General features: G+C 42.4%; 1 protein-coding gene across 2 annotated transcripts; it reads left to right on the top strand.

Moving 5' to 3' along the window:
* RELL1 (RELT like 1) lies at window positions 30,049-106,334 on the top strand. 2 transcript variants are annotated; one of them, XM_018049363.1, is made up of 7 exons: window positions 30,049-30,282; window positions 70,147-70,371; window positions 74,246-74,317; window positions 83,284-83,341; window positions 86,395-86,631; window positions 91,315-91,453; window positions 104,290-106,334. In XM_018049363.1, exons 1-6 carry the CDS (start codon window positions 30,195-30,197, stop codon window positions 91,448-91,450), a joined length of 816 nt encoding a protein of 271 aa, XP_017904852.1. In that variant the 5' UTR covers window positions 30,049-30,194; the 3' UTR covers window positions 91,451-91,453; window positions 104,290-106,334. The 2 variants fall into 2 exon arrangements, with proteins under 2 accessions (XP_017904852.1, XP_017904853.1); XM_018049364.1 differs by lacking the exon at window positions 104,290-106,334 and adding an exon at window positions 99,143-99,637.

Raw genomic sequence — 115,311 nt, 5'->3', positions numbered from 1 at the left:
GGGGATGCAGAATTTAACCAATTTAGTTGGATGTCAGAATCTGCCCTTGGAATCTTATGTTATTTCATCTGTCTAAAAATACAAGATTGAATGTTAAAACATAGTCCTAGAGACAGCTCACTCATAGCTGTAGGTGTTATAAGTTTGCTCTTGTGTCCACTCTAAGAGTAACCACAATAAAATGACAGTGGGCAAAACAGTATCTGTGCAGACATTCCAGAGAGAGTGGTTATTCAGAGGAAAACAATCCTTCTTAGACTTCATCAGTGAAGATACTAAGAAACTGCAGGTGGAGAGGCACTCTTTTTTTTTTTTTTTTCATGTGAAAGGCTAGAATATACATTTTTTTTTCCTTTATTTTTTTTTTTAATTTTTTTTTTTTAAATTTTAAAATCTTTAATTCTTACATGCGTTCCCAAACATGAACCCCCTCCCACCTCCCTCCCACAACATCTCTCTGGGTCATCCCCATGCACCAGCCCAAGCAAGCTGCACCCTACGTCAGACATGGACTGGCGATTCAATTCTTACATGACAGTATACATGTTAGAATTCCCATTCTCCCAAATCATCCCACCCTCTCCCTCTCCCTCTCCCTCTGAGTCCAAAAGTCTGGTATACACATCTGTGTCTTTTTTCCTGTCTTGCATACAGGGTCGTCATTGCCATCTTCCTAAATTCCATATATATGTGTTAGTATACTGTATTGGTGTTTTTCTTTCTGGCTTACTTCACTCTGTATAATTGGCTCCAGTTTCACCCATCTCATCAGAACTGATTCAAATGAATTCTTTTTAACGGCTGAGTAATACTCCATTGTGTATATGTACCACAGCTTTCTTATCCATTCATCTGCTGATGGACATCTAGGTTGTTTCCATGTCCTGGCTATTGTAAACAGTGCTGCGATGAACATTGGGGTACATGTGTCTCTTTCAATTCTGGTTTCCTCGGTGTGTATGCCCAGAAGTGGGATTGCTGGGTCATAAGGTAGTTCTATTTGCAATTTTTTAAGGAATCTCCACACTGTTCTCCATAGTGGCTGTACTAGTTTGCATTCCCACCAACAGTGTAGGAGGGTTCCCTTTTCTCCACACCCTCTCCAGCATTTATTGCTTGCAGATTTTTGGATCGCAGCCATTCTGACTGGTGTGAAGTGGTACCTCATTGTGGTTTTGATTTGCATTTCTCTAATAATGAGTGATGTTGAGCATAATTTTATTTATTTTGGGCTGTTCTAGATTGTCATTGCTGTGCAGGTTTTTCTGAAGTTACGGCAAGCAGGGGCGACTCTAATTGTGGTGTGCGGGCTTCTCATTGAGGTGGGTTCTCTTGTTGCAGAGCGGGGTCTCCAGGGCATGTGGGCTTCAGTAGTTGTGGCACGTGGGCGTGAGTAGTTGTGGCACGTGGGCTCTAGAGCAGAGGCTCAGTAGTTGTGGTGCCTGGGCTTAGTTGCTCTGCAGCATGTGGAATCTTGCTGGACCATGGGTGGAACCTGTGTCTCCTTTGGCAGGAGGATTCTTTCCCACTGAACCATCAGTGAACCCCAAGAGAAATTCTTGATGTTACAAGGTGATACAATGGGTTACCTCTCCAAGGCAAACAACCTGGTACCTGAGTTGCAGTGAAAGCCAAAAAAGGGTCAGCAAGTGATGTAGCACAAAGGCGGTTAAAGGGGAATGAAGACAAGCCTTCAGCCATATCTGATGAAAGTTTCCTCCCATTCTTTTCATATGGAAAACACTTGGGATGAACTTTAGAACTAGACAGTATGTTAGTTATGGTGGATATGTATGTAGCTCCATTCATATCCCCTTGGAACACTTATTTCTTACCAGATTTCAACTTAGGGAACTTGCAGCTCTTTGTCTCAGCCCTAAGGGCTTTCTTGAATATCAAGAAGTGCTGGGGATTTAACCACCATCACCACTAACAACCCACCACCTCTCCCATACACGTTGCCCAGCAGGTTCCCACCAATGGGCAATGGGAGATGGTGGATGTGTAACCCAGTTCCCCTGTCTCTCAGCAGAAGACTCAGGTATGCCCTTCACTATCTCCCAGGGTCCCCAGGAGGACTGAGTCCCAGCAACACTTACTTGAAAACATGCAATTTATTGGCTTCCTATCTCTCTTCCCTGTTGACCTGTCAGGATTTCCTGAGATGAATTCCCAACTGAATCAATTGTTTCAGAGCCTGTGTCTAGGGAAACCCAAACCAAGCTAGTATGTTGACACATATTTAATTAGGGCTTAGAAAACTGTGTAATTCTTCTAGTCCCAGTCAAGCAGCTCAGGCATTGTTCTTGCTGGTCAATATTTGAACTGGATGGTCCTGGCAAATGTCCTACAGCTTCTCAGACTCAGATTTGGGCAGGTCAGTCAGTGAAATAATATCTTCTGAATATTAGAATATTCTGTCTGGATTGTCTAAGCTTATGTAACTGATTGACTATTTTCTAGCTCTTAGTTAATTTTTCCCAATTTTCAAGAAATGTTGGTGGAATTATTTTACTGGTTCAACCATCAGCTCCAAGATAGCAAGAGCCTTACCCATCTTGCCCATAGCTGTGATAGCCCATAGTTCCCTGAAAAATGTCCAGTGCATAGAAGATATTTAACAGACATCAGCGAGTGAATTTCTTGGAAAGATAAATACTTTAAAAATGTTGAACAAGCACCTCATTTGATATAAATTATTAAATTCAGCTTCTTATTAAAAATGTATGTCTATAGGGACTTCCTGGCTGTTCAGTGGTTGACTCGGTGCTTCCAACCCAGAGGACGTAGATTTGATCCCTGGTTGGGGAACTAAGATCCCACATGCTGGGCAACAAGGCAAATTAAAAAACAAAAACAAAACTGTATGTTTATCAAATGTACAACATGTATCGTTAGACTGGAGGCTTCCCTGGTGGCTCAGATGGTAAAGAATCGACCTGCAATGCAGAAGACTTGGGTTCAATTCCTGAGTTTGGAAAACTCCTTGGAGGAGGGCATGGCAACCCATTCCAGTATTCTTGCCTGGAAAATCCTCATGGATAGAGGAGCGGAAGCCTAGCAGGCTACAGGCCATGGGGTTGCAAAGAGTTGGACATGACTGAGTGACTAAGTGCACACATCATTAGACTAGATAATAGGTATGAAGGTTATTGGAAAGGTAGTTGACAATTGCTATTGTTGGGACTAACAGTTAATGAACATGTTCTAATCACCATTAACTTTGGGTTCTCTTGGTTTAAGACAGATTTGGGTTCCTGGCATTTGCTACCTGTCTACTTTGGGTAAATTCCTGACATTTTTGAGGCCAAGGATTCTTATCTGTAAATTGTTAAACACTGTGTCCTACTGAATCAAAGATGTCATGAGTTATAAGATGCATCATTATTTTAAGCACTATTAAGAAATTTAAAAGCAGCCAATTAAACTGTAGTAATATGCTTTCTTATCATGTTGGTTTTAAAATGCATCCAAAATTCAGAGATGTTAAATATGAACAAAGATACATTTTAGAGTTAATACAATATGAAACAATAAGTACCTTAAGAAGTTATTGGTTAAAATGGATATTTTATAATATAATATAATAATATATAGTAAATATATATGTGTGTAAAGCATATATAGAAGATAATGAACAAATATTGTTTCTTCCTTGCTTTAACATGTAGACAATTTACATGTTTGAAAAATGCTAATTTCATACTATTATATTCAACCACATAGAGGAAAGGAAGTGTACAAATACTGAAAAAGTTTATTGCTTGAAAAAACAAGAGCTATGCAAACAGTTGAACCTTGATATATTAGATAATTGATGAGACAAAATAAGGGAGAAAAGAGCATTAAATTCTGAAGTGAAAATCATGTCAAATCAATTTAGAAAATAATTAGTGAGGACTAGAGAAGTAACCATGCTCCCAACTCTAAGGGAATTGAAATTTCTGCACTTGGGACCCTCCCAGGGATCTTCTCTATGTATCTTTTCACCTGTTCATCTGTATTCTTTAGCATATCCTATAATAAACTGGTAAATGTAAACAAACAAACAAACAAAAAACACAATTGTGCTTTGCAATTGTGAAAATACTAAAAAAATCAATAAACCAATTCTATTCAGTATATTTAAATAGAAAGAAATATTTTACATTTGAGGCTGCTTCATATTTTTCAGCATTCTAAACCAAACGATTGGAGCAGTGATGTCATAAGAAAAGAAGAAAGATATAGGAATAAAATGTTAGGAGCACTCCCTTTAAAATCAAGAAATCAAAATAAAGATGCCACTATCAACACTTTGAGTCTATGCAACATTGGACTAGAGGTTGAACCAGAATAATAAGACAAAGTTAAAAAGTTATAAGGATTAGAAAAGAAAAAACAAAGCTATAATCAAAACTGTAATCATAATATAATTATCTGCACACAAACAAACAAAAAGCACCAAAAACTCACAAGGAACTATAAAAATAGTTATATTTTTTACAGTAGTGACAGTTTAAAAAATCATACTTGAAAATAAAAGAATTAGCAATAGCCACAGAAAGAAAATAAAGGTAACTATGAAAAAAAAATCTAACAAATTTGGTTAAGGCGGCTCACAGGTAACGAGTCAGCCTGCCAATTTAGGAGACATGGGTTTGATCCCTGGATCGGGAAGGTCCCTTGGAGAAGGAAACCACACTCCACTCCAGTATTCTTGCCTGGGAAACCCCAAGGACAGAGGAGCCTGGTGGACTATAGTCCATGGAGTTGCAAAGGAGTCAGACACAAGTTAGAGACTAAAACAACAACAGCAAGTGGAAAAAATCTAACTAATTTGGGCAAACCCTAAAAAAAAAAATTCATTAAAAAATGGTATTTGAAAAACACCAAAGATTAGTAGGCCATAAAATAAATGTTAGAATTATAAATATCAATGTAAAATGGGCCAAATAGAAAGAACATAAGAATAACATGGGCAAGTATGTCATATTTCCTCAAATTTGATCTATGGGAAACCTCCAGTTTCAATCCAAATTCCAATAGGTTTTCAAGACCCTTGAAAACCTGATACTAAAACTTAAATGAAGAAGCAAATTGCTAAAAATAAGGAGAGTGGAAATTTGCTATAATAAATATAAAAACAGTACAAAGCTACAATAATTAGAGGGTATAGTGCTGCTTGCTCAGCTGTAGAGTCTGCCTAAAATGCAGGATCCCTAGGTTGGGAAGATTACCCCAGAGAAGGCAATGGCAACCCACTCCAATATTCTTGTTTGTGAAATCCCCTGGACAGAGGAGTCTAGTGGGCCACAGTCCATGGGGTTGCAAAGAGTCAGATATGATTTAGTGACTAAACTACCACCACCATAATGCTGGTATGGATGTTGACAAAGAGATCAGTGGAACAGAACAGAAAACTCAGGTATACATAAAATGCTGATGTAAGCTTGATACATGATAGCTGTAGCAAGTCAGATCAGTGGGCAAAGGAGAGTGTACTCCATAAATGGTGCCAGGATCTGGAGTTTTTTCCTATGGAAAAAAGTGAAAGTTGGATCTCATTCATAACAGATACAAAAATTAATTCATTGTATGTTAAGCACCAAGATGTGAAAAGCAAAACTTTAAAAATACTAGAAGAGAATATTTAGAATATAGAAAGATTTCACAAATAAGATATAAAAAAAATACGTGAACAGCAAAAACACAAGAAAAAAACTACGAATTTATTGTAGTAGAGAAAATAGTAAAAAGAAGGATAGAAATTGGAAGATTTAAAATACGTAGATAACCTGATAAAGGGTTAACATTTATGGTAATAATAATAATCTTTTCTGAATAAATAAAAAGACAAACTCTTATTATAAAAATGGACAAATGCATAGAGAGGCATTTCAGAAGAAGAAACAGAAATGAATAATAAACATATGAAAAGACATTTAACCTCTACATTCATCAAGGAAATCCATATTAAAACCATATGTATATTAAAACCATATGTATGTTAAGACCACTTAGGAGGATTGAGTGCACCAGTGGTCCCAATGCCCCCTGTGTCCACACTGTTTGGTACTTTCCCCACTTACTGAGTCTGGACTTGACCATGTTCCACCTGACAATAGCAAGCCTATTGCAAGCAGAGCTTGTATAAGCATTTGTGTGTTTCTGCTCTTTCTCTTGCTCTTTTATCTTACCATGAGGACAGGTCTAAACTGCTACTAGAGCATGAGAGATCCATGGAACAAAGCTAAATCATGAGGCCATCCTAGTCTAGCCAATGCACTGATGACCAGTGGGCTGATGAAAGCCCAGGTGAAATAAACAGAGCCTGGTCCCATCAGTAGACCGACCCAGCCAATGCTTGACTAGTGAGAAATAATAAGTGGGTATTGCTTTAAGATACTAAATTGTGGGGGTAGTTAGTATGTGGCAATGACTAGCTGATAGTGGTACTATTCTACAGCTATCAGACTAGCGAAATTCTGAAGTCTGACAGTGTCAAGAGTTAGTGGGAATATAGAGCAATGGGAACTCCTAACACACTGGAGGCACAAACTAGTATAACCATCTTGGAAAATAATGTGCCATTAACTTATAAAGATGAAAATACCTCATGTTACATTTCTGTTGTATGTGTTTCCAAGTGCACTTAGAAAAATGCACATTCCATAAATTTCTATAAGAATGTTCATAACATTGTTTGTAATAGCAAAATAGGCAAAGAATCCAAATGTCTGACATCATAAAGGACAAATAATTTGTAGTAATTACATAAAACAGAGTAATGAAGACAAGTAAAGTGAAATGTATCAATATGGATTAATCTTACAAATATAAAATAAAGTGGAAAAAGCAAGTGGCAGGAGAATACAAGCAATAGGATACTGTTTACATAAATTCAAGGCAATATAAAAATAAATATACTATTTAGAGATACACAAAAATGTAGTAAAATTATAACAAAATTATTGCAAAATTCGGTATGGTTGATTCACTGGAGAAGGTGGAAAGATTTCAGCTGTTTGCTTAATATTTTGTTTCTTAAGCTGGACTAATAGGCACACCTATATCCATGTTATTAACCTTTATGTCTTGTATACTATACATCCATTCAAAAGAATTTACTGCACATTCAGAAGAATTTATCTACTTACCTAGCTGCTTCTCTAACTAAGGAAGCACTCTTCCAAAACATAAAAAGCAACGAGAGAGTTGGAAGCATGCATCTATTACTATGTCCACATCGCTGTTGTCAGGTGTACAGAACAGAGCCCAGGGGATCTCGCTAATGCTGTACTTCTTTGATGTCCTCATCAGGGGAAAATTGATGGGTATATGCTTTGTTTCAAATCAACTGTTTCCAAAATATTTCATTTTGTTATTTCAAGTGCATGCCCTTTCATCGTGACCCCAGATGACATTTTCTGAGCACATGAGCAGGGGGCTGCTTCCTGCACTAACACTGATGGAAAAGCAGATGACTGTTAACTATCTGGAATGATGAATGCAGACAATGGGGATCAAACACAGGGGAGCTACAGTCACGTGTGCAAAGTTTTCCTGGATAGAGGACAACGTTTTCGGAGGTTAGGGCTGCTTTTAGCTTGCAATCAATCAATTGATATCTACCATAAGTCTTGAACTGTGCTGAATGATTAGGGTACAAAAACATACAAAAACACACCCAAGAGAGTGAAAACAAATATCCACACAAAACAGATACAGTACAAGAATGTTTATAGCAGCATTATTCATTTTACCTAAAAAATGGAATCAACACAAATGTCCATGAAGAATGAATAAACAAAATGTGGTGTACCCGTGCAATAGAATATTATTGTCATAGAAAGAAATGAAGTACTGATGCATACCACATCATGGATGAATCATGAAAGCATTATACCAATGAAAGAAGGCAGACATGTAATCTATGATTCCACTGATATGAGATGAATGTCCAGAAGAGGTAAGCAAATAGAGACAGAAAGTAGATTCATGGTCATCACGGGTGGGGATAATCAGGGTTCATGATGGGAGTGACTGCTAATGGATGTGGGGTTTCTTTTATTGATTCATTTTGGCCTGCTGGGTTTTTGGTGCTGTGTGCAGGCATTCTCTAGTAGTGGTGAGTGGGGGCTATTCTCTAGTTGCAGTGCTTGGGCTTCTCATTGCAGAGGCTTCTTTTGTTGCAGAGCATTGTCTCTGGAGCATGGGCTCGGTAATTGTGCATGGGTTTAGTTGCTCCAAAACACGTGGAATCTTCTCCGACCAGGGATCAAACCCATGTCCCTTGCATTGGCAAGCGAATTCTTAACCACTGGACCACCAGGGAAGTCCCTGGGGTTTCTTTTAAAGGTGATGAAAGTGCTCTGGGATTAGGTAGTGGCGAAGGTAACCATTTTTTGATATATATTGTTGTGGGTTGAACTGTGTTCCTAAAAAAGGTATATTCAGTTCCCACTGCCTCAGAATGTGACCTTATTTGGTAATAGAGTCATTGCAAATGTACTTAGTTAATATGAGGTTATGCTGGAGTACAGAGTGATCTTAATCCAATCTGACTGGTGTCCTAGAAGCAGACGAGAGAAAGACACACAAGGAGCACAGCCATACAGAGAGCAGAGAAATAGTATCACAAACAAAGGAATGTCTGGGACTACCAGAAGCTGGAAGCAGGAAGGATCCTTGTCAGAGGCTTGGAGGAAGCATGGCCCTGCCAACACCTTGATTTCAGACTTCAGAACTATGAGAGAATATATTTCTCTTATTGTAAGCCAAGTTTGTATTTAATGGCAACCCACTCCAGTACTCTTGCCTGGAAAATCCCATGGACGAAGGAGCCTAATAGGCTGCAGTCCATGGGGTTGCTAAGAGTTGGGCACGACTGAGCAACTTTACTTTCGCTTTTCACTTTCATGCACTGGAGAAGGAAATGGCAACCCACTCCAGTGTTCTTGCCTGGAGAATCCCAGGGACGGGGGAGCCGTCTATGGGGTCGCACAGAGTCGGACACGACTGAAGCGACTTAGCAGCAGCAGCAGCAGCAGCAGACTTAGCAAACTAAAACATATGTTATGAATAAAGTCTTTAGAATTAAAGGGAGAAAAAGCATATAAGGCTCATTCATTCAACAAATAGAAGTTGCCATGGACGGAGCATGGAGGAAGTTACCATAGAAAAAAATTACCCCAGACAGAGCATGGAGGCAGTGCTTGCTTGGGCTGGTGAGATCAGGGAAAGCTTCCCTGAGGGGGACACAACTTGAACTGAATTTTGAAGCACTGGTAGGAGTTTGCCAGGTGTGAAAGAGAGAACTGTCAGTAGACTGCCATAGCTCCTTGACACATGAACCTAATATTTTAGTAAGTGTAATAGGTAGAAAAGAAACAAAGAAGTAATGAACTACAAATTGCGGTAATTATAACAGAAAACTAGTGTACTGAGAGCATTCTCATGTCCCTGGATGGATACGGGACGTGTCACAGGTGAGCACCCATCAGCAGCCTGGTGTCTGAAGATCACTGATAGAACGGAAGGGCCCCCAGACAAAGAAGCTATTACTTTGTTCTCACGCTAGTGCTGTGTGTCTTGGGCACGTCTTCTCATTTCTCTGAATCCCATTTCTACATTTGAAAACAGAAATGGCAAAAGAGGGGTGTATCTAAAGTCTATTTTCATTCTAATTTGGTGAAATAAGTGTTTTTATAGTCTTCTCTGAGTCCTTGGGTTCTGCATCCACGAATTCAACCAACCGTGGATTGAAAATACTAGAAAAAAATTGTCCAGAAAGATTTAAAAAGCAAAATCTGAATTTGCCACATGCCCAGAAACTATATATACATAACATTTACATTGTATTTATAACTATTTACACAGATTTACATTGTATTAGGTATTCTAAGTAAACTAGAGATGATTTAAAGTATATGAGGGATTCCTCCAGTTCCATTCTTCTTTCTCAAGATTGCTTTGGCTATTCGAGGTTTTTTGTATTTCCATACAAATCTTGAAATTATTTGTTCTAGTTCTGTGAAAAATGTGGCTGGTAGCTTGATAGGGATTGCATTGAATTTGTAAATTGCTTTGGGTAGTATACTCATTTTCACTATATTGATTCTTCCGATCCATGAACATGGTATATTTCTCCATCTATTAGTGTCCTCTTTGATTTCTTTCATCAGTGTTTTATAGTTTTCTATATATAGGTCTTTAGTCTTATCTTTGACAAAGGAGGCAAGAATATACAATGGAGTAAAGACAATCTCTTTAACAAGTGGTGCTGGGAAAACTGGTCAACCACTTGTAAAAGAATGAAACTAGATCACTTTCTATCACCGTACACAAAAATAAACTCAAAATGGATTAAAGATCTAAATGTAAGATCAGAAACTATAAAACTCCTAGAGGAGAACATAGGCAAAACACTCTCAGACATAAATCACAGCAGGATCCTCTATGATCCACCTCCCAGAATTCTGGAAATAAAAGCAAAAATAAACAAATGGGATCTAATTAAAATTAAAAGCTTCTGTACAACAAAGGAAAATATAAGCAAGGTGAAAAGACAGCCTTCTGAATGGGAGAAAATAATAGCAACTGAAACAACTGACAAACAACTAATCTCAAAAATATACAAGCAACTTATGCAGCTCAATTCCAGAAAAATAAACGACCCAATCATAAAATGGGCCAAAGAACTAAATAGACATTTCTCCAAAGAAGACATACGGATGGCTAACAAACACATGAAAAGATGTTCAACATCACTCATTATTAGAGAAATGCAAATCAAAACCACAATGAGGTACCACTTCACACCAGTCAGAATGGCTGCGATCCAAAAATCTGCAAGCAATAAATGCTGGAGAGGGTGTGGAGAAAAGGGAACCCTCCTACACTGTTGGTGGGAATGCAAACTAGTACAGCCACTATGGAGAACAGTGTGGAGATTCCTTAAAAAATTGCAAATAGAACTACCTTATGACCCAGCAATCCCACTTCTGGGCATACACACCGAGGAAACCAGAATTGAAAGAGACACATGTACCCCAATGTTCATCGCAGCACTGTTTACAATAGCCAGGACATGGAAACAACCTAGATGTCCATCAGCAGATGAATGGATAAGAAAGCTGTGGTACATATACACAATGGAGTATTACTCAGCCATTAAAAAGAATTCATTTGAATCAGTTCTGATGAGATGGGTGAAACTGGAGCCAATTATACAGAGTGAAGTAAGCCAGAAAGAAAAACACCAATACAGTATACTAACACATATATATGGAATTTAGGAAGATGGCAATGACGACCCTGTATGCAAGACAGGAAAAAAGACACAGATGTGTATACCAGACTTTTGGACTCAGAGGGAGAGGGAGAGGGTGGGATGATTTGGGAGAATGGGAATTCTAACATGTATACTGTCATGTAAGAATTGAATCGCCAGTCCATGTCTGACATAGGGTGCAGCTTGCTTGGGGCTGGTGCATGGGGATGACCCAGAGAGATGTTGTGGGGAGGGAGGTGGGAGGGGGGTTCATGTTTGGGAATGCATGTAAGAATTAAAGATTTTAAAATTAAAAAAAAAAAATAAAAAATTAAAAAAAAAAAGTTAAATAGGAAAAAAAAAAAAGTATATGAGGGAATGTGTGTTGGTTATATGCAAATACTGTGCCATTCTGTATAAGAGACTTGAGCATCCTTGAATTTGGTATCTGTTGAGGGGTCCAGGAACCAATCCTCCAAGGAAAACAAGGGGTGACTGTACTACGTAATTTGGTTATTTTAAGCAGAATCCATGGGATTGTAGTAGGACAATGCTATAGTACTTAACGTGGATCTTTTTAAGCTGGTTAAATGGAACTGTGATGCTTATTACAAACCAGGGGAGCTACAGTCTGTGGCCTTATTTTTTCAAACTGGAGAGAGCATGGTAACTCATTGTACAATGAGAAGAGTATTTAGCCCTAGACACAGCTCCATTCTTGCATTTATTTATTCCATGGCAGCAGCTATTTTCATTGTAACCCTGTCCTTACTGGAATTACTTCCATTGTTCATGTATCTGTTCAGCTAGGGAAATAGAGATGAATGAGAAAAGCCAGCCTAGAGAAGAATGACAGGGCAACTCTCATATAATGAAAAGAATTCCAGACTTGGGACTCAAAATTCCACTTCTCTCACCTCTCAGCCATGAGACCCAGAGCAAGTGTACTCTCTGAGCTTCACTTTCTTCATCCACAGTGGGACTGAAAATCTGTTCCTTACATGGCAGTTGTGAGGAGTTAAATTCCCTTATGCGCTTAGTAAATATTTAAGAAGCACTGACTATATCTACCCATATATCTATATTTCTAAAACAATCTGTATCTATCTCTATGTCTATCTATCTGTCTACCATCATTTATCTGGTGCTTTTGATATGGCAACAAGAAGACAACACGATCATGGTCCTCAACCTCAAGGAGTTTCTAGTGTAGAGGAGAAGACAGACAGGTATTGAATAGGAAGTAAGCAGTGTAATGAATGATACTAACTTCTAACTTCGTAGGAATTTGGAAAATGAGTTGAAGTCATCTTGTTGAAGACAAAAGTGGTAGTAGGCAGGAAGAGTATTCAAAATGGGAACATAAAAGACAATTTTAAACTTGATTCATGTTGGCTGAATCAACAGTGAAGGAGTGGGTGATGGACTGAAACAAGTGTGAAATAGGTAAGATCATAGCTCAGAGGCAGTTTTTCCCGAAAAGTGTAACTTGGTAAGTTTTCTCCCAAAGATGAGACAAAATTTCATTTAACTTTTTTCAGATACAAACTAAGAACCATAAAGTAGGCTGATTTGCATGCTTCCTTTTTCAGAACACAGAACACTTATCAACACTCTGTGGTAACTTGTCTTTTAAACCTCTCTGGTGTTCTGAATCATGTCATATTTTTATTATATCTTAAACTACTTCTGAAAATCTGAATAACATAACTGATATTCCTCAAACAGAATTTCTTAAGTGTCTGTAGCTCCTTTGTAGCAATTAAAATAACACAACTTTTGTAAAGTACAAGTTGTTTAGCTTGGTGGATATCATGTATTTCCTTGTATATCATGTATATACTCATCAAAGCTCATTTAGTTAAATTAACTAAGGGGCAAAGGAGAGGTGCTGTAGCTAAAACATTAAGGTTTCAAATGCCAGTGATTAGAGAAAATGTGGATTTTGCACTTCAAGAAATATTTTTAAAAATAGTATTTGTTAAACTCCAGTGTTTTCCTGCTTTTTCATCATGCCATCTCTTATGGTTGCTACTAACTACATGTAGTTAGTAAAATTGACTTAAGGGGGAATGGGGTGGGAGGGGTTGGGAGTTTGGAATTAGCAGATATAAACTATTATATATAGAATGAATAAACAACAAGATCCTACTGTACTACACAGGGAACTATAGGCAATATTCTGTGATAAACAATAATGGGAAAGAATATGAAAAAGAATATATATATATATGTATAACTGACTCACTTTGCTATACAGCAGAAATGAACACAACATTGTGAATCAACTATATGTCAATAAAAATTTTTTAATAAAATTGATTTAAATTAATTAAAATAAAATTTAACATTCAGGTCTTTGTTCTCGCTGGCCACATATGTTCAGTAGCCACATGTGGCCAGTGGTGAGCATATTAGACAGCACAGATATGGAATATTTTTGTCACCATCAAAAGGTTTTTTGGACAGTGCTACCTTAGAAGGTCTATTCAGTGAAAAGAACTATGAAGCATCCTCATATAAGTCTGGATGAAATGGGTTTTCCTTTATTCCTAAAGAAATACTAAGAATCCTTATAATCACTTCTGGAAATGCATCCTTTAAAAGGTAGATATGCATCTAATGGTTAATGAACAAAACTGTTTCTCATGCTATTATTACAGAAATTAACATAGATGTTCTTGGCAAGAGAATAGTTAATGGTCTACAGTCACCAAAATCATGTTTTCAGAGACTTTTTAATGATATGAGAAAATGCTAATGATATTAGTTAAAAAAAAAAAACAACCCACAATACAATGAGATACCCAAATGTACTCAACATGGTATTTCTTAACAATTAGCTTATGTTGATTTTTTTAGTTTTTTCATATTCCTCCCAGTGAGTATAAACTACTTAGGTGCTAGAGAAAAAAAAGTTTTTTTAAAAAAATACAAATTATTTGGTGTTTAGGGCAGAGAGATAAATAAAATCCAAAGCAAAAAGCAAGTCATTGGTGAATTGTTTTTCTGTTTCAAGGGTAAACTGAAAGGTTGGTAGAGTTAAAAGCATTTTGATGGCAATCTAAAAGTCTAAGATCTGTCTTCAGCCTGTGTTTATTCTTGTTACCAATCAAAGATCTAATAAATGTTATTTAGAAGATAAGTGTGTGGGCTGGTGAAGTTGATGAAAGTGACAATAAGCAAATTACAACACCCCTAGGCCATATGCAGGCTTCCTGGGTGGTTTAGATGGTAAAGAATCTGCCTGCAATATAGGAGACCCTGGTTTAATCCCTGGGTCAGGAAGATCCCTTAGAGAAGGGCATGGTTACCCACTCCAGTATTCTTGCTTGGAGAATTCCATGGACAGAGGATATATCTGGCAGGATATAGTCTATGGGGGTCACAAAGAGTGGACACAACTGAGCAACTAACACACACACGCACAGACCATGTGCAGATGGCAAGGAGGAAATCATTTGAAACATGGAGAAACTGAAATGTCATGGCATAAAAAAGTCAGTCAGTTCAAAACCTCACCTTTCTTCGGTGAAAATGATCAAGTCATTTAAAAAATCATTTTCTTAACTTTGATGATTTTAAAATTAAACTCTTAACTTTTCACAAGTAATTTTGAAATCACAAGTAATTTCAAGCCCTTTCTCAATGCTCAGACAGTTCTTCCCTATCATTTTGCAGATGAAATCAACCTGGTTGAAATTTTAGCAATTTTATAAATGCATCTTAATTTCACGTAATGTTTATTTTATATGTATTTATACTATGCATACACATATATAATGATATATATAAAGACAAATGAAATATGTACATATGTAAGCATTTTACAGAAACTATTTAGTTGCTAGGGCTTTCCTGATGGCTCAGAGAGTAGAGAGTCTGCCTGCAATGTGGGAGACCTGGGTTTGATCTCTGGGTCAGAAAGATCCCCTAGAAAAGGAAATGGCAATTTCCACTCCAATATTCTTGCCTGGAAAAATCCCATGAACAGAGGAGACTGGCAAGCTACAATCTATGGGGTCGCAAAGATTTGAACACAACTGAGTGACTAACACTTTCACTTTTCTTTCACATTTAGTTGCTAGAGAAAAGACAGTTGTTTTTTTTTTTTTTAGAAGTACAAGTATTTAAGGTTTAGGGCAGATAGAGAAATAAAATCCAAAGCAAAAAGCAAGTCATTGGTGAATTGCTTTTCTGTTTCAACATTAAATTGAAAGGTTGGTGGCATTAAAAGCATTTTGATGGCAAATATATTACATGTTATATTCAGTTCAGTTCAGTAGCTCAGTTGTGTCTGACTCTTTGCGACCCCATGCACTCTATGTAGCACACCAGGCCTCCCTGTCCATCACCAACTCCCAGAGCTTACTCAAACTCATGTCCATTGAGTCGGTGTTGCCATCCAACCATCTTATCCTCTGTCATCCCTTTCTTCTCCTGCCTTCAATCTTTCCCAGCATCAGGGTCTTTTCAAATGAGTCAGTTCTTTGCATCAGGTGGCCAAAGTATTGGAGTTTCAGCTTCAGCATCAGTCCTTCCAATGAATATTCAGAACTGATTTCCTTTAGGATGGACTGGTTTGATCTCTTTGCAGTCCAAGGGACTCTCAAGAGTCTTCTCCAACACCGCAGTTCAAAAGCATCAGTTCTTTGGTGCTCAGCTTTCTTTATTGTCCAGCTCTCACATCCATACACGACTACTGGAAAAGTCATAGCATTGACTATACGGCCATGTTATATTAGCTATTATAATATGTCAAACTTTATATAATTTTGCTCAACCTTTTCTTTTCAATGACTGTATCACATACATGGGCATTTTGTAATTATCTGGTAGATATGAAAAAGTAGTCAATTGAGAACATTAGCAAGAAGCTGAAATAAAAACTATATTCCCAGGGAAAACTAAAACTACTTTTTGAGAGGACTGATTGTCAGTGACTTATATGTTGTCTGGCAGAGGCCAGTATATTGGCTTTCAAGCTGAAGAATGTGTAAGGCGTAATTGTAGGCTTGGGGACACCTATTGAGTAGGGGAAGAATTGGAAGGGAGTGAATTATACAGTGTGCGAAGGTACTAAAAGAAAAGTCCATCCATTTTGCAATGTTGTCCAAATCCATGGTGGATGCCATGATCCATCCATGTTAGGCTACTTAGAGTGTTTGGTAGACTAGGTAAAGGACCCTTCCATCAACTGAGACCTTGCCTAGCCACTTTTGGTTATTTGATGATCAAATAAAGTAAAATGTTTACATTAATCCCCCTGTGGAGATGTTTGTTGCATTTCAGAGTACAGTCAGCCCTCTATATCTGCAGATTCTGTATCCATGAATTCAACCAACCTGCAGTCAAAAATATTAGTAAACATACCAGAAATTTCCAAAAAGTAAAACTTAAATTTGTCACACTCACAACTATTTGCATAGCATTTACGTTGTATTAGGTATTTTAAGTAATCAAGAGGTGATTTAAAATATTGATATAAGGGAGGATGTATGTAGGTTATATGTAAATACCACACCATTTTATAAGGAACTTGAGCATCCTTGGATTATGTTAACCACAGGTGGAGGTGAGGGGCTGGAACCAACCCTTTGCAAAGATATTAGGGATTTTATTTCGATTTTGCATCTAAGACAACATTTCAATATTCCCCCCTCCTCCCCACATTTGACTGCCAACTGCTTAAGAAGGATGTAGGAAAAGCTTTTTCAAGGTGAAATTTCAATCTACTATTTTGCTCCTTCATGCCTATGACCAGACTGATTCTCACTACTGGCGGTCCTCAACTCCAAGAGAGGGAATAAAAAAACCAAATTGCACTGTTTCCAAATGTTAATTTTAAATGTGAAGCTTTAGTCAGGAAAATGCAAGTGTTACAAATATTGGAACTGATCTTTTAATTAGGATTCCAGCTCAAAAATTATGATGAGGTTCATTAGAGGAAAAAGCATCATTCATCATTCATTCTTGATTTCCCTGGAACTTGGCATAATGATCTTGGCTTATATGGTCATTTAAATTGCCATGGCTTATCACAGAACTGCTGAATTAATTCATATCACAAAGACCGTCTAAGACACTATGTCAACACATTTACTGAGTGTTAAATGTAACCATTTACATGGCACTCTATTCAATGCCAGACTGCAATGACAAATATAACCAACTTTAGCATTTGCAGCCTTATGTCATATTTCTAATGATTGAATGACACAGTATGGAGATTGCCCTACTTTGATTTCCCCAGTTGAGAGAGAAAATGGGTAAAGGATGGTTTGGTCAATGCACCTGTATCATTATTTTGGTCCTTGCACCAGTATTGAGAGTGAGTGGATGCTCTGAATGTTGTAAATGCTTTCCCAGGACTCAATGATACCTTGCTAAACCTTCAGCATCATATTGGTGTTGTTCAAAGGTTGTAGCTCTTAATTCATGCTAATACACCCAGTCATTATTTCCAAAGTAAAACCCATGAGGCTGGATTCAAGAGATTTACAGTCTCACTTCTCTCCACTAACCCTCCAAGAGCCATTGTATGGAAGCTGAGTGACCTAGCTATACTAGTTTCCCGTTGCTAAGGTAACAAGTCACAACAAATATGGCAACTTACCCAACACAAATTTATTACCTTACAGTTTTGTAGGGTAGACAATGGAAATAGGTTTCTGGGCTTTGTTTCCTTCCGGAGGCTCCAGGAGAGCATCTGATTCTGTGCTATTTCTAGCTTGTAGAGGCTTCCCACATTCTGTGGCTCATGGCTTCCTTCTCTCTTCAATGCCAGCAACATTGCATCTCTCTGTGTTTTTCTTCCATAGTCACATACCCTTATTTTATTGTTTAGACTTCCTTTTCCACGTTAAAATCTTTTCTAAGGATTACCTACCCAGGCAATCCAGGATAATCTCCCTATTTTGAAGTCAGTTGATTAGCTGCCTTAATTTCATTTGCAACTTTAACTCCTCTTCACCATGAACCTAACATATTCATAGGTCCCAAGGATTATAACATGGACATCCTTGGCAGGCCATTATTCTGCCTCTCATACTAGCCTAGACTCTCTTCCCTCAGGGTCAGTCCTTGGTTGGGGAACTAAGATCCCCCATGCCACATGGTGTGGCCAAAAAGCCTTTAAAAAACTTTAAAAATTAATTAACTAAAAATAAAAATAAAAAAATTGAGATACCAATATGTATGCCACTTTCCACATTAAACCAGCTTTTTTGCTTTTAACAAGTAATTTATGATTTCAAAGTAATTTCCAAATAATAATGGGTATAAGCAGTATTTGAGATATCTGCTCAAACATAAGATAATATGAAATATCTGTGGTTCAATTGCTGTCAGTGTCTCAGGTTCTGTGGTTTGTTGCTACACTTATCACTGAACTAAATGCAAAATTTTATTTCAAGAGTGTTGAAAACAATGAAGATGTAACTTTCTCCCCATGCAAATCCACAACCCCTCCTGAAGTCTATTTACAGTCTCCTTAGGAGCCCATGGATTCCAGGTTAGAAACCTTGCAATGTGAAATAGGATCACCTGGTCCTCTGCATGATAACAAAGTAATGAGAATTGTTAGTGCTTTCTGGGGGAGAAGAGCTGGCAAGTGGAGTGTGTTGAAAGCCCTGGAAGTCTAGGAGAGGAGAGAGAGGAATTTTGCTCTAACTCTAAAAGCAAAGAGGTGAGTGGGGACCCAGGTAGTGTGGATGGACTTCCAGGGAGGAATTTTCCATGGCCATGATGGCTGAGAGATCCAGAGAACCACCTCATTTCCTATTCCATCTGTGCTGAGTTCACAGACAATACTGGCCAAACCTTTAGGAAAAGCCTGTAACACAAAACCCTTCTGTGTTGAGGGTGGGGGCAGGGGCAAGAATGGGCAGCATACATGTTTGGAGGGGGTCAACCGAGAGCGTGGAAGCCTTTCCTAGTGGCCAGAGCAGCCATCCCAGACTTGCAGAGAGAGCTGTTAGGAGTCAGGTGACCAAGAATAAGCAGCTGGCAATGTGGACTGAGTTAGGATGGCCGCGAGTCCACCCTTCTTCAAGCCAAATATGTTAGAGGTAAGGGGCCTTTGACTGAGAGGGAAAGCTGGATCTGGCCTGCCTGGATACAAGGGGAGACACTGAGGTTTCAGTAGGTTAAAGAGTTAACGTAACCCTATGTGAACGTGATCCTGTATAAATGTGACCCTGTAGGTAACGAAGGGCTGGACCCTAGAAGGGAGTTGAGCAGAGGAAAGTCTGCTATCAGTGGGGTTTTAGAAGGAGCACCGGGGCAGTGACTGGGGATCCAGTGGACCAGAACATGCTGGAGACAGGCTGTTCAGAGGCCATTGCAGGACTTGGAACCGCCAGGAACACAAAAGGAGGATGAAACCCTTAGAATCATGCCTTCTGGGAGAAGCAGTTCTGGACTTAGCTGTGCCTTTCCAAAGTCAAACAGAACTGTTCTGCTTCTTCAGCAAGAAAAAAACAAACCAAGAAAATAACTTGTGTGATTGCTTTGCAGTAGATGGAACTGGCCACCAAGTTCCTCCATCTCAGTGTGTCCTCACAGAAGAGAAGAATCTTAGCACTGAATCTCAGCATTGAGATTCAATAAAGTTACATCTTTATTAATCCTGAAATTATTCAAGAGTTAGAATCTCAGCAATGAAATTTCCTTGTTAAGTCTGATGGTGGGGAGTGGAGTGGAGGGTGGGGTAATGGGACGGGAAGAGATGTCAACTGGCTTCAGACTCCCTTTCATCCAGGTTGGTTTCTGGTAAAAGAGTCATAGGTGAGGCTGGGCGCCAGTCAGAACTGTGAAGCTCTATTTAGTCCATACCATACCTGAAACATTGTTGGTTTGCACTGTTGCTTCTTCACTATATCTGCAGACAGAGTGGACACAGGAGCACTATGGGAAGCAGAGAATGGAAGCCAGAAGGAAGGAGGAGTCTTAAATTTTTTTTTTTTACTGAAGTGTATAGTTGATGTACAATATTACGTAAGTTATAGGTGTACAACAAGAATGGAGGATATTTTTTGGGAGCCTTCAAGTTTTTATTTTATTATTCCATATTTCTTTTGAGTCATTTGAAAGCTTGAAAGAAAGTAAAAATGTTACAGAAACATTTTCCACTTTCTTTTGGTTACAAAATAGGCCCCCCTTTCTACCAAAAGTTAGTGCATATCACCCCATAGTATACTAATGCGGTTAAAAAAATAAGTGAAAAAGCCGTTAAGCTTATTCTATTTTTAAAATGTCCCCCATTGTTTATTCCCTAAAGTCATGCAAAAATACTGCTCAGATCATGTGAACAGAGGATATAAAATGGCCCTCTTCTGATTATGGTGATTTAACAGCATGTTAGCAAGGAAGGTATTTATGGCTGAGAGAGGAATGGCGAAACATATTTGAAAACAATAGATTATTCATGCAGGGGCCATAATAGCTCCGTCTGCCTTCAGCACAAAGATATACAAGACCATGCATGGGATTGTGATCAAAATAAACAGTTGAACCAGCATGCATGACCAAGCAGGCTGTTCTCTTTGGCATTCTGGACTCTCTTGCTAAGAAGGCATGTCTCGGCCCTTCACCAGTGGAAATGGAATTGCTGCAGCCTTTAACCCTGATGCAAAATGAGCTGTCAAAGGTTCACACACTGAAGTGCATCTGCTCTTAAGAATGGAGGAATCTTGATAAGCATGACCCTGAGGACTAAAACACGGGAGAAGTCCAGCAGCCGTTCAGTCACAGCCTCAAAAAGGACTTCCTGGAGAAGGAAATGGCAACCCACTCCAGTATTCTTGCCTAGAGAATCACATGGACAGAGGAGCCCGGTGGGCTACAGTTCACGGGGTTGCAAAGAGTCAGACATGACTTAGCGACTAAACAACTCAGAAAGGACTTAAGGGTTTCTAGCCCAGATTTACATGGTACTAATGGTCTCATGTGGCTGTGAAGCACTTGAACTGAGATGTGCTTTATTTTTTAAATTAGTTAATTAATTTTAAAAGTATTTTTGGTTGCACTGGGCCTTTGTTGTTGCGCGAGGTCTTTCTCTAGTTGTGGCCAGCAGGGGCTACTCTCTAGTTGTGGTGCTTGGGCCTCTCATTGCGGTGGCTTCTCCTGTTGTGAAGCACAGGCTCTAGGTGCCCAGGCTTCAGTGGCTGCAGCACGTGGGCTCAGGAACTGTAGCGTGGGCTTTGTTGCTCTGCAGCATGTAGGGTCTTCTGTGATCAGGAATCAAACCTGTGTCCCCTGCACTGGCAGGTGGATTCTTATCCGTTGTACCATCAGAGAAGCCCCTGAGATGTGTTTTAAATGGAAAAATATTTGCCAGATTCTGAAATCATAGTTTAGTGAAAAGAATGTTGAACATCTCATTCGTCATTTAAAATTTTTGAGTACATGCTAAAATGATAATATTTTGGATCTATTAGGTTAAATGATATATATTACTGAAATTAATCTCACCAAATGTTAAACTACATATGAAGCTTGCATTTTCATTCTATTAGTAGAAATGTTATTTTGTCTAGTTAGAAATAATCATGAAGTTAATTCACATACATCATATAGTTACAATCTGGTTTAAACTATGCAAGCCCTCTTTTATAAGATTCTGTAATCTTTGTGAGGCTTCCCTGATAGCCCAGTTGGTAAAAAATATGCCTGCAATGCAGGAGACCCCAATTCAATTCCTGGGTCGGGAAGATACCCTGGAGAAGGGAAAGGCTATCCACTCCAGTATTCATGGGCTTCCCTGGTGGCTCAGATGGTAACGAATCCACATGATCTCCTCATGTTCCTCATTTTTTTAAAAAAAGCTTTTCTTCTGGTTCTGTGCAGTCATTTCACAAAAGCTCTTGATGTAGAAAAGCTCACAGGCTGTCTTCCTGAGCATCACAGAGGCTGTCTGGGCTGTGGTGGTCCACCCTGAACCCAGGATGGAGTGAGAAGGTCATCCCCACAGAGGGGCAGAATTGGTGGCAGCAACTGCTAAGAACTGACCATGCAAACTAATTTTTTGGCCAAAAGGAAGAGGGGAGAATCTTTGTTATTGATCTGGGTCTTGGCCAGAGAATGGTTCAAATGGGATTCTGAGTCTTGGTCTATGTTGAGAAAGGGTCCTCCCCTCCTGCAGCTGTCCCATCCCCTCCATCCCACTGCCCAGGTGGAACACCTTAGGCACCACCAGACCCTTTAAGTTCTCTCCATGCATCAGTCCTTTTGTGTTCTACCCAGCCTACACTGACTCTTGTCACCTCAAACTCTTATCCCTCAAAACTGCCAAATTCCTTGAAAAACTTCTAAGATGTCAGGCTTTTCCTAAACTGGAATCCATCTCCTAAACTGCTTTCTTCATTCCTATCCCTGGATCATTAGGCACAGTTGCTGAGCATCACTCAATCGAGCAGAATGGTCCATGAAAAATTCATGGGTTGCAGCCCCAGTTGTACCCTCAGCAATGCACAGCAGTGCATATGGTAGGCAGCTGTCTTGTTCTCTTTGGGGAACTTTACTACTCTCAGAATCTCTGAGAATTGGCAAAAAGAGCTCCTCCATCTAATTAGTTTATTCTGATATTATTGTGCAGTCTGGACAACTCTGCCCTGGGGACGAGGAAATGAGTCCCAGAGGAAGCATTCCTGACTACACATATGTATGTAGGTGCTTAGTTTTTGCCACCCTGTGGGCCCTAGCCTACCAAGCTCCTCTGTCCATGGGATTCTCCAGGCAAGAACACTGGGGTGGGTTGCCATGCCCTCCTCCAGATGATCTTCCTGACCCAGGGATTGAACCTGCCTCGGGTCTCCTGCATTGCAGGCAGATTCTTCACCCATTAGCCACTGGGGAAGCCTGACTGCACTCATGTAGGTGCCCAAATTCTGACAGTCTGTGCCCCCCACCCCTAGAACTTGGGTCCCTGTACTGTCAGCAGCTTGCACATTCTGCACATCGCCAGGGAAAAAGAAGTAAGGTTGGCACAAATCAGGCTTCTCCAATGAGAGAAGAAAACTTCAAGAGATCTCAGCAAGTGATTGACATAGGACACAGTCATGCATGTGTGTATGTATGTGTGTGTGAGCATCAGTGAGAGTGTACAAGGGTACTTTTCCATGTGCATGCACAGCATGAAATGCAGTGATGAACCACATGGCCTTGCTCACCACGACTTCAAGCAAATCAGAACTGGGAACAGTAGATAAGAAATGTAGGGTGTGTGGGTTCCCTCTAAATCTCTCTCTCAGTGGGCTGCCCCATTGTTCTCATTTCCACCTCTAGCTATATACTTCCTCTCTGTCTCTGTCTCTGCTTGAAGGCTTGAGACCTGGTCCTTTTTATAACTATAAATATTTTACCTTTATAATAAATGTACTGTTTATTCAGCTAGTTTTGATGTTTCTGTGTATTACAATCAAAAGGAAGCTTGCCTAAGACAGACACCTTATACTTTGTAGAGTTTGTTCTCTAAAACATGCATTTGTGGGTTTCACTGAGCTGGAACCCTGTGATTCATCACTACTTTTCTACCTTGTTCTTTATAGAGAAGACCACATCATTGTATATCTCCCTGGTTTTGAGGCTCTAAAAGCAGATGGTCTGAGTCATTTATGTGACATTTGCAAGGAGACTGTGTCCATGAAACAAAATCTGACTTGGTGGTCAGAAATGAGGCAGATTATGGCCATCATTGCTAACCGAGCAATCAGATGCCTCTGACGTCTACTGAAAAAAATTGGCAAAACTGGGACTTCTCTATATTTGCAGGTCCTGACTTATGATAAAAAATATAACGAATTGAACAACTGAAATTCACCTCAGCCTCTATAGCTTTCAGTTCTCCTTTATTGACCACTGTGCTCAGCTCTGACCCACAGCCATTGCTGATCCATTCTCCCCTCCCTTTTCCCCTCCTGCATACTTGCCATTGTGGAGCCTACACCATGCTTAGCCTGTTACTGTCCATGTCCTCACACTTCCCCCACTAATCCCTGGACTTCCCTCAATTTAGCCCAAATTGCACCTTCTTCATGAAGCCTTGCTCAGAGCCTCTGCTGCAATCCTTTTGGTTTTGGAATTTCTATAGCCCAGAGGTTCTCAACCAGGGGCAATTTTGCCCCTCGGTGACACTTGGTAATGCATGTCAAAGAATGTTCAAACTACGGTACAGCTGCACCATTTCACATGCTAGCAAGGTAATGCTAAGCTAAGCTTCACCAGTACATGAACTGAGAACTTCCAGATGTACAAGCTGGATTTAGAAAAAGCAGAGGAACCAAGATCAAATAGCCAATATCAGCTGGATCATAGAAAAAGCAAGGGAATTTAAAAAAAAACAAAACACCATCTACTTCTGCTTCATTGACTATGCTAAAGCCTTTGACTGTGTGGATCACAACAAACTGTGGAAAATTCTTAAAGAGATGGGAATGCCAGACAACCTTACCGGCCTCCTGAGAAATCTGTATTCAGGTCAAGAAGCAACAATTAGAACTGGGCATGGAACAATAGGCTGGTTCAAAATTGGGAAAGGAGTATGTTAAGGCTGTATATTGTCACTTTGCTTTTTTAAACTTATGCAGAGTACATCATTCTGGGCTGGATGAATCAGAAGTTGGAATCAAGATTGCCAGGAGAATTATCAGCAGCCTCAGATATGTAGATGATACCACTCTAATAGTAGAAAGTGAAGAGGAACTAAAGAGCCTCTTGCTGAGGGTGAAAGATGAGAGTGAAAAAGCTGGCTTAAAACTCAATATTCAAAAAACAAAGATCATGGCATCTGGTCCCATCACTTCATGGCAAATAGATGGGGAAAAAAATGGAAACAGTGAAGGTTTTATTTTCTTGGGTTCCAAAATCACTGGGGATGGAGATTGCAGACATGAAATTAAAAAACACTTGCTCCCTGGGAGAAAACCTATGACAAACCTAGCTTTGCTGACAAAGGTCCATATAGTCAAAGCTATGGTTTTTCCAGTAGTTATGTACGGATGTGAAAGCTGAACCATAAAGAAGGCTGAGTGGTGAAGAATGGATGCTTTTGAACTGTGGTGCTGGAGAAGACTCTTGAGAGTCCCTTGGACAGCAAGGAGATTAAACCAGTCAATCCTAAAGGAAATCAACCCTGAATATTCATTGGAAGGATTGATGCTGAAGCTGAAGCTCCAATATACTCTGGCCACCTGATGTGGAGTGCCGACTCATTGGAAAAGACCCTGAAGCTGGGAAAGATTGAGGGCAGGAGCAGAAGGGGAGGACAGAAGACAAGATGGTTGGATGGCATCACTGACTCAGTGGACATGAGTTTGAGCAAACTCCAGGAGATAATGAAGGCCAGGGAAGCCTGGTGTGCTGCAGTTCATGCAGTCGCAGAGTCAGACACAACTTGGTGACTGAACAACAACAGCCCGGACGTTCTCAGTCAGGGACAGTTTTGCTGCCAGATGACACCTGGTAACATCTGGAGATGTTTTAGGCTTTTCTCAACCAGCGAAGGGAATTAATTAGTAGAGGCCAAAGAGGCTGCCGGGCTTCCCAGATAGCACTAGTGCTGAAGAACCTGACTGCCAATGCAAGAGACACTGGTTCAATCCCTGGATCCAGATGGTCCCCTGGAGGAGGGCATGGCAACCCACTCCAGTACTCTTGCCTGGAGAATTCCTTGGACAGAGGAGCCTGATGGACTATAGACCATAGGGTCACAAAGAGCTTGGCACAACTGAAGTGACCTGGCACGAACACGTGCAACGAGGCTGCTGAATGTTACACAATGCGCAGAACAGCCTCCGAAGAATTATCCAGTCCACAAATATTGATAATGTTGAGAAACCCTATAGTCTAGCCCAACTTCGGCACCATATGCCCTATCATTTGATTACTCATTATGGTATAGAATCTTAGAGTTGGATGGGAACTTTCAGAAATCATCCTATCTCCTGCCTGAACTGTCTGGGTAAGAAGACTGACCAAAGAGGTGCTGAAAGTCACAGAGCAAGTCTCTGGCATGGCTTTATCCTAATCCCTGTGTCTTTGACCACTTCCATCTCACAATGCAATTGTTTCCTTTCTCCCAGGTACATTTTAAAAGCTTCTATAAGCCAGGTTGCTGCTGCTGCTGCTGCTAAGTTGCTTCAGCCATGTCCGACTCTGTGTGACATCATAGACAGCAGCCCACCAGGCTCCCCTGTCCCTGGGATTCTCCAGGCAAGAACACTGGAGTGGGTTGCCATTTCCTTCTCCAATGCATGAAAGTGAAAAGTGAAAGTGAAGTCGCTCAGTCGTGTCCGACTCTTCGAGACCCCATGGACTGCAGCCCACCAGGCTCCTCCGTCCATGGGATTCCAGGCAAGAGTATTGGAGTGGGGTGCCATTGGCTTCTCTGATAAGCCAGGCTAGGATCCATTAATTTACCTGAAATACTCTCCCCTCCAACCTCCTCCCCTCAGCCCAATACAAGGAACACAGTACACATTTTGTTGTCAAATCACAATAACCTTAGATTTTATAAAACAACATTTGATACCCCCTGCAAACATATTCTTCAAAGAATGGTAGGCTTCTCTCCTGGATATAATCTCTCAAAACAAAAGATGACTACATCTAAATCACAGAAAGAAGAAATTCTACAGAGACCTTCTGTGGAAGTAATTTCAACATTAATTAAAGTAAATACCAGCCAACTGAGTCTTATGCATTTAAATGATGGTGATGAAAATTGCCACCTTCTAGCACAGGGGAAAACAGGAAAGGTTTCTATTCAGTAGAATTATTAACTGAACTCATATAGAGAAACTGGGAAAAAAGCTCACAAAATTCAACAAAAACCAGAAAGGATGGAAAATTGCATGTTTGTAAATTTGCTTCCTAGAAGCTCTTAGTTATAACACATTCCCATAAATAACTTAATTTTTTAAGTTATTTATCATCTAAGTTATTTACGTTATTATCATCTAAGAGATGAGTAAAGGACAGCTAGTATTACAACTATCTCTACCTATGATTCTTTAATTTTATTCCTGAAAAAAAAAGGGAAAATTATTTAGTCTTGGGATGTTAAATTTTTATTTCCTCAGAAGAAATATGAAAAACCCTTCCTAATATGAATGAGAACTTTGATCACATTGATGTCTTCACATTTAAAATAAAACAGCAGGAGATCAGTCCTGGGTGTTCATTGGAAGGACTGATGTTGGAGCTGAAACTCTGGTACTTTGGCCACCTGATGCAAAGAGCCGACTCATTTGAAAAGACCCTGATGTTGGGAAAGATTGAGGGCAGGAGGAGAAGGGGATGACAGAGGATGAGATGGTTGGTTAGCATCACCGACTCGATGGACATGGGTTTGGGTGGACTCCGGGAGTTGGTGATGGACAGGGAGGCCTGGCGTGCTGGGGTTCATGGGGTCGCAAAGAGTCGGACACGACTGAGCGACTGAACTGAACTGAAGTGAACTGAATGACTTTTAGATAATGCGTATGTGGGGCTTTTTAAATTGGGTCAACAAATCTATAGAGTTAAATACCTGGAAAATGAGTGAAGCTTCATTTCTTTCCTTCCTCCCATCTTCCCTCCCTCGCTCTCTCCATGAACAAGATGTGCAAATGCATGTACATGAAGTTCCTTGACAGTAAAATATCTAGAGTAAAGCACTCAGTCAAGCAGCCAAGCGTATGGAAAAGTCTGAGAAGGAAAATTTTAGAGCCTTAGGTTCCAATTCTGGCTCACACTAGCAATGAGATGGCAGGCAAGACACTATCTCTTATCTGTAAAATAAGTGGCTTGGCAGATGATTACTGAGGTCTCCTCTAACTTTAACTACTGGATTGTACTTTTATTTCTGGAGAGCTACAAGCAGACATCCAATTCAAATATGTTGTTAAAAATGGTCCTGTCTTTTTAATAGTAAATTCAATCTGTAAGAAAAGAATGAAACACTATTCTTTTTAAAAAAAATGTTTGTCATTTTGAAGAGATATCTTGGTCCAGTCATTTGGCTACATTTTAAGTTCCCAAACTATAACTGGCTTTATGGGAATGTGACCTACACAGGGCCTCAAGCTTAGAGAGGCTCCTTACCAGACTATGGCTATCCTGAAATTCTTAATTTTGAAAAAAAGTTTCCATTTTACATGAGACTCTGGCTACAACTTATAATTTATAGTTTAATTTCTAGGCCCAGGACTCCTCCTTCTTTTTTTTAAATTAGAAACCCACACGGGCCTCTTTCTCCTGCAGCTACTCTGTATTTGAGTTGGAATAAACTGCTTCACCTGCCAGATTGCAGGATGTGTGGACCATAGTGCAAAGGACACACATACCCTCCTTTGTCTTCAAAGGGGCATCCTCAGCTTCAGCCATCTGTAGTCGCTTAAACTGCTTTCTCTGGGAATTCGCACATCAGTGTAAATGTTTGCGAGAGTCTAGTAGACTGTGTAGAAGACTCAGTGAAGGAGACTAAAGAGTCCTCCTTTGAAAATCCAAGACTGACAGGTCAAGCAAGAGCCTGTTCTGTGAAAACTTCCAGTGCCCACCTCATCCTCTTGCTTGTGTTCTTGAACATTTGTTCAAGACCTGACCACTTTGTTTCAGGAGGAGTCTCCAAAGGGCAATAAACAGGTAACTGGCTTCCCAGGGGGTCCAGTGGTAAAGAATCTGCCTGCCTATGTAGGAGCACAGGAGACAACAGGTTGATTCCTGGGTTGGGAGAATCCCCTGGAGGAGGAAATGGCAACCCACTCCAGTATTCTTGCCTAGATAATTCCATGGACAGAGGAACCTGGCAGGTTGCAGTCCATGAGGACGCATGCAAAGAGGGAACTCCTCAGAGAAAGACTCTGAGGTCAACTGCTCCTTGTGATGATAATTCAACTTCAAAACCCACTTCTGGAAAAAAAAAAAAAAAAACCCACTTCTGACCTCTTATGTAGTGCGTAGTGTGCGTGCAGTCCTTGAGCCAGGCGGGGAGGGCACAGCAATGAGCAAACACAATGAAGACAAGTTAATCTCAATTTATCACGGTGGCCTGGTCATCGTCGGTTTACTGGGTACTACTTACTTCACAGAGCTGGCGTGACGATACAAGGACATAAGTGACTAAGCACTCGAAGAGTTACTTCGTAGAAGTATTTGCAAGGTGCAATGTGGGCACGCGATTTAAAAACAAAGGCAATTTGTTTCTAGAGATACGTAGAGGTTTTTCTCCCCAGTAGGAGCAGCTTAAATGGAAGTGGAGATCGGAAGAAATTTAAATGATTTGACTTTCCTCATTTTCAAACACTGGAACTTGACATCCCGTGCAGCTCCCCTCTCCAGACTAGTCACCGAGGGGAATGCCACCTGAATAGAGATGCCAGCAGAGAAAAGAGATCCTGCCCATTCCCGCGCTGTCCATGTCTGCACATACAGAGCTTCCAGACCTGTTATGTCTTTTTCTCTTCCCATGCCCGTCTAGTCCAGGCGTCCGGGAGGACAAGCCCCGGCGACCCTACCTCGGCCCCAGGCTCCAACGCTAACTGGGCAGCAGCTCAGCGGTTCTGGGAAAGGGAGAGCGCGAACACGGACAGGAGGGTGGGGCTGGCTCTGTGGGCGGGGCCATGGACTAATCCGGGCAGCCGGAGCTGCGGACCTACTCGAAGAGGAAGCGGAGGCGAAGGGGAGAGGATGGACCAGGCCGAGGTAGGCGGGTTCGGGGGCGGGGTCACTGGATGTGCCTCCTGCTGGTGCTGGCGGAGCCTGGGGCTAGGCTGGGAGAGGCGGGGCGGGGCTGGGCTGAGGTGGGTGGGGCCTGAGGGAGGATCCTTGGCGGGCGGGCTGCGCAGCGCGGGGGCTGAACCCTGCTAAGACTAACCCAGTCCGCCCGCGGGCCCCAGAGCTGCACTCACTGCCGGAGCCCGGGACGTGGCGCCCCGGGGCAGGAGGGCGAAGGGACTGAGCGATGGCTCCGCGGGGACTCCCGGGGTCCGCCGTGCTCGCCGCTGCTGTCTTCGTGGGAGGCGCCGTGAGTTCGCCGCTAGTCCCCTCGGGTGAGTGCCCTGTCGCGGCTGGGGCGCGCAGGAGAGCGCGAGGGATCCGGACTGCCGCCCCGCTGAGCCCCCAGCTCCCCTGGTCTTGGCGCAGCCGCGGGATCCTGGCGCTGAGCATCTGGCTGTCCGAGGGGTGGCCCGGGTCGGGCGCGGCGCGTGGCGATGGCTCCCGGCCCTTCCCGCCGGCTCGGCTCCCGCCTTCTCTCTGCTGCTGAGAGAACCTGTTACCAGTCCCCCCGCCCCCACCTCTGAGCGGTCTGGCGTGTAGGGACCCGGGCGGCCCTTGCCTTCCTGGGGAGCGCTTCCGCCTGGCTAGAGCGACCCGGAGCCCTGCGGACCCCTTTCCTCCCCTTGTCCTCAGAGGGCCCGCGAGCGGAAGATTGTGACACCGGCGACCGGGTGCGCTGTCGTCGCCGGCTTCCTCCCCGCCCCCCCCTTTAAAAATTTTTTTAAATATTAAAGGCTTGAGGAGTCCCACTTTCTTTCCAAGTTTTATTTTAGCATCAGTTTTGGAAAAAGGGAAGGCGAGTTTGTAAACTTACCTTTCCTTCTTTGAGTTGATTCCTGTCACCACAAGAGGAACCTTCTGTGGTCAGAGCAGGAAGCCATCAGCAGAGATGATTAAATACTACCTCTAGTGATGAACATGGAACAGGAGTTTTTAATTGAAATCTAAGACGAGGTGTAACTTTCACGGAAGTCCTTTTTCACACTCTTGTTTTTATAACTATAGACGCTGGGGATTCCTTGCCGCTTGTCCCCTCTTAATTGCCACCTCACAGCAGTAGTTAAAATAATAAATGTATACCTTCTTGGCCAGTTGGGGTTACTACAGCCTGGAATCTTACGTCAGCAAACCCTTCCAAGCTTGAGCAGCTCCTCTTCAGGTCCAAATAATAAGCAAGTACCTGGAAGCTTTCCAACCATGACTATCTCCTCCCTAAAAACACATATACTGCTCTTCTCTCCTGAGAAGACTCTGCTTGCTTGCAGCTTTTAAACTGGCTTATCTACCTGGTCTTCACTCTTTCATAGAAACCAGAATATGTTAGGAAGGGAACAGAATAGTATATCTCTTGAGTCTTTATTAGCAGATCCATATTTCCTTCAGCCAACCACCCTAAGGAAATGGCCACTGGTGACATGTATTATTGGATAAGAGATTTTGGATTTCACCTTGCATACCATTACTGAGACAGGTAGGGGCATGAAAGTGAAAATGTTAGTCTCTCAGTTGTATCTGACTCTTTGGAACCTCATGGACTGTAGCCCGCCAGGCTCCTCTGTCCATGGAATTTTCCAGGCAAGAATACTGAAGTGGATAGCCATTCCCTTCTCCAGGGGATCTTCTCAGATCCAGGGATCGAACCCAGGCCTCATGCACTGCAGGTGGATTCTTTACCGTCTGAGCCACCAGGGAAGCCCAGATAGGGGCATCATCAGCTTTAAATTGGACCTCAGGTTGTAAATGGTACTTACAGGGCTTAGAATCAGTTGCTCCAGAATTTGAAGAGCTTAACCTGGGAGGGGAGTTGTTAAAAATTCAGCATATGATGCATGTAATCGGTCATAGCGAGAGAAATCCTTCCATAGTGTGAGTATGTATTTTGATGGATCTTTGAGCAGCACCAGCTTTCCAGACTGCAATGTGATGATGAAAGCTCTTAATTACACAGTATAACACTTTAGAAGAGGTATCTAAAAGGAAACAGTACAGAGTACAGGTGTGCCAGTGTGACTTGAGACCTGTTTCATGGAGAAAAGACGCCCTGAGCAGCTAACATCTGGTGCCCATGGAATCTAAGATGGTGTTAACTTTTGTAGGCTTAGTTTAGGGAAGTAGGGAGAAAGTTAGGAGAAATGTTGAGTAATTGTTATGTGTCAAGCTTTGAGCTGGGCACTTTATATTCATTTTTATAGTTATTTCTCATAATTCTATGAAGTTCTTATTTCCAGTGCAGCATCTGAGGCCCAGAGAGGTTAAACAACTAGTCCAAGATCCCATATCTAGTGTATCATTCAGCATTCAGTCAGAGAGGCAGAACCACTAGGAGGGGTGTGTGTGTGTGTGTGTCTACATGTATCTTTATCTTTGATAACCCAGCCTGCTTGATTCCAAAGTTCATTCTCTTTCCCCTATACCTCACTGCTCCTCAGAGAAATCAACTTTGGTGTCTTGCTGGGCTTCAGGATAGGGAGTTTAGGACATCATAGTATTGTTAAGTGTGGGGTTGTCAGACTTTGGGAAGCAGAGAAAATAAGGACAGTTAAGTGCACAATGGGTAGTGGCAATGTCTCTTTGACTTCCTGCCTAGTAGAACCTCTTTAAGCTTCTGTCTTAGTAGCAGCATTTGAAACTGTTTACCACTGCACCAGAATGGATGGTTTTCCACACTTGGCTTATTTATGTCTTTAAGTTCTCTGGTTACTTAGGAGTTAGTTTCTCTGCAGACAGTGGACATAGCCTTTGAGTAAAGAGTGGACTGAAAAGGACCAGGGACTGGTGAATGAGAGGTGCTCTCTCCTGGGGCTCTGTGGGCTTCCATCCAGTCTCCTGACTCCTCATTTAGATGCTCATGATAAGCTTTATTAAATTCTAGGTTGTCCTTTGGCCAGGTAGCTGCTTGGCTGTGCATCTGTGTTATTCGTAGTCAGTGGGCAGGATGTTTTGAGAAAGCAACCCTTTGGGGCTTGGGCTTCCGAGCCCACATTGTATTGAAAGAGGAAATGAAAAATTAGAGATGTGCTTGCCATTTCCCATCTTCCCCACTTATCCCCCCAAAGTAAATTAAACAACCATTGCTATTTGGGAGTTTGAGTAGTTGAGTTTGAACAAGAGAGATCAAAGACTCAGGTGATGGAGGAAAAAGTTTTGTTGTTACTTTTTAAAGAATTGTTTGTCTCTGATGTTGAAATTCAATTACATATTGGGACAGAAGAGAAGTTATTTAAAAATTGATAAAAAATGATTGAAATTGTCATTGGTTAAAACTATTATGCTGAGTGGTTTCTGAGAATTGTAGGGTAGTTACTTCAATAATTCTAAAGATTTGGTGGGCTGCTGAAAGCAGAGAGATTAGTGAATCTGGTGTGGCTAACAGGACTAAAATTGGAATTTGCAGTTAGTACCCTGTAGGCACTGTACTCTTTTTTGGAGGAAGGAATGCAGTATTTATTTTACCTGTTTTTGTGGCAGGTTCTGGTCTAAGTACTAAGACCATTTAATTCTTACAGCATCCTGTTAGCTGTATAATTTTATTCCTCCATGTATAGATGAAGAAATTGAATCCTGAGAAGTTAACTTGAACAAGTCATTTGAGTATGTATGTTGGATTTTGACCTTGACTCACTCAATTGACCTTGTTCAATTCTGAGGCCTTTTATTGCCAGATCATTTTGTTTTGCCCTATAGTGAGGAATTTCTTTTCATTCTAAGATATTTAGAGGAATAGGTTTTTCTTTTACATATTGTTGTTGTTTTTTAGTCCCTGGGTTGTGTTCAACTCTTCTGTGACTCCATGACCTGTAGCCTGTCAGGCCCCATTGTCCATTGAATTTTCCAGGCAAGAATAGTGGAGTGGGTTGCCATTTCCTTCTCTGGAGGATCTTCCCAACCCAGGGATCGAACCTGATTCTCCTATGTGTCCTGCACTGGCAGGCAAATTCTTTACCACTGCACCACCTGCGAAGCCCCAGAGATATTTATAAAGAGTCATTAATAGTGTGAAGACATGCTAGAGTGGAAAGAGTGCCAACCTCTAAGTCCTAACCCTGTGCTTAAAGTGTGCCTGCCCTTTCTAGGATGTGATTCTCTCTGCCTCTATTTTCTTGCTTGTAAAATGGGTATGTGCCAACCCCTATCTTGTCTGCCTTACTGGCTGCTGCTGCTGCTGCTGCTAAGTCACTTCAGTCGTGTCCGCTAGTGAGGAGCAAATGAGCTATTGTCTCTGAAAGGTATTGGCAAATGGCAAAGTGGTATATAGCTTTTATCCTGTGTATCTTTTTTCCCCTGTATTTCTTACCCACAGTGCCCCTTTGACGAGGCTTACAATGTCAGTCAAATTGTCTAGTAAATGTAGACCACACGTGTTTTCATTCTGGAGGTGGTGATGGCTTGGAATCATAGGCTCCTTGTAAACGTATGAAAGTCTGGAGTGACACCTCAGATTCACGAGTTTGCTGCCGCTGCCTGACCTTTTTTTTCCTCTTTTCCCTCAGCTAAAACACAGTGCTCGTGATATTTTTGGAGAATTCCCCCAAAGATTTAAAGTTTGGAGAAGAAGGGAGAGAATCACCTTTGATCTCATTACCCCAAGGCACTTACCCGGGTCAGCCTGGTCTTCTATATGTATTTTCCATCTGGAGGAGATCTTAATGCAAATATACTTGCTTACCCTGTGTTTTTTACCTAATGTTATACTTAAAGGTTTCTCCATTTCTCTATACACTCAAAAAGTGGCTGCATAATATTCCAATATATGGATTCTCTATATTTTACCTCGCTGTGCTTCCATTTTAGATTTTAGTTTTTGCTAATTATTTTTAAGTGAATTTTAAAGCTCATTGTTTAGGTGAATACCTATGCATAAACCTTTGTCTAGATATCAGTGACTTCCAGAGAAAATGGGTTCCTGAAAAGGCACTGTTGGGGGTCAAAGGTATTTATGTTTGAGGCCACTGGGGACGCCAACCTTAGTGACTAAAGGGTGTCCCATTTTACATTCTCACAGCATTGGTCAAAGGACTCACTTTTGACATTGTTGGTATTTTCTCTGCAAAACATATTTGCTAACTTATAAGGCAGAAATTTCTGTAGGACTTCCCTGTAGCTCAAACGGTAAAGAATCTGCCTGCAATGTGGGAAACCAGGGTTCTATCCCTGGGTGAGGAAGATCCTCTGGAGAAGGGAATGGCAATCCACTCCACTATTCTTGCCTGGAGGGGCCGGGCGGCTACAGTCTGTGGGGTCACAAAGAGTTGAACATGGCTGATCAACTAACACACAGGAGGCAAAAATTGGAACCTTGGTTGTTTAAATTGGTATGTCTTTGATTACAGGTAGGTTGACTATTTTTTTCTAGTGTTTGAACTGATTGCATGTCTGTAATTCTGTATGGACAATTCCAAAATCTGAAAACAGAAAGATTTTTGAGGTTTTTTGCATACCTTCTTGGTGGGTAATACCTAACCTGAACCAGTGTGGGATTCTACAGTGTCTATTTATCTCACTTAGTTGGAATATTGCTGAGTTTTGGCTGCAGTGATGTTAGTGAATTTGATTTCTAAGTGTTACAAGATGCGTGCTAAATGCACGTGTTACCTTTCGAGGATTACAGCCTGAATCCCCAGGCACACCTGACCTCCAGGTTTTCAGGTAAGGGATTATGGTCCTGCATTTCCTCTTCCGCAATTCATCTGTTTCTTGTTTGTGGGCAGTCAAATGTAAAACTGCTCAAAATAGTAAAATACCTTACGGAGAAAAAGAACTCCTCCGATGCGTGGCACTTTGTGAAAAGAAGCACTGCTTGGGTATTTTAGCATGGAATCTAATAAAGTAAAGATAACTTGGGTAAAGCTGGGCATTAGAGTATTTTAGGTGGGTTTAGGAATGGGACATAATAGGATGCACATTATAATGGAAACTCTGTGTTCCTCTGCCAGTTACTGGCACAGCTTTCTTTGTAAGGGAGGAAAAAACCTGAATCCTCCCAAGGGCCTCTTTGAGGAGGGAGGGATGATAGAGGGTGCTGGATACCCCAGGCAAACTGAGTTCCTGTGCCCAGTCATCTCACCCTGAAGATCCTTGTGCCAAACTTCTTGAACTCAGGGTTTTTCTACCCCACTCTGCAGTGCCCCAAGCTTCCTGCCTTCTTGCCTTTTTCATCTCAAACAGCTGCCAGCTCTTCCCATCTCCCTCCTCCATCGCATTTTGTGTGCACATCCCTGTGTATAACTGCATTCCAACCACAGAGAAAATGCCTGTTGTACAGAGAGTAAAAAACCTTTGAACCACTTCCCTCATCTGTGTTGTGGAGAAGATATGGCAGAGTTGCTTCACTGGGATTGTTATGATGACTACATGAGATAAAACCAAGAGTGCATGGCTCAGTATTTGACATGCAGCAGGTGCTAAAAAAGTATATTTCTATGTCCTTAACCAAAGACTACCTGTCACAGAGATGGGATGAAAGTTGCTACCTGCTCCAGAATTTTCCTTTCCAGTCCTCTGTTATCCCTCTGCTCATCTTGCTCAGAGCCCAGCTGCTGAGTCTGGGGTGTCCTGGGCGGGAGCTGAGGAGGCAAGGTGGGCAGAGCCAGTGCCCCAGGGGAGGAGGAGTAGGGACCAGTGAACTTGGCAGAGAGCTCTCTCGGGGTGCAGGGGATGTGCAAGGCTGAGCCATTAGCTACCAAAATTAGGCACGGTAGAAGGGAAAGAAAAAAGGAGGAAGCTGTTCATCTTGATAAGGGTGAAACATGGCAGTTGCTTTTGGAAGAATTTTGAAAGATTCACCAGCTGATGTTTGTCTAGCCGTGGGTCTTGTTTCTGACAGTCTTCCCCTAGGATTGCTGTAATTGTCTGAGTGACATCCTTTTTGATGATCCTGAGTATAACTGCTCATTGTTCATCTTCTCATTGTCCAGTGGTGAATGTTATGTTGAAGTAGAATATAATTAGAAGTATATATAACATAAACAATAATATATGATATATAATATATGTATGAAAAGAAAGGAAAGTGTTAGTCTCTCAGTTGTGTCAGACTCTTTGTGATTCCATGGACTGTAGCTTGCCAGTTTCCCCTGTCCATGGGCTTCTCCAGGCAAGAATACTGGAGTTCCCATTCCCAGTATTCCGGGAACTGGGTTCCCATTTCCTTCTCCAGGGGATCTTCTCAACCCAAGATCGAACCCAGGTCTCGTGCATTGCAGGCAGATTCTTTATCATCTGAGTCACAAGGGAAATGTAATATATGTATAATAAATATATTTAGTCTCTGTCCTCAGTTCTTGGCACAGAGTTCCTCAAACCTTTGACATTTCGTAAATGATTAGGATGTCTTTTTCCATGAGGAGCCCCCTTTGAGTGAATACTAATCTGGTGATGACTTAGGGTGGTGCCCCTGGATAGCCTCAGGATGGGCTAGTCACCTGAAAGAGGGTGAGGATAGAGCTGAAACTTTCAGCCTTGTCCAGCCACCTCTGAGAAGGGAAAGAGCCAGGGGGAAGATCGCAGATTAAGCGCTTTAAAAATTTGAATAACAAGATGGTGAGCTTCTGGGTTGGTGAGAGCCTGAAATGTGTAGTGAGTGGAAACCCCACTCTTTTCCCGTCCTGTGCATCTCTCCCTTCTGTCTGTTCCTGGGTTATATCCTTTTATAATAAACTGGTGATCTGCTAAGTCAAATGTTTCACTGAGCCACTCTAGTAACTTAAACCACACTCTGAGGGGTTGTATAGCCAGTTGGTCTGAAGCACAGATGACAACATGGACTTGGAATTGGATTCTGCTGGGGGTGGGTTGGGGGTGCAGCCTTGTCGGTGTGAACCAGTGGGGCAGGACACTTTCTTCAGGAAGTGTAGGGACTGAGTCAGTGGCTTGGTGGTTGTTCAGTCGCTTAGTTGTGTCTGACTGTTTGTGACCCCACGGACTGCAGCTTGCCGGGCTTCCCTGTCCTTCACCATCTCCCAGAGCTTGCTCAGACTTATGTCCATTGATTCGATGATGCCATCCTACTGTCTCATACTGAGCATATCTCAAATGAGCTACAGCCCTGCAGCCTTAGAGCTGATCATCTCCTCAAACCTTGTTTAGCAGATGAGGATACCGAGTTGGCTTGGCCAGGTCTCAGGCAGATCCTGCAGTCTGTCTTGGACTCTTCTCGTTGCGTTAAAGCTGCCTCTCCACTGCATGGACCCCACTTTGCTGCTTCTGGGAAGTTCTCCTCTTGCCCTGGGCCCTCATGCTCCAGGGTCTGGTTTTTCAGCTGTCTGGCTTTGGGATGGGTGAGCAGGCCCTGAAAAGCATGACTTTGACTAACTGACTTATGAGAGTAATTGTGCTGTTTTAATCACGTCATGTTAGTGTCAGAGGGGATGCCATGGTTATCTTAATTAAACCCTCCCTTTGGAGACGGGGGACCTTCAGGTTCGGGAGTCTATGTGCGTCAGAATGGCCATAGCCCGTGGTGGAGGAGCAGAACATTAGTTCTGGTGAGGGAGTGTGTGTGTGTGTGTGTGTGTGTATGTATTAGTTCTGGTGAGGGAGTGTGTGTGTGTGTGTATTAGTTCTGGTGAGGGAGTGTGGTGTGCGTGTGGTGTGTATGTAGTTAGTTCTGGTGGAGGGGAGTGTGTGGTGTGTGTGTGTGTGTGTGTGCTGGTCACCGTCCAAGGCTCAGATCCAAGTGTAGGACCTGGAACAGAGCAGAGGCTTAAAAACCTTTGAATGAATGGAGGAAGGAAGGAAGTCCGAGCTGAAATCCAGGTGTTCTGAGTCAGCCGGAGGCTTTTTCTTTATAATAAAGTGAAGACTTAACGCTTTTCAAAGTCACCCACAAACCTTAGCTGTAAGTTTCCGCTTTCTCCCCCCAAATTGGAAAGACAGTTTTGTTTGCCAGTTTTTATGGGCTCCGTGCGTGCGTGCTAAATCACTTCAGTCGTGTCCTATTATTTGCAACCTTTATAAAGTGTAGCCCACCGGGCTCCTCTGTCCTTGGGGATCCTCCAGGCAAGAGTACTTACTAGAGGTGGGTTACCATGCCCTCCTCCTGGCATCTTCCTGACTGAGGGATAAAACCAGCGTCTCATGTCTCCTGCATTGGCAGGCAAATTGTTTACCACCAGAGCCACCTGTATTGGGTAAAAGCCTGGATTTCGGAGCAGAGCTACACGAGTTCGGATCCCACGTCTGCTGTCTACTGGGGCTTCCCAGGTGGCACTGGTGCCTACGCAGGAGACTTAAGGGCCACAGGTTCCACCCCCGCACGCATGCTGCCTGCTACCCCGGCCCATCCAGCATCGTTTGATCTCAGTACTGTTTTATGGGCTATGTTGCTCCAAAAGTCTAAGATGAAGACTCTGGTCATGAAGGAAAAAGAATGATGATACAAAAGTGAGCAAGTACTGCCTTATCAGGCAAATATGGTGGGAGATTGATATATTTGAAAGTGTTAGTGAAATTTTTCAATGCAAAGATTTTCAAAACCCAAATCCATGCATGAAGTTTACTTTACCGAACTGGTCCTTTAAATGCATCTGTTAATTTCATATCATATTGTCAATTTTATAATACTTTATACCTTTTCCTGTATACTTCTCACAGGTTCATTAAATATTTATGTATTTATTTGGCTGCACTGGGTCTTAGTGTGGCATGCGGGATCTTTAGTTGCTTCACGGGAACTCTCAGTCTAGGTGTGTGTGATCTAGTTCCCCAACCAGAGGTTGAACTCCAAATCCCCCTGCATTGGGAGCATGGAGTCTCAGCCACTGGACCACCAGGGAAGTGCTGCAGGTTAATTCTTTAAATTACTTATTCATTCTGCAGATGCTTGCCTTACTGGTGTGCGAGGCACTAGGTTGAAGGGATGAGAGTGAAACAGACACAGTCTGTGCCTTTATGGAGCCAGCACAGGTTATCAGGGAGGACAGTTAAACAAGCCATCATGATAAAGTGTCATTACTACCTCAATAAGGGAAGTGTGGCACAGGGCCAGAGTGCCTGACCTGGGGCTGGGGGCGGGACGAGAGTGGAGTACTGGCTGAGCGAGTACTGGAGGAAATGAAGTTTGAACCTATACTTGTGAAAGTGTCAGCATTAACCAGATGAAGAGGACAGGTGGTCATGGAAGCGAGGGGTGAGGGCAAGCAAAGTCTTCTCATTGATCCCCAAACTTGAGCATGCATCAGAATGAACTGTAGGACTGGTCACAACACAGATAGCCACTCTCCCCCTCCCCTGGTGTCTGTAGGTCCCCAAAGGGACTGGAGAATTTGCATTTCTACCTCCTTCCTGGATGATGCTGCCCAAGTATCTTAACCTGGAAATCCCTCCCCTCTTCTTGGGTTAGTCATTCTGTTTTCCTCTCCTTCCTTGAGGCTGAAACTGTGGATAACACTGCCAGGAAAGCTTTCCTATGTATTCTTACCATGAATATCTCCTTCTATGAATATATACCTTGAGTCTGTGAATACATATTTTGAAGTGAAAGTGAAAGTCACTCAGTCGTGTCTGACTCTGGACCCCATGGACTATACAGTCCATGGAATTCTCCAGGTCAGAATACTGTAATTGGTAGCCTTTCCCTTCTCCAGGGGATCTTCCCATCCCAGGGATCAAACCCAGGTCTCTGGCTTTGGAGGCCGATTCTTTACCAGCTGAGCCACAAGGGAAGCCCAAATATATACCTTGAGTCCATTAATACATGTTTTGAAGGGAAAGCTCATTTCCCATGCATGATTGCCAAGTCAGTATTCTATGTTATTTGACACAGAATTATAGGCAGTTGTTTCCGCTGTGTTTTGTCTTAAGTAGACAACAGAGCATAAAAGGCACACAAGTGTTTGACTGCTTGATCAGATTTATTTTTTGCAACCGGTATGAGGAGCAGGTTGCTATATTCTCTGTTTTGTAGAGATGAGGAAACAGACATACAGAGGGATAGCCAAGGCGAAGAGAAGGGAAATGTCTCATTCAAGTCCTAGGTGAGGATGGTGGTGGTGGTTTAGTTGCTAAGTCGTGTCCAACTCTTGAGACCTCATGGACTGTAGTCTGCTAGGCTCCTCTGTCCATGGAGTGGGTTGCCATTTCCTTCTCCAGGGGATCTTCCTAACCCAGAAACTGAACCTGGATCTCCTGCATTCCAGACAGATTCTTTACTGACTGAGCTATGAGGGCTTCCCTAGATGAGGGGAAGCCAGAGCTATATACATGTTCATTGATCCCAAATGTTCTTTTTTGTTATGGGAAATTGCATGTACTCCATGCTCAGCACTACTGGGGAAAGGAAGGTCTTATGTAAGTTTATTATTATCATTTACTTTTTCATTGTAGATCCATCTACTTAAAGAGAAAACTAAGGCGGCTTATTAATTGAATGTAGATTTTGTTCTTAGTGGAAAATGGGCGATTATCCAAGGAATTCTTCAGAAATTGTCTATTTACTTTTAGAGTAAATATTTCAAGGGACTAATTCAGTTTACATGTCATTTGATTTTGAAATGACTTTTATAAAATTCTGGCATGAGGGAGATATTTTTAAAAATCAATTTCAGCTTCTTGAAAAGACACAGATTAGACAGTTACGCCCTTCTCAAGTGGCCAGATAAGTTTAGTAGAGAGGTTGGAGGTTTATGAAGAACCTGGGGATGGGAGGTGGGGGGTGGCTGAAATAGATGAAGGGGATTAAGAGATAAAAACTTCTAGTTGTAAAATAAATAAGTCATGGGATATATTATACATAATAGGGAATGTAGTTAATAATATGGTAATACCTTTAAATGGTGGCATATGGTAACCAGATTTATTGTGGTGATCCTCTTATAATGCATATACATGTCTAGTCACTGTGTTGTATACCTGAAACTATTACAACACTGTACATCAATTATACTTCAATAAAAATAAGCAGAAAAAGAAAGAAAGGAAAAAGAACTTGTATATAAAATGTCACATGGTAGGTCGGGTTAAAAACAAACAACAATTCTTTTCAGTATCAGTAACATGCCAAGCCTTCCTCCCCCATGCATAAACCAACATAATGTGGTTCTCAGAGATTCTTGTAACGGGTGGAAGCAGGAAGAATTCATTAGGCTTTCTGTCTCACAGTATAACTCGGAAACACTAATTTCCAAATATTCCAACAGCTCTTCATAGCTGGAAGTCTCCAACACAATCATGTGAATTATTCACATTATAAGAAACAGCAGCCCGGAATTTCCTGGCATTGGTAAAGTGGCAGATGGCTGATGAACTGGCATTCCTTCATTTTTCTTTGCATGTTTGTATGACCTGAATGCTTCTGCAACTTCCTCAGTTCTTTCCAATCTACTCCTCCTCTACTGAAGCAAAATACAGAACCACTACAGATAGGAAAAAAAAAAAAAAAGAGGCATGGGCTATTGCTTAAACTCAGAGCCAAGAAAGCTGGGTTTAGAAGGTAAGACTCATTTCCTATGCATGATTGTCAAGTCAGTGTCTTAATAGTCTTTGCAAGTAAAACATGTATATATATTCCATACAAACAACATGCAATTCATTTAAAAATGAGGACCTTCTTTGAAATACTGTTAGGTGCTGTGTAGGTACATGAAATGAACAACAATCTTGGTTTCTGTTCTGCACCAATTTGAGATGGAAATGGCAGAGGAGATAAGCTCTGAATACAAATCGGTACAGAATAAAGGAGGATGTGTTTGGGATCATCAGAGACCTACCAGCGAAATGGGATCTCAGAGAAGATTTTTCTTCTGATAGGAGGGGTGGAGAAGCCTTGAGAGCCTAAAACTTGGCATGTTAAGCAAACCTTAAAAGGGAGTGTGGGCATGGCAGCTCAGGAGAAGTTAGTGCAGAAAGGAGAATGATGCTAGGCTGTGGGGCTCCTGAGACTAGGTGCTTATTGTGTAAATGGTCAGGGGCTGAGGGTGGGGTGGAGTGGAGGGTAGGGGACCAGAAGGGGCCCTCAGGCATTGCAGTGTGATGGAAAAGCCCCAGATGCTGAGCTGAATAAGACCTGAGTACCAGACATGGACCTAGTAATTTCAGCAAGGCCACTGAGACTGCTGTTTTGTTTCCTCATCTGGAGAAAGATGAGGGTTGGGGGTGGGCAGGGAAATGGGAAGGGAGGGGAGGGGATGAATATATGTGTTTTTAATATATCTCAAAGCAGTTTGGAGGTCAAAAGAATATTGTTAGTCCTTTGTAAGTAATATGAATATGACCTATATAATGTATAGGTTTAATATAATGCATTTGATATATAGATAGAAACAAATCCTCAAAGTTTGCTGGGAAATTAAAATCATGAAATAAGTGCAATGAATAGTCTTGGTGCCTTTGAACCAAGGATTGATGCCTTCGAACTATGGTGCTGGAGAAGACTCCTGAGAGTGCTTTGGACAGCAAGGGGGTCAAATCAGTCAATCTTAAGGGAAATCAACCCTGAATACTTGTTGGAAGGACTGATGCTGAAGTTGAAACTCCAGTATTTAGGTCATCTGATGTGAACAGCTGACTTGTTGAAAAAGTCCCTGATGCTGGGAAAAATAGAGGGCAGAAGGATAAGAGGACATCAGAGAGTGAGACAGCTGGGTGGATCACCAACCAATGGGCATGAACTTGGGCAAACTTCGGGAGATGGTGAGGAACAGAGAGGCCTGGCATGCTGCAGTCCATGCGGTTGCAAAGGGTTGGGCATGACTGGGCGACTGAACAACAGTAATAGTCTTGGTGGTATGAAGACCAAAAATTGTTCATTAATGGTAAAAGCCAGCTATTTATGTCTATCTTAAGTTAGAGTAAATCGTCTAAAACTATGCAAATCATCTTGACTCCTAAATTCTTTATTGCTTAACACTTATTTTTAGAGGATTGTTGTGTGCTTCCAGTTTTTGCCCCATTGTTGGTGAAGTTCTCATTGTTTTCTCCTCTCTCCAGGCGGGTCCAGGTCAGGAAGGCAGTGTTGGCCATCAGTGTTTAGGGCAGTGTCTTTAAATAAAACATTCAGATCAACTTTGGGTCAGTTTATTAAATCCTGCTTGGCTAAGGGCTCTCTTTCTCCGTTGTTTCTTGCAGGTCCATTGTCTTAGTCCCTTGATTTCTTACAGTGTGACTGGATAGATTCGGGGGAGGAAAGATAAGCCACTTGAAAGTAGTTTAGTGTACACGGGTGCCTATTTATTGTGGAAATAGGGGTACAGAGACCAGCGAGTTAGTGTGTCTTAGTGCCTGGATATGTGGGATAGGAAGGCGGGGGGTGTCTTCAAGGAGGGAAGGAGGATTCTTTTGCTTGAACCATATGATAAAATATTTGGTCTTTTCCATGTTGTTCATTGCTGCATCTTGATATGTAAATAAATTCTTGACCTGGAGTCATTGTGGTATAATAAAGGTTATATATTTGGCTTTTATCCCACGTTCCCAAAACCCTTGGAATTTCCTGAGTGATCAGAGTGTCTTTCATTATTCACAATGAGCCCTTTAGACCATACCAGAGTTCACCCTAATGAATGACTCTTGGTGGGCCCTAGATAGCTTCAGAATGAAGGCCAGTTGCCAGAGGGACCAACTTCAGGATTACAGAGAGTTGGAACTCTTAGCTGCATCCCCTGAACTCAGGGAAAGTGAGGTCTTGGCAATTGAGTTAATCACCAAAGGCCAGTGACTTCAAAATGATCATGCCTATGTAATGAAATTTCTTGAAACTTTGATAAAAGCTCTGAAGTAAGGAGGCTAAAGGAGCTTCTGGACTGGTGAATCTGTGGATGTGCTGGGAGGGTGGTATGTCTGGAGAAAGCATAGAGGGTCTGCACTACCCCATCCCCCACTCCCCACCCCCTGCACTGTACTTTGTGCTATGGATCTCTTCCGTTTGGTCACTTCTACATTGTATCCTTTATAATAAAGTTGTACTCGTAAGTATACCACATTCCTAAGTTCTCTGAGTCATCATAGCAAATTGTTGAACCTGAAGGAGATCCTGGGAGGCCTTGAGTTTGTGGTGGGTTAGCCTGGTTAAATTTGTTGTTGTTCAGTTGCTCAGTCGTGTCCGACTCTCTATGACCCATGGACCACAGCATTCCAGGCTTCCCTGTCTTTCATCATCTCTGGAGCTTGCTCAAACTCATGTTAAATGAGTCAGTGATGGCATCCAACCATCTTATCCTCTGTTGTCCCCTTCTCCTCCTGCCTTCAATCTTTATCAGCATCAGGGTCTTTTCCAAAGAGTTGGCTGTTCACATCACATGGCCAAAGTATTGGAGTTTTAGCTTCAGCATCAGTCCTTGAAATGAATATTCAGGGTTTATTTCCTTTAGGATTTACTGGTTTGATACCCTTGCAGTCCAAGGGACTTTCAAGAGTCTTCTTCAACACCACAGTTCAAAGGCATCAATTCTTTTGCACTCAGCCGTCTTTCTGGTCCAGCTCTCATATCCATACATGACCACTGGAAAAACCATAGCTTTGACTGTGTGCACATTTGTCGGCAAGTAATGTCTCTGCTTTTTAATATGCAGTCTAGGTTTGTCATAGCTTTTCTTCCGAGGAGCAGGCCTCTTTTAATTTCATGGCTGCAGTCACCATCTGCAGTGATTTTGGAGCCCAAGAAAATAAAGTCTGTCACTGTTTCCATTGTTTCCCCATCTATTTGCCATGAAGTGATGGGACCAGATGCCATCATCTTAATTTTTTGAATGTTGAGTTTTAAGTCAACTTTTTCACTCTCCTCTTTCACCTTTATCAAGAGGCTCTTTAGTTCCTCTTTGCTTTCTGCTATAAGGGTGGTGTCATCTGCACATCTGAGGTTATTGATATTTCTCCGGGCAATCTTGATTCCAGCTTGTGTTTCATCCAGTCTGGCATTTCACATGATGTATTCTACATATAAGTTAAATAAGCAGAGTGACAATATACAGCCTTGATGGACTCCTTTCCCAATTTGGAACCAGTCCATTGTTCCATATCTGGTTCTAACTCTTTCTTCTTGACCACATACAGATTTCATACAGATTTCTCTGTATATAGAAATACAGATTTCTTGAGGCAGGTAAGGTGGTCTTATATTTTCATCTCTTTAAGAATTTTCCACAGTTTGTTGTGATCCACACAGTCAAAGGCATAGTCAATGAAGCAGAAGTAGATGTTTTTCTGGAATGCTCTTGCTTTTTCTATGATCCAGCAGATATTGGCAATTTGTTCTCTGCTTCCTCTTCCTTTTCTAAATCCAGCTTGAACATCTGGAAGTTCTTGGTTCACATAATGTTGAAGCCTTGCTTGGAAAATTTTGAGCATTTGCTTGTATGTGAAATGAGTGCAATTGTGTGGTAGTTTGAGCATTCTTTGGCATTGCCTTTCATTGGGATTGGAATGATAACTGACCTTTTCCAGTCTTGTGGCCACTGCTGAGTTTTCCAAATTTGCTGGCATACTGAGTGCAGCATTTAAAAAGCATCATCTTTTAGGATTTGGAATAGTTAAGCTGAAATTCCATCACCTCTGCTAGCTTTGTTTGTAGTGATGTTTCCTAAGGCCCACTTGACTTTGCACTTCAAGATGTCTGGCTCTAGGCAAGTGATCACATCATTGTGATTATCTAGGTCATTGAGATCTTTTTTGTATAGTTCTTCTGTGTGTATACTTGCCACCTCTTCTTAATATCTTCTGCTTCTATTAGGTCCAAACTGGTTCTGTCATTTATTATGCCCATCTTTGCATGAAATATTCCCTTGGTATCTCTACTTTTCTTGAAGAGATCGCTAGTGTTTTCCATTCTATTATTTTCCTCTGTTTCTTTGCATTGTTCACTTAGGAAAGCTTTCTTCTCTCTCCTTGCTGTTCTTTGGAACTCTGCATCCAGATGGGTATGTCTTTCCTTTTTACCTTTGCCTTTTGCGTCTCTTCTTTTCTTAGTTATCTGTAAGGCTTCTTCAGACAACCATTTTGCCTTTTTGCATTTCTTTTCCTTGGGGATGGTTTTGATCACCACCTCCTGTACAGTGTTACAAACCTCTGTCCATAGTTCTTCAGGCACTCTATCAGAGCTTTTCCCTTGAATCTATTTGTCCTTTCCATTGTATAATCATAAGGGATTTGATTTAGGTCATACCTGAATGGCCTAGTGGCTTTCCCTACTGTTTTCAATTTAAACCTGAATTTGGCAATAAGGAGATCATTATCTGAGCCACAGTCAGCTCCTGGTCTTGTTTTTGCTGACTGTATAGAGCTTCTCCATCTTCAGCTGCAAAGAATATAATCAGTCTGATTTTGGTGTTGACCATTTGGTGATGTAACGTGTAGAGTCTTCTCTTGTGTTGTTGGAAGAGGATGTTTGCTATGACAAATGCGTTCTCTTGGCAAAACTCTGTTAGCCTTTGCCCTGCTTTGTACTCCAAGGCCAAACTGGCTTGTTATTCCACGCATCTCTTGATTTCCTACTTTTGCATTCTAGTCCCCTGTGATGAAAAGGACATCTTTTTTGGTGTTAGTCTAGAAGGTCTTTTAGGTCTCCATAAAACCATTTAACTTCAGATTCTTTGGCATTACTGATTGGGGCATAGACTTGGATTAGTGTGATATTGAATAGTTTGCCTTGGAAATGAAGAGAGATCATTCTGTTGTTTTTGAGATTATACCCAAGTACTGCATTTCGGTTAAATTGGTAGATGCTATTTGCAGTTGGTGTCTCAAATGGGTGTGGTCCTCGTGGGACTGAGCCCTTCAACCTGTGGGGTTTGCACTAACTACAGGGAGCTGTTGTCAGAATGAACTGCCTTGCAGGACACCCAGTTGGTGATGGAGAATTGGCTGTTGGGAAATGAAATAGTCGTCTTTCCTATTGGGAAACATCAGTTCATAATATTAAAACATTTTGGCTGTAATAATCTCTTTGAAATTATGGTTGTTTACTATTTAAAGACTGAAGAGGCTTTAAAAAAAAGTATAGTGGGGCTTCCCCACTGGCTCAGTGGTAAAGAATCCACCTGCCAATGCAGGAGACACAGGTTCAATTCCTGATCTAGAAAGATCCCCCATTTTGCGGAGCAACCAAGCCTATGGCCCATGACTATTGAGCCTGTGCTCTAGAGCCTGGGAGCTGCAATTACTGAGCCCTTCTACCACAAATACTGAAAATACTGAAGCCTGTGTGCTCTAGCCATGCTCCACAACAAGAAAAGCTACCACAATGGAAAGCCAGTGCACTGCCAGGAAGGGTAGTCCCCATTCATCACAACCAGAAAAGCCGGCACAGCAAGGAAGACCCAGCACAGCCAAAAATAAAGAAAAAGAAAAACTGATTTAAAAAAAAGTATAGTGGGAAAGAAAGAGAATTATCAGGCCTGTGCAATTTTATTTATGTATTTACATTGTGTTTTATAGTGTAATAAAAGTAGAAGTTACACTACTCTGTGGTTTCTGTTGAATCTTCCCTCCTGAGGTGTAGACCAAAGATTGCATAGCACTTTCTCTGCCTTCAGTCAGTGGGATAGCTAGTATGTAAATATTATGGACTGCAGTTAAGGTGGTCTCCTTACTAAGCAATGTTCAGTATTTTGGTTTACCTCTATAGTATTACTATTACTATTTGGATAAGCCGTGTGAAATTACCAGTTTTCCATCTACAGTGACAACCGTTTCATAGGGTTCAACTTAATAGGAATGAATGTTCTTTACTAACTTTCTACTTGGAGTGGGAAAAAAAAGCCAACAACTGTAGTGACTGTCATCAGGACATTTTAAAAAATGTTAAAAGTCAGAAAAGAAAATAAATACTCCCAAATTCCACCCACAAAAGATACAAAATAATAAAAAGAAAAAAATAATCTATAATCTTACTACTCAGAGATAACTAATGTAAACAGTTTGGTATTTTTTTTCTTTCAATAAAAACAGAGATCATGTTAGCTCAAAATACGACTTTATGTTTATTCCTTCACTTAATATTTTTCATTAACAATTGCGATCATTTTGGGCAAAGGGGTATGGCAAATCTGATCCCTTTAGGCAAAAAGTTCCTATTGTTTTAAAAGTCAAAGGGAAGTTTAGAAATTTCAGTAAGTAATCAGCAGTTTCAACAGTGTTGAATGCAGATCAGATGGCTTTTTTGATTTGCTTCTTGTAAGTCATAGTAGGAATTCTTTTAAAAATTAGTACTTAAAGTAAAAAAAAAAAAAAAAGAGATAAATTGACCAGGAGAGAATATAACTTAAATGCACCTTGTCTTCCCAATAGGTGATTCACCATTCTCTCACTTTTGGTTTATTACTGAATTGGATGAGTAATGATTACCCATAGATTTTTCTACTCAAGACTCTAACTCACCATAGAGATGAGCAATGGATAATCCCATTTTGTGGAACTTTACTGAATATTAAAACTGTTAACTCTCACAAGCAATAGAGCAGAGTTTGGGGCTCTGGAGACAGGCTGCCTGGATTAAAAACTCACCACTGCTGCTTGCTACCTGTGTGACTTGGCATAAGTTACTTGACCTTTCTGTGCTGTGGTTTTCATATCTGAAAGATGGAGTTGAAAACGATAGTGCCTGCCTCGTAGGATTATTGTAAGGGTTAAGCAAGTTCATACCTGTGAAGTGCTTGGTCTAGTAATTATACAAAGCACTGATACTATGCATCAGTATGTGACTATTATTTATAGAATTTTTCTCTGTGTCTAACCTTTGCTCCTGGTTTTCAGAGTTCTTATTTGAGTTCAGGCTGCTGCTGCTGCTAAGTCACGTCAGTCGTGTCTGACTCTGTGCGACCCCATAGACGGCAGCCCACCAGGCTCCTCTGTCCCTGGGATTCTCCAGGCAAGAATACTGGAGTGGGTTGCCAGTTCCTTCTCCAGTGCATGAAAATGAAAAGTGAAAGTGAAGTCGCTCAGTTGTGTCCTACTCTTTGACGTTCATTTCTTCCCCTTCGAAATCAGATTCTCTATATCTAGGGTTTTCCTAATTGCACTTGTTTAATCTTGACTCTGCCTTTTCTGAAGCCATCTAGGATAGAAAACATCCTAGTTCCTTTTCCCTTTGCTCTAACAGGCCCAGGGGAGACTTTGCGTCAAAGGACTCGTGACTTCCCTGCAGGGACTGGACCGTGACCTTCCACATATACCACCTCTGCTCGCCAGTTCCCATGTTCCCAGAAGGCTGGCCACATGCCTGTCCAGCAGGAACACTGCCTGACCTAACCTGTGACTAATTGGAAAAACCCTGTGTTTAGGACTCCTGTAGTTTTCTGTTTAATCGTTACCTGCTTCCTGTTCCTGGAAGGAAGAGAAGTTGGACTGATGTCAGTGTTGTGGGAGCTGAAGATGGGCCCTGAGAGTGCCTCCTAGGGCGGCTGCTTCCTCACTTTCAGGGCGTAAGGTATTGCTCTGTTCCCCTCACTTAACATTGCCCTCCAGTCAGGCTCATGTTCTTTAGTTTCAGTTTCCTGTCTCCTGGCTTTGTGTTTCCAGCTGGAGCTGGGAACTTTGTGAGGATAGCAGTGTTTACACTTATTACCACTGATAATAAGCATCACTGCCATGCTGGATAATGTTTTGTTGTTGTTCGGCCTCACAGTCATGTCCAACTCTCTGAGACCCCATGGGCTGCAGCATGCCCGGCATCCCTGTATTTCACTGTCTCTTGGAGTTTGTTCAAACTCATGTCCATTGAGTTGGTGATGCCATCCAACTAGCTCATCCTCTGTCGTGCCCTTCTCCTCCTGCCCTCGGTCTTTCCCAGCATCAGGGTCTTTTCCAAAGAGCCGGCTCTTCACATCTGGTGGCCAAAGTATTGGAGCGTCAGCTTCAGCACCAGTCCTTCCAGTGAATGTTCAGGGTTGATTTCCTTGAACTGGTTTGATAACGTTTACTGAGCGCTTACTCTGCACAAAGACCTCTCCTAAACCCGAGTTGATTTCATTTCCTGTTCAGAAACCATTCTGTTATTATCTGCATTTTAGAGGTGAGGAAACTGAGGTACTGGGAAGTTAATGGACTTGCCTGGGGTCTCACAGCCAGGAAGCAAGTTGAATGAACACAGTGCAGCCAAGAAAAGACTTGCTTTTGCTTTGCCTCCTTTCTTTCTAGGGAGCAGCTTTGGTTGAGAGCTCATGCTGTGCTTGCAGCAGACCTTGGTTCAAATCCTGGCGGTTCCCCAGATGAGTGACTTTGACTTCAATACATTGTTCTTTAATGCCTACATTTCTGAAATGGGTTTCATTGTAACACCTAAGAGTCCTGAAGATTAAAAAAAAAAAGAAATGCAAGTAAAGATGCCAGGCTCATATGTAAGCACTCGGTAAAGGTTTGCCGCTGTTAGCAGTTCGTGATAGAGTGGTGGAGCATCCCAGAGGCTCTGGAAGTGGGATGGTGAACCCCCAACACACTCCCTGAAAATCTGTCAGTATCTCCCTCTCTCTCTGTAGGGCTGGGCACGGAGTAGTCTTCCCTCCTGAAGCCCTTGCTTACTAGCACCAGCCAGTTCGGCAACACCCCTTATTTTCCCACGTGGTTAGTAAGTGTTGTCTTCTGCGCAGTGGAAATTACTTGGCTGGACTCCCACCCTGGCAGGGGCTGGTTGTACCCAGAAACTCAGGGACCTAGTTCCTGGAAGCCTGGTCCTCCAAGTCAGTGCCCTCTCTGTGGAGCTCCAGGGAATCCCTGGTTCCTAAGGAAACCCCTTCCTCCCTGGATCCCTGTCTTGCAGTGTTTGCCAGAAATAGGCCATCCTGGCCTCTCTTTTTCCCATTTGGTGGTTTTATCCTGGCACTTGCAGGTTAGCTTCCTCCCATATTTTGAATAATTCCTGACCTAGTGCCTGCTTTGGCGCTGGTGAGGAGTGTGCAGGAACAGATCTGCTGGGATCAGGCCCCTGTGGAAGAGGGCAGTGCCTTTGGTGAGGGCGTGTCAGGGTACCTACTGCTCTTTGTGGGCCTTCCTTTGAATGTTGGCTAACAGGAAACTTCTGTTGATTTTGAAGAATACAGGAGCTTGCTAGTATATGTATACCTTTTGGAAAGGGCTTACCTAATAAGTGGGTAAAGCTGCAGGGTGGATCAGTCATCCAAGCTCTGACAAGAACCTATTTATATATGTTTTTAAAAGCTGTAAGTATTTGGCAAATGCAGACACAAGTACATTGGCCATTCTGTTCCATCAAATAGCCTCAGTGAAAGGGGATGCTTGCTCAGTAATTGAGGAGCCCCTCTGGGAGGATGGAATCTGCTTTCATGATTCACAGGTTCTGTGTGGCAAATGTTTAAAGTGCTGCCAACTGGGCTGGGAAGATACCCTGGGGTAGGGCATGGCAGTCCACTCCAGTATTCTTGCCTGGAGAATCCCATGGGCAGAGGCGCCTGGTGGGCGTCCACGGGGTTGCACAGAGTTAGACACAACTAGCGACTAAGCATAGCACAGCAAAACTGTGTTCCAGGAATTGTGGTGGGGTTAGGCGTTCAACAAAAGGATCTTTTCCCTACTACTTGGGGAAATAGGCATGTTTGACTTAAATTGGGCTTTTCCTGTGAATTCTGTCACCTCTGTTGGGTTTCTTAACATTGGCTACTGTATGCCCAACCATGTGTTTGTAGTAAAGTGGTTGGAGAGGCTGTTAGAGGCTCTGAGTGTTCGTTTTTCTACTTGGCTTATTTCTCTGCCTCTCCCCAGTGATGTCATGTTACACCACTGATTTATTTGCAAAGTGAGAATCTCATCCACCCTTTTGTTTACCTTCTTGGGATTAGAGGTTTCAGATAAAACAATGAAAGGATCGTGTCATCTGCGTGGAAACTTTTATATCCTATACAGTGTCTCTAGCTAGTAATATGTATGATTGAAGATTCTTTGTCCTTTTCTATTTTTCCTTCCTTCTTTTCTTCTTTCTTTCTTCTTGATTTTTGGATGCCATGTAACGAACATTGTTAGCACAAATTATGTTTGTGATGGCTATAGAATTGCTTCTAAGTAAAATGGTTTGTGAGGAATAATGTGAAAATGTACACTGTGAACAAGATGCTTTTCAACAGATAGGAACAAGTCTTCCTTTTATTTTCATAATAGAATAGTTAAGGAGGAATCAGATAGAGTTCTACTATAGAGTGATCTTTTGCTTTTTTGTAGTTAAAATTAATACTGGGACAATTTAAGCTGCTGAGAATTTTTTAAAAATAAAGTCAATACAAATGTCATACTTCTTTCACTGACTTTAATCCTTTTTCATGAAGACGATTGTTACACTTAACAAGATGCATGTAGATTCCAGTGTTTATCACACATAATAGGGTCATTTGGAGAGAAGCAGCTTTAGGGCATTTGAGTGGATGAATTTGGACGTGGGTCTCAGCCCAGCTCTCTGGTCAATTGTGATGGTTTAACCCACCTGTTACTGTGAGGCATGTGCCGCTTACTAGGTAAAGCCAAAAACCAATCCCCATTCTTCCAGACACTGTTAGACAATGTGGCTGAAAGTGTGGGGCTTTGGGATCACATGGCCTGGCTCAAATCCTGTCCCACCACATGTTAGGACTTGTTATTGAACCCCATGTATATTGAACCTATGTGAGCCTCATCTGCACTTGGGGGCAATGAGATAACCTACCTTACGGATGTTGTGAAAATGAAATGGGATTGTGTATGAAGCATCTGTTGATAGAACACTTCCTGGAGCACTGCAGACACTAGGTAAACGCTGCCTTATGGCTACCTTCTTATAGCAACTCATTCTTTATAACATGCCACCTTTAGAAAAGAATCTGAAGTGAATACTAAATTTCTGAAGTCCCATTGTTTTGCAGTCATATCAAGAATGTCTTTAAATAAATTATACTTCTTTCTTGTGGATATAATTTACAATTAAAAAATACTTTTATTCATTTATTTTTGGATGTGCTGGGTCCTCACGATGCATGGGCTTTTCTCTAGTTGCAGTGAGCAGAGGATACTCTTCCTTGCGGTGCACAGGCTTATTGTGGCGGCTTCTCTGGTTGTGGAGCACAGACTGCAGGGCGTGCAGGCTTCAGTAGTTGTGGCTCTTGGGCTCTGGAGCACAGGCTCAGTAGTCGGGGCACACAGCCCTAGTTGCTCCACGGCATATGGGATCTTCCCAGGTCAGGGATCAAACCTGTGTCCCCTGCATTGGCAGCTGGATTCTTTAGCACTGAGTCACCAGGGAAGCCCCAGAGTTTATGATTTGAAAGGCCCAGGAAGGTCTACAAAGTCTCACTCCACTCCTGTCCTCTAGCCACGCAGCCCATTTTCAAGAGACTGACAGTGCTACAATAACTAAAGACTTAAAAAACTCCCCAAATGGACAACCGTGAAAATAGCAAAAGAAAGAGACGAGGAAAGGGCAAGAGAATAGGAGAAGAGGAGGGGGATTCAGCAGGGGTCCAAATTGCTGTGCTCTCCTGGGCCCCACAGCACCTTGGGCATTACCCTCATTTATACTCGTCTCTCAACATTCAGAAAACTAAGATCATGGCATCCGATCCCATCAGTTCATGGCAAATAGATGGGAAAACCATGAAACAGTGACAGACTTTATTTTATTGGGCTCTAACTATGGATGGTGACTGCAGCCACAAAATTAAAAGACACTTGCTCCTTGGAAGAAAAGCTAAGACAATCCTAGACAGTGTATTAAAAAGCAGAGACATTATTTTGCCAACAAAGGTCCATGTAGTCAGAGCTATGGTTTTTCCAGTAGTCATGTATGGGTATGAGGGTTGGACCATAATGAAGGCTGAATGCCGAAGAATTGATGATTTTGAACTGTGGTATTAGAGAAGGCTCTTGAGAGTCCCTTGGACTGCAAGGAGATCCAACCAGTCAATCCTAAAGGATCAGTATAGTTCACTCACTCAGTCATTTCTGACTCTTTGTGACTGCAGCAGTCCTCCCTGTCCATCATCAACTCCTGGAGTTTACTCAAACTCATATCTGTTGAGTTGGTGATGCCATCGAACCATCTCATCCTCTGTTGTCCCGTTTTCCTCCCACCTTCAATCTTTCCCAGCATCAGGGTCTTTTCCAATGAGTCAGCTCTTTGCATTAGGTGGCCAAAATATTGGAGCTTCAGCTTCAACATCAGTGCTTCCAATGAATATTTAGGACTGATTTCCTTTAGGATGGACTGGTTGGATCTCCTTGCAGTCCAAGGAACTCTTAAGAATCTTCTCCAACACCACAGTTCAAAAGCATCAATTCTTCAACTTTCAACTTTCTTTATAGTCCAACTCTCGCATCCATATATGACTACTAGAAAAACCATAGCTTTGATTAGACAGACCTTTGTTGGCAAAGTGATGTCTGTGTGTTTTAATATGCTGTCTAGGTTGGTCATAGCTTTTCTTCCAAGGAGCAAGTGTCTTTTGATTTCATGGCTGCAGTCACCATCTGCAGTGATTTTGGAGCCCCCCAAAATAAAGTCTGCTGCTGTTTTCACTGTTTCCCCATCTATTTGCCGTGAAGTGATGGGACCGGGTGCCATGATCTTTGTTTTCTGAATGTTGAGTTTTAAGCCAACTTTTCACTCTGCTCTTTCACTTTCATCAAGAGGTTCTTTAGTTCTTCTTCATTTTCTGCCATAAGGGTGGTGTCATCTGCATATCTGAAGTTATTGCTATTTCTCCCAGCAATCTTGATTCCAGATTGTGCTTCATCCAGCCCAGCATTTCTCATGACATACTCTGCATATAAGTTAAATAAGCAGGGTGACAATATACAGCCTTGATGTACTCCTTTTCCTATTTGGAACCAGTCTGTTGTTCCATGTCCAGTTCTGTTACTTCCTGAACTGCACACAGGTTTCTCAAGAGGCAGGTCAGGTGGTCTGGTATTCCCATCTCTTTCAGAATTTTCCACAGTTTGTGGTGATCCACATAGTCAAAGGCTTTGGCATAGTCAATAAAGCAGAAGTAGATGTTTTTCTGGAACTCTCTTGCTTTTATGATTATCCAGTGGATGTTGGCAATTTGATCTCTGCTTCCTCTGCCTTTTCTAAAACCAGCTTGAACATCTTGGAAGTTCACAGTTCAAGTATTGTTGAAGCCTGTCTTGGAGAATTTTGAGCATTAATTTGCTAGCATTACTGTGCTAGCATTACTGTGCTGCCGCTGCTGGTGCTGCCAAGTCGCTTCAGTCATGTCCGACTCTGTGCGACCCCATAGACGGCAGCCCACCAGGCTCCACCATCCCTGGAATTCTCCAGGCAAGAACACTGGAGTGTGTTGCCATTTCCTTCTCCAATGAATGAAAGTGAAAAGTGAAAGTGAAGTCGCGTGTGAGATGAGTGCAATTCTGCGGTAGTTTGAGCATTCTTTGGTATTGCCTTTCTTTGGGATTGGAATGAATACTGACCTTTTCCAGTCCTGTGGCCACTGCTGAGTTTTCCAAATTTTTTGACATATTGAGTGCACCGCTTTCACAGCATCATCTTTTAGGATTTGAAATAGCACAGCTGGAATTCATCACCTCCACTAGCTTTGTTTGTAGTGATGCTTTTCCTAAGGCCCGCCTGACTTCACATTTCAAGATATCTGGCTCTAGGTGAGTGATCACACCATCTTGATCATCTGGGTCTTTAAGATCTCTTTTGTACAATTCCTCTGTGTATTCTTGTCACCTCTTCTTAATATCTTCTGCTTCTGTTAGATCCATACCATTTCTGTCCTTTATTGAGCCTATCTTTGCATGAAATGTTCCCTTGGTATCTCTAATTTTCTTGAAGAGATCTCTAGTCTTTCCCGTTCTATTGTTTTCCTCTATTTCTTTGCACTGGTCACTGAGGAAGGCTTTCTTATCTCTTCTTGCTATTCTTTGTAACTCTGCATTCAAATGGGTATATCTTTCCTTTACTCCTTTGCTTTTCACTTCTCTTCTTTTCACAGCTATTTGTAAGGCTTCCTCAGACAGCCATTTTGCTTTTTTGCCTTTCTTTTCCTTGGGATATCCTAAAGGAAATCAGTCCTAAATATTCATTGGAAGGACTGATGCTGAAGCTCCAATACTTTGGCCACCTGATGTGGAGAGCCAACTCATTGGAAAAGACCTTGATGCTGGGAAAAATTGAAGGCAGGAAAAGGGGATGACAGAAGATGAGCTGGTTGGATGGCATCACCAGCTCAGTGGATACGAGTTTGAGCAAGCTCCAGGAGATGGTGAAGGACAGGGAAGCCTGGCATGCTGCAGTCCATGGGGTGGCAAAGAGTCGGACATGACTGAGTGACTGAACAACAACACCACCCCTCTCAGAGCACCCCATGATGTGCCCACCCTTGGGCTCCCCTCAGAACTCCTCAGCCTTTTCTGTCTCAGAGGCATGGTGGGTGGCCTCCTGGCCTGTGTCCCACTGTGGACACTGGCAGCTGACTTTACCCCATGGGGGTGAGCTCAGGTTAGATGAACCTTCTGTGTTGTCTGAATGTAAACCTTTGAGGTATTCTGGAAGATTCGGGAAGAATCTAGATGTTGAGCTCCTTGGCTTCTCAGAACATCTGTGTCCTAAACTGAATCCCTTCCCAAGGTGTAGCTATGAGGCTGTAGTTGTTTTCTGTACTCAGTCTTTTGGTGCCCTTGAAAGGTTGTGTTTGGTCAGAAAATTCTGTGGCCTTAAGAAATCGCTTTAAACGGTAAATCTGAGACAGTTATGGAGAATGCTAGGAACTTTTACTCTGCAGAGTTGGTTTTCCCATTCTAGTTTAAATGGAAACCTGGAATGGCAAATATTTACAGTTTGCGGCGTTATTTTAAAGTATTTTTGTATCTTTATATTGACGTCACCGCAGTTTCAGTCCTTTGTTCTGGGTGCTACCTGGGGTTCAAGAGTAATTCAGTTTTGTCCTCCCAACCTCCTGCTTGTCAAGAATGTTTATTTCCTTTTTGTCCAGCCAAATTCAGTTTTTCTTTTGAAACCTAATATAAAGTCTGTTTTCTTCTTGGATCCACACTAATTATAATACTTCCCTTCTCACCTCCTATGGCACTTATACAATGAAACTGCAGCTTAAGGAGGGATTATGCTCCAGACATTCCGTTTTGAGTAATTGGAAAGTACGCTAGAAATTGAAATGCATTTTCCCATTAAAAATAATAATTAGGCTCTCACAAAGGCTATTTAAAAAGTGACAACATAGGACTTAGAGAACTTTATTATTACAGAGAAGGTGAAAAGTAAAATGGACTGCTGTATGAACCACTTGGATTCAGCATTTTGCCATATTCACTTGCTCACCCTACCTGTCCACCTGTCCATCCATCCATTTACCTACTTTTTTTGGCTGAACTCTTTGAAATCAAGTTGTAGATAGTGTTGCATTTCCCCCAAATCCCTCTGCTATCATTTTGTAGGACTGAGGACTTCCTTCCACATAACCACAGCACCATCATCATAGCTAAGAAAATAAACAGTAAGTCTGTAATACTGTCTAATCCATTTTCCTGTTGTCCTCAAAATAGCCTTTATTGCTGATTTAAAATTTTTATTGTTTAAAATCTGGAACCAGACTGCCATCAGGTTTACAAACCTCATTTTGTCCTATTATTTCTAACAAAAGCTCTTTGAAGCCACATTTAGCCAAGTACTGGGGGAGGCGAGGAGCTTTCCTGGTGAGCTTTCCTGGTATGTTGAATTCTTGGGTGTTCCTCTCCCATGCTTAATGCCTGTCTCTGGATCCTGGGGGTGCTCCTGCTACCCTGAGCACTCCATTTTAGCATCGTTTAGGGTGCAGCTGGGGCTTCCCTGGTAGCTCAGATGGTAAAGAATCCTCCTGTAATGCAGGAGACCCCAGTTCGATTCCTGGGTCAGGAAGATCCCCTGGAGAAGGGATAGAAGATATTCTCCAAGAAGAATATCCACTCCAGTATTCTTGACTGGAGAATCCCATGGACAGAAGAGCCTGGTGGGCTGCAGTCCATAGGGTCGAAAAGAGTCAGACACGACTGAGCGACTAAGCACAGCACAGCGTGCAGCTGGTCTCTCACGGGTATGAGAGAAACCTCAGAGACCTCTTAGCCAAACGCACATGTCAATCAGGGGTTCACAACCAGACATTGCTGATTTATGCGTGTTTTTCTGAGGAAGGCTTTCTGGACCTCCATCTGTCCTAGAGTGGTTTTTGCTGTCCAGAATCAAGTACAGCAGAAACTAACACAACATTGTAAAGCAATTGTCCTCCAATTAAAAATAAAAAAGTAAAATTGGAAAAGAGAATCTTCCAGTATCAGGATAGCATTTCAAGCAACTCAACAAGGTAAAGGTGACTGTACGCATTGGGAGCGATTTTGTGTCATGGGTGAGTGACCTCTGGGCAAGTGGGTCCTATCTGGGTGTCCCCTTCCTGTCTTGTCACAGCTGTGGAGTGGGGGAGGGTGGGCTGTCGCAGCTGTCTATCTGGGAGGCGTTTGGAAACTGGTAGCTGCCTGAAGTTTCACTACAAAATTTAGGACTTATTTATACACTGAAGTTCATTGTTTTCCAATTTCCATATAAGCTCATCTGTTCTCTTCATACATTTTAAGCTTTGGGCAAATGCTGTGTCTTAGTCAGTGGTTTGGGGGGTGGGAGTGATGTCTCTTAAGAGCTCCATGGCTTTGGTTATCTCTGTAGCCAAAAATAGAAATAATTTGGAATGATTTTATTTTGTAGAATTTGCTCTGCATTTTGCCCTTTCATTGTGTACATAATTGATTTAAACTGTGTTTAAACAATTAGCTTAATAAAGGAGGTTGTTTTTCAGGAGCTAATAGATCTTAGCTCAGCCAGAGTAGGATTGAGAGGCCGTGTGTGAACTGGCTATGAGCATTGTCCTGAAATGAGATCTGCTTGGCTTTTCCTCCAGGCTCTTACTAGTTTCCAACCTTGTGACCCCGGGCAAGGGACAGACCCTCCCCCACCTCCAGTTCCTCTCTCTAATGAATACCCACCTCATAGGACTGTGACCATCAAAAACCCTTGAGCCCCGTGGCCTAAGCCCCTTTGCGAGGTCTCATCAAGTATATTCATATTTGTGCAGCAGACTCAGTGGAGTAGAGGTTGTAAATAACCTCATATCAGATCAAGTTTTGCTACCAATGAGTTTGTCAGATTGAGTTTTGCTGTGAAATGAGGTATAAGACTTCTCATCTTTAGAATTTTGGGGATTTTGCCTTGTGGACACAGGAGGGTAGGTTTGTGAATTGTGGATGGAGCTGAAGAAGGCTGAGTATGGAATGTCAAGAACCAAGGACATTGGCACCAGCACTTAATATTCCAGTTGACCAATCTGAGGCACAGAGAGGTGAATCACAGAAGCAGACAGGGCAAAGCTGGAAGAAAAACCCCTCTAGAGAAATGCAAATTTTGCCCTCCTAGTCAGTAATGTAGTCCAAAATAGACTTTTGGATCCTGTGATTTGAATGTTTTTGCTGGAAAAAAAAAGGGGGGGGGGGTGGTGTGTGAGTGTGTTTAAAAGCAACGTTCCAACGAAGCTGGGTAGGCTATCTACTTTCTAGCCAAGTCCTTTTCTCCCATCACAGAGTTGTTGGGTAACCCAAGCTTCTGAGAACATACCCCTTTCCTGATAATATTGCTATCAGAACCATCAAAATGCTCTTGGCCCTGGCTGGAATGAAGCTGCTTAGGAGGAGTCACGAGGGCCTCCTTATCTGGAGTCTCAGGTTATCACTGTCTTCCCCATTATTTTAGCAACCCTTGAGTTATGCCCACTGGGTTTGAGGAATGCCATTTCTGTGCCATTGCTTCTCAGCTCCTGTTACCATTGGGGTCAGTTGGAAACTTAAGTGTTATTGGAAACCAGGCTAGAAAACTGCTTTTGATTTTGGGGGTTTGACTTTGAGCCATTCCTCATACCTCTTCCTCAGTTTATTGCTTTCTTTTGTGACTTTGTCAATAGGATCTTGGCAAAACTCAATACTAATGTGTCCTCAAAATACAGTGAATTAAGACAACCTGACTGGGTCTAGGAAAAACCCAAAGGATTTTGATAACCCCTGGCTTTTGTTGGACACGACTTGTGATGTTGTGGAAGGGAATCATGTTTATTAGTAAGAGCTGAGACACTCCCTGTTTCAGTGGCTTTTGGTGTGTGCCAGTTCAGTTCAGTCGCTCAGTTGTGTCTGACTCTTTGCGACCCCATGAACTGCAGCACGCCAGGCCTCCCTGTCCATCACCAACTTCCAGAGTTCACCCAAACTCATGTGCATCGAGTCGGTGATGCCATCCAACCATGTCATCCTCTGTTGTCCCCTTCTCCTCCTGCCCCCAATCCCTCCCAGCATCAGGGTCTTTTCCAATGAGTCAACTCTTTGCATGAGGTGACCAGAGTATTGGAGTTTCAGCCTCAGCATCAGTCCTTTCAAACCCAGGACTGGTCTCCTTTAGGATGGATTGGTTGGATCTCCTTGCAGTCCAAGACTCTCTCAAGAGTCTTCTCCAACACCACAGTTCAAAACCATCAATTCTTCGGTGCTTAGCTTTCTTCACAGTCCAACTCTCACATCCATACATGACCACTGGAAAAACCATAGCCTTGACTAGACGTACCTTTGTTGGCAAAGTAATGTCTTTGCTTTTGAATATGCTATCTAGGTTGGTCATAACTTTCCTTCCAAGGAGTAAGCGTCTTTTAATTTCATGGCTGCAGTCACCATCTACAGTGATTTTGGAGCCCAGAAAAATAACGTCTGACACTGTTTCCACTGTTTCCCCATCTATTTCCCATGAAGTGATGGGACCAGATGCCATGATCTTCGTTTTCTGAATGTTGAGCTTTAAAGCAACTTTTTCACTCTCCTCTTTCACTTTCATCAAGAGGCTTTTTTAGTTCCTCTTCACTTTCTGCCATAAGGTTAGTGTCATCTGCATATCTGAGGTTATTGGTGTGTGTGGAGGGTACTAAAGATACTAAAGATGAGATGATGGGCTTGTTTTGAAGAGGCTGAGGGACCTAAGGTTGTGGCCTGCATTAGATGAGCTGTGATTTGGGAATTGGGTAGGAGCTCAGAGATGGAGGACAGATTCAGTTTCATACTTGTTCATCCAGGAAACTGCTCTGAGGTCTGGTAGTAGGAATTTTCAAAACATCCTACTTTCTGCTGTGCTAATTGGAACTCAGTTTTGAGATCTGGGGAGCCTTTGATCTCAGTTGTGAAATACAAGAGCAAACCTGCATTTAGCATTTTAACAGAAGAGTTGGTAAGTGATCACCTTAGGTCAGGGAGGAGGAAGCAGCGTCCATGCAGGCAGGATCTAGACTGCCTGGCATGAATCTAGGTGCTGCTGTGTAGTAGCAGCGTGACCTTGAGAAGACTGTGTGGCCTTTCTGTGCTTCCTCTCCCCATTTGTAGCATGGGCAGAATACCAGTAGCTGTGTCAGAAGTTTGCTTTGAAGAGTCAGTGCTTAGCTTAGTGGTGGCTTGTAAATGCTCCATAATTATGGTGGTGGTAGTTCTTGTTGGTAGTAATAGAGGAGTAACAAACCAGTCTGAGCTAGACTTCCAGCACTTCTAGAACTCTTCTACCTTAAACCAACCTCTTCCTTCCTCTGTTTTGGCCTACACTCCCTTCTGACCCTGATCCCTGGTGTCTGATTCCCTTGGGTCTCTTGTTTTTCTTTCCTGCTCCGATGGCCCTCCTGCATGGGTTAGCCCACTTGCAGGTTTGGGGTGCCCTTCTCAGCTGTGCCCCGAATGCCTTTGCAGTCCTCTCCCATTCCTGCAGACTCTCCACTAAGCCTCACCATCTCCCCAGGCCCTTTATTCTTCCCTGGGGTCTCAACAGGTGCCATCTCTTACCTTCAGAGACAGCAGAGGCTCCCAGGCATCTTTTCATTCGTGGTCCTTCCGCCCACCCTAAAGGATCACTCATGGACCCCCTGCCTCTGGAGAATGAGGTGTCCTTTTACCTGTTTGAGTTTTTAATCCACCTCCTTCCTTCTTATGGAAATCATCTCCTCCATTTCCTCAAGGTCATCACTTTACACACTGTCTCAGACTATCCTTTTTGCTCCTTTTCTGCTGCCTGTAAAGAAACACTCTGCTTTCAATCATGTAAAAAAATTCCAGGGAATTCCTTGGCGGTGCAGTGGTTAGGACCCCATGCTTTTACTGCTGGGGACCGGCCCAACCCTAGATTGGAGAATTTAAGAGATCATGTGCCACACGGTGCAGCTGGAAAAAAAAATTCAAAAAGGCAAAGAAAAATTTCTTTCCCTCATGCTGAAGGTGAACTCCCTTACCCTTAAAGCTCAGATTGAGCTTCTAGAAAGAGCAAACTGAGCTGTTTCTGCTCCTCAGCCCAGGGAACCTAGTCTTTCCTTCTGGTCTATGAAAAACTGCTCCCTCCAAGGCCACAAAGATCTCCCACCGAATGGTTTTTCTTTCCTGTTTTATTGTATGTATTTTTTTCATTTTATGTACGATGTATGTGTGTGTTTAGGACTTTAAGTTTACTTCAAGAGACTATGGAGAAAGAGATAGCAAAGCACAACAAGGGGACAGTTTAAAAAAAATTCCAAGTTGCTTCCTAAGTCAGCAATTAAAGATTTTCCATGTGTTCTTATGTGAACTTCTACGTGGCCCAATTTTTCTTGAGTTTTTCTCAATTCTCTTTCAAAAGATTATTCTTAGGGTGTTTCTTTTTTCTTTTTATTAATTTATTTTTATTTTTTTTACTGTGGTAAGAACACTTAAAATGAGAATTACCCTCTTAACAAAATTTTAAGTGCACAATGCAGTATTGTTAACTAAGGGCACAATGCTGTACCGCAAATATCTGGAATTTATTCATCTTGCATAACTGAAACTTTATCCCCATTGAATAGCAGCTGCCCATTTCTCCCTGCCCCTGGCTCCTGGAAACCACCATTCTGCTCTTTCTGTGAATTTGACTATTTTAGATAATCTCATACAAATGGAATCATGCAGTAATTGTCCTTCTGTGACTGGCTTATTTCACTTGGCTTCATGTCTTCTTGAGAGTCCCTTGGACAGCAAGGAGATCAAACTAGTCAATCCTAAAGGAAATCAACCCTGAATACTGATTGGAAGGACTGGTGCTGAAGCTGAAGCTCCAGTCCTTTGGCCACCTGATGAGAAGAACTGACTGATTTGAAAAGACCCTGATGCTGGGAAAGATTGAAGGCAGGAAGAGAAGGGGACAACAGAGGGTGAGATGGTTGGATGGCATCACTGACTTAGTGGACATGAATTTGAGCAAGCTCCAGGAGATAGTGAAGGACGGGGAAGCCTGGTGTGCTGCAGTCTGTGGGGTTGCAAAGAGTCGGACACGCGTTAGTGAGTGAACAGCAACAACAATGACAACAATGTCTTCTAGGTCCATTTTTGTTGTCCTTTATGGTGAGATTTCCTCCTTTTTAAAAAAGCTGAATGGGATCTGATTATATGTACATGTCACATTTCTTTATCTGCTCAAAGATCAGAACATTTGTTCCCCTGGCTTGGCTACTGTAAATAATGCTGCGAAGAGTGTGGCAGTGCAGAAGATCCTATTTCAGTTCTTTTGGCTAGACACCCAGAAATGGGGTTGCTGGATCACATGGTAGTTCTATTCTTGGTGTTTTTTTTTTTTTAAGAAACCTCTATACTATTTTCCATAGTGGCTGCACCATTTTACATTTCCTTCCCATTTTTGTTGCTCTCTCCTGAAGCGTCTCACCTAGCTGACTGCTCATTCATTCTGGAAACTCTTTCTTCTGTGTTCCAAGCTAGAGTCCTGGCTTCTCTTCCTAATTCCTCATGGAGTAGATTCAGTTGCTCAGTGGGTATTTCCATTTGAAGGTCCCCTGCTTATTTACCTCTATCACGACATGTTCAAAAACATATAGTATTGTCTTCTCCATGCAAGTACATTAGCGTATATGCTAATATATGCTAGGTCCCCTGTAGCAAAACACCACACACTGGGTGACTTAAAAAGGAGAAATTCATTGTCTTATTGTTCTGGAGGCTGGAACTCCAAGATGAGTGTCAGCAGGGTTGCTGTTTCTGAGGCCTGTGAGGGTCTGTCTGTTCCATGTTTCTGTTATAGATTCTGGTGGTTTGCTGGTGATCTCTGGTGTTCCTTGGCTTCTCCAAAGCATCACTCTAATCTCTGTCTTCATGCAATGTTTTTGCCTCCAAATTTCCTTTTTTGTGTGTGTGTGTTTTTTGTTTTTAAAGGACAACAGCCACATGGGACTAGGGTCCACCCCAAAGACTTCATTTTGACTTGATTACCTTTGTAAAAAGACCCCGTATCCTAATATGGTCACGTTCTCAGGTACTTGGGGTTAGGACTTCCACATATGTATTGCTGCTGCTGCTGCTGCTGCGTCGCTTCAGTCGTGTCCGACTCTGTGCGACCCCATAGACGGCAGCCTACCAGGCTCCTCCATCCACGGGATTTTCCAGGCAAGAGTACTGGAGTGGCTTGCCATTCCCTTTTCCACATATGTATTGAGAGTGAGGCAAAATTCAACCCATAGCACCATTCAAACTTGATTTTTTTTCCAGATATTTTTCATCTCAGTGAATGGCACCAGTGTTCACCATGTTATTCATGCAGACGCCTGGGCATCATCCTTATCACCTCACTTGCACTTCTGTTAACTTAGGGTCCAGAGCTTACAGAATTTAGAGGCACAATTTTGAAATAGGAACCATTGGATCCAACAGGTTTACAAAGGGATCGGTGATCCATGACTCTCAAATGGCTCACAACCTCTGCTCTATATCTTTTTTTTTCTTTAAAGTGTCTACCACCTTGGTACATATATAATACATATGTAAGAATTTAAAACAATTACAGAAAAGCATAAAAATATAATTAATAATTAACATATTATTCAATTACTCAGAATCACTGTTTTGATCCTACAATATGTATGGTTTTTGAATCCATCTTTTAAAATTCATTATTAGATAATAAGTATGTCCCCATATCTTCACAAAATCTTCATGAATAGTGTTAAATGGTGCATATTATTCCATCAAATGGATAGTCAATGGTTGACTTAGGTATTTTTTTATTATCCCATTGTCAAACATGCAGTTGTTGCTAATTTTTGACTTTTTATAAATAATGTTACAACAACCTTTACTATTAATTTGAACTCAGTTTTTTTCAGAATTCAAATATGAGTCAGCTAAAGATGAAGAAAAAAGATGGACATGGTGTCTCTAAGCAGATTATTAGTGTAAATTGAAGAAACAATTAAGCCTACCTAAGTTAACTAGGATCTTAGGCATTAATTGTGAATAGTTACTTTGTGATTTAAAAGTTATTCTTAAATTGCTGAGGTAGATAACAAGGATTCTGCAGTCAACTTTTTGCTCTTTAATGATTCTTTGTAGTCTATAACAGGGCTGTACAATATAACTTCTTGTTGTTCACTGGTTCAGTCACCTTTGACTCTTTGTGACCCCATGAACTGCAGCAGGCCAGGCTTCCCTATCCTTCACCATCTCCTGGAGTTTGCTTGAACGCATGTTCATTGAGTCAGTGATGCCATCTAATCATCTCATCCTCTGTCACTGCTTTCTCCTCTTGCCCTCAATCTTTCCCAGCATCGGGGTCTTTTCCATTGAGTCAGCTCTTCACATCAGGTGGCCAAAGTATTGGAGCTTCAACTTCAGCATCAGTCCTTCCGATGAATATTCAGGACTGATTTCCTTTAAAACTGTCTGGTTTGATCTCCTTGCTGTCCAAGACACTCAAAAGTTTTCTCCAGCACCACACTTCGAAAGCATCAATTCTTCAGTGCTCAGCCTTCTTTATGGTCCAACTCTCACATCCGTACATGACTGCTGGAAAGACCATAGCTTTGACTGTATGTACCTTTGTTGGCAAAGTGATGTCTTCAGTTTTTAATACGCTGTCTAGGTTTGTCATAGCTTTTCTTCCAAGAAGCAAGTGTCTTTTAATTTTGTGGCTGCAGTCACCATATGCAGTGATTTTGGAGCCCAAGAAAATAAAATCTGCCACTGTTCCCACTTTTTCCCCATTTTTTTTTTTGTCATGGAGTGATGGGAACCAATGCCGTGATCTTAGTTTTTTGAATGTTGAGCTTTAAGCCAGCTTTTTACTCTCTTCTTTTACGTGTGTCAAGATGCTCTTGGGATGATGGAAATTTTCTTTATCTGACCTCTCTAATATGAACCAGTTAGCCACATATGACTATTGAGCACTTGAAATGTGGTTAGTCCACCTAAGGAACTGGATTTTTAATTTTATCTATTTTTAATTAACTTAAATTTAAATTGCTATTTGTGGTTAGTGATTACTGTATTGGATAGTGCAGTTCTATCAAGATAGTAACTAAACTCTTCTATGTGCTGTGCTTACTCAGTCATGTCTGACTCCTTGCAGCTCCGTGGACTGTAGCCCGACAGGCTCCTCTGTCCATGGGGATTCTCTAGGCAAGAACACTGGAGTGGGTTGCCATGCCCTCCTCCAGGGGATCTTCCCAACCCAGGGATTGAACCCAGGTTTTCTGCATTGCAAGCGGATTCTTTACCAACTGAGCACAGGGAAGCCCAAGAATAAACACTTTTATAGTGCTTATCTTTTCCTAAATACTCTAAGTGCTTTACACATAAATGTGTGTGATCCTCACAGTGAATTTAACAGATAGTCTTCCAGTTACTTTGCTATATTAAAAAACTTAGTGGCTTAAAACAATGAGTGCCAAAGAATTTGGGGCCACATTTTGAAACCATTGTAGAAAGGTACAATCACTTTGATTCCGTTTTACAGATGAGGAAATTGAGCACAGAGCAGTTAAAAAACTTATTCAAGGTGACATGCCTAGTTAGTGGCCAAGCAATTATGTATGCTAGGCAGTCTGACCTTTTAGCTACTGTGCATCTCTGTAATTCATGTTTCACTGATTCAGAGTCATATCTTCCTCAGCTTTTTCCATGGTGTGGTAATTATGAGATTAAATGACTGACACCTGTCTGTAAATCACAAACTGTGAATTTATAGTATTTTCAAGGGTTTCCTAGAGGTCAAATTAATGATGAACACACATTCTTAACCACCTGATTCAGGAGAAGCTGCCTGGCTTCAATTTTGAGCCCCCTGCTTTCATTCCTGTTTCTGCTGCTTCCTAAAGAGAAATTATCACTTCCAGATTGAAACTGACCATGATTCTGAGTAAAACTCTTTCAGTCTTAACATGTTGCCTGCTTTAGCTATTCCTGTTGCCTGGAATATATTTTTTAAAAGGAATTAATAAATAAAATGCTTAGAATTACTGAGAGTTAAATATTTCTGGTTTTTAGTGAAATTAAGTCTTGATGTTAAACCCTAATTTGGATGACATGTTTGCATATATTTAGGGAATTGTGTGTGTGTACTCTTTTTTATTCATTCATCCATTTATTAATTATATTCTTGGGAGAGAAATCAGAATAAATATGTAGCTTATCCCCAGATTCAAGAGGTTTCATGATACTTTAAAGAGTGCCACCTTTTACAGAACCTGAGAAACCAGCAGTTTCCTTTCATGGGCAAAGATAATGGTTATTTCCATCTGAAAGTGAGGGAGCCCTTTGTCCTGTGCTCTCTGTTTGATATTTTTTGCTGCAGTGATGAAATGTGGTCATTTCACACCTGGTATTTGTCCTTATGTGATCATTACAGTACAGGTTTTTTTTTTCCCACCAAAATACTCTTGAGAGAGTTTATTGTTAAATGCATCTAGATTCCCAGTTTCTGGGTTTCTTAAGCAATATGTGTAAATCTCTGTGATGCAGAAAACCTCATTGTATCACTTCAGAATCTGAGTACCCCAAATAACGAGACTACATTTCAGTCAGACCCCACATTTTCCTTTAGTCCTCATCCTTCCTGACCCCCTCCTTTGTGTGATAACTCCCTTTTCATCTTATGTGTGTGAATTGATACTTGGCTGGTTTTCCACACAGTCGGCTCTTTCTCCAGTATCTTAACTGGCAGAATCTTATGATTGTACGAGCTGGGCTCACGGTTTCTCCCTCTCTCTCCTTCATGGAGGCGACTCAGTTCCGTGTATATCCTGGCACACTCGTGGGCCCAGATATCCCGCTGCTTCTGCTGTAAGTCCGTGTGGAACTTTGACTTGTCCAGAAGCAAATGGCTCCTTCTCCCCCGTAGATGCCCCCTTCCCAGCTGCACTACTTCTGAAGTCGTAAAATAGGTCCCCACGGTTCCTGTTTCTTTCAGTGCCCCATGCACACCTTCTCCCAGTCTCTCATGCCTGCCCAGGTGTTCACTTGTTTAGTGCCTGTTTCCAGCACTGCCCTACTGGCTCCAAGTTGGCACTGGTCATGCTCTCCTGTTTTCCACTCTCTGTGCAGCTCCCAGCTGGTGCTTTTCATATAACAGTCATGCCATAAATGATAATTTGGGGTGGTAAGCAAATACGCAGATGCACGTGCTTCCATTTTTGTATGTGTGCTCCTAGGCCAAGACCTGATGCATCCTGGATTTGTCTTTTTTCATGCACTAGAACAGTCAGTTTACTAAATCTTTCTGGGACATATGCTCCATGAGGACAAGGGTCTTTGTTTTGCTCAGTGGTAAGTCACAAATGCCTAAAACGATGCCTGCCATGACGTTGAGCATTTGCTTTGCTGTAGAAATGGTTCTAGATGTTTTATGTGTATTCATTTATTTTGTCTTCATAACAAGCCTTGAGGGGTGGGTTGGCTACTATTAGTAAGTCTGTTCATAAGAAACCAAGGCATGGAGATGAAGTCATTGTCCAGAGTCACACAGCTGCAAAGTGGTGGAGCTGGGACTTGACCCCAAGTCTCCTGAGTCTGTGCTTTTAACCGCTAAGGACTCTGCTATGATACCACCTAGTGATGGTGTGTGTATTGTGTGGACCCTTTGCTGAAACTGTGCATTCACTCCATGCTGTATAGATAATCTCACAGATAAAGAAGCAGAGGCTGGCTTGGAGAGCTTGAAAAAAAAAATTACCCCAAGGGGGCGCAGATTATGAGTAGCAGGGTCAGGAAAGGAACTCAAGCCCATGTGCCTGTCCTGCCGGACCCACCAGCCTCTGCCTGGCCTGTGGTTTTGGAAACAGACTCACATTTAAAGGAACATTTCCCAAAGTTGTCAGGAGTTCCTCGTCGCCAGCAGACATCTGATGCGGCTGTGTGTGTCTCTTCCTCAGATCACAGTGGCAGCCACCCGTTACCCTCCAAGACCGAGACGACGCCCTCGCCCACGAACAGCGCTGGGAATGGACACCCGGAATACATCGCCTATGCCCTCGTCCCTGTCTTCTTCGTCATGGGTCTCTTTGGCGTCCTCATTTGCCACCTGCTTAAGAAGAAAGGCTATCGATGTACAACAGAAGCTGAGCAAGATGTTGAAGGAGAAAAGGTTGAAAAGATAGGTAAAGATCTGGATTATTTTGTGTGTGTGTGGGAATGTGAGTACAGACAATTTTTTAATAAATGAGTCATGTATGTTTTCTGTCTCTGTAAAGCAAGTGATCCATTTTTTTCATCAAAATATATTTGATGTAATAACATTATGTAAATTTAAAGTGTGCAACACATTATTCTGGTGCATTTATATGTTGTAATATGATTGCCATTGTAGTGATGTTTAACACCTCTATCACATAATTGTCAGTTGTTTTTAGGGTAGGAATCATTCAGTTCTAGTCTCTCTGTAAGTTTGATAATTATAGTACAGAAAAGGCAGAGGAACCAGTGATCAAATTGCTAACATCTGTTGGATCATAGCAAAAGAGAATTCCAGAAAAACATCTATTTCTTCTCATTGACTGCTTGATCAGTGGATCTTCTTTATCCATTCATTCCTTGATGGACGTTAGGATGTTTCCATATCTTGGCTAGTTTGAATAATTCTGCAGTAAACACAGGAGTGCATATATCTTTCCACTTTCACTTCCTGTTTTCATTTCCTTTGGGTATATACCCAGAAATGGAATTGCTGGATCATATGATAGATCTATTTTTAATTTTTTGAGGAACATCCATATTGTTTTCCATAGAGGCAGTTCCAATTTACATTTCCACCAACTGTGCACAAGGGTTCCCTTTTCTCTACACCCTCACCAGCACTTTTACAAAATGATCCATCTTAAAGGCAAATGCTATGGTGTAGCATCATTGTAAATATTATAGGAACCACACCTAGAGTTAGAAACTTTGCTTTCATTTATTAAATAACTACGAAGTCATTTACTCTTATTTACCTTGTGGCCTTGGGCAAGTTAATGTGCTCTAAATCACTGCTATGTTTAATTTAACTTAAATTTAATTTTATTAATTTAATTAAAATTTTAATTTAAATGAGGGAAATAATCTTCACCTTGTAAGAGTATTGTGAAATTAGAGGGAAGATACATTTGGTGTTTGTCACAAATGGCACTCAGCATATATTAACCCTTGGGCTTCCCTGGCTCAGAGGATAAAGCATCCACCTGCAGTGCTGGTAGACACAGGAGACTGGGGTTGGATCCCTGGGTCGGGAAGATCCCCTGGAGAAGGGCGTGGCTACACACTCCAATAATCTTGGCTGGGAAGTCCTATGGACAGAGGAGCCTGTCAGACTACAGTCCATAGGATCACAAAGAGTCAGACACAACTAAGCAACTTTCACTTTTTTCATATAGTAACCCTTACTGTTGCTGTTGAATTAGATTCTAATAAGCACAATAGGAAAACTGAATAGGTCTCGCCATTTTAGTGCTGTTGCTTTTGCTTGTGAAGTTAATCTTGAAAAATCTATTCAGTTGTGCAGAAGTAATTGTAGTTTTGCATTGTTGAACTTTGCCATTTGTTATTAGAATACTTTCTTCAACATGGTTATGTTATACATCATTTTAATGTGTATGTTTTATGTTTTTTGCTAATGAATTATTACTTGCTGCTTATTTTATATGTATTTTAGACTATGGAAATGATGTTAGACAGAAATTTTCTTATTTGAGTTCAAAATGGGTCAGAAAGCAGCAGAGACAACTTATAACATCAACAATCCATTTGGCCCAGGAACTGCTAATGAACGTGCAGTGGTGGTTCAAGAAATTTTGCAAAGGCGATGAGATCCTTGAAGATGAGGAGCGCAGTGGCCAGCCACCTGAAGTTGGCAAGAAACAATTGAGAAGATCTTTGAAGCTGATTCTCTTACAACTACAGGAGAAGTTGCTGAAGAACTCAATGTTGACCATTCTATGTCATTTGGTATTTTGAAGCAAATTGGAAAGGTGAAAAAGCTCAATAAGGGGGTGCCTCATGAGCTGACCGCAAAAAAAAAAAAACAAAGACCTGTCATTTTGAAGTGTTGTCCTCTCTTATTCTATGCAACAACGACAAACCATTTCTTGATCAGATTGTGACATGCGATGAAAAGTGGATTTTATACAACAACCAGAAACAACCAGCTCAGTGTTTGAATGGAGAAGACGCTCCAAAGCACTTCCCAAAGCCAAACTTGCCCCCCAAAAAGGTCATGGTCACATGGTCTTCTGTCTGTCTGATCCATGATAGCTTTCTGAATCCCAGAAAAACTATTACATCTGAGAAGTATTCTCAGAAAATTGATGCGATGCACGGAAAACTGATGCGTGCAGCTGACATTGGTTAACAAAAAACACACAGCGACACCTGATTGCACGTTGCACAACCAGCGCTTCAAAAGTTGAACGAATTGGGCTATAAAGTTTGTCTCATCTGCCATACTGCCAAGTAGCCAACTAACTACTGCTTCTTCAAGCATCCTGACAACTTTTTGCAGGGAAAATGAAAATGCTTTCACAACCAACAGGAGGTAGAGAATGCTTTCCAGGAGTTCATCAAATCCCGAAGCACGGATTTTTATGGTACCAGAATAAACAAGCTTATTTCTCTTTGGCAAAACTATTTTGAGTGTAATGGCTCCTATTTTGATTACTAAAGATGTGTCTGAGCCTAGTTATAATGATTTAAAATCAGGGTCCAAAATTGTAATTACTGTTGCACCAACCTAATATGAGGTTGGAGTTTATGTTTATTAAGTAGATGATTGTGTGAACAGTGCAGTGAAAAAATGACAGGAGCTGGTACCTTTGTATTTACCTCAGAGTGTCTCAGCATTTCCTCCTCACATGGAGTTGCTGGGTTGTATTTGAAAACCCTGAGAGATGAAGTCCTGTTTTCACCACAGATGTACTTTTCAACCATCCTTTCGGGCCTTGGGGAATAGTCGGTAACTCTCCTTATCCTTTTCAGACCTCAAAGGGCAGTTTTTGCAGAAGTGTGACATTTGGGGGAGGTAACCCTTCAAGTAGGATCAAGGGCAGTGTTGGGGAGCTTCTTCATTCCTTGCCAGCTTGCTGGCCTGTTGGTTTTTCCCACCCCCACTGACCTTTGAGGCAGGGAGTGAGCACAGTCGCCCGATGAGTCATGTGTACGTTTATGAGCAAACCAAGGCTGAATGTTTGTCAACAGAAAGCGGGACCTTTCTCTCTCATCCTCTGCAGACGCTGTGTAGGTTGGCTTAGTGGTCAGCATGTGCACTGTCTAACTGGACGTGCGTGTTTACGGGGAGGGAGTGGCTTGGGTGGAGAAGACACTTTTCCAGATTACATGGGTAAGATACCACACCATGATTTCTAGGTCAGCCCTCCTTCTTTCTTGTGTTATGGAAGTGAATGATAAGGATCAGTTTCAGACTGAAGGTTTGACTTTTTTCCCCTAAAGACTATCCCATGTGCAGAGTCTCTCAAAGTAAACTGAGTTTGTAGGTAATTAACCATGGCCAACATTTAGATCATTTGGAAGTATATTTCAAAGTCTTGTGAAGACAGAGATGAATACCCAATTTAAGAAATAAATTACTACTCTGTATATGGTATATCTACAATGAAAATAAAATCCAAGAAAATTTTATTTTAATTATCTTTCTTCTTTCCATTTCCCCTTTGAGTTTAACAAAATGATGAGAGAGGAGTAGTAGTTGTAAGGACTGATATAGACATCTTGGAAATTAAGCATGTGTCTGGACTTGAGAAGATATTGATGGGCAGTTTGCACCTGTTCTGCTGAGAAACTTGCTGGGTGCTTTCAGTCAGGTGTGCTAAGAGTGTGTTGAGAGAAAGGTGTGTTAAAAGAAAGCAGAATTCTTATCACCGTGGGTCATCAGCTGAGCTTTCTGGAGACTGTTCAGAGAAGCCTTAGGCTCTGAGACTGCGTGTCTCTTTGACCTCATGCAGGTGAGCAGTTGTAACCTGTCCTCCCCTCCCCTTTCTCTTGCAGAGTTGAACGACAGTGTGAATGAAAATACTGACACTGTTGGGCAGATTGTCCAGTACATCATGAAAAACGAAGGTATGGCTCTTTTAGTGTCCAGAACAATTTATTATTCACATGTGTTATTAAAAACCTGCTTCAGAGAGTTTGTATGGATTCTCCTGTCAACGTTTCTGAAGTTATTGGTAGCACCTTCCATCTAAGCTCACAAATAGCCCAGCTTCCAGCATTATCCTATCAGGAGAGTTTCATGAATTTTCTAAGAGTCAGTGGGTCTGAGTGTTGCCAAGTCAGCCCTGGAGGCTTACCTTTTAATCCTGGCATCGCCTTGATTTGGGGGAAAGTCATATTACCTCATGAGCCTCAGTTTCTTCCTCTAAAATAACATTTGCCTCATGGTATTATTGTGACATATTGCACAGAATCTGCTTGGTATAATAAGCACTCAAATATTATCTATTCCTTTTTCTCTGCTTTTAAAAATACTGTGGTAAAATACACTAAACATAGAATTTGCTGTTCTACCCATTTTATTTTTTTATTTTATTTTTTTTGTTCTACCCATTTTAAAATGTACAGTTCATTGGCATTAAGTACAGTCACAATGGAGAAGGAAATGGCAACCTACTCCAGTATTCTTGCCTGGGAAATCCCATGGACAGAGGAGCCTGGCGGGCTACAGTCCATGGGGCCGCCAAGAGTCAGACGTGACTGAGCACACACACACTCACACACACATGTTCACAATAGTGTGGAAAGATCACCAGTATCTAGTTTCAGAATCTTTTCATCGTCCCAAACTCTGAACACACTGAGCAGTCACTCCCCATTCTCCACCCTCTTCCCCTCCAGCCTCTGGCAACCCTTCCTCTGCTTTCTGCCTCTATGAGTTCACCTATTCTATGATCTGTTTTTAAGTGTTAAAGCTTTTAAAAGGTCTAGGCTTCTCTGGTGGCTCAGTTAGTAAAGAATCCGCCTGTAATACAGGAGACCCCTGTTCAGTCCCTGGGTGGGGAAGATCCCCTGGAGAAGGAAATGGCAAGCCACTCCAGTATTCTTGCCTGGGAAATCCCATGGACAGAGGAGCCTGGCGGGCTCAGTCCAGAGGGTCACAAAGTTGGACACGACTTAGCGACTAAACCACTACCACCAAGCTTTAATGACTTTAAGCATTTTTTTCCATTCTGAAATGTATCCTAAACCCCTGTCTTCTTAAATGGAGAATTAGTTTAATCCTGATTAGATAAATCAGGGTCATTTTTCTGAAGCACTGGTGATTGTCTCCACAAGATACCACACCCCAAGTGACTTTTGAGGCGTGTGGCACTCCTGCCCACATACCTGTGAACTAAAAATGCCACCTCTCATATCAGTAAACAAAGAAAGTCAGAGCCATCAAGCCATCCATTACAGCGCCGCAGTGCTGAACCCTGAAGGAACCCAAGGAGAGAATACCTGCCAACTAGCAGCCATCAGACTGCAGCCTCTCCCTGACTATGAGTCCTGAGGAAACTCAGGATGTGAAAACACTGGAGGCCGGCCCCAGATAGCTGAGGTGCACATCAAAGGAATGATTTCAGTGAGCCCAGACTCTTACATCTTCCCATACATGGGAAAGAGCTGAATTCCTTGACTTGGGATGTCTGGTTTTCTTTTATTAACAGTAACAGTTTGACGTTCTGACTACCTGATCTTTATTGCAAAAATTCTTGTATATCTTGGCTCCCTCCTTTGTCTCTCCATAGCAGTCTCTCAGAGTTATTTGAGAGTCTTGTCTCCTGAGCTTGAGTCCTCAGATTTGTCTACTGAATAAAACATAACTTTCAACTTTTAGGTTGCGCATAACTTTTAGGCCACAGTTTTTTCAGCCAACATATCCAGTAGCCCTATGCTTTGAATTCTCATGAGAATGTAAAACAAAATGTTTTCCCTGGGCTCTCTCTGGGCCCTGGTAAACACTGTCTCAAGCAGCATGCACTGACGCAGCTGAGCCCTCTGTCTGAAAGTTGAAACACCTCCATACTGCTCAGTAAATCCCTGCCTTCTGTTCCAAGCCCCTCCCTGGGATCCTTTGTCCCCATAGCCTCACTATTAACCAGAGCACCTGCCTGGCCCAGGCTGCAGTCAGTGCTTCTGACCTAGAGAAGAAGCAACTTCATATGGTTCAGCATACTTTTCATTTTTCTTTAGAGTGGATTTTACATATTTGGCATTGATCTAGGTGCTTCATGTGCATATCATTTAATCCTCACAATGTTCCTCTGGAGTTGATATTATTATACCCATTTTACAGATGAAGAAAGGAAGACCCCAACATGGTTAGGGAGTAGTGCCGCCCTACATGGGCCTCTTTCATCTATATATCATTGCCTCGCCTCTCTTCCAGTTTGTCACTTTCAGTTTCTCCAGGATGGAAAACCAGATAATCTAACTTAATAAGATGACATTTAAAATAACAAAAATGACAGTGATCAATTGGATTTGATATCTGTTTTATAAAACAGATCTTGTGGCTCCGCTGGTAAAGAATCTGCCTGCAATGCAGGAGACCTGGGTTTGATCCCTGGGTTGGGAAGATCCCCTGGAGAAGGGAAAGGCTACCTACTCCAGTACTCTGGCCTAGAGAATTCCATGGACTGTATAGTCCATGGGGTCGCAGAGTCGGACACGACTGAGTGACTTTCACTTTCACTTTTTTTCACTTTTCCTTCAGGGAACAGTATTTGGTGATGCTATTCTTGAGGACTCAGTGGTGCATATTTCTTTTGCATAAAGAAGTAGATTTTAATTTGCATAAGAAGTGCCCATATTTGTTCTTGGCGTAAAAGCTCCAGCCATTACAGAAGTGCACCGAGTAAGGTGTGGATGGCCCTTCATTTCTCCTGGGTCTTGCACAATCGAAACTGCCTTCATGTACATGTATATGTATGGTTGAGTCCCTTTGCTGTCTGCATGAAACCATCACGACTTGGTTAAAGAGCTGTTCTCCAATACAGCTTCCCTGGTGGCTCAGATGGTAAAGAATCCGCCTGTGGTGCAGGACACCTGGGTTTGATCCCTAGGTCAGAAAGATCCCCTGGAGAAGGAAATGACAACCCATTCCAGTATTCTTGCCTGGAGCATTCCATGTACAGAGGAGCCTGGTGCGCTACAGTCCATGATGTCGCAGAGTCGGACAAGACTGAGTGATTATCACTCACTCCAATACAAAAAAAAAGTTGGGGGAAAAAGAAAGAGAAAGAAAGAAACCGCCTTCATGGCTTTGGGAAGCTTGGAGACCTCTGGGACCTGGGCTTCTGAGAGCTGAAGCAGCTGCTGAGTGAGTGCTGCGCGAGGGGTTACTGAGAGCACGGTGAGTGGTGTGAAATGTCAGCTGTGAACACTTTACTGGGGGCTGAAGTTCTCCTGTATAACTTCATGTTTGGCACTGAATGCTTGCTAACTGCCAGGCCTGTTCTAAGGGTTTTCTGGGACCCCTATGATTCAGATACATCATTTCCAATTTATTGTTGAGAAACCGAGGTCCACAGCACATAGCTAACTTGCCAGTTTCACCCTGCTGCAATTAGCAGATGTGAACTCCAGCCTCTGATATCAGAGTCCATACTCGTGTACTGTCACTGCTTCTTCCTGGTGTCAGGAAGGATGAACGATAAACTTCCTCCTTTCAAAGAGATAACATATACAGCTGGGGCATTTTATAGAACTCTAAATATTAATGCATTAAATTATCCAAACCACCTTATGAAGTCAGCCTTGTTACCATCCCATTTTGCAGATGAGGAAACAGAGGCCCAGAGGGTAAGAAAGTCGCCTAGGTCATCAAGCTGGCCTGTGGCAGGATGGTGCCAGCAGTGGGCTCTTTTCTCCTATTACAGCCGAAGTGAAACCTGTGGGTCCCTGAAGGAAGCAGACTATATAATTTCTTCACTCCCACACTCACAGACTCTAGGACTCCTCTTTTCTTTTTTAATTATGTCCTTTTCCTTTTGGAAAGTAGCTTTTTAGTTTCTGCTGCCTTGATTACCAGTGGAGTAATCAAAGCACTGATTTCATTCTTTCTCCTCTGCTCCCCAGTTCTTTGCCTTCTGTCTTTCTTATCCTTCACTCTTCTACCTGTCAGGGCCTTCTTCTGTCCACCTATGATTTCTCCTGTGACCTCATCCTTATGTGGCCTTGGTTCTCCTTGGCCACCAGGAGACAGCTGATTTCATTGGGTACTCACACACAGTGACCTCTCTAGCTTCCAGCCTGTGCGAAAACCACAGCTGGAGGAGTAAATAGGTACTGGGTCTCTTACCAGTTTATAACCTAGTTTTATTAGTTTGCCTTGGAGACTTAAATTCTCTGTAGAACAAAATGTATTTTTCTTTTCTTTGTCATTAACAGACTCTGAACTTAATATCCATTTAGACCTCCATGTTGAGGTTAATTAACTTTCTATTTTTTAAAATAACACACTATAACATAATTTTTCTTTAAACATTGAAGAAAATGAATAAAATTGAGTACAAACCATTACCCTTTTCCCATGTTTATTTAGGTTTTCTTTGCCTATATTTACATATTTTAAAACACTTTCAGTCCTGATATATGACTCATCTTCTGCTTTGCATTTTTAATTTGGCTAAGGGGGTAATATTTCACCAGTACTCATGGTGACATTCTTATTTATGGTTTAAACCTATCATGTCTTGGATGTTGCAAATCACATTTCGTTTAGGCAAATATCTCTTGTAGGATGAATTTATGGGCTAAGCTGCACACTGATTATTTTCCCACTAGTCTGTAATCCTTTCTAAAAAGAGCAGGACTGAAGAGCGTTTGGGTGATCACTGCGGAAGTTTGGAAAGTACCTGCAACTCTCCAGCTGGGCTTCTCTACCAGGGCCAGACACTGTCTGAAAATAGCAGCACCTGACAGTATTGTGATTACTGTCCAAGCACCCCTGATTATAGTTATTTACACTGGGCAGAAGAGAGGGGTCCCTTGGTGAAATTTTTATCTTGGCACTCAATTTGTGTGATGGCTAAAAGCATTTCTTCATAAACTACCATCATCACTGAGTAGATCTCTGAAACTTGCTATAATGATTATGCAAACATCCTGTGAACTGTTAAACCATCATCATTTGGATGGAGACTCAGAAGGAGTAGGGAGGAGTTGGTTGGGGTGAAATGCACCCACCCTAGAGTCAGATAGACCAGGTTTTTGTATCTAGGTCTGTTTCTAGCTGTGGGATTCTGGACAGTCAGTTACAGTCTTTAGGCCTCAGTGTCTGTCTGTAAAATGGGGATGATAATTCTGCTTGCTATTAGAGTGAATCCAACATGGAGGGTCTACAAAGCGTCTTGACAGTGGGTGGCACATACCAGGATCTTGCCTTGAATGTAAGGGAAAACTTTAAAGAGAATAATGGTGGGAGAGAAAACAGGGCTGATTTTGACTACTCTATGCATATTATCAGGCAGAAGTTCAGGAAAGAAGAGAGAAAGCAGTATTTGGAAATGACTGCCCACTAAAAAATTTCCCCTGTTCTTGACAGGTTTTGCTTGCCCTGTAACTGACTCCTCCCATCCTTTGGACACCGATGACAGGAAGTATAGTTGGACAGAATGTTGACAAGTGTAGGGGAGGGGACTTCCCTGGTGGTCCAGTGGTTAAGAATTAGCCTTGCAATGGGGAGGATACAGGTTCGATCCCTGGTCAGGGAGCTAAGATCCCTCATGCTGCGGAGCAACCAAGCCCGTGTGCTACAAATACTGAGCCTGTGCACCGTAAAGAAAGATTCCCACAAGATGAAACAAAGATCCCGATGCAGCCAAATAAATAAAGTTTTTTTAAAAAGGTGTAGGGGAAACCGTCTCTTGGAGCTTATTGGAGTTATGAGGAATCACAAGGAGATGTATATTTAATAGAACTTAATTGGGTTTTGCTCTTTTATAGTAATTTTATAACCAAATTAAAGCATGTGTTTATGTGCTAATGGTGGTCTTATGTTAGGGTTTTCTCATCACAGGAAACCAAAAAGGGTCACAAGGGATAGTTCACTGAGGTTTACTCCCTGGTATAGACTGGGTGATAGCCTGCAGACAAGGGTCTACATGAGTGCCTGTGTGCCTGTGTTGGTCCTACATGAGTATGCATGTTATTTGCATAAAAACTTGAGCCTACTCTTAAATCATTGCCCACAGCAAACAAAGGGGTTGTGTACTATTGTTTCTAAGAAATAAGGGTGAAGTACAGGGATACATGAGTATATGAGAAACAGCACAAGCCTAAAAAAAATGTAGTGCTTTTAATATATTTTAATTATCTTCCTGGGAGCATTTTATAATTTGATGTTTCTAACAGAGGTCATCATTTTGCTGGTGATAAATTTTCTCAGGTAACTATATAAACTTTTTGAAAAGCCCATCTTTATAAGTGAATGCTATTAGTGTTATCTTTGTTTTCATTTCTTTCTTTGGTTGTTATTTCCCCTCCTTTTTGTTAATAGTTTTGAAGTTTAGTAAAAGATGGCATAATATAAATGTCAACTGGCAAATTATTGTGTATTCCCTAAACACTTTATCTGAAAGAAAATGTTTTTTGGAATTCTTAGTATTAATCAATTCCCTTAGTATTAATCAATTCCCTTAGTTCAAGGGAAATGATTAAATTATATTTCAATTTGACTTAGAGGGGTAACATGCCTTTTTTTAGTATTAATCAATTCCCTTAGTTCAAGGGAAATGATTAAATTATATTTCAATTTGACTTAGAGGGGTAACATGCCTTTTTTTTGTCCTGTGGGAGAAGACACTACTTATCCATTTCAGTGCTTTTTTTTGTTATGATAAGAGTCTTTTTATATCAAAACTTGTATTTGGAAGTGTATTTGTGCATTTTCACAGATATTCATGAAAGGCAAAGAAATTATTTCTTTTTGAAAATGATAGTGTGTTCCATTAGTATTTCTTCAAAAATCCTATGCATTTGCAAGGGTTGTGAAGGGGATAATATTGGATTGTGGGGGCAAAAAAAAATCCCTCACTATTTTATATGTAAAACACAGATATACATATAATACATAAACAATTATCTTCAGTATTATAGTTTTATGGGAGGATGAATTAGGAAAAAATGTCAAAAAAAAAAAAAGCTTCTAGGCGGAGCAGTCATGAGAAAAAGTTGCAGAACACTAGATCCATCTTTAACTGTTGACTCAAAAGCAGCAGTGTTGAAACTGGAGCTAATTTTCCTTCTCTTGGAATTTCGAGATTGTTGAATATTAAATATTGGTGTTAGCTCACATGGTAAATAGTGATTTTTTAAAAAAAATTGTTTCATGTCTAGAGAACGTGTGGTTAGTACTGAGAACAGCACTTTGAAAATCAATGGAGAGGTTTCCCTGGTGGCTCAGCGTTAAAGAGCATGCCTGCCAGTGTGGGAGACATGGGTTGGGTCCCTGATCCGGGAAGACCCCACATGCCTGGAGCAGCTAAGCCGGTGTGGCACAGCTACAAGGCTGTGCGCTAGAGACTGGGGGCTACAACTGCTGAAGCCCACGTGCCTGGAGCCTGTGCTCCAGCAGGAGAAGCCGCCGCAGGGAGAAACCCGGGCACTGCAGCTGGAGAGGGGCCCCCACGTGCTGCAACTAGAGAAGCCCAGGGAGCAACGAAGGCCCAGCACAGCCGGAAACAAAGAAAGATGTTTTTAAAAAATCAACGGAACGGGGTCAAGAGTCAGGCATAACATCTGGCCTGGCCAGGAGATACCCAAGAGGAACTTGACCATTCAGTTCCATCTTTTATTCTTAAGACTTGACACCCTACAAACAATGAAGTAACGTGTGTGTCTGTGTACGGTAGGCACCCAAGAAGCTGAGATTCAGTTTAGTTGGCGTTAGCTGGCTTTAGTTGCCAGCCTAGGCTCCACCTACAAATTTGGATTTTTTTAAAAATTCAACATTAGAAGTCTAATTTGACTCAGTCCATATTAGATAACTGCTGTGTGTAACCAGTGAACTTCTTAGGTAAGCGCTAGTGGTAAAGGACCCACCTCCCAATGCAGGAGACATAAGAAACCTGGGGTTCAGTCCTGGGTCAGGAAGATTCCCTGGAGGAGGGCACAACACCTCCCTAGTATTACTGCCTGGATAATCCTCACAGACAGAGGAGCCTGGCAGGCTACAGTCCATAGGGTTGCACAGAGTCGGACACGACTGAAGTGACTTAGCACTCACACATGTGACCCTGACCAGCATTTGAAATTTTAAGATAGCTGGCTAGAGTTAAGGTCTTGTATGGTCCTTAAGCAGAGCTAAACCAAATGGCCCACCTGAAAAACTAACCCTTTCTCATCCCCAGTGCTGTGTGGGATAGACTTGATGCTGTTACTGTGCTCTGATCAGGCATGTCCAAAGATCAGACTCTTTGCGACCCCATGAACTATAGCCCCCCCAGGCTCCTCCGTCCATGGGATTTTCCAGATAAGAATACTGGAGTGGGTTGCCATTTCCTCCTCCAGGAGATCTTCCTGACCCAGGGATCAAACCTGAGTCTCCTGTGTGTTCTGCAGGCGGATTCTTTACCACTGAACCATCGGGAAGCCCATAGACTTGATATTACATGCGGTATCCAGAATTTAGGGCCAATTATTTGAGCACATGTAAGTTATTAGAATATAGGTCTCGAGTCATGCATTTCATGACATATTTAGCAGAGTGAGTTAAATTGAGTTTCCCTTTGGTTTGAGAAGAGGAGAAAGCAATTTCTATGGTATATTGCTGATGATGTATAGGAAGAAGAGCTTTGTGGTAGATCTGCTTTCCCTTGCATGGATCCTCTGCCACTCTCACTAACTTCCTGCGGGCTGAAAATTATCTGTAGATGGAGACATACCTGGACTTCCCTTGGGAAAGGCCCTGCCTTCTCCAGGGCCCCAAGGCCTCATCTGTGAATCGAAGAAACTCAATAGGTGTTTTTCCAACAGTTTTTCTGATATGCTAATTCTATGATCACTCATCTAATACATTTCATTTTAATTTTTTTTTTCTTTAGCAAATGTTGATGTTTTAGCGGCAATGGTAGCAGATAACAGCGTGTGTGATCCTGAAAGGTGAGTGCTTTCCCCCTGATTTTATGAGGCTTTTGTTTTCAATTATCTGCTGGAGCAGGTTTCTCTACTTTGTCCTTATTGATACGTGAGCCAGAGAATTCTTTGCTGTGGGGAACTGTCCTGTGCCTTGTAGGAAGTTTAACAGCATTCTTGGCCTCCAGTGAATAGATGCCATTGTCCCTTTCTCCTGCGATGTGACATCCCACAGTGTCTCCTGACATTGTCCGTGTCCCCTGGGGGTGAAGTCGCCCCTGGTTGAGAACTGCTGGGTTAGCTAACCATGATGGGAGGAGGAAGCCCTGGAACTGGGCACCTAAATTGTCTTCCCTGCACCACTTATGGCTCCCCTCTTCTCGAGTAAGTTAACTGACTACTCTGAGCTCAAGTTCCATTATCTATAAACTGGGGGTAACCACCATACCAACCTAACTGGAACATCATAAGAAATACAGAATATCTTGGGCATTGAAAGACCTCCATGAACAATTCTGCTTAAATGAAAAACTGGGCTGGTTTGGGAGCACCTGCTAAGTTCTATTTTTGTATTAGGGTATAGATGTTTGTTTTAAATTATGGTTGTTGAACTTTACAGTTGGTCGTAATTATAATCACAGGCAACTATATTTCTGTGTAGTCTTTCATGCTTCAGAGAGCATTTATTGAGTGCCTGCTGTGTGGTGGGCATGATGCTGGACCTGGGCCTTCATACATCCTTGCCAAGGAGGACTCAGTCTAATGGGGAGTAGAAACAAGAAGTATGGGCAGCTGGTGGGGAGAGGAAGTTCAGGACAAAAAACCCAGGAGAGTGAAAGTGTGGGATGCCCCGGGAAGGTTCAGTCTAGGGTGGCCTGAGGATGTGCTGTGGACAGAAGCGGGAAGGACCAAGGAAGCAAATTGGGTCTGCGTGACCTGGCAAGGGGTTTGGACTTTTTTCTGCTTACTGTCTGGGTTGCAGCACATCTTAGCTGTTTCATACATGTTTGTGAAACCGGCCACGTTAGATCTGCGTTTCAGGGAGGTGACTCAGTTCAGGAAGGACAGTGTTGGGAGCCCTGGTGGTGTAGTTCATAGAGACTTATGGGCTGTGGGTCCCCCCACATTCCAGCCCTGACCACAGGCTCATCTAAGGACTGTGTCACCTCAATCATCTTCAGTTCAGTTCAGTTCAGTCGCTCAGTTGTGTCCGACTCTTTGTGACCCCATGAATTGCAGCATGCCAGGCCTCCCTGTCCATCACCAACTCCCGGAGTTCACTCAGACTTGCATCTGTCGAGTCGTGATGCCATCCAGCCATCTCATCCTCGGTCGTCCCCTTCTTCTCCTGCCCCCAATCTGTCCCAGCATCAAGGTCTTTTTCAATGAGTCAACTCTTTGCATGAGGTGGCCGAAGTACTGGAGTTTCAACTTTAGCATCATTCCTTCCAAAGAAATCCCATTAGAGCATCCTAAAGTCCCCATCACTGGGTTTTATGCACAGCACGTATAGATAATTGTTTCTTTTTTTTTTCTTTTGATAAATGTTTCTTGAATGAATGTTGTTAAACTTTCAATTCAACCTCCTAATATGTGGTATTAACATTGTTTTACCCCAGAAAGCTGCAGCCATGTGTTTTTATTTTAACAACCTAAAAAGTATCTTTAACGAATGCCAGGAAACTTTTGGCTGTTTGGAGTCTTTGAGACTTTCTCTTCAATTATGCATGCTCCTTTTGAAGTGGACGAGTGGGCTGACTATCTGTAGCATGAAGGCTGGTTGATGCTATCATGAGACCTCCAGGTGCCTTTGGGACTCTTGGCCTGGTCTCAGGAGTCAGGCTCTGCTGTGACATGCTGACTGGCCCACACCCACACTCACACCCACCTATTCCACATCAGAGCACAGATTCCTGGTCAGGCCAGCCCTGTCGTGACTTAACTCCTCCTTTTCTGGATTACCAGAGGCCTGACACGTGCCTTTTGAAAGCAGCCAGCATCTAACCTTTAAACTTGTGCTTTTTATACTTTGGATGGTCTGGCTGGGTTTCTTCTAGGTTATCAAAGTAGTCTCCTCTGTTTCTGAAGCACTGTAGCATGATGGTTAAGATCATGGTTTCGGATTTAGTCTTTCTAGATTTGAATCTCAGAGCCATCACTTGTTAGCTGTGTGACCTTGAGTAAGTTGCTTGACTGCTCTGAGGCTCAGTGTCCTTGTTTTTAAATAATTCTGATTTAGAGGTTTTGTAAAGATCAAATGCTTAGAATGCTAAGTGTTAGGTTTTTATTATTACTATTATCAACATCTCTTTTGAGCATCACTTGATATCTTGGCCTAAAAGCTTTCTTCCTTTGACCCAATCAATAGTCAGACTGGATCAAATATTCTTTCCTAAGTCATCCAATGATTTGATTGGAATTTAAGTTTTTCTTTCCTCCAGGGTATATATATTCAGGGCCTCTCTTTGCTTAGAGATCTAGAAGGCATTTGGGTAAGTATGAGAAATTAGTTTGCATGAAATTAGATTGTGTGAGAAGGGAGATTAGCCCTACAAGGAAAGAAACCTCGTACTTCAAAGACAAACAGTGCATCTTCATTAAAAGCAGTCGTTCATTTCCAACCAGTTAACTCCATAGACGGCAGCCCACCAGGCTCCCCCGTCCCTGGGGTTCTCCAGGCAAGAACACTGGAGTGGGTTGCCATTTCCCTCTCCAATGCATGAAAGTGAAAAGTGAAAGTGAAGCCACTCAGTTGCATCTGACTCTTAGCGACCCCATGGACTGCAGCCTACCAGGCTCCTCCGTCCATGGGAGTTTCCAGGCAGGAGTACTGGAGTGGGGTGCCATTGCCTTCTCCAACTAGAAGTGATAAATCACATCATTACTGTTCACAATGAGCTGCCATTGTATAGTCTCAAAGGCTGAGTACCTGCTGCCTGAGGTCAGTCCACAAAGCCCATTTGTATAATTGGAAGAGGTATATATATTTTTTAATTTAAACCTTTCTTACATTACAGAGAGAGTGAATGACATAGCTATTTCTTTCAAGTAACCTTTAATTTTTTTTCTTCCTATCTTAGCCCAGTGACGCCCAGCACTCCTGGGAGCCCGCCAGTGAGCCCTGGGCCCTTGTCACCAGGGGGCACCCCAGGGAAGCATGTCTGCGGCCACCATCTGCACACAGTGGGAGGTCCCGTCGAGCGGGACGTGTGTCATCGGTGTAGGCACAAGCGGTGGCACTTCATAAAACCCACCAACAAGTCCAAAGAGGGCCGCCCGAGGCGCCAAGGAGAGGTCACCGTCCTCTCTGTGGGCAGGTGAGTCCTGGGATGCTTGGGGTTTGTGTGACATGGTTGCTCTGCTGTGTGGATTTGTACACCTGTTAAATGTAGTGTGTGTTCTCCTGAGCCTGGCTTGGCCCTGTCTCTTGCCTTCTTTGATATTTTCTGGTGTGAGTCCTGCATTTTTCCAACAGAAGAATTCTAAGAGGTGGCTACTGTGAGATCAGATGTGAGATGTATTGATTAAGGTAACAAATTAATTACTTGCTGTATTAGGGTTTTCCAGGAATCAATAAAATTCTGTATGTATGTGTGTGTGTGTGTGTGTGTGTGTGTGTGTGTGTGTGTGCTTCCCAGAATGCCACTAGTGGTAAAGAACCCACCTGCCAATGCAGGAGATGTAAGAGACATGGTTTCAGTCCCTGGGTCGGGAAAGTTCCCTGGAGCAGGGCAGGGCAACCCACTCCAGTATTCTTGCCTGGAGAATCCCACAGACAGGGGAGCCTGGCAGACTATGGTCCATAGGGTTGCAAAGAGTTGGACACAACTGAAGCAACTGAGCATGCATGCGTATATATACATAATCAATAAGATTCTATATTATGCTTCCTGGTGGCTCAGGTAAAGAATCTGCCTGCCAGCGCAGGAGATGTGGGTTTGATTCCTAGATCAGAAAGATCCGCTGGAGGAGGAAATGGCAACCCACTCCAGTATTCTTGCCTGGGAAATCCCATGGATAGAGGAGTCTGGCAGGCTGTAATCCATGGTGTCGCCAAGAGTGGACATGACTTTAGCGACTAAACCTTCACCATATTATATATATATGCACACACACATACATACGTATGAGAAGAGATTTATTATGGGAATTAGCTCACATGATTCATGGAGGCCAAGAAGCCCCACGACTTTCTGTCTGCAATCTGGAGAACCAGAAGAGCTGGTGGTAATTCAGTCCAAGCCCAAAGATCTGAGAACCAGGCAAGCCAATGGTGTTAGTCCTGGCACCAGTCTGAAGGCCTAGGAACCTGGAATGCTCATGTCTGATGGCAAAAGAAGAGTAATATGTCAGCTCAAGGAAAAACAGCAAATTCAGTCTTCCTCTGCCATTTTGTTTTGTTTGGGCCTTTGAGGGTTTGGATAATTCTCATTTGCATTGGGGAAGATCTTTACTCAATCAACCAATTCAAATGCTAATATCTTCTGCAAAAGCCTTCTGCAAATGCCCTCAGACACACCCAGAACTAATGTCTTATCAACTCTCCGTGCAGCCCTTGGCCTGGACAAGTGACAGCATCACACTTTCTCCAATAGATAAAGAATCTCCACGCTATATAGCAGTTCCTGTCACTCGTGGAGATCAGATTGGTGGTGGCTCTTGGAGCGGTCATCCAGAGCCCCAGGTCCTTTCCATCTTGTGCCTCTGCCAGGTTTGCTAGCAGGAGAAAGTCCTCAGAGGATTGTTCACAAAAGGTTTTAATGGGATGGGCCTGAAGTGGCACATTTCATTCTTCTCACATTCCTCTGGCTGGCGTTCAATTACTCGGCCACACCTAATGCCCAGGGAGGTAGGAATTGTCATCCAGCCATGTGCTGGGAAGAAGGAAAGAGAAGGAGCTGGTCCAGTCTTTGCCGTGTAAAATCATGTGGGTTCCTGGGACTGCTTTTTTTAGTTCGCCTCCTCTGTGCCCTGGTTCCCCGGTCTTAAAGTTCCATTTACTGGTGACCTATATGTGATGCGGAGGTCTTTGGGGGTGATGAATCAATTTGACAATGTGTGTGTGTTAGTCACTTAGTTGTGTTTGACTCTTTGTGACCTCACGGACTACAGCCTATCACGTGCCTCTGTCCATGGGATTTCCCAGGCGAGAATACTGGAATGGGTTGCCATTCCCTTCTCCAGGAGATCTTCCTGACCCAGGGAGGGAATGCAGGTCTCCCACATTGCAGGCAGTTTCTTTACGGTCTGAACAACCAGGGTAGTAATTTGATGATACGTGGTGAGCTTCCCTGGTGGCTCAGATGGTAAAGAATCTGCCCGCAATGCGGGAGACCTGGATTTGATCCCTGGGCTGGGAAGATGCCCTGGAGGAGAGCATGGCAACCTGCTCCAGTATTCTTGCCTGGAGAATCCCCATGGACAGAGGAGCCTGGCGGGCTGCAGTCCATGGGGTTGCAAAGAATCGGACATGACTAAGTGACTAAGCACACACACACACACACACACACACACACACACACACACACACAGCATTTTTGGTTGATTTTGAGAGTCCCACAGGAACTGCATGGCTAATGCTGCATGGGCAAAGGCAGTAGAGAGTAGTGGTGGAGAGTAAGCATGCTGGAGCCAGACTGGGGAAGCCCTGAGCAACCACTGACAGTGCTGCCTATATGGTCCTGCTTTCTCTGCTGATAGCTCTAGGAAGAGTAGCCTAGACTCACCAAATTGCCCTCATTTGAGTCCTGGCATCACTACAAACTGTTCCTTCTCTCTGTGCCTCAGTATCCGCCTCTATAAAATGGGAATGACACCTCACTGGGTGGCTGGGAAGACTAAATAAGGTGACTCATGTAAAGATCTTAATTCAGTTTTTGTCGATTATTATACACTCAAGAATTGTTGGCTCTTATTAACCAGAAGGACCTACTGTACAGCATAGGGAACTCTGCTTAATATTATGTAGTAACCTAAGTGGGAAAAGAGTTTGAAGAATGGATACATGTGTATGTATAACCGAATCATTCTGCTGTACGCCTGAAACCTAACACAACATTGTTAATCAGCTATGCTACAATATAAAATAAAAGTTAGAAATAAGGAATTGCTGTCTGTTATTATTATTTTATCATTTGAGTTTCACTGAGTTTTACCATGTGTTGCACAGGCAACAAGGAAACTGCATGGCTCTTTGCCACTCATAGCAAAACAGTGCTCCTCGTGACCATGCTGTTTTATTCAGAACAGAGTCATGGGAACTTATGAATGTAGAGTGGGGTGAGAACCTGCAAGTTGTTTGGACAAAGTGTATTTTGTTTGCTTTAAAAAAAATCTGCTGAAACTTTCTACTCAGATTCAACATGGCTTTTTTAAATGCCCCAGATCCTAGGACAAACACTGTAAAGTAATTAAACTCTAATAAAAAAAAAATGCCCCACATCCAACTCTGTGTCTTGCAGGTATTAACAGAATAAATACTATGAATGTTGAGTGAGCACAGGCTGCTTTTCAGCATATGTTGCTTCAAGAGAGTCTTCGAGTTTGACTGCCTAGGTTTGTGGTGACAGCTTTTTTCCTGATCCTCCTTTCACTTCCGCGGCATCTCCCTCCTGCTTCTGGTGGGTGAGCTCATTTTAGACAAAGAAGGAGAATTTCTTTTAGATGGTTATGAGGGAAATGAAGACCAGGACTAGAGACTTACAAGAGACTTATGAGAAAAGTATTCCAGTTGAATAAATTTTCCTTCTCTTTTAATTCTTAAGGAAATTTTCTCTCAAATTCCTTAACTCTTAATGAAAGCCAAATTTGCTTAAAAAAACAAAACAAAACAAAACAAACCAGACAAAACCCAAGCATACACAAAAACCCTGCCTCTGACTGATGCTGATAAACATGTGATTGGGGCCATGTGTGTGTGTGCGTAGAGATAGACGTTCTGCCAGGAAAAGTTTGAAAAAGGCAACTGCCTAGTGAACATCTGATTTACATACTAGCCAAGCGTTTATCCAATCTCTGTGGTTAAAACAACTGATGTAAATGCTCAGGTCCTTGTTAGAAACCACGGCTCTGAGGCTGTTTCCTATTTGAGTGCCCTTGTTTCTTAGTGCATTTTCACATGCTCTATAAACTGCGTAGCAGAGTCTGTGATGTGTTGAGTGAACAGTAGCTGGGAGGTTTGGCGGGGGACCGGGAGCCTTGCTCTATGGGATGGTCCTTCCTGTTGTATATGGTGAATTTCTTTCCTTTTAAAAAATTTTTCTTTGCTTGAGGTATAGTTGATTTAAAATGTCATGTTCGTTTCAGATGTACAGCACAGTGATTCAGTTTTTATTACACACACACACACACACACACACACACACACACACACACACACACACACACACGTATTCTTTTTCAGATTCTTTTCCCTTATAGGTTGTTACAAAATATTGAGTATAGTTCCCGAGAGTCCCTTGGACTGCAAGGAGATCCAACCAGTCCATTCTAAAGGAGATCAGTCCTGGCTGTTCTTTGGAAGGACTGATGCTAAAGCTGAAACTCCAGTACTTTGGCCACCTCATGCGAAGAGTTGACTCATTGGAAAAGACTCTGATGCTGGGAGGGATTGGGGGCAGGAGGATAAGGGGACGACAGAGGATGAGATGGCTGGATGGCATCACCGACTCGATGGATGTGAGTTTGAGTGAACTCCGGGAGTTGGTGATGGACAGGGAGGCCTGGCGTGCTGCGATTCATGGGGTCGCAAAGAGTCAGACACGACTGAGCGACTGGACTGAACTGAACTGAACCCTGTGCTACATAGCAGGCTCTTGTTGATTATTTTATTATATATAGTAGTGTGCACACGTGAATGTGGTGATTTTCACTGCTGTCCTAACTTTTGACTGCGTTTGTTTTGGGGTCCTCCAGGTGGATTTTTAGTTCATTCATGATTCTTGTTAAGTGGAAAAGCAAAACCCATCACATCTCCTCTTCCCCCCGCTCCACCCGCTCAGGTTTAGAGTTACAAAAGTGGAACCCAAGTCCAATCAGAAGGAGCGGAGAAGTTTGATGTCGGTTAGTGGGACCGACAGTGTCAACGGGGAGGTGCCGGTGACGCCTGTGAAGAGACAGCAGAGTGACGCAGAGTAGCAGGTGAGTTGCGGATGTGGCGGCATGGGGGTGGGGTGGCACACGGCGGGGAGAAGGTGCCGAAGAGCACCCCTGGGGTCTATGGTGACATGAGAGTGACTCGGCAAGGACATGGGAGTGGAGCAGGTAGGGCTCTAGGGGACAGAACACCATCTCCTGTCTGCCCAGAGCTTTGTGTGAAGAGCCCATCAACACAGGTGCCTCTAGAGGCTTGGCCTACGTGGTGATGAGGAGGATTACTTATGAGGCAACGTGGAGTGGTGGAGATTGTGGTAAACTAGAGATCACATGCCCCATCTATAGGGTTTGCATGCCCACAAGACAGGAGGCACTTAGTGTGGCTATATCTTTGCAAAAAAAAGATGGAAATCTAGGAGTTTTTACATATGAAATCACCACAGACTTTTAAATGTTGGCAGCGTGGTAAAAATCCTTTTAAAAACCATTCAGGCCAAATGACACATAATCTTGTCGTCACTTCTAGGTTAACAGGGATTTGATAAAGCCTGGAGCAAGCATAGCAATGCTTTTTCCTTTGAGAAACTAGTTTTCTTTGATGCCTCACAGTTCTAAAATATCCCTAGTAGAAATATTACTCTTTCCATCAGATATTTTGAAGCAATTTAAAAGTGAAAGTGAATGCTTCTTAGTTTGGCTGTTTTAACTTTGGAAGATATTACTTAAAAAAGCCTCTGCTAATTTGATATTGGCTTAGCTTTTATCTTCCTGTTTGCTTTCTGTTCTGGCTTGAGTCCTGCCCATCCCTTTCATGTTCTTTATTAGATATAAAAGGAAGGGAGTGACCAGCTCCAGAGTCTTCAGTGGAACCATCAGAGCCTGAGTGTTAAGGCAGGAGAGGTTCCGCTTACACAGGGAGGGGGAGGCAGGGTCCTGGAAGGTATAGGGAAATAGCAAGGTCAAGTCCCCATTTACCACTCACTAGCGCTGGGACCTGGGCAAGGTGCTTGGGCTTTTTGTGCCTCACTTTCCTCACTGGGAAGTAAAAATAATATTGCCTACCTGGAGGGATGGCAGTAAGATATGAGGGAAATAATGCAGGAGGCCCAGGGCCTGGCAGATAGGAAATGCTCAGTCAGTGCTACTAATCACTATAAGTGAATTCACTTGTGGTCAGTGTGGCTGTGTGGGGGGAGAAGTGGCTTTTGAGTGCAGCTTCTCTGATAACCTGCCCAGGCTCAGAGGGGTTGGGGATGATCCAGAAGTCATCTGGAGGAATTGTGCTCCTAAATTCCATAAGACAGGGATTCTCAGCTTTCCAGCACTAACTCTTGCTGTCTTGCCCTTGGGAAGATCTGGCCCCTCTCTGTGAGTTGAGAAGCCCAATAGGGGCTTTCTTAAAAGCAGAGTTCCTTTTTAGTCAGTTACTCTTGCCTTGGGAAGGGAACCAGTATTTAGGAAAAGGAAGTGGATGATGAAGATAATTATAAAAGCAACTGATGTCAGTTCAGAGTTGTAGTCTTCTGGATGTTGTACTGAGATATATCTCACATGTCACTATTTTAAACATTTCCTAATGGGATGAATACTTTTATCCCTGCTTTATAGATGAGGAAATCAGTGCATGGAAAGGATAAGTCATATACGTGGTGTGGGTCACATAGCTGGAAGGAGGAGCTGATGTGAACCGAGGTCTGAGACTCTAAGACCAGCCACACTCTTCTGCTATCCTGGGGTGCTCATGAAGGGGCAGCTGAAGACCCACGAATGCAGAACATTTCCCCCAGTGATCTAGAACCTGGTGGTCTAATATGGTAGTCACTGGTCATCTATGGCTACTTAAATTTAAATTAATTAAGATAAAAAATTTAGCTCTACAGTTGCACTAGTCACATTTTAAGTGTTCAGTAGCCATAGATGGCTAGGGTGTGCTATATTGGACAAGGTAGATACGGAACATTTCCGTTGTTGCAGAAAGTGTTACTGACGGAGTAGGTGGTCCTCAGATGTTAGAACTGGAGTTCTGAGTGATTTTGGTCAATTAGAGAAGCATTCTGACTGAAAGCGTGAGGGCTTGCCTTTTGAGAAGAGAAGTATGTGGCTATTCAAGTCTAAGGTGAGGAAGGCCAGCCAGGTCAGCTGCAAAGAAAGCATGAGTTGTGATGACAGTTCTACAGATGAGTCATCAACCTGGCAGTGTGTTGAGGGATGGAGCAGACCGTGGGTAAGAAGACACTGTTCGCCCTCGGGCAGGAAGTGCAAGGTGATCCTTGGTCTGGCCCAGCAGGATTACAGCCTTGCTAATGTGCCGTGGCTGGTTTTGGCCACTACTGCCCAGAGAGAGGCACTCAGGATCTGGGAAGGTTAAAAGAATTAGGCTTGCTCAACTAGTGTTCTTGGTCCAAATTCTGTCTGTATCTGGATTTGATCCAGTCATCCAAAATTCTGACCACATCTCACTGGTTTAAAATTTGATACTCTCTGCAAAGCATCCAATCATCTCCCAGGATTTTGTGAAAGAGCATTGGATTTGATTAGGAGACCTGGGCTTTCATCCTAGCTTTGCTGCTTGGAAATCGTCCTTAACTGTTTTTACCCTTGGTTTTCTTGAATGTGAAATACGATATTGAATTCATCAATTGAATGCAGGTGCCAGGAGAGCGTCTGGCATGTCGTTGGCTCTTGGTGGTGGTGTGCCGGCCAAAGGATCAACAAGCACATGAGTGACCTTAGAAAGGGGTGTGTTTTCTGAGCCTTCAACTGTTTAATTAATTTTGGAATAAAAAAATAATATTTATTTTGGAAAATTTCAAAGAGACTCAAAAGTAGAGAGAATAGTGTCATGAATACCCATGGGACTAATTTATTTCTAATACGCGCTGCGTGTTGAGTATCTACTGTGTACCTGGCATGCTTTGGAAGGAGTAGTAGGGAGGTGCCAGGGTATGTGCAGAGAGTTGGAGCAACTTGTTTGAAGTTAGCAGTAAGAATGTGGTAGAGTTTAGAGTCCAACCCAGGCAGTCTGGCTCCTGGAGTCCCAGACGTCACCACTCCGCCAGGTCTGGGAAAATCAGGTCCTGGGATTAGAGTCTACTGGGGTTGGGACTTGCTAAGTAAGGATGTCTGGTGAGCCCGAGAGAATGGGCTCTAAGAAAGGAGGGAAGGGAATATTCGTTGACACTTAAAAATACTTATGTATTCATGAAAATTTTTCTTGCTTGGTTTCTTATTATTTATCATCCTCCAAGAGATGGCTATTTAATAGGACTTGATTTTTCAACTAGAGAAATCTGGAAGTTTTTCCTTCTGGACCCAGATAGCAGAGTTCTGAGCTTGTTCTGAGCTGAATCAAAAGATCTGCAGTAGAATGTGGCTAATACAGTAAGACAGGAGTGTTATGTATCTTTAGAGTTGTATTTTTTTTGAAAAATACTTTTGTTTAAATTTGGATTTTTTGCCATGCTATTTTACTGAAATGCCTTGTTTTAAACTGGAGTGGGTTGCCATTTCCTTCTTCAGGGGATCTTCTCAACCCAGGGATCAAACCCAGGTCTCCCATATTGCAGGCAGATTCTTTACTGTCTGAGCCACCCGGGGCTACTGTTTTAATGTAAGACTGCTCCAAATATTTGAATGCAAATGCACATCTACCCAGTGATTAGGATTCCTGCTTAAAAAAAAAAAAAAAATCCAGTCGCTGATACTGCAAACTGGATTTAGGATTTCTCTCCCTCTCCTTCTCTTTTTATTTTTTCTTTTAAAGTAATTTTTATTGGCATTTTCCTTCTATTTTTAAAAAATAAAATCTGCTGTTTGGCATTTTTTCCCCTCTGTTTCCTTGGCCTGAGTTCTGTTTTGTAGCTGGATCTGATTTGCCCTCTGCCTGATTTATTTTGGCAATGCAGTTAAAATGGTTTCTTTTTTCCACAGAAAATGTGTTTTTATTTCTTCTTAGAAGAATAAGCTTTTGTTCTTCAAAGTTAAATAAATCAAATTGCTTTCAGCCTCCAAATGCCACTGCTTTGTCTTCATTATCACTGGTCTTTTGCTTTTTAAAAGTGATGCTGTCCTAAGCAATCTCCAGCACATGTTTCTGAAGTATCTGCCCCCCCTCCCTTTTTTTTTTTTCCAATTTATGGTAGTACCTTATTGAAGACATTGATTTGGTAAGCTTACAGAACAATATTTTTTATGAAAACAAAAATTGTATAAGATATCTTTTTGTTTCAAGTTTTTTTTGTTATTGGAGCTATTCTATTAATTCTTATTTCAGTCCTTTAGCTTAGTGATTAAAGGCTGAGTTTTAAGAATTTCCTGGTGGTCCAGTGGTTAGGACATCACAATCTCATTGCTGAGGGCCTATGTTCGATCCCTGGTTGGAGACCTAAGGGGATCCCACAAGCCAAGTGGTGCTACCAAGAGAAAAAAAATAGAAAGGACAGCTGAGTTTTAAACTGCTTAAGTTTTCCTGAGGTGAGGGCAGGGAGGGAGTTGTTTGAGAACTCCTGTTTTTTTAAGCTTTAAGTTTTTTTATTTTTGTTTTTTAATTCTTTTCTTTTTGGCTGCGCTGTGCACAGGCGCTGTCGCAGCACATGGGCTTTCTCTAGTTGCAGTGAGCCCAGCTTTTCCTTGCAGGGGCCTGTCTTGTTGCAGAGTACTGGCTCTAGGGTTCGAGGCCTCAGTAGTGGCAGTGCATGGGCGGAGTTGTCCCGAGACATGTAGCATCCTAGTGCCCAGACCAGGGATCAAGCCTGCATCCCCTGCACTGGCAGATGGATTCTTGTGAAGTCCCTAAACTGCTTAGGTTTAATTTTAACTATGACACTAACTACCGATTGTTTTCAGCAAGTTACTTAACCCCTCCAATCCACGGTTCTTCATCTTTAAAGTGGTGTGGGGTGGGGTGTTTGGACATGAATGACATACTGTGTATGTACAATTCTTAAATCAGGCCTTGGCACAGAGTTAGTATTAACTAACTCATTATTCACTATTATCAGTAATTTCCACCCCACTCTCAGGGGTCTTTGTTACTCATTAGCTCATTCCTCAAGCATCACTTTTGGATACTGTGACTCGCTTTTTACTTCTTAAGAACATTAGGGCTTTGGACTCTGATGACATTTCAGAGATAGATACTTGGCAAGTCCCTTAGGAATTTGGGCTGTTTTCTTGTTTGTGTTAAGAGGGGCTTAGAAATAACCATGCCCCTTTTACTGGAGGTGGAATCAGGATTAGTAACAAGGCAATTGAAAAGTGTTGTAACTTAAATTTTTTTTATTAGACAGATCAGAGAAGGGGTTATATGAAGAGGTAGTGTGGACTGAATTAACTATGCTGCTGCGTGGCTGGGGCTCTGCTCAGGGATAAAAGTCTCCTTTTTGCCAAGACTATCTCAGGGATGATGCTCCCTTCCTTTTCAGGACCACGGCCAGGCACAAGGTCAGTTCTCCTGACCTTCAGGGCTTTCATTTCCTACACTAACAGTGAGGGAAGGCATGCTTTTTTCCGTTTTGCTTTTGAACTCTTGTGACAGGCAGTGCAGTGAAAGTCGCTGAGTCATATCCGACTTTTTGTGACCCCATGAACTGTAGCCCACCAGGCTCCTCTGTCCATGGGATTCTCCAAGCAAGAATACTGGAGTGGGTTGCCCTGCCCTCCTCCAGGGGATCTTCCTGACCCAGGAATTGAACCCACATCTCTTATGTCTCCTGCACTGGCAGGCGGATTCTTTACCACTAGTGCTGCCTAGGAAGCCTGAGAAAGTTTAGGTACCATGAGTTAATTTTTTTCTCTATAGCTTATATTTTTTTTCAAGGCAAAATGCATATATATATTTTTAAAGCGAAAGGATCTCATATTTGATGGAGGCCCCTTCAGTTGGTTCCTTGGCATTTATAGACAGAACCTACACTCAAATAGCCATGGATAGGACCACCTGGCTGATTTAGAAATGGCATAATACATTTCTAAAGAGTAAAAGCAGTACTTTCTTTAATGCTTGTGTTGCCCTTACATGAAAGACCAATCCCACTGAGTCCATCTTAAATATGAAAGTGGAGGGAGGTTAACATCTGTCCTTGACTATTCACTGCCTGTGCAAAACACAGGCCTGTAGAACCAGGCAGATGAGAAGAGCTAAGTGGGGGATAGACATTTGAATGCAACCTGATGAGTTATGGGTGGTCATCTCTGCACTTTGTAGTTGAAGAGCCAGGCTCAGTGGGATGAACTTTTCCTAGATCCCTGAGCTAGGTAGGGAGAGGGCTTAGATGGGAAGAAATCCACATATTGGAGCCAATATGCTCCGATGTGGTTTTGAAGTTCAAGGAAGCTTTGCTTCAACAGAGAAAACAATCCTCATTCAGTGTAGCCCTGTAATTCACAGCGGTGATCATTTCAACGTTATCAACTTTCCCTAGACTCCATCTCCTATGGGGACCACCTGATGTCTTTCAGCTGTTAGAGCTGTGTCTGGATCAGTCCAAATTTGTGAGCTATTCTGTTTTCTTACAAGTAGACTGAGATCATAGACTTTGCAGTCTCAGAGGAGCTGTGATGGCTAATTCAGGTCAGTTCCAGTACAGTTTTGTCTTTTAAAAGTATTTATTGAGCTCCTGCTATGTGCCAGGCTTTAGGATCGCAACAGTGTGGAAAAGGGACAGAGGTGGGCCATGCTGTCACGGAACTTCTGCTAGTTTTTGTAGTAATTGTTTCTCCCCATGGCCCCGTCCCCTCGTTTAAGAATAAAGAATATCCTCAGACATTAGGGACGTTGTTCAAGGTTATCAGGGATGGTTCATTCCAGAGCCTGAGCTTGGACTTCCTGATAGTTCAGCCTCTTCACTGCTTCTGAGAGCCTGGATATTACAAGTGTTTGAAATGGAATCGCTTTTAAAAATGGAAAAATGAGACATACATGCAATATAATATTCAAATAGCATTAAAAAGTTGTGGAGTGAAAGTCTTTGAAAAACCAAGACTTTATCCTGTCTACACCCTTTCACCCCTACCACACACACACATCATTTCCCAGTCTTTTTCCCAAGAGGGGACCACGGTGGTTGTGTCCTCAATATCCTTTCAGGATTATGCTATGCATGTACCTGCTTATACAGCACATATATGTGTCAGGACTTCACTGGTGGTCTAGTGGTTAAGAATCCACCTGCCAGTGCAGGGGATGTGGGTTCAATGCCTCGTTGGGGAACTAAGATCTCACATGCCCCACCAGGCAGCTAGAGAGAAGCCCCCACACCACAACGAAGACCTGATAAATATGGAAAGAATTTTTTAAAAAACATACATATGTGTCTGCAGCCCCCTCCTTTGCCCTTCTACAAATAAGAGCTTAGACACATGTCTGCATCTTCCTTTTTACTGATGTTGATGACTGATAACTTCCCTGAACTGTTTTTATTCTCCCACATTGATTTAGCCATGAGGAGTGGACATGCTGGACTCATTTAAAATGTTGTATGCCCTGTTGGTTCTGTGTTGTTGGGAATAGCCCCCAAAATATTTATGGACATAATCTGAGAATCTGGGGTGGACCTAAAACATACTTATAACTATAGTGTTCTAAATTATTCTCCACACCTTTGATCTGTATACAGAGAGACTGAAACATTTGTCAGTGTTCCCAGAATTTAGATAACTTGGGGGCCCAGAGATTTTGTTTTGTTTTGCCACCAAAGTTAACTGTCTCCTCTCCTCAATTATCTCCCTCGCCAGGGTCTGCTCCCGGGTGCCTCCCTAGTGCTGGCTGGAAGGGGACCCGCTGACCGCTCAGGGAGCTTATCTGTCCTCCCAGGCAGCCCTCCACCCTCTGACAAGGCTTGGGAAAGAGGGCTGCGATGTCTGCCCTTTCACCACAGAAGCTGCAGCATTGGAGGCTAACAGGGATTTTGGAGGATGAAAGAAAGGGCAGACCTACGGCATCCTAGGAAATGCCTTTGGAGACATTTTGACCTAAAATGGGAAATAAGAGAAAATTAATAATCATATTCAGGATTTTTATGTTTCTTAATCTGTAACTCAAGACTTGGAACTACTGACTTTAACTAGCTAAATAAACAGTAGACCCTGTTTTCTAGTAGTCATTTATTTTCTACAAGGATGTATGGTGTAGTAGCTCCACAGTATGGATTCTGGAACCAGACTCCTTGTGGCAAGTCCTGGCCTGGCATCTTACAGCTGTGTATTCCTGGACAAGTTCCTTAGCCTCTGATGCCTTGGCTTTTCCATCTGCAAAATGGGCTTAATAATACTACCACCTGCCTCATAGGGATGTTGTTCCTTGGCACTTCGCAACTGCTAAATAGGCAAATGCTTCATGTTATTATTGCAATATTGTGTCAGATGGAGCCTATTTAAACACTTAGCAAATAAAAGTGTAAAAATTTAATTTGGGGGGGCCATGTGACATGTAGTTTCTTAGTTCCTGACCAGGGATCGAACCTGTGCCCCTGGCAGTGGAAGCACATAGTTTTAACCACTGGATCACCAGGGAAGTCCCCCAAATGAATAGTTTTTGATGTTTCTTAATTTTCCTGAGGCTCAGAGAGGCAGGTTAGACGTAACCTATAAGATGTTGTGGTTTTGTTTATTTGACACTCAGGTAGAGACTTAACTGGGGTTTCCCTGATGGCTCAGCAGTAAAGAATCTGCCTGGAATACAGGAGACGCTAGGAGATGCTGGTTCAATCCCTGGGTTGGCAAGATCCCCTGGAGGAGGGCATGGGAACACACTCCAGGCAACCCATTCTTGCCTGGAGAATCCCATGGACAGGGGAGCCTGGCGGGCCACAGTCCATAGGGTCACAAAGAGTCTCACACAACTGAAGTGACTTAGCATGAGCACGAGAGACCTCCTAAAGGCAAGGCAGTAGAGAGGCAGTGTTTAGCTCATTTTGTTTTCCTTAGTAGAAAGAGGTGGGACTGTTCGGAGTCAAAAGTGGTTCTGCCTGGAGCTTAGTGTAGATATTGAGTCAGAGATGTATTGAGACTAGTAGGGAACTGCTGTATTTCGTTTAAATCCTCCCCAAGTGAACCCTTGTTTTTCCAAATACAGAATAACTTTCCATTTTACTTGGAATAAAGTGCTCTGATTCTCACCATCCATTGGATTGGTAAATCACAAGCTCACCTGTTGTCACTTGGGAAGCCCAATGTTGCTAAATATATGAACACCTTTAAATTGCTGTGAAGCTGGGACTTACCTGGTGGTCCAGTGGTTAAGACGTCACCTTCCAGTGCAAGGCGTGTGGGCTTGATTCGTGGTCGGGGAGCTAAGATCCCAAATACCTTGTGGCCAAAAAACCAAATCAGAAAACAGAAGCAGTGTTGTAACAAATTCAATAAAGACTTTCAAAATGGACCACATCAAAAAGTCTTTAAAAAGTTCTGTGAAGCTATAACTCAGATTAACCCTCAGACTTCTCCATAATATCCACAACTAATGTGAGAAAATTCAAAGCTACAGGGAGTGGACAGCTTCCCCATTGGTGGTGTTCAGGAAAGAGCAGACAAGGGCAGGCTCCGGAAGACCCCACGGTGCCATGAATGTCTCCGTGTGATTGGTGTGGCAGTGACTGTGGGGCTTCCAGGTGTGACCTCCTGGGCTGGAACCACTGCTTTCCTATTATTAGTTGTGTGGCCTTGGGCGAGCTATTGAACCTGCTAGCCTCAGTGTCCACTTATGAAAAATGAGAGTCGGCCTTGACTCATGGAGTCGCTGGAAAGAGTGAGTTACTGAATCTGGAGTGCTTAGCACGGCAGTGCCTGGTACATAGCACTGTGTAAATGTCAGCCACTGTTGTTGGTAGTCAGACAGTGCTCCTGCCTTAATCCCCTGTCCATGGAGGTCTTAGTGTTCACTGTCAATGAGTGTTTTTAGGCCTGTAATATCTTAAAACATGGCTCTCATTATTAAAGGGGTCAGATCCTTTTTTCTGGAGAATCCCTTTTAGGAAGGGACATATGTGTTCTAATCAAAGCTCTACTGTGGCTTGTGTGGAACCTTAATAATGGAATGATTGTTTTTATTATTAGAATTGTGTAGAAAGCAGTAAACTTTACAGAAAAAGATGACCACTTTTTTCTAGATTTTTTTTTTTCCCTCTAACGTTCTTAATTTCTCTCCATCAGTCTTGTTCTATGATGGAAATAGTCACACTTGGGACTTCTGAATTGTCTTTTCAGTATATGGAAGTTTTGTTTCATTTCTCCCAGCTTGAGTAATCACTTGTGTAAGATAATCATCTCCAAATTTCCCCCATCTTACCCCCCAAAAAGATAGGTCAGTCTTATTAATTATGTAAGGTCCCATAGGGGTGGACCTGAGAATAACCAGTGGATGGAGTGTTTTTCCCCCGTGGCCCCTGCTTCTGGCCTTCGTTAGCGCTCACGCCAGCTCATCCCTGGCATTCACACTGCTGTGTGCCCTTAGAGAAGGCACCTTTTAACATTAATGTGCTGTAGTATAGAAATACTATTTTAAAATATGTTTGTTCATAAATACAGTTGTATTCACAGCTGTAGAATGAAATGAGAAGGAATTTAATGCACCATGACACAGTACCAGAAAAAAGGCTGCAGTTGGAAATTTATAAGTTGTTCAGAACCTGGTGTCTTCTTTCCTCTGGATTATTGCTCAGATAAGACAGGCATTTACCTGGGAATTGATAGCTGCCATGCTGGTCAAGTTTTCCCTTTTGTTAAGTGTGTCTTTGTGAAGAGGGAGAGCCCAGAACTGTAATCAGTGCTGGGCAGCGTTCAGTAGCCCCTGAAAGGTTAACTTTCCTTTTTTCTGCCTTGTTTCAGGTATTACTAATCAAGACTTTAAGCAGCAGTTTGTACTTTTCACAACCTCTTTCAAAGACATTGTATGCAGTGCAGTTTTAATCAGCCACAGAAGACCATTGTAGAAGAGAGCCTCCTTGATGAGATGCTGGTGATGGTCATGATAGCTAACTTTAAGGAGGCTACTGACTGCTCGGCCTTGTGTTAAGCATTGTACATATATCCTCTTAGGTAAAACCCCCAACAGCTCTATGAGGGATGCTGCAGAGAGGCCAAGGTTCAACAGCTAGTCACAGGGGTCTGGATTTGGGGACAGGCCACTGGCCCCAGACTCTTCCTTTTTAGCCAGCCTTGGTCTTACATGCCCTCTCCTTAAAGTTGGTCAAACCTGTGCAAAGAACCCTAAATGGGAAGTTCTACTAGGTTGGAATGATGAACATGTTTACTTTGATGGCACATTTCTTTCTAAGCCTGACATCCCTTGCTTTTGACCTTCTTGCTTCTGTAATGCAAGAAAGTCCAGGGCTGAGGGAGCAGCTGATAAAAGAGGAGACATAAAAATAGTTGAGTACCTATTTTCTAGTTAATGGCCTAGTTTGAAGTTTTCCTGAGAAAATTCTCTTTTTTGTTTACTTTTTTCTTCTTTTAGGACAATTTTTCTATTTTTGCACCTCTGGCTTTTCTACCTTTTTTCCTTGCTAGTATCTTCCGTATAATTATTAATCAACTCTCAAATGACAGTATTCCCGGAGTTGACTTTGTTCAGTCTTATGGCACAAATCCATAGTTCACTTGTGCTGGGTTGTAACAGTGCAGTGTGGAGAATTACTTATTCATTTATAATTAAGAACTTGGTTTATGCTGTTTTAGAGAACACTGTTTTATTTCCTTTTCAGTTAAAGGGATAAGGGTCTTTTCCCAACCCGTTTAGTTTGGGAAATCTCTCTGTCTTTCACACACACACACACGCACACACTGAATATTATAAATGACACAATGACAGAAAAGGATAATGTGGACAGTGTTGGACTACATATCCTGAAGGATGAATTATGAAATCAGTACAACAAAAATAAGTACAAAAACAAAGTAATACTTCAATAAAGACATACTATTGACTCTTTATTTCTTCATGTTTCTGTAAGTTGGTTTCATCTCTGTTTCTGTTTAGCATTTATAGGCAAACACGATCTGGAGAGACAAGAGAATGTTTTGTTTCTTAACCCGACGTAGGTTGGCCTGCATGATGTGTGTGTTTCAGTATACACAGGCGTACATAGAATTTTAGTATGCCTGTGTATCCTGGATCTTCAGGACAGGAAAGTAAAACGGTACATAACTCTGTCACTTAGGTGAGACCACTGTAAACCAACCAAACAAAACACCCTTTGAAAAAAAAAAAGTAGAAAATTATTTTTCAGGTTTACAAGGGTTTACATTTGTAATTTAAACATAGACACTGATGTGGGCCAGTTGTTAGAAGAACCTAAAAATATTGTATGTAGCTTTCTGAAGGAGAAGGAAGACCTAGGATCGAGCATTTTATCATTGTGTTCTTACTCGCCCAGCAAAGTCCCAGTCAGGCTGCCCCATTTGCTCAGTGGAGATGTGAAGTTAAGTCAGTTTGCTGTGGCTTGGGAAAGACCCTGTGCCTGACACATGTAAGGATACTTGTGATGACCACATTCACCCTGTAGCTTGTTACTTGATAGAATATAAATGAAAAGTCAAAGAACAGGTTCCTGGAATAAGTAATACAGGATATCCAGGGAGGATACCCACCGGTCACCCCAGAACCTTGTGTCCAACAGACCAATGCCCTCAGACTAGGGTGGTTCTCAAGTTCTGTTCTTTCTTGGTTGGTAAAATAAAGAGGTCCTGTGGTACTTAAATTTCCTTAGACCGAATTCTAGAAGAACCTGTAATGAGGGAAGGAATACAATAGGATGGAATGGGACAGGGTGGGACAAGGTGAGGATGGATTGCAATTCCCCCATGTTCTTGAATATTCAGGCAGATTAACATGGGATATGATGCTTGCCTTTTATAATGCTTTACCTTTTTGTTTTCTCTTGCAGGTATGACTTATGTGAAGAGTTCTAAAAGACTAAGGACTTAAAACATGCGAAGTTGCCTAGGGAATTATTTTTTATCTTTTATACAATTTCTATGGTAGAGTCTACAGGCAAGTGGATGAAAGCTAAAAGGGAATATTGTTGCTATGCTGGATACAGAATTCAGTTTGCTTTGAAACAAATTTTGGTTTAAAAAATGTCTGATGAAAAATTTTATTCCCTATCCAAGGAGGAAAAGAGCTCATATTTTTAATATTCCCAACCACTGTCCCTCCCAATCCCCCATCGGTGGCCTTGGTGTACACACTGCAGCTTCTCCAGTATGGCCACTATGTACAGTGGAACTACTTGTGTATGGTCTGAGCTAATGCTCAGAGTGTGTGTGTGTGTGCACGCGCGTGTGTACACATGTCTGTGCACCTGTGCTTCTGTTCCCCCAACCCTTGGATCTCATTTTGTTACTGGTTGTAAGACGATCCTCTTACAGTTTAACTGTAATAGAAAATAAAAGATGGCATCTTCGCTGGTGAAGGCTCCTTGAAGATGTAGTCTAGCCCTGGGTACTTAATCCCCCCCAAGAGAGTATGGAGTTGGAGGGAACCAGATGCTAGACTTTGGATTCGGAGACCAGAAATCAGCACTGACCTGCTGCCAGCATGCCACTCCTAGGTCACTCATAAAATAGTGAGTTTTTTTTTTTTTTAACTCAAGCTAAGCAAATCTTATTTAGCCATTGGATAAGGGGGAAAATGGTTTCAAGTCACTCTAAAAAAGCCTTGTTTTGATAACCCAAGACCAAGACAAAACAATCTCCACTTCTGATGTAAGATGGGCCCGCACCTTCCTCTGGTGTGTTTTCCTTGGTGGTCTTCCTGTTCTCCATCTTGTCGCTAGTCCCTATTTTTAAAGGATTCTTGAGGGTTACTTTCTCCTGTAGGCCTGGAATACGCCACTTTAAAAAAAAAAAAAGCTGTTTACAGAACACCTGGAAGAACCCAGAGGTGAAGGAAGTAGTATATTTACGGTAGGTCTGGGCCAAGAGGAAAGGGGTCCAGCGGGGACTTCTCCAAGACCTGCCTCCGTGTCAGTATTGCTGCGGTGCCTCAGGGCACTTCCTTTATTGCAAAAAGAAAACACAGTTCTCATTTACTCCCAAAAGATAATTCTTATGAAAATGTACTTTAAAGTATTTACTGTAACTATACTCATTCTCTTCTTTTTCTGGCACCAGACTAAAAATTTCTAACCTTTTAAGTGAATGGTAGGTTCAATTTCATGTGAGTTTTTGCTGTCAACTAATTAAAAGGTGTATGTGTGCCTGCATATACACAGTGGACCAGGAGAAGGCAATATGGAAATAAATTTCACTGTGCTCCAAAAAGTAGCAATATAAGAATTTTTTTTTTTGTGGGGGGTGTGCATTAGTATAAATAATATACATGCAGTCTAGACCAGTAGTTTTATAAAAAGGAATCATTTTTTGTTTTAAAAATATCATGCCCTCAAAATGATGAGGGACAAAGTGTAAGATATTCTTCAGCTTTAATTATTTTTTAATTTTATTCAGGTCAGAGCACTTTTTTAAAATAGCAATACAACAGACAAGAAAATACTCAAAATATTTAAAATTGTATTTATACCAAGAGTACATATGTTTTAAATATTTTCTAATACTTGAGCAGTTGCTGTCTGACTGGCTTCCAAATATGCCAAGAGTTAAGCATTCAATATATGCGGTTTTACTGGTTTATATTATCTAATAAGAATCCTTAAGTGTCTCCAGTGCAACTGATGTTTACAGGCCTTTTGTGTTTTTCCTCCTTCTTTAGAAGGCTTGGGAAGCCGCAACAAAGTTACTGTATAAAACACTAATGATGGACTAACTTCTGATGTAATAAATGAGTTGGCTACCACCTCGATGTAAAAATTTGTAAAGGGAATTTTTCACCATTTTGAGTGTTAAGTGTATTTTTAACTGTCTGGTTTGTACTTCTACAACTTTTGTACTACCAAAGAAGAGTTAAAAATAAAAATGTTAAACACAGGGAGCTGTTTTTGAATGATCCAGTTGTTGGTGCCTTGGGTGCTGAAAAGTACAATTGTGGTTGGTATAATTTATCAAGCTTAATGTCACAGTGACCGTTTCCTTATGTCTAAATTGTCAAGTGATCCCTTGGCTGACTTTCCTCATTGGGTTCTCACTCTTCCCATAGTGATATCACCCCCTGATTATTATTTTGTTTAAGTCTGAAGATGTATGGAATGTATGGCATTTTGGATGTATGGAACAATTGCAGAAGCAGTACAAAGAGTTCTTGTATGCTCTTCACCCCACTTTCCCTTATAGTATCATCTTACACAACCATTGAACGATGATCAAAGCTAAGAAAGCAACATCAGTATAACACTATGGATTAAGTCACAGCGTCATTCCAATCTCACCACTTACCCCATTAACATCCTGTTCTGTTCCAGATTGCCCACCGCACTTAGCCGTTGGCTTCCTTAGTCTCTGACTGGTGATTGTCCCTCAGTTTTTCCAGATCGTCACATGTTAGTGGGTACTCACCAGTTATCTTATAGAATGCCCTTCAACCTAAGTGTGCCAGCTGTTTCTCCTGATTAGACCGAGGGTTTGCATTATAGAAATGATGCCCTTCCTCTTGCTCCATATTGGGGGGCTGTTGGGGGAGAACGTGAGGTTCGTATGTATCACTAGGGATGTCAGCCTCCACTGTTTGGCCCAGGTGGTGGCCACCAGCTTTCATTTCTATGAAGTCACTAGTTTTCCCTTCGTAATGAATAAGTTTTTGAGGGGAGAGACTTTGAGATTGGGGCTTCCCAGGTGGCACAGGGTTAAAGAAACTGCCTGCCAGTGTAGGAGATACGAGATGTGGGTTTGATCCCTGGATCAGGAAGATCCCCTGGAGAGGAAATGGCAATCCACTCCAATATTCTTTCCTGAAAAATTCCATGGACAGAAGACCCTGGTGAACTACAGTCCATGGGAGTTTCAAAAAGACTCAACTGATCGTGCATGCGTGCACACACACACTTTGAGATTAGGCACATTCCTATTTCTGCTTAAACTTTCACCCTTTAATTTTTACCATGTCTTACTTTATTAGGGCTCCTATAAAAAACAAAGGTGGTGGCCTAAAACAGCAAAATTTATTCTTTCACAGCTGAGGAAGCAACAGCCTGACTGTCCCACGCCCCGCCTTGCCTCTTGGTGCTTACTGGCAGTCACTGGCATTTCCTGCTGTGTAGCCGCTTTGCTCCAGTGTCTGCCCCTGTCTTCACATGGACATCTCTGTGCGTGGGCCTCTGTTCACGCATCTTCTCATGGGGGCACCAATCATTATATGGATATAGGACCCTTAGTAATCTAGGATAACTGCATTTTGATTACATTTGCAAAGACCCCGATTCCAAATACGATCAATCATCTCCACAGGAACCTGGAGTTAGAACTTCAACCTATCTCTTTAGGGGACCCAGTTCAACCCCCTGCACCATCTATTGGTGGGTCTTGCCTGCAGCTGTTTTTACTGTGGAGGGACTCTTTCAGGTCGGTGGCTGTGACCTTTTGATATGGCTCCTTTTTATTTCGTCTTCACTTTCTCTCTCTATCCCTTTTGCCCTCTCTACCTTTCTGGATACCATAAGATGCTCCAGGCTCATCCTCTCATCTTGTGCTTTTTTCATCTCAGCCTTGGAATCCACCACTAACTGAGGAGCTCTGGCTCCCTTTATTGGAGAATGGTGTTTAGAAGTAGAGACCAGGGCACTAGGTGTGCTCATTGATGCTGGGGTATTACTGCTTCCAGGCATGCATACACACACACACACCTCTTTATGTAACTTTTTATGTTTTCTTTTGGCCGTACCATGTGGCATGTGGGATCTCAGTTCCTCGAGCAGGGATCAAATGTGTGCCTTTTACAGTGGAGTGCCAGGGAAGTCCCTATGTAACTATCTTTATTTTTTTAAAATTGAATTAATTTATTTATTTTGACCGTGCTGGGCTCTTCTCTAGTTGCAGCAAACGGAGACCACTTTCTCGTCATGGTGCACAGGCTTCTCATCGCAGTGGCTTCTCTTGCGGCAGAGCACAGGGTCTAGGGCTCACAGGCTTGAGCACTCGTGGTTAGCAGGCTCTGGAGCACAGGTTCAATAGTTGTGGCACACAGACTTAGTAAAGGCAAGTGGGATCTTCCCGGACCAAGGGTAACCCATGTGTCCTGCACTGGCAGGTGGATTCATTACCACTGAGCCACCAAGGAAACCCTCTGTATAACTATCTTTAGAACAAAATAACTGCTGCCTCGGACCCCAGTCTAGCTCCACAGGCTTCCCTCTAAACTTCCCACTTTCCCCCTTTGTAATTTTTCTCCAACAATAAAGAAACCTGGCTCTTATGATCCATGATCTTTTTATATGTGTATCAACTCTAGCATATGTATAAAGTAGTTTGAATATAGACCCCTAAAGAAAGATTTCCAATGAGAGCGTAGTGCCGTGTACTGTTCTTCTAGTTTTGAGCCTTAGAAAATCCAGCCAGAAGCCCGTTAGCCAAAATTACTTAGGTCAGCACCTTCGTTCCCCACCCCTTGGGCGTGGTTATGTGATTCAGTTTTAACAGTCATTTGTCATCGTCTGCATTCCATCCAGGTTAAGTTTCTTAAAATGTATGTACAGCAAACTTCACTCTTCGTGGTGCCTCACTGGGTTCTGATTTTGAACTTTCATGTGTGTCTGTATGTGTGTGTTTTACTTGAAAACGAGATGATCAGTAACAGCTTATGCTACTGGGTCCTTGGCCCTGTATGCTTCTGCCCTTCTTCCTCAAAATGAGATATCGAGGCTTCTTCCACCCTGAACTGACACGGTGGAAGCATGGAGAAACACTTCCTTCCCCCCCACCCACGACAGCAGGATGGTGATGCTTTGAAAGTGGGGTTCCGCCAATAAAGCGTTTGGCTGTGGTCAAAGGAGACTCCGATTTGCTTGCAAGATCCTTGCCAGATCTTAAATCCTCTGACCCTTTTGTCTGTGGGGCAGCTTCTGTCCAGGGCTTCCTTCCTTCATGCCTCATCTTCCCAGGACCATTCTTCAGGTCTGTTCTCAGATCTCTGGAGGTCCCTCATGGTAGATCCAAACGTCTGAAAGGACACCTGGGACTCTGTCCGGGCATTCTGTAACCGCCCAGCTGGTGTCGCTGCCCACAGGATTCAGCAGCTGTCCTGACGGTTGTCGTCCGCCTCTCGCAGAGCTCACATTCGCGCCCTCTGCCGGCCGAATGCGAGAACTGCAGGCGGCACAGCTTCTTGGCTCTGTTGATGGTGGGGATCTTCTCTCAAGGCCTGGAGCCCAGAAAGTATATAGGCATGATTTCATGATTTACTGAATGAATAAACAAAAATCTACTTTAAAAAGATGAAAGATTATCTAACTATTTTATGGGAGTGAAAATTTGAATTTTTCTTTACTCATTTTCTGACCCTGCCAGCTGGTCTCTGTTGTCTTTCTCACAGGAAACCCAGTTTCTTACCTAGGAACTTGCTTTCCTGCATGCGTGACCTTGGATGCTGGTAGGAATCATTGAGTTCCACTTTGAAGGGAACCTGATTCCCTGAATACTGCCCTGGAAGTGGTATGAGTATAGAAGCAGTGTGATCTCAGAGAAGTAGCTCAGTCTTTGCTACTGGGTTTGAATCCTTGCTCTGACGCTCACGATGGTATAGTGCTGGCAAACTGTCTTATCTCTGAGAAGCAGTTTCCTTATCTGTAAAATGATCTCACAGGACTTTTAAGGACTAGAAATATGCATGCAGAGTCATGGGGCCTGCCATGATCTCCATATTCACTCTGATGAGCGCTGTGACTGTCAACAGCCAGGCTTGGTAGGGTCTGTGTGTTTCTGTCCCACCACAGCTGGTCAAGGTGGCCTGGGAAGAGTCTCAGCACACAGAATTTTCTCCAAGTGTGGAGGTGAGCCAGGAAATTTCTTGCTCTGAGTCTGAACCACAGTTAAGAGTTCAAAACCCTCATGGAAGAGGCATTGAATAGAGGACAGTCCATATTTGGAGGAGGCAGAGCACAGGAGTAGAAAAAAAGATCTGAGGCGACTTCCGTGGTTGTCCTGCATGGACTCTGCTTCCACTGCAGGAGGCCTGGGTTTGATCCCTGGTCAGGGAACTAGAGCCCATATCTTGCAACTAAAAAAAAAAACCCAAAACCCACATGCTGCATCTAGGACTTGGCGCAGCCAAAAGAAATAAATATTTAAAAGAAAAAGATAAAAAGATCTGGAGATGAAGAGGTAGTGTGTGTAAGGGGCAGCTGTAACTCCTTCAGCCCAGTGCCTCTACTGACTGTGAATGATGCCACCGCTCCTGGAGAACACTTCTCCCTCTTAGAACACAGCCAGGTGGCCCACCCTCTGACCACAGCTCGACGTGACTGAGGTGGGCGCATGACCATCTGTGACCTGGCTCAATGGGGTCTCTTCCTGGGATTTAACAACTGGAACTGAAGAAAGTGGTTCATTTCTCTGGTGGCTAAAGCTGGTGGAGGCCATGCTTCCTGACGTGCTGAGGAAGCCTGTCTGAAGAAAGGAAGGGAAGATGCCGAGGGAAGAGAGGCAGTCCTGGGTTCTCTCAAGGCCCAGATGCAGCTGCCCCTGAGGCTCAGCTGCCCGTCTGAGTTTTACGACCATTCCAAGAACATTTCTCTCTGGTCTTACCTCATGTGTGTAGAGTTTCTATCACTTGCAACAACAACCACAAAACCCCACAGGCAATGCAATTATTTACAGAGAAGTAGATCCATGAGGGGTATCAGCCACATGGCTAGTGGAGCCCAGGTCTCCAGTCTTCCAGCTGAGACCACCCAGTGCTGCTCTGGATTCAGTCAGGGGCCCTGGCCCTTGCAGCTTCTGCTCTGAAATGCTCATGCAAACCCTCTCCCGACTTCACTGCCTTGGGATGACTGCCCTTCTCCCATCTTTCCTTGATCTGCTACAGGGCTTGTGACTGTAGCTCCCTTAAAAGCACGGCTTTGGCATTCAGGTGACTTTACTTCCGGCTTTAAGGTTTGCAGATCTCAATCTTCTGCCTAGAGACTGAAGATAACATGTATCTTTTTAGGACGGCCATGAGGGTTCCACAAGCTTGGGCCAGTAGTGTTCTTAGCACTGACCTTCTCCGGTGGCTCAGTGGTAAAGAATCCTCCTGCAATGCAGGAAATACAGGAGACATGGGTTCGATCCCTGGGTCAACAAAATCCCCTGGAGGAGGAAATGGCAACCCACTCCAGTATTCTTGCCTGGAGAATCCCATAGACAGAGGAGCATAGTGTGCTATAGTCCATAGGGTTGCAAAGAGTCGGACACAGTTGAAGTGACTGAACATGCATGTATGTGCTTAGCAGGAGGCTGGATACAACCAGCACTTACTCAATGAACTACACAATAGACTGCAGCACGCCAGGCTTCCCTGTCTATCACCAACTCCTGGAGCTTGCTCAAACTCAAGTCCATCAAGTCAGTGATGCCATCCAACCATCTCATCAGCTTCAGCATCAGTCCTTCCAATGACTATTCAGGACTGATTTCCTTTAGGGTTGACTGGTTTGATCTCCTTGCAGTCCAAGGGACTTTCAACAGTCTTCTCCAATACCACAGTTTAAAAGCATCAGTTCTTTGGTGCTCATCCTTCTTTATGGTCCAACTCTCACATCCATATATGACTACTGGAAAAACCATAGCTTTGACTAGACAGATCTTTGTCAGCAAAGTAATGTCTCTGCTTTTTAATATGCTGTCTAGGTTTGCCATAGCTTTTCTTCCAAGGAGCAAGTGTCATTTCATGGCTGCAGTCACCATCTGCAGTGATTTTGGAGCCCAAGAAAGTAAAGTCTCTCACTGTTTCCATTGTTTCCCCATCTATTTGCCATGGAGTGATGGGACCAGATGCCATGATCTTTGTTGTTTGAATGTTGAGTTTTAAGTCAGTTTTTTCACTCTCCTCTTTCACTTTCATCAGGAGGCTCTTTAGTTCCTCTTCACTTTCTGCCATAAGGGTGGTGTCATTTTCATATCTGAGGTTAATGATATTTCTCCCAGCAATCTTGATTCCAGCTTGTGCTTCATCCAGTCCGGCATTTCTCATGATGTACTCTGCATGTAAGTTAAATAAGCAGGGTGACAATATGCAGCCTTGATGGACTCCTTTCCCAATTTGGAACCAGTCCATTGTTCCATGTCCTATTCTAACTGTTGCTTCTTGACCTGCATACAAGTTTCTCAGGAGGCAGGTGAGGTAGTCTGGTATTTCCATCTCTTTCAGAATTGTACACAGTTTTTTGTGATCCACACAGTCAAAGGCTTTAGTGTAGTCAATGAAGCAGAAGTAGATGTTTTTCTGGAGTTCTCTAGAATGATGCAATGGATGTTGGCAATTTGATCTCTGTTCCCTCTGCCTTTTCTAAATCCAGCTTGAACATCTGGAACTTAGGATGGGGCTGGATACAGCCAGCACTTACTCAATGAGCTACCTCAGAGTTGCTAAATTAAGTTCCTCTTTAGTGAAAAAAAAAATGATACAGTGATGAAAGCTTGACCATTTGAGTGTGGGTTCTTGATGTTTCTGCCACATTCATATTGCTTAATGTTGAAGATGGATCTAGGGTGGGGGTGGGGTTGGCGAGTAGGAGGAATTGGGTAACAGAAGGAACTTCTGGGATTCTTTCTGGCCCATGATTTTTCTGGAACCAGACCAAATACCTTCAGTGAGAGAATTATTTCATTACTCTGATGTTAAATGGACACAGATCTATAAGACAAGGGGTGTGCTCTTTCCCTGCATGTTCAGGCTGTCATTTTGTCTTATCACTGTTAGGATAAGACATGAATGTAGGGCTTCTCTGGTGGGTCAGTGGTAAAGAATCCACCTGCCAGTGCTGGAGATGTGGGTTTGAACTCTGATCCTGGAAGATCCCACATGCCACAAAGCAACTAAGCCTGTGAGCCACAACCCTGACCCTGTGCTCTGGAGTCTGTGAGCTGCAACTACTGAGCCCAGGGGCCACAACTCATGAAGCCCACGCACCCTAGAGCCTGCGCTCTGTAACAAGAGAAACCACTGCAACGAGAAGCCCGCACACCACAGCTGGAGACGAGCTCCTGCTCTCCGCAGCTAAAGAACAGCCTGTGCAGCATCGAAGACCTAGCACAGCCAAGAAAGAGAGATGACTGTGGCACAGCCTTAAAAAGAACTCGATTTCTTTTTATTTGCAAGTTAATCTGTCAAGAAATTGTAGAGAAAATACCAAAGAAAACAATCCCTCTGAAATAACTAACCAACCCTATCTAACGAAAGATTTCTATCTTGTACTAAAACTGCATTTTATTTAATATAGATGTATTTGCGGCAAAGGAGGATAAAAGAAATAGGTCAGTTTTAATGCCTCAAACAGCATGACTTAAAATTGGAACTAGGCATAAATTACGGTGTATTCTCCAATGGTTAAATGATGAAGATAAAATAAATGATAGTGATGAGAATAAAAATATATTAAGTTTGAAGTGCTTCCATGTGCATGCTTGCCTTGAGATGGTTGTTAGTAATGTAGGTAGAAAAGAATTTAAGTCTAGAAACCGTTTAATATTGTTAGAAGTGGTGCAGAAAGCTGCAGTAGTCACAGAAATAAAAATTTAGGTATTAAAAAAAGTGTAAGTGCTACTAAGAAAAAAGTGGTCCAGTGTGAGATGATCACTGGATGATAAAATCACAGCTTACGTTTGCTGTTTACCTGGTGCTGAGTGTGTACTAAGCACTTTATACTCTGTGTCTTCTGTAAGTTGCATTACAGACCAAGGGGGGCATGGCCAACACTTCTATCCTACAGGTGACAAAACTGAGGAAAGGACTCTCAAGGTACTTTGTATTGGTCATTCATGTCATCACTAAAACATAAATATCATTAATAGTAGACAACATCAGAATTTTACAGATAAGGCCTTGACTAACTTTGCTATTCATTATTAAACTCTCCTTCAGAACCATTAAAAAAAAGGCACTTTCTTTACTAATTGACAGTATATGTAAGTTTACTTTTCTAAGAGAGGGCTTCCCTGGGAGCTCACACCGTGAAGAGTCCGCCTGCAGCGCAGGGTTCAATTCCTGGGTTGGGAAGATCTCCTGGAGAAGGAAATGGCTGCCCACTCCAGTATTCTTGCCTGGAGAATCCCATGGTCAGAAAAGCCTGGTGAGCCCCAGTCCATGGGGTCACAAAGAGTTGGACATGATTGAGCGACTAACACTTACTTTTCTAAAAGTGGATGTCCTCGCCTGCACCTCCTTGGTTTTGATTCAGCTCTTCTTTTAGCCTGATGGCAACAAGCTGTCTCCAAAGAGGTGGTACTATATATTCCTATAAAGGACCAGTTTGTGGTTCAGTCTGAGTTCAGTTGAGATTCTGCCACTGACTGTGTGACCCTGGATGAGTTAGATAGCTTTTTTGAGCCTCCATTTCTCCATCTGTGAAATGGGGATAACCATCCCCACAACTCATAGGCTTATGGTAGATTTAAGCAAGATAATGCATATGCAGAACTTAAACTATGGTAACTGCTTAATAAATTTATTTTAAGTTAAGCTGTATTTGCACCTATAAGTGCTGGAGAGGATGTGAGAAAAGGGAACCCTCTTGCACTGTTGGTGGGAATGTAAATTGATTCAGCCACTATGGAGAATAGTATGGAGAGTTCTTAAAAAAAAATTAGGAATAAAACTACCATATGACCCAGCAATCCCACTATTGGGCATATACCCTATGAAAACCACAATTCTACAAAACACATGTACCCCAATGTTCTTTGCAGCACGATTTACAATTGCCAGGACATGGAAGCAATCTAGATCTCCATGACAGATGAATGGATAAAGAAGTTGTCATGCATATATATAATGAAGTATTACTCCATCATAAAAAGGAAGGAATTTGAGTCAGTTCTAGTGA

Source organism: Capra hircus, chromosome 6 (assembly GCF_001704415.2).
Source record: "Capra hircus breed San Clemente chromosome 6, ASM170441v1, whole genome shotgun sequence".
Classification (NCBI taxonomy): Eukaryota; Metazoa; Chordata; class Mammalia; order Artiodactyla; family Bovidae; genus Capra; species Capra hircus.
This window is presented reverse-complemented; position numbering and strand designations above follow the sequence as displayed.

What these genes read in the sequence shown, in the direction of transcription:
- RELL1 (XM_018049363.1), top strand. Translation starts at nt 30,195, where the DNA reads ATGGCTCCGCGGGGACTCCCGGGGTCCGCCGTGCTCGCCGCTGCTGTC. An exon ending in AGAAAAGGTTGAAAAGATAG is followed by an intron (nt 70,372 to 74,245) that starts GTAAAGATCTGG and finishes TTTCTCTTGCAG; the next exon opens with AGTTGAACGACAGTGTGAAT. An exon ending in AGCGTGTGTGATCCTGAAAG is followed by an intron (nt 83,342 to 86,394) that starts GTGAGTGCTTTC and finishes TTCCTATCTTAG; the next exon opens with CCCAGTGACGCCCAGCACTC.